This window comes from Leiobunum rupestre, chromosome 4 (genome assembly GCF_980474605.1).
Source record: "Leiobunum rupestre chromosome 4, qqLeiRupe1.1.hap1, whole genome shotgun sequence".
Taxonomy (NCBI): Eukaryota; Metazoa; Arthropoda; class Arachnida; order Opiliones; family Sclerosomatidae; genus Leiobunum; species Leiobunum rupestre.
In genome coordinates, this window is record NC_143387.1 from 23288727 (window position 1) to 23432905 (window position 144179).

Consider the following 144179-nt stretch of genomic DNA (forward strand, 5'->3'; position numbering starts at 1 on the left):
TACTGGGAGATCGTTATGTAAGTCATGCAACTCTGGAGGATATTCAAGATCCACCTGCAAAGGAAACAATTCTTTAAAAATATAATTCAATAATTATAACACTTGTTATTTACCTCTAAAATGTATCCGTTTTCAACGTTATTGGGGATACTCAGAATATTTTCACAGAGTGTTTGCAAATCATCCTCCTGAACCCACTGGAAGTCGCCTAGCGGTAGTGGTTCACACATAACAGCACCGTACAAATTATTAGGATCTTCAATTAAGTTAAATTAAGTTAATTAATATAATTAAAATTAAAATAATTAAAATAAAAAAAAAATTTAAAAAAAAAATGTAAATTACCTAAATAGCATATATAACTGCTCTTTTTAGACGACTCATATGTGTCGGGCATATATTTGTTATTCGCTTCAGAATAACGAGTTGAGATCATAGAAACACCGCCTCGAATACCTAAAAATTCAATGTAAATACAATAATATTTATAATATCAAAAAGCGTTACCCTTTTCAATAAATAAGTGTTGATCTATATCAAGTATGAGATCGAGGCGAACATCGGTCATCTTCAAAGCTGCTTGCCAGGCTAAACCTGGTGCGGTGTAAGCGTGAGCGGGGTCTAATTTATAATGAGTTATAGATAATGTTCTAAAATTTTCAAAAACGTCAGTTAAGAGCAACGCATCGCTTTTCACATAGAGGTCGGTGTATTCTCCTACGAAAACCGAGTTTAAGAGATTTGAAATATTTATACTATAGTAATTTTACCTAATGTTTGAATATTAAACGCTGTCCAAACATTTTGGGCGTGTAAATAATCAGATTCTAAAATATTTTGATTTTTCAATGAACTGAAAAACGCTTCTCTAGGTGGCAGCATCGTCTCGTCAAATTTCTTTTCATCGTCCATATACTCGTACGGGTAGACCCCCTTCCGCAAAAGCAGTTGAACTTTATCACTTTCAAAATATTTCTTAACAATCTGGAATTTACTGGCTCCTTCCAAAACGAGATTAGATACTAGAGCATCGAGGCTATCACTTAGAAATCGATAAGAGTCTAAAAACCGAAATTTCCCTAAAAAACAATAAAATTAATGTTAAGGTTAAATTCACAATAAAATATATTTACCTAGTTTCAGAGAAATATAATTTTCGCTAGTGGAAGGAATACAGTCGAGTGTCTGTTCCTTAAAATGACCAATCTCCTGACATATGAGATGTAAATCGTATCTATGCAGATTTCTTATTGATATTATTATTATTCCTGGTTAATTATTTTACTAAATTTACCTGCTAAGGTTATGAAGGAAAACAGGGATAAATTCTGGAACTTTCTTTTGAAGATAACAGAGGTTATGCGCTATTCCCCTGTATTTCCCAGTGAAATGACAATGATCGCGAACCGCGGGCATATTTCCCTGGTTAAGCTGCTTCTGACAAATGTAGCAATGTGTAGCAGCTTGAAACTGTTCCTCCTCCACCGGGGTAATAATCATTGGTACATTTGTCTCAATGAGTTCCATCAACTCCTTTTCTAATTCCAAAATAGACACTAGAAATCTTCGAGTTGCATCTTGTCCTCGATAGCAATCAGTTCGAACAGGTACACCTATTAGTATCCTATTATAATTTATCTGTTAAACAAAATTTTGCAAAATAACTTACCGTTAGGTCCTACAAGTACCCAAGAATACGCACAACTGATATGCATGTTTACTTTGCTGGTATTTGTATCGGGATCTAGATCACATCCTTGAACTCTCGGTAGGATTGCTTCAAAATCGGCGTAAAATTCATACTGTACCTAATAATTTCCTTTCATTAAGAGTTAATTTAAATAATTTTTATTTTTTACTTTTTCCGTCCACTCATATTTATCAAAATAAATCGTCTTCTTCTTGGTAGGGAAAACTGTTTTTTGGACGCCGTGAGTGGCGCATTCTTCGATATGCGCATCCCGTCGCTGTTCCGCGTTATTTCCACTGAATCGGTGAAGACACATTCTAATACAGAAAATAATAAGTAGATTGCAAACTAATATATTGGAAACTAAATTACCTGCAGTAATAACTTGTACTTCTGTGTTTTGTTAGATGCTGTAACAGTTTTCCTAGGTCTCGTATAAGACAGTAATGTCTATTCCCATCGTCAATATCTTTAGTTTCATCGGTGATGTATAGCAAATCAACCTCCCTTTCCTTACCACACTTGTTAGCGCTTACGTAAAGAGGGAATATATCTCCCGAGTAGCCAAACACAGATATTGATAAATTATTCATTAATTCAAATTTTTTAAGCTCTGTTGAGTTTAAGTTAAACTGGTATCAAGTTCATTTTCATAAGGTGTATATTTAGAAACCCTGTTAGGGTTATGAAGCTTAGGAACTGGGTGAAGTTTAGCGAGAATTGACCAGAGAAAACATTTCTCATCATTTTCGTTTCTAATATTAAGAATCGCGTGACGTTGAGATAGTTTTTCAGGTAGTTCCATATACGATGACCCCCGTAACGGTTGGTAAGATGCCACATTTAATTCTACATACAGAACACGGTCAATAACCCAACCCGATCCTATCAAAAAATATAATGTTTTAGTTCAAAATATAACTTATAAATTTTAGTACATACCTGTCGCTTCAAAGTTTTCCGCTGCTGACTGTATTGTTTCAATGCAGTCATTTAGCTGGTTTTCAATGACGTCGAGCGTTAATGTTGTTTGCATAGTGCTCCGGAAATAGGGTCGTACTTCCGCTCTTTGCTCTTCACCTCCTAAAGGTCTCATATAAACAGAACTTACGAGTAGGATCCATTTAATTCCACGTTTACTAGCCATTCTTTCTACTAAAAATTTACTGAAAGCGGCTCGGTAACGTCCGATAAACATCCCTGCATCAATATTATAGTCTTCGGCATTATAACGAATAGATGCTAACGTATCATTCAAGGCCTGGACCATACTTGGGGATGCTGGTGGTGTTTCATCAAGTATTGGTGAGGCGGGAACAGGTGATGGTGTTAGGTTGTTGGGTAAATCCGCTGTAGATGGTTGTGTATGGGTAGATTCCAGTTGAATGTCTTGAAGCAGGCTAGGTGACGGTGGACGGGAAGATGCTGGCGAACATTGCATTGGTGACGGTGTGCGAGACAGGTCCATGGGTTCGGAAGGGCCGGGTGCATTCAAGTCATGAGTTCGTTATAGGCTCTTAAAATATTCTAATCTAGCAACAGTCTTACCACATACTTCACAGACAAACGTATGTCTATCACCGTGTACTTCTCTAACATGCCGATTTAAGGAGGACTTGGTAGCGAAACTTTTCGCGCACGTAGGGCAAATATGTTGGGCTTTAGGCATCTTGAATATAGCTACCGCAGGTAACCGTGGAATGACCTTCTACAACGCTATACAACCCCTTTTATAGTATATTCAAGTATCATTTGAGAACGATACGTTTCTCATACTTAAATTTGAGATATTCGTTTGAAATACTCGTGAGATAGGTTCAAGTGTCAAGCATATTTAAGTACTACAATGATATTAAAATGGAGTTTAAAAATATTTCCATTCTACGTCATTTTAACAACGAATATTCCATGACGTCAAAACACTCAAATCCATGTTTTAAATTCAAATTAACCGCGCCCCAATCCGCGCACGTTAACCGCGTCCCATATTCCATAACGTCAAAACACTCTTAAATTCAAATTAACCGCGCCTCCCGGGTAATCCGCGCCTCAGGAAACCCGCGCACGCGCGCTATCTCCCACTCAGGTTATCACTTTTTACATCATTTCAACTTATTCCGTACGATAAAACGCGATAAGATATACGTTCAAGTATCTTTCGAGATAAGCGGAGATATATGAACAAGTTGGCCTGGACACAATATGTTGATATACGGGAAAACAAATCGTCGCGAGGAATACCATAAATACATTGACTTTTCGACGATTTTACCCCCATTTCACCCCTTAAATCCCGTATTCGATCCCGAACCCAAACCCGAACCCGGGTTTGACGCCACACCCTCACTTTCCTTCTACTATGAACAGCCAGTAGTAGCGGAAAATAATGAACGTATTGGAAATACCAATTGGTAAAAATGAATTTTGAATATTTTTCACAAATCATTATACTAATTTAAGCATAAACAATTTCTTTTAGGTGTACTTGCGGTAATTGCAGGCCAATGCCTATAGCGAGGGAGAGTATTTGTTGTCGAGAGATAGGAAGATAAGTGCGAGAAACCCCTGGTTTACGCTGCTGTCTCGATTGGAGAAAATTTCGATTAAATGGTTTAGAAATTGATGTTCTCGAGCCAGCGTACCTCCATCACATACCGGAAAATACATGAGTAAGATACTATTTGGTTTTAACAAAAGTTTATAATAAACCTTATTTCACCAACATTTTAAATTACAATAATTAAAGTAATAAATACAGGATTAAAATATATATATAAGCAAGTTCTTAAAGAACCTGAAAACGTACATTGCCCTAATGTAAAATTTTCGGAAGGAGTGCATACATTTAATATTTTTCAATTGTTTATAAAATTGTGCCCATCCACAAGCTGAAAATTATTAAAAGAACGTTTCTAGAAAATTTGCGGTTGGATACTTCTCCCCGAAAAGGGTTTATAATAGATTTCTGATTTAAGTTTTACAGTCTCTTTTCACTTGTGATCATTGCTAATAAAGCTCTTTTTTTACATATAGGACAGGTAGCTTAGCAGTACGCGGATGAAAACTATATGATGTGAAGTGAGCAGAACATACTCTCAAATTTCGAGTACATTGAATATCATCTGATTTTCCTAGAGCTGCCATAGCGCCCTTATTTGTTGATCTTTCGGAAATTAATGAAATGAGATGTTTAACCCACGACAATTTCCAAACGTATTATCGCACAGTCCTACAGCACACACTACACTGCTCGCCATTTACTGTCAAATGTCAACGCTTCTATGGAGATTCAAATCTATAAACAGGCCTAAAAGCCGGCTCCTACTAGCCTGAAAACCAAAACCACACATTAAGCCTTGGCCTTATTGCAAATCGTGGTGAAAATGATTGTTAACCTTATAAAATCGCTTGCGTTGACCGCTGGCCTAAAGAATAGATGTAAAAAATATTTCTATAGTAGAATAACCGATCAAAACGTTTATATAAATTAGTTATCCGAATTTATTTATGAAGAAAAGTGTCATAACAAACATTTGGCAAAAAAATCGCAAAATGCAGTGGCGATGAGCTTGCGCCTAAATACGCTCTCTCATTGGTTGGTGTTATAAAAGTTGAAAGAGGCTTCTCATTGGACGCTCGTACAGCCGCAAAATACACAAATTTCCGAGAACTTTTTGGTCGACGCGTTAGGCCGTAATTTCTCAAAGTTTTTATTTTTTTTTAAATGGATTTAAAGTATTTTAACGAATGAAATATTTAAATAGGCTTAATTATAGATGGGGAATCGAATAAGAGTAAGTTATTTATCGTCTTCAGCACAGTGCATCCACTTTGAGGGTATTTTACCCTTTTTCGCGTAAAATTGACCTCGAGAGGGATTTTTTTTCGAGACAGAGGGTAATGGGTAAAATGAGGGTATTTTGAATATTTCATTGGAAATTTAAGGGTATTTAAAAATTTTGAAATATAATTTCCCTTTTTGACAAAGTGTAACTAAGTTGGCCGTAAGTGGTTCTTTCTCTGTTGTCACCATAGAAATAGAAATAGATGTTTCTATAAATTAAAGTGGCCTTCTTGTTTTAACTTAGCTACTACGTCACTGCTTTAACTTCGGTAATATTAAGAGCGCGCGCTTAAGGCGCGAGAAAGCTCGGATTTTCAATTGCGCGTGCTAACCGCGCGTGTCAAAACTATTGTAATAAAGCCAGGGCATCGTGACGTAGGAGCAACATAAAAACAAGTTCGGCAAGCGTAGATGAATTTATAGAAAGGCCAATTAGACTAGAAGCACGATTGGATTGGGCGGGGACGTACCAGCTAGAAGGCTGCCATCAGAGTGGAATCGCGATAGTCGCGCCATCTCATAGAAACAATTTATACTAAATAAGTAAATATGGTCCCTAGGAATAACATAAAACCGATCGTAGGCAACGTATTAAAAACGTTTTTTTATTTATCTGACATCATATTAAGTTATTTAAACAGCTTTAGGAAAATCATAAAAATTTCAAGAATCTACTATATCTACCGTGTCCCCGTTAAAGTTATGGAACGCCGTTTCAGCCAAAATTATTCACACAGGTAGTTAAACACAGAGCCAGAAGGTGTGTTTGTAAAAGCCATTGTAAAGATTAACTGGGAAGGGATATTCTATAAAGGAGAGGAAGGTGTATACGTGGCAAGAAAGTGTATACGAGGCGTTAAAGTGTATACGAGACGGGAAGTTGTATACGAGGCGGGAAAGCGTATACGTGGCGAGAAGGCATATACGAGGTGGGAAGGACGGTGTAGTCGAGAGAGGCAGGTGCAGTCGAGGCGGGAAAACGTATACAAAGCGAGAAAGCGTATACGAGGCGAGAAAGAATATACGAGGCGGGAAGGACGGTGTAGTCGAGAGAGGCAGGTGCAGTCGAGGCGGGAAAACGTATACAAAGCGAGAAAACGTATACGAGGCGAGAAAGAATATACGAGGCGGGAAGGACGGTGTAGTCGAGAGAGGCAGGTGCAGTCGAAGCGGGAAAACGTATACAAAGCGAGAAAGCGTATACGAGGCGAGAAAGAATATACGAGGCGGGAAGGACGGTGTAGTCGAGAGAGGCAGGTGCAGTCGAGGCGGGAAAACGTATACAAAGCGAGAAAGCGTATACGAGGCGAGAAAGCGTATACGAGGCGAGAAAGAATATACGAGGCGGGAAGGATGGTGTAGTCGAGAGAGGCAGGTGCAGTCGAGGCGGGAAAACGTATACAAAGCGAGAAAGCATATACGAGGCGAGAAAGAATATACGAGGCGGGAAGGACGGTGTAGTCGAGAGAGGCAGGTGCAGTCGAGGCGGGAAAACGTATAGAAAGCGAGAAAGCGTATACGAGGCGAGAAAGAATATACGAGGTGGGAAGGACGGTGTAGTCGAGAGAGGCAGGTGCAGTCGAGGCGGGAAAACGTATACAAAGCGAGAAAACGTATACGAGGCGAGAAAGAATATACGAGGCGGGAAGGACGGTGTAGTCGAGAGAGGCAGGTGCAGTCGAGGCGGGAAAACGTATACAAAGCGAGAAAGCGTATACGAGGCGAGAAAGAATATACGAGGCGGGAAGGACGGTGTAGTCGAGAGAGGCAGGTGCAGTCGAGGCGGGAAAACGTATACAAAGCGAGAAAGCGTATACGAGGCGAGAAAGAATATACGAGGCGGGAAGGACGGTGTAGTCGAGAGAGGCAGGTGCAGTCGAGGCGGGAAAACGTATACAAAGCGAGAAAGCGTATACGAGGCGAGAAAGAATATACGAGGCGGGAAGGACGGTGTAGTCGAGAGAGGCAGGTGCAGTCGAGCCGGGAAAACGTATACAAAGCGAGAAAACGTATACGAGGCGAGAAAGAATATACGAGGCGGGAAGGACGGTGTAGTCGAGAGAGGCAGGTGCAGTCGAGGCGGGAAAACGTATACAAAGCGAGAAAGCGTATACGAGGCGAGAAAGAATATACGAGGCGGGAAGGACGGTGTAGTCGAGAGAGGCAGGTGCAGTCGAGGCGGGAAAACGTATACAAAGCGAGAAAGCGTATACGAGGCGGGAAGGACGGTGTAGTCGAGAGAGGCAGGTGCAGTCGAGGCGGGGAAACGTATACGAAGCGAGTAAGCGTATACGAGGCGAGAAAGAATATACGAGGCGGGAAGGACTGTGTAGTCGAGAGAGGCAGGTGCAGTTGAGGCGGGAAAACGTATACAAAGCGAGAAAGCGTATGCGAGGCGAGAAAGAATATACGAGGCGGGAAGGACGGTGTAGTCGAGAGAGGCAGGTGCAGTCGAGGCGGGAAAACGTATACAAAGCGAGAAAGCGTATACGAGGCGAGAAAGAATATACGAGGCGGGAAGGACGGTGTAGTCGAGAGAGGCAGGTGCAGTCGAGGCGGGAAAACGTATACAAAGCGAGAAAGCGTATACGAGGCGAGAAAGAATATACGAGGCGAGAAAGAATATACGAGGCGTGAAGGACGGTGTAGTCGAGAGAGGCAGGTGTAGTCGAGACGGGAAGGTGTAGACGAGACGGGAAGGTGTAGTCGAGACGGGAAGTTGTAGTCGAGACGGTAAGGTGGATACGTCGAGGCGGGAAGGTGTATACGGCAGACAATCTTTCGAACGTGGCTGGAACGTGTATATGTGAGACCTACGCTCGTTATTTATTTCTATTTTTACTGTATTCGGGTGAATGCCGATTTTTTTAACCCCCTCCCGGTCATCTACATTTCGGGGGGGAGTTCCAATTATCTCCAAGCCTCCCCTTACATACGCGCTTGATACTTTTCCATGTGACAGTTATACCTCACCCTTTTTTATACAGCAGTGTAATTATATTATACCTTTCGATAAAATATACAGGGTCTTTTTTTTTGCTCGGAAAAGTGTTGTTTTTCAAAAACTATTTATAGTACCGATTTCAAATTTGGAAGGTCAATTCTCTATACCGGGGGACATCAGTTTGAGAAATTTGAGCGTTTTCGGTAATGTTTATCACCAATTTTGAAAAATTATTTTTCGACCACTAGGTGCGAGATAAAAAGTTTCTATTATAAAGTTGTATAAATAAGACCTTATCTACCACCCATAGCATGGAAAAAGAACTCTGAAGGTGTTAACCAAGTCAAATAGGAATTCTCTACATAACCTCTACTCTCGGGACCTTAATCATACTTGATGAAATGTGGCAAGGTTCTTTTGCGAAAACCAAAAGAATTCGTTTACCGTCAACGTTCTGTTGACCTACACAGGCCATAACCTAATGGAAAAGTGAAAAATAAAAGAATACACATTCTACAATCTGACCACAAACAAAAGGTACAAACTTGTGAGATGTTAACATTGCATATTTTAGCTCCAGAGCCAACCATAGCTTTGAAGTTATTAAACTCTGATAAAGATTTTTGGGAACCTGCACCAGTTTTATCATGAGCATCATTCAGGATTCTGACTTGATTTTCAAAAGTCTACCTCAGAGTACTACCGGGTGAAGGCTCCAATTCATAATTGTGAGTTTTTCAATGACGTCTATCACATCTTGCTTGGCTTTGCGAATACTCATTGTATCTATACAAAACAATTTGTTGTAAGATGAGTCTTTACAAAAAAATGTACATTAAAAAAAAGAGTTGTTACGTTTGCTGATCAGCGATAGTGACTCCAATACCAATGGTATGACCTTCTAAGAGTAACCAATTGTTAACAACGGTTTGAATATGTCCGTAGAAGGCACCGGCCACTTCATGACCAAGTTCAGCAAATACGACGTGCTCCTACTACTCCTTCTGCATTGAGTTTGCAAGTTCTCTCCCCACTGGTTAAAGGGTTTTCCCTCGAGTTCTTCGGTTACCCCTTCCCATAAAAACTTGTCGAGGTTAACGGTAATAGTTAGTGTAGGGAGCTGTTGGCCCGCGTGGCATGAAGGGCTTGCCATCACCCTCCTACGCATTGTAACCCGGCCACCTGTTTAAAGGCATTATAAGTCGCTAGCTGACTTGGGCCTAAGGTGGTGAATTGGGTATTATCCTAGCTGATTATTATAGTCCTACAATGTTCTTACACACAATTCCAGTAATAAGTTCGCCGTGTTCAATCACAACCTAATAATATATTGAAATAATCAGATTCTGAAAGTATATCAAGATTAAACTTAAAGATTTACTTTCGTGCCTCAAGAAGATATCCAACAATAAGGGCCATCATCCTTGTCATCTGGATGAGTGCTGTGCTTACTGATCAAGTTTACATTACCAATAATAATTAAGGAAAATATTTGTTTTCCAGTCCATAATGGTTTGGGTTTTAAAATGGCTGCATTTAATTATAAATAATAGATAGTGATCCAACAATTCGAAGGTTTAAGACCATAACAATTGGTTGCGAGCATCCCTCGCAAGTTTAACACCCTAGATGGCCTACTTTCAACAATTTGGTGTCTGGTTTTTTGCCGTTTTTCCTTTTCTTGTTTTTTTTCACTTTCCCCCGCTATGTCCCAGTTTATGAAAATCCCCGCATAATAAATTCTCATTTTTAAATAGCAATAAATTATTTTTATTTTAAAACCTGGACAAATGTCATAACCATCAACTTCATCTGTCTCTTTGACTAATTTTGTTAAGATTTCAGGTTCATGCATTTTTTCATTAAATACTTCAATGAATATCTTTTCAATTTGTAGCATGAACGCAGTGACGATGTCAGATGCATTTCTTCTGAATCGTTGAGAGTCTGATGATGGGCAAAGTTTTTGGCAAGCATTCTTTTTTTTTAAATGAACTTCGAAGTTCTTTGGTGGAATTGTATTTCGAAGAATTTACTGCATCGAACATTCTGTCAACTTTGGCAATAAACTCTGCTGTGTGTGCTGCTTCTGCTTCCAGTTTTCCTAAAATTTAATTAACAACAAAGATTAATTATGTATACAGCTGAAATTTGTGGTAAAAATTAAATTGACATACCAAATGCTATACACGTTGACATCCATGCAGATACGGTGTGAAAGAATAATTGTCCGCATCTTTGACTCTCATCTTTGAGAATGATGTTGGATGAATGTGTCTTTTTTTTCAATTTTGGCGCTAATCGTAAAGGTCGTGTCCGGTCATATTGGTAAAATTGATCGACGTGATGGAACCTCACTGGTTTACCAGACACTTCCATCAAATAAGTCCGAAAGTTAGTTCTCAGGCTTTTTAGTAAGTGAGGTGGATCCATAAATCTTTTGGCCATTGTGCATATAAAAAGGTTGTTCTTCCGATAACTTTAGGCGGTTGAAAAGGGACCTATACAACTGCTCGTACCCTGATTTAAATTTTTTACAGCCTTATAAGGCACTCTCTGAGAAAGGTTTCCATTTTCCCAGAGTTTGTAGTCCCTCGAGTGAAGGAATAGTTGAGAACTTGTTTCCAAGGCTTAAAAATCCCTTGGTTCATGATCACAAAGGCTTCATTGGCCAAAACCTTTTCTCTATCCCCGTTGCCATTGTCTATAAAACCTTCAACCTGGTCCTTGGCAGGATCATAGGACAGACCAGACATTAAACTGACTTCATCAATAACCAGAACGCAGTTTCTGTTTCTTGATGACATATTTTAAGTTTTTTTCCTCAAAGCTTAAAAAATGTTGTCGTTGAAACCTGGTTCTATGCTGACACCTTCCATCCATTTTCTTAAAGTTCTTGGATTTGGTAGCAGAGAGAGTTTAGCCAATAGACGATAAGTCTTCGGGCTCGGATAAAAAATGGCCAAAGCAATCTGTTTGTCATATTCAGACCATCTTCTACCATTTTTCGAACGGTTGTTGTTGAGCAATTGAGACTCGATAAAACTTCTCTGCTCTTTTGTGAGAAACTTTTTTGCAGTTTAAATCAATTTTTTTATTTTTGCTGGTTGAGTTTTTGGAAGTTTAGATTTTAATTCAACTACTCTTTTGCGACTGCGGCTTGGAAGAGTTGATTTTAATTTTAGCTTCTTTTTCAGTTTAACTTTGTGTGGCGTATCATTTGTTTGCTTTTTCAAAGACTGTTTGATTTTATCTAAAATAAGGTGTTTAAATAAATTTTAGGTCAAAATCTATCGGAAAATTTTGTATGATACCCACCAGTAGGAACCATAGTTGGCGATTTAAAACAAGATCTACAAAATTCAGTTGAAATTGCCTCATCTAAAATATTAAAAAGAAACTAAGTCCTGAAATTATCTAAATAATATAAAAGAAATGTACCAGTTACACCAAAGTTACTGCTATAATTTCTGGAAAAAATCAGACGACCTCCAAAATGTTGATGTACAGGTTTTCTCAAGACTAAATGCAAAACATTTAATTAACAATTATATTAACTATATTATGTTAATCTTAATGACATTACAGTTCTCTTTGTCTTTGTGAAGCTTGTTACTTTTGACGTAATACTCCACAATGTCTACAAGTGAAGGTGGGTGGTGCTCCATGTCATTTAAATTTATACATGACTTATATTCCTAATACAATGAAATGTAAATTAATTATAATCACCGAAAGACTAATGTTTTTACTTGATCCTCATCCATCATCAGGTTTGCTGTTGAAGGCATGCCATTCGTGAATAAAAATTCATGGACTAAACTTTTCGATAGACTTGTAATGAAATCTTAGGAAAGTGAATAATGATATTAATATATCCTATATTGTAATATTATAATTAATTTGATCAGTAGCGGTGCCAGCAACAGGCCTGGGTAGGCCTGGGCTTACTTGAAATTTTGGTAGGGGCCTCCAAAAGTCGTCTTAAGGGGCCTCCAAAATTTAATATATGGGCCTCCAAATTATTTTATATCAGAAAATTCTGTAATTTTTATTGCCAAATAATTTATTTATTTATAAATTTTTCAATATTTAATGCGAGTGATTCGCTTAACGACTTTATTCCTTTCAAAGGTATGAGTAACTTTTCTTTGACAATAGTTTATTTTTAATTTTTCGCGAGCTCTACTACATCCAAATTGTATCTTTTATTTTATCTTTACAAATAAATGGTTCTTAAACTTGCTTTACTTAGTGTTGGTAAAATACTGCGTATAATAAGGTTAGTTCTTTCGACGGGGTCTGTAGAGAAGCGCTTCAGCGGGCACGTTGGGGACTTGGCAACTACCGGCCCACCTTCAGTGACGTCGCTGGTTGACAGGAAAACAGAAACAAGCCGCGGGGAGGGTAGTAGAGCGCGAAGAGAGGAGAGACTAGAGAAATCAGTCGAATTCATAATAAAAGAAACCAGAAATCAGAAAAAATGCGGTATAGAAAATAAATACTTGCGGTCGTTTTCCCTTCAATTTTACACTTGTTTTGGCACTTTATATGAATTTCTGTAAGTATTATATTCTCGAACTTATTAAAACTTCCAGTATTAGCTGACATTAAACCCAGAACTTTTATAAGCTTATAGCATAGGGCCTAGGCCTAATATTATTATAAATTAATAGTGAAATTGTAAAAATGATAGTTTTAAGGTAAAGTTGGAAAGGAAATTAAGATTTAAATTTTTATCAATAACCTAACTAATGTCCAAGAGAGATTGTTTTTTGTTATTTAAAAATGAGAACTAGAATTAAATATTTAAATTCAAAAAGTATTACTCAGGCCCAAGACAGGAAAAAAGATAAGAAAACTAAAAAATAAGTACGTAAGTTTAAAAAATAAGCTGCCTTTTTGTTCAGTTGACAGATTTAAACGGAACAATATAATCCTTTTTTAATTAATTTCAAAATTTGCCTTTTCAATATTAAAATGTTCCTATTTTTTATTTTAATAAAAGTTTTATTAAAAAATATAGTTCTTTCTTCTGACCACGTCCGACCACAATAATTGAAAACCCAAAAAATAATTCCAACGTATTTATATTCTTTCACATTCTCCCAAGATTATGCAATTTCACCACATTTTTGCACAGATTTTTTTTATCCATGACAGACAAACTACACGGTACTTATAAGACACCCTACTCTCCGTGTCTACGGGAAAACCGTCAACCAGCTACGTCACTCGCGCGGTAGAAAGAGAGCTAGCGAGTTTTCTCAAAAGGAACGCCGGGCAAAAACGCGAATGCGCTCCCCTTGGTACCTACGTACATTAATTTTCGTAAAGTTGTAAGTTCTGATGTAAGGGATGTACATGCGAAGTACCGAAGGAATTAATGTAAACTGATAGACTGGGATTCAGTCGTAGAAATAAGTAAATAACCACTCATTTGTTATGTGTTATAGGTACACAAAAAGGATCAACACATATTCGGTTTTTAGTAATGTTTAAATTAATAATTAGCTCTAAATGTTTCGTCGCGTACCCATTTTACCCATAATTGCACCTCTTGCTTAAAAATAATTAAATAATCCTCGAGGACGGATTTGAAAAAATGTGATGGGGGGGGGGCCTCCATAATTTGGGGGGGGGGCTCCAAATGGTTGGCCTACCTCCCCAAAAATCCTGGCGCCGCTACTGAGTTTGATATTCGTGTTATTACCTTTAGGTAGAAGATCGTTTCTATTCAATCCAATGGCCAGTTTTATTTTCGTGGCTGGTGAATATATGGTCAATGAATCCTTAAGACTCCTTTTCCCCTCATAGGATGAAGAACTCTTTTCATGATTAACTAGCCCTAAAATGCAATATATTTGTTATAATTTAATATAGTTGGGTTTTTCATGAATAAGAAAGTTACTTGTTAAATCAATCGAGATCAATGGATGTTTATAAACTTAAAGGAGTTGATGTCATTGGTATTTCTCTATTAGACATTACCTGAGTGTCATCTACATTGTCACAAAAAGATATTTAATTAGTTATTTATAATAAATACTCAATTTTAAACAATACCCGTCAAATTGTCACATAGTGAAAGTTCTGTGTGGTTCACTGGAACTTTTGAAATTGAATCACTAACTAAGGAAAGTAATTAATAATTATAAAAATTATATCCCCATTATTAAGATATTAATATTTTTAATTTTTTTACCCATGGGTAGAAGATCCCTTCCGTTAAAACCATTGGTCAGTTTAACCTTTTTGGCTGATGAATACACAGTTGACAAATCCACCTTCAGACTCCTTTTACCATCAAAGGATAAACTTCCTTTATGATCATCCATAAATTTATGATTAACTAGCTCTAAAATAGAATACATTTGTCCTTAATTAATATATTTTGGTGTTTCATGCATAAGAAAGTTACTTGTTAAATCAATGGATGTTTTGGGTGTATAGATGACGTTGGTGTATCTCTCTGAGATAATTCCAAAGACTTGTCTACATCATTGACAACTAAAAAAACCAGATTAAATTCGTTCTATATACTAAGTAATTAATTTAAATAATACCTGTTGAATTGTCCTTTTAACGTCGGAATAGCATCCCAAACCAGACTATTTCTAGAATCATTCATGAAACACTATTTCAAAATGTTCCGCACACACAGTAAAGGACTTATAAAGTGAAAGATAAGTTTTCTCTTTCAGGTCACTACGACCGGAGTTGAAAACCCAAGACTTAGATCTATAAATTAAAGCAGCAACTTTAGTTTTTGTTGACTATAGCAGTTTAATATCTCAACAAATGATAGCTTACCTTTGTTCATTTTTAGGAAATTTAAAAAATGATAAACAGCTATTAATTACATCTTTCATTTTTGCAATCACTGAAAGCGCAAAAATAACTACTACTATAAGTTTTTGTAGCCATTCAAAATATATTAAGTTGAAATTAATTTTGAACTTAAATAAAAAAATCTTGAAACTTTCGCAAAAGAAAACCGTTGCAGAACTAAATCACTGATCACCAGTTGATCGTCACTTTTATTATTTTACAACTAATTATTTGCTTGGCGCTGAAGCTTGAAAAAATCCTTCCACTTATGCTCTATAGAACAAGCCAGTCTATATAAGAATTTATATAGTCTTTGATCTCAAGGTATAAGGGGCCTAATATCCGGCCCAGCCAACTGGGGCTTTTAAAAAGTGTATAAACTGCATTGTAAATAGTTTAGGAATGTTCAAAGCATTGACGTCAGTGGCTCTTTGAAAATCACACAAAATACTATATATATTTTTGCAGATGTAAAGCTATAGTCTTTGTTTTGCTATTATTGGACAAAATTATCATGTGATATCATTTTTTCCGGTGGCATTTTATTGTTCAAAGACAATCGTTGAAATATTTTCGAATTAATCATAAAGAACGTTGTTAAGTATAATTTCGTATATAAATCACATTTGATTTTGTGAACTTGGGAGTTATTTTAATTAAATTGAACACGTTTGGTTTTTTTCTAGTAATCGATTAAATATATTTTCTTTAAGCCTTGGATTGTGCTACAGCTTTTGTTACCAATGATTTTATAGTTGTTGAAATTTTACTACAATTTCTGCAACTTCATGTACTAAGTAAGTATTCATTTTTAAAATATAAATAGTTGATATTAATGTAATGTTAAACATTTCAAGGGAAAAATGCCTCCCAAAGTTAAAAGCTGGAGGGAATATGGTGTTCAAAATTGTTGCGCTCCGAACTGCTCTAACAAGCTAGGAAAAACATGTAGTTATTCATTTTTCACTAATCAGGAGTGCCATTCCAACTATTTTTGACGAAGAAGTTGAATTATTTCCGAGTCCGAGTACCCCAAACTCTCGCCAAAATTCTTTTCACTTACTCCTAAAAAGGTTGCATGTAGCCCAAAGATGATAGTCACACCAATGTCAGTGCCTAAATTGAGTACTCCAAATAATTATCCAATTGCTAATGAAAACTTCAGGAAAAGAATACTGAGTGAAACCGAAGGTACATTGAGGAAATGAAGAGCCACAAACACTGAATGGATGACACCGAAAAGAAGACAAACTGAAATTGATATTACACCAAGAAAACGACAGCGCTATGACAAGGAAGTAGAGTTAAACAAAAATGGCATAGGTACGTTTTGTATTCAGATTTAAAACTAAAATCAAGAAACTAATTTTGTCTAAACATTTATTTAGAACATTTAACTGGAACACCTGAGTTCTTTATCAGGAGACGGGCGTTACAACAACCAAAGAAAAATCTAGTGTTTCCAAATATAACCGAAGAGGAGCGTTCTGCCCTAAACTCTATGCTACGCCAATATTTGTTTGACAACAATTACCTTTAGGCTTTCAATAATGTTCCAAGTTTCCAAAATGGAAAGGTTAAACAATTTTAAACAAACCTAGTATTTTTTTTAAAGAAATACATAACTTCTAATCGCATTCATTATTTAGGAAAACAATTCGTCTTTGATTGAGATGTGTAGAAGCCAGGTGGAAAGCAGAGAAACTTTTTCCTCAAATGCAGGTAAAACATACACGTTCTTTTAGTATTTTTTTAGAATTTAATGTAACCTAAACTATATATGATTTGAAGCTTTGGAAAAAAATGTTAAAAGAATGAAAGAAAAAGACCGGAACTGTATTTTAACCGTAGATGAAATGTCTTTAGCTGAGGGTCTCTCGTATGATCCAGACAAAGATGTGATTGAAGGTTTCGTTGATTATGGTGATGCTGGAAAGGAATCTGTACTCGCAAATGAAGCACTTGTAGTTATGATACATGGTCTGTTTAAACAATATAAACAACCAGTTGGTTTTGTTCTTTCCAAAGGAACAACTATCACATAATTTTTAAAAACTTTTCTAATTGACTGCGTAAATAATCTGGATAGAATTGGGTTAAGAGTTCGCACTATTGTCCGTGACCAAGGCGGAACTAATAGATGTGTCTTTAACAAACTCAACGTGACTAAAACTGAACCTTTCATTTACGTGAACACTAAAAAAATGTATTGCATGTACGATTGCCCTCATCTTCTTAAAAGTCTACGTAATAACTTCAGAAAGTATGTAAATATGTACAAAGAAAAAGACTACTGTTCCACTATGTAGAAGAATTTTTCAAAAGGGACAATAAACGACAAATAAGACTTGCTCCAAAGCTAAAGCTAAAACTTTAAATCCAAACAATTTTGAAAAAATGAGGGTTAACTTAGCTGCCCAACTGTTCAGTCACTCAGTATCAGTTAGGATGTCTACTAACATATTTTTCGGTAAGTTATAAAAGTTTAATTAACTTGGTCCAGAAATAATTTTTTTTTAATATTTAGGTGAATTGGACGCTTAAGCTAGTGCAACGGCGGAATTTATCGGAAACATTGACGAGGCTTTTGATGCAGTAAATTGCAATAAATTTACAAGCACTAAGGCCTTTTAAAGAAGGATCAGGCCATCTTGAGGCTTTGCAGAAAGCTAATAAGATGTTCGAGGAATTACAATTTCGTCTTCCTAATAATGTCAAGATTTATTGTGTCAACGGCTGGATTCAGTCTATTAATACTATTCTTGGCTTGTGGGAAGATCTAAAAAATGAAGGCTTCAATTTTTTTTCACCCGAAGGTTGAATCAAGAATTCAAGATCCACTTGAAAACCTTTCGCAACAATAAGACAGAGAAGGGGAAACAGCTCCAATCCAACTCCTACTCAATTTAAGCATGGGTTTAAACAAGTTGTAATGATGACTCTAATTACAAGTAGTGGAAACCAAAATTGCGAAGCCGATGCCAATGAAACTCTATTTTCCTTTAAAACCGTATCTCGTGATTTGAGGAAAAATGACAAGGCACCTAAAGAATCTATGAAGGCGGCGTTAAAAATTGCAGAAGTAGAAAACATTGTCAAAGATTTTGGAAACATGCGCAAAGTCAAAAGAAAACATGAATGCAATTCCAATGAGATATGCAACTTTATCACAAAATCGCAGTTGATGGAAACTGATAGTAAGATTTTCACACATCTCAAAGCATATACTTTTGATAAGGTTGACTTTGGCTCTATGAATCTACCAAACATTTTAGATAGGTGTATTGTAGAATGCAGACAGAATATTATGTGCAATGATATTTGCGAAGGATTCCTTAAAAAACTTTTAAAACTTTATTGTAGAATGAGACTGTATTATGCAGTAAAATTTATAAATGCCGGAATACGTGATGAAAACATACATAAAGCTAAAGTTGCCAAAGCGAAAAACTTTGCAAAGGAAAAGGAAAAATCAAATGCCAATGCAAATCAACCTTCTAAAATACCTGCTTGTAATCTTAATTCAAATGAAACTTTAATAGCTACTGGAGTTTCTACTGGTCCCATCCTTAAACTTAATACTAGTCAAGGGTTTATAGTTCCTATAACAAAACAAACTGATATTTTGTCTGTAGTAAAGAGTTGTAAAAAACCAAAAAAAATTTAAAAAAAAAGTTTGCAATTGTTCTACACAATTTGTCCTTCCAGAACTATCTTTGATTTGATTAATTACTTTTGAAGGATGAACTGTCGTGTATTTCATCTGATTAAATTTTAATTGCAAAAAGACCAAAATTAAATTACAGCAATGAATAAAACTAGGCTGGCTAGGGGATTAAAATAATAACTGGAGTGTAATTTCATTTTGGCTCATGGATTATGGAAGTGAATTTCTTATCTATTTTGAAATTTATCAACATTAAAAAGTTCCGCGAAAAACAAACAGCATAGAATATACTACAAAGTAGAAAAAAGTCTTTGCCGGTACGCAGTTGGGCTGACGGGTAGATGGCGCCAGGGTGCAAAGTGTTCTATAGTCTTTAGCTAAAATGTCTCTTTGGTCTCTTTGGTCTATTTCCTCTCTTAGATATACACTCTTTTTCGCGGTATTTTTTGGGCGCGTCCAGGTTTGGTTTTCCCCTTTCAGCCCCATCCTTCATTACGGGAGCCCAAAGAGTGGATGCTAGACTCCCCACTGAGGGCAGAGGCAATGGCCGACGAGCGGGAGGCAAGTAAGAGGGGTAAAATAAAGCCACGAAAAAGAGTGTATACTTTCCCGTAGACATACGTTCGAAAACGCAACACTTGGTGGCGCTTAAGTGCTGAAAATTAAAAATTTTCGCTCCCTCAGACACCCCCATGTTATATTGCCCATGCAGCTACCGGCTGGAGATTCACTAGGCAGACTTTTCCCGGAATCAACCAAGCAACATCGAAATTGCATAAAAATAATTAACTTGATTAGATAAAAATAAAGGTTTAAATTAAGACTTAGGACATGATGTAGATTATATTAAAAACTGTAAAAATATATTATTATAAAAAGTATCATATATTGATTTTACCCGAAGAGATGGTATGTGTAAACTGGTCAGCGTTGATGCGGCCGAAACCAGTTGGGTTTAAATATTTCAATTTTAAAATAAAACCATTTCTTGTGCACTTTTAAATATTGTTTTCTTTAATCCTTGTCTATCGAGTAATTTTGTGCAAGTCGCTAACTAAACAATACTAAATAAATAAAATATTGTATCTTTACAAAATTTCTCTTCTTTTGGTAAAGAGCAAAAGTTAAAGAAAGATGAGATTAGTTAAATTGTATAAAACCAAATAAATTTTAAAATAAGTTAGATAAAGTTAGTTAATTAATAAAAAATGTTTTAAAAATAAAATCGCTAAGAGAGCGTTTTCAGTCGGTCTTAATAATTTTTTAATTAATTATTTCTTCCATAGCTAAAATAAAAAAATGTTAATAATAATTACGGTTTTTTCATACGGCGAGTGGAAATAGAAAAATAAAAATGATATTAAACAAGGCAATGGCTAAAGCTTAGGTCTAACATTTTCTGATAACCCTAGCGTCTCTGAAACTTACTATATTATTTTAGGTCCAGGATGTTGAGATGATAAAACATAAACAAAATTTATTAAAAAAATCGTATTCTGGAATTCGAAAAAAAAATTAAATCATGTATGAACTTCTCATATCACAATTACAATAATAAAATGAAATGAAATGGGTTAAAAACAAAAACAATCATCTATTGCGACAATGATTGTTTACATTTAGTCTTGCATGAATTAAATATTTTTCAATATTCATTATCCGAGGCTATTATGAAAATCTTTTGTTTACTAAACTGTTTTTCTTTTGTTTATTCAAATTTCTATTTCATATTGTACATAATATTACAAGATAGAAAAATTAAATGTTAAGTTTCTATTCTTCTAACTTTTATATTTAAAATCTATTATTACAATAAGTGACTCTCATTATTCCGTAAATATGATTGGCAAATAGCAGTGGCATTGTCCATGTTTAGAAATTATTTCAAACTTCCATCCTTCGTTTTCGACTTATGATTTTCGGAAATAGCCATTTGTAATAATACCTACCCAATATATATCCTTCGTAATCATAGTTTCGCCACTTCCCGATCGGGAATTCTGTCATTCAAATTTTCACTAAAAAGCGCAAACCCTAGATAACCTTTCTCCGAATCGCTCGTGACTCCTTGTATTTCCTCAACAAAATATAGTCAATTAAGTTTTCTCAAAGAATCTATATACTTACATTGTTTTCGGTCTTATTCATTATCTGTACCTGAGCGGTTTGGATCCTATGCTTGCACTAGCCTAAAAATGGATGAAATCGCTTGTGATCTAAAAAGAGTCGCCTTTGATTTGAAATTTTAAGCTCACGCGTTTACAAATTCACTACCACCATATTTCATTAAACGAATATAAGATATTCCGAAAGAATATTTGAAGGGAATGATGACCAAAATTTATTTTTTAAATTAATCATTGTCCATTTCAATCCGATTCTATACGCCCTAGTTCTTTAAAACCAACTCCTTATTTCCAGCACCATGCTAAGGTATCAATTTCTCATTATTTACAGCAAGAGACGCAAAGGATATGAACGAATGACCGTTGGTTCAGTTAACCTTTCCCTGCTAGTCTAAAAACACCGGCGATACTCATTTGATGTGCTTAACTGTGATACTTGAACTGATTTTCTCACTTCTCACGCAACCATAAGTAACGTAATTAAATATGACTATGCCTATTGTTCCAATGCTAATTTTCATACGAAACCCTTTATTCGACCATAACATTCGCCGAGAATGAAGCTTGTCTAGAAATTAACCCATTACGCAGATTGTTTAATCTAAGCCGTTCTCATCGAGCTAACATTATTTCGCAGTTCCTGAATCTAGACAGAAACCGGATATTCCGGCTTGGGCGGAAGTCTCGCGTATTTGGCACACTAGAGAACTCGGCTTGGAAATTAACCCCGATAACGTAATTACTCCAAAAATCAGTATCGCGGTAGCTTCTCTAATTGTCATAATTATGACTATTAAGTTGCTTATAATTCGCATTATTTGTGAAAAGAGTTCCACGTGCCCTTTCCGCATTGGTTTTATATCTGACATGATTAGAAATGTGAGGTAGCATTTGAATTAATAGACGCAAGCATAAACTCTATTTGTTTTTTTTTCCAACTTTTTAAAAGTTTCACACGCGTCTTAATATTTTAGCATAAACGAGCTCGAGTGATTTCGCACAAGCTCCGTAAAATAAAAAAATGTCCGTGCCTTTTAACGACAAAATATCAACACTAGAGTGGAACTTTTAAACAAGTTGAACAACACATAAAATATCAATGTTAGTGCCTATTCGCCAATCACTGAATTAATTTCTTAGAAGTGACTTTAGGGTATTGCACAACTCTTTCAGTAAAGGCCTGTTTTTGACAAAACGACTATCGGACTATCTCACTCCTCCGAATAGATCTACCTGCTCTTATTGGTCTTCTTTTCGTTTATCTTCAATCTACTTGCTTTTACTGGTCCTCTTTCCGTTTATCTTCGACAGAAGTATTAACTTCCATATTTAGTATGAGTTAACGAAATTCACAATTTTCGTTAAAAACACTTTTAACACGTTGTAAGAAGATTTCTCCGTGTGGTTTCGACGCCCTTTTAAGTAGTTAATAATGTAACACCTTCATAAATATTTCTTAATGTTCTCGAAAAAATTTTTAGAACGACTACTTCGGGAAACTAACCAGATATTCCATCGAGGTGAGGGTTCCCTGTTCAAAATCGTCCGCTAACTACTGTTAAAGGTGTTTTTAACGTAAACTAGAAATGTGAATTTCGTTGATTCATACTAGATATGGAAGTAAGTATTCTTTTCTTCCGTTTCCAGGGAATATATAAAATTTTCGCGAAAATTAACCATCGACTATGAAAGATAATCAAAATATAATAACAACGCAATACACGAATGAGAAAATGGGGCTCGAAATTTATGACCGCCATCTTAAAGTTTTGAACGACTTCCGTCTTTCAAAATTTGCCTGGCAAACTTCACATCCAGTGTTTCAAAGAATGATGGCGGCGAACGAAAACGCGAGCTTAACGTCGAGGGCTACCCAAGGCTTAACTAGTATTTTAAATGAACAAGTTCCTGGCTCTATAGAAAACAGGTTAATTTTCCCTATTTTGGGCTACACTAAATCTGTAGAAAATGTACCAAAATTTAGTTTAGATAACATTTTAGCTTTTTACAAAAAAAAAATCGAAAGCCAAACGCCAGTTTGAAAGAAGCTACAAGTTCGCTACCGAAAGCTATATAAGCAGTGGATCAGTTGAAACCTCATTCAACAGGTATGTATATTCTTTTCTAAAATTTATTATAGTTTCTGAACTTTAATTAAATTTCTTTAATTTTAGTGTGACAAAGGTAGTCTACGTAAAAGCGAAGTGCTTCCGTAGCCAAAGGAAACGACTCGAGCCATACACTCCAATGGTTGCAATAAAAACTCAGCCTTTCAACATAACTGATGGAGCTTGTGAGTGTAAAGCTGGAAAGCTGGGCACGTGTAATCATGTTTTAGCTTTGCTAAGGGTGTTGTCTCATTTGAAAGAAAATGGGTATAACATTGCACCACCTGCGCTATCGTGTACTGAGTTACCGCAGCAGTGGAATCGTCCGAGAGGAAAGAGCGCAAAACCACTCAAATTACACGATATCAACTGGGGAGCTCCTAAAGAGCATGGTTCGGCACCCAACGTAACTAGCAGACTCTATGAAGCTCGCAGGTATGGGGAGAGATCTGAATCTGAATTAAACGATGCGGTGAAAAAACTCCAAGCTGATTTATGCGCTAGTGGAAATAATTCTTTTGCTAGCAGTTTAGAGCAAAATTACACTACGATACAATGGGACTCAACACAGTTTGGTAGGGCTCCAAGCTCGTCAACGTTAAATTTACCAGTGCCATTGGTTGAATATGGCTTTGCGTTTCAATACTCAATGGAAATTAATCTGAATAACTTTCACAAGGCAAATATCCATTTCACTATACCTAGTCAGAACAACAACTCGGATTGGGATTTGACAAGTAATTTTTTTCCACTCCCAGAAGAGCAGTACAAAATAATTATGGTAAATTGAAATAATTTTTTATTTTGAGCACGTTCACGTAACTAGGAAACAGAGCCAATTGTCAGCGTTGGAGGGTTCAAAGTTGCTGATGCTCAGCGTTGACTTTACCTAGTAACCTATAGTTAATGAACGTAACCTTTCTGACATAAAGCTTTGATTTAATTTCAGGCAAATGAAGTTAATGGGTTAAAAGCTGTTACTATTGAAAAAGACACCAGGAGTCAAAGTGCGTGTCCACAATGGTCCCAATACAGAAGTAACAGGCTTAGCGCTTCAAGATTCGGAGTAGTTTTTAAGAGAATCCAAGCGTGGTCTGACAAAAGTGTGGTGAATATTGTTGTCTCTAAAGATATAAGTAGGGTAGCTAGCGTGCGATATGGAGTGACAAATGACCCCATAGCTGCGGAGAAATACGTGGCATGCATGCGAAACATTGGTCATGAAGTGGTAGTAGAAACATGTGGGTTTATTATAAATCCAAAATTTTCACACTTGGGAGCTTCACCCGATCGAATCGTTTACGACCCAGCTGAAACACCAAATGTAGGATTAATGGAGATCAAGAGTTCATATTCCTTTCGAGGGCAAACTTTTGAAGAAGCTTTATCAGATAAAGATTTTTATATGGAAGAAATAAGCGGAAAACCTCAGCTAAAAAAGAAACATATATATTATTGTCAAGTGCTTGGACAGATGGCAGCAGCAAATTTGCAGTGGTGTGACTTCGTTGTATATATTCCAAATGGTTTAATAGTAGAGAGGATCCGTTTCAATGAATTACATTGGAAACAAATGAAAATTAAATTAGATAGATTTTATTTCGAAGAAATGCTACCTTTCATTGTAAAAAAATAAATTGATGACATATAGAAGATACATTAGTCTTTTTAAATTAAAGAAAATCGCACTCTTCTAAGCTGCTATCACTCATGGTTTCATCCATAGACTGCGACATTTCATCGGAATTCACAGGCATATCAATAGGCACACTTATTTCCTCTAAACATTGTCGCTGCTACCATTATCACTGCTTTTCACTAAAGGGGCTTGAAAATTAGTTAATATCGCGCACACAGTCCAAATTTCGTTAATAACTGGGGATAATGTATGCGGTATGGCCCTGTCAAAAATATGGAAACCTTTTACTCGTTTAATCCTTCTCTCAACATGGATCCGCAAGGAGGCAATATTCTGTGTTTCTTTAACTTCGTTTTCTTCTAGCTGATCTTTATTGCGGAAGAACGCTGGGATGTTAAGAGATATTCCCTTTTCTTTCAACATGTCGTTTATAGTGAATCCTGAAAAAATAATTAAAGAATTAATTAACTTAATAATATCTAAGTTGAAACTACATTACCTTTATCAGCCATTATGGCATCTGTGGGGTCGAACGGTAACTTGAGCAGCCCACTTCTCACTGTTAATTCCCTATCTGATATGCAACCTGTATATAGTGCGGATACAAAAGTTACCAAACCATCGGGACTGATTCCGATTAACCCTTTGAAAGTAGTGGTTGACTTGTAATTTGAATAGGTCCCTGATTGTAGGTACAAAGATTTTGATGCTTCACACTTGATTTCAGATGCGTCTAGAATTACCCTTGTATTTGGATAATGGATTTTGAAATCACAGGGCATATTACGTTGAATAACTTCTCTAGGAGTCCAAATAGATAACTGGCCCAACTGTAGGTACACACAGAAAAATATTATTGTAAATTTTACAGTAATCTGCGGTCAGCATAGATGCCAGCAGAATGCTGTTAATTTCACAACCAACTCTGACTGTTTTCTTTATTGTCATGCTTCCTGTTAAATTTACTGGACACTCTGCAAGATAATGTTATATTTACAGAGTATTGCTTTTCATTTAACCTTCATTCCAGACGTATTTAATACGGTAAAATTCCAGTGTTTGCCGTAGTTCTAGTTATCAAACGTATTTAGTACAGAACCTATTCACAACCTTAAAATTCCATCAAACATTTTACGGATCAAACCATTATCACATTGGTTTAGGCCTAATTAAAAATTGACAATTATTTTATTAACCAATTCATGATAGAAATCTATATAATTTTTAAAAATTATTATAACACAAAAATTGACAAAATATTCTCATAAATCAATAGAAAAACTTAATCGAAAATATCAGAACTGACTACAATTCTAGATAATCATGGTTAGCTCGAGCCTTTGTCGTTTAGAGTTATAGGGACAACCATAGGAAAGTAAACTATTAACTTGGTTTCAAACTATTAAGCACACGATGAACAAGGGTTGTAATTAATATAGCATTTTGCGTGGGGTGCTACTTATACAAAAGAGTTTATAAAAATATTTTTATCGGATATTATTATATTTAAAACTAAAAGGAATCTTGTGCGATTTTAAAAAATGTTTTGACAACTAATTATAATTAGTTGTTTTATATACTAGCGCTTGCCGTTTATAACAGAAAAAAACAACAACGTGTGGTAAATTTACGCATTTTTTAAGAAAAACGTCAACCACGGTTTCATATTGTTAATTTTAATATAACTGTCATTTTAAAAACAGTACGAATATGAATTTTTACAGTCGCTACTGTTTTCTTCAAAATACAGCAGAAAGCTGTACATTTTACGACAAACAGCTGTTAACCCACTTCAACTGCACCTTGCTGTAAATTATAAACCGTATTTGCTGTTTTTTCAACAGTAAGTTTTGAGTGTGTACATGTAACTAACCCATGTAATAGTTATTCTGGACACAGTGTTGGCAGAAATTCCAAATCGATGAGCAAGATCTCTTGTGAATAGTCCGAGCCTTAACCGCATCAGGACTAAAAATAATTGATTTTCAGCGGATAATTTTCGCGGTCTTCCGCAGCCACTTTCAGTTTGTTTATTCCTCTTATTCGCATACCACAACTTTATGTTTTCTCCATCGTCTCCAGGATTTAGGAATGTTAACAAGCTTTGAAATCGACCATAGTTTGGTAAACCAGTATAGAAATAGATATCCTTGTCACTGTCTTTTATAGAAGTTACATTCAAAACTTTATTGTTCAACTCCACAGAGAGATGTAGATTTTTGGCTTTTTCACTTTCAATTGTTTTAATAAAAGCGTTGATCTCCTCTTGTTTTAAATTAACTTATTTTTTAAGTAGAGTGTTTTCTAGTGAAAGAGCCTTTACTTTATCTTCGAGTGATTGGCATTTACCACATTTTACAGTATCTGGGTTGGCTTTTTCAGTTGTAGAGATATCAACGGAGGGGTTACGTTCACCAGAGGGATTACGCTCACTGGAATTTAACTTATTTCCGTTAACCCTAGATTTGCACTTTAACAACGTAATAGGTGTTGAGGTTAATTTGAAGCTAGTATCACTTTCACAACAAGTTGTATTTAAACTTGCATTAATTTTATCTTCATCAAAAATTATATCACTTGTTTCGTTATCATTATTATTTCCGCTATCATTTGAGGTTTTAGAATTTACGTGGGTAACAGATTCAAAATCTGATACCAAGTTACTACCTGAGGCTTGGGAATCTAAACTAGCCACTAAACTGAAATGCGAAACATTAATCGAACTATCCCAATCAAAAACTGTCGGTATAGCACTTGCTTTCAATCGTGATCTGTCAGACTCTAACGATAGGAAATTGGAAGGCTTAAAATGTCGTGAACAAACTTTCGAAGATTTTGTTATTTTACAATATTTAGTATCACGATGAATATTTCTCAACCACTTTGCCCTTAGGTGCTCCTCTTTGGGCAAACAGTGAAATGAAACCTACAAAACCAAGGCTTAAGATAAACATATCGTTTTCACACCAAAACTTAACATATTTCAATTGCAAACACTTACTTTTTTGCCGTTTTCATCAAACATACTCTCGACATCTTTTTATTTTTCAAAATTTAAAGAAATATGAAATACGCGTTTTGGGCGGCTGGAACTCTACTCCGATATCAACTAAAAATTTCAAAGACTAACGAATACACTCCGGAATGGACTGTTTACTTTACCGGAAATATGTGCCGGAAACGACCCAAAACTTTAAAATGGCTGTGCATTTCATGCCCCCCCTATTTCTCATTCGTGTATTGGTTTCATAATTCTAGCTCAAATAGGTTTCGTTAAATTAAAAAAAAGTCCGCCAAAATTCCCACGGCCGAAGATTTATTTAACAGCATGTGCTTGTTTAAAGTCAATTAGTGAACTCAAGCTTAAGGGCTGAAACAAGGTTTAATATCAAACCTTTGGGGGTTTAATTGAAGAAAATTGTTGAAAATAAAAACGTATGGTAGAAAAAGGGTATATATAAGAGAAGTTTTTAGTTGGACGGTTTCCAATACTGTCTGGTTGGTCAAAAACAAATATAACCTAAAGGTATACTCGTAAGCCGTAATATAAACAATCAATGGAAGATACACAATGACCTGCTTTCCAGTTTCTCATCGTTGGCCTTGGCTCATTGTATTCCACTTGTTCTCCGTCTCGTTCCGTACAAATCGTCAATTAAAACACTGACAAACGTTTCAGTTATCAGCGCGTAATATGTATTAAGTTTTCGGCGGCATAAATGTAAAGGTTTGAATAGTGAAGAGATTCACGTTTCTTTAACTTGTGAGTTTAAAGCAAACAGGTTCGTTACAGCGGGACAGTATCATCGTGTAGAATTCGGTAAGTCGCAGTTAGTCACCTGTTCTTTTGTCGTCGGAGAATGTATTATCTTTTGTAAAGCGAGCATTTGCATTCGCCAATGTAGGCTTTGTCCCTAACAGTCTTCCCTTTACTTCAGAGAGTTCTCTCGTTGTTTTGGGCCATCGCTGCTGGGGAAGGTAGGGATGACTCATCCTCGCTCGCGTCGTCCACCTTGGGAATTCTCCGAAAGTGGAGACCTCTGACCCGAAGGGTTAACAGTGGGGTAAAAATACCGGTGACGCTTACTATTGCACCACAGTGAGTCCGCAAAGATTTTTTGGCGGGCTTTCTTCTCCAGCCAATTAGGTTGGAGACCGGTAGCATCATCCGAGGGGCTCACTATATAAGGGACGTCGGGACACTGGACTCATCCTCTTGGGTTCCGGAGTGCGACCTAACCAGTCGAATCTTTTCTATACTCTCTTCAAGAGAAACTTACTTAACTGCCATGCCTTGTACACTTTGTTAATTATTTATATTATTATTAATAAAGAGTATTTTACAGTTCGACTCTCGTACATAGTATAAACATAAGCCGACAATTTCGAGGCTTCACAATTTGCATGTCGACTTATATCCGAACAAAATAAAATTAGAATAACTTCTAATTTCCATTATATAATTTCAAAAACATACAAACAATCATGCAATTTGAGTCTTTAATGGTTAGGAATTTAATTACAGGCAATCTAATTTTAATTATAGAGTGTGGAAAATTACTTTAAGGATTTAGGTATTAACCGTTTAGCTTTGAATGTTAACCCCAATTTGGGTTGGTTTTTGAACCCACAAAAATTGTGTAGAATTAAGAACCATAAATTGTTCAACCTTAGTTTCATCCATCGAAATCCTTAAAGGTTTCATTCTTATATCTTTTGTCTTGAGTGATTTACAGTCATTGCTGAAAACGTCACGCTCAAAAATTTATCATCAGCCAACGCCTTGGGCCTAAAGTGGTGCCTTGGCTATTAGCCTAGCTGATTATTATATAGTATTCGTTACACTCTATTCATAATTAATTATTCATCATTCAAAATTATTTTAATAATTTAGTTACTCACGAAGTTGCTTGTTATAAAATTTGTATGTTATTTAATAGCAGTAGGTTTAACGGACGATTAAAATAAAAAGTGGCCTATTTTGGAGTAAAACTTGATTTGTAAGCCATGCCATTTTCATTTCGGGTTACTGGCTATGAAATTGACAGTGAGCGTACCGAGAAAATGTCAAAACCAAAAAACCATCTAATCTTCGATCGTATAGACAAGACGTACTATAAATATGAAATTCCGTTGTATATGAGAAAATATATTTTTCCGTTATTTTGAACCGTGACCCGTTTTAAGTCGTCTTTTTTCCCAAATGATATTTCACGGTTGGGCAATTGTTCGCCCCTCACGCCTCTTTTTGCGAAAGTCTGGCGTGATGCCAGTAGAGCCTAACGGTACAATAGAGAGGTTAAGCACGAAGCTCTAGACGTTTGAACGAGAACGTAGGGAGTATCTACACGTTTGTTAATTTTTTTACAGTTACAATAGAATTTAAACACAATTTTAGAAATATTTGCTGAGCCCGGGTACATGACAAAAATAAAAAATTGTTTAACCAATAATAAAATACGCTGTAAGAAATGTCTAAAGACCAACATTTGTTTTCGTGTACCCTGCTTTACTTTAAATTAGTATCCGTAGTCCAATTTCGCACCTTTAATAAACGAGGCTAAGGAATATTTAAATTAAAATCAGTATTTACGATTGCTAAAACGCATGTTGCTAGAAAAGAACAACCTGTCAGAACTATCTCTCGATTTGTTGAGCAGGGAAATTGTAATTTTCAGTATATTATTTCAACCCTATAGATATTATTCTACGTGTCACATTTATTTTAGCTCAACAGAAATATGGCGTTGCGTCGTCTTCAAGTAATAAAAGTTTCCGACTCCGAAGTATAAACGTGAAAAGAAAACGCGGAGAAGGATCACGTGACTCTTGACGTTGTCGTTCAAACTTCTAGAGCGCTCTGCTTAACCTCTCTAATCGGTCTAACGGACAGCGTAATAGCGGCTAATAATGATGTCACGAAAGCTTGCCAATTTCGGTGAACTTGTTTTTGTTCGTGAGCGGTTCACTGAATACTGTATGAAAAAGAAAGTAGCTTTCCAATTAACTTAACCTTATACCAATTATTCCACGAGTTTTTTCTTTGTATTGAAAGAGGAAAATTGTGTTATTTCCAATCGTGCCGTTGATTCATTAAATCATGTTTGCAAGACGATATCAAAGACCATAGCGAAAGTGTTAATATCATGTATACACATTAAAACAAATTCTTAGGTTATTAGGAAGCATTCGCCTTGACACAATTACTTCCAGGTGTGGTGCTTATTCAATAACATCGGAATATCGGTATTGTTGCGGTTCGTAGTAATCCCAAAAAGCCACCCTATCCCGCTTGGAATTAGTGATAAAAGAAGATGCTGATAAATATTTTCGGAGGCTTTGCATTGTTTTCGTGTCTGCTATCTAGCACAACAACGTATAATTCGCGGAAAGGTTTCGCGCCGCTTTTCACGGATACAAATGAAGAATACGCGTACGGCCACTTATTAGAATTAGAGTCGCGAATAAAAGAAAACTTGAATTCCATGATCGCATCCGCCTTTCCGTACTTGCAAAATTTGTTTTCCAAAAATACCGTCAGCGAAAGATGTTCTCGGTCAATGGTTTTATTTCTCGAAGACTTAAAAGAGCTTAAACTATGGACTATCCAAAGTAAGTTTTCAATTTTGTAGTAAATATTATTTTGAAGCTTTTAATTTTGAATTTTCATTTAACTATTTCTCCAAAAATACATACGGAGGTTGGTTTTATATTGCGTTAAATTTTAACATCGGAAGAAGAAAATACGCAGTGTATTTTAGAATACCTTACATAAAAAGTATAGTAAATTGACTTGCACATCTCTTTTAACGGTGCTCTAATATTAAAAACCTCAACATTTTCTAAAGAAGAATTTGATACATTTTTATAGTTATTTTCTGAAAAATGACCGATATACAAAGCCCGGGAGCTCGCGAAAAACAATCGACACAGCTTAAACCATAGGGTGAGAGGATTCCACATGGGAACCTCAAAAAGTGATTGTCTACCAGTCCTAAGAGACAGCGTTAGCTAATGGCCACCATATTTAATTAGCAAAAAACTGTCATTTGTATACATTTTTCATCCATTGGCACCAGAAAGACCAATAAAACCACCCAAAACGGGTACCCTCTTGTGGCAATGATAGCCGAGATGGAGTAAAAAACACTTTCTTCAATCAAATCGTCACATAGCTTAACTGATAGCTGCTGACTCGTAGATTACGAATACATTTTTAACTGTTTAAACGTGTAGCGCACGTGTCGCAGATACCGTCAAAGTTAGTGTTAGCTAGGAGCAACAAACACAGCACCCTGGTGTGTTTGTTGCTCTTAGGTGTTAGTGGCATTTCAGAAAGGGTATTTGTTCGGTCATGGACCAAAGGAAAACTAAATTTTAATATGGGGAAAAAGTGGTATTTCGGCCAATAGAACTAGGCGCATTTATAGCTTATGATTACCAAATGAAACAATTTGAAAATATTTAGAAATTAAAAATGGGGAAACATGAAAGAATCCACTAAAACAGGACTTTCATCCCACGTTTAAATGATTTGATCCAATTTGCAAATTTTCATCCTGAATTTGATCAAAAAAATTATGCAATATATCGTTTGGATCCCAATGTCAAAAAATTAATTTCTTCCCACAACATTTGGTTTTATTGGTGTGAAACACTTTGCCATCCAAGCCTAACAAAATATGATTCAAACCGGGTTAGAGATATCAGCCATTTAAAAACTTTAATGTAAAGTGTTTTGAAATGTAAGAATTAAATGAATCCGAAAAATGGTCGCTTTAAGTTTGGCCCGTTTATGCGTTTCGAAATCTTTTCCAATATTTTGGTTCGTTAAACTTGAGTTATAAACTGGCCTAGAAAGTATATTGGGCAATATCACGTGTTTTTCTAACTAAACCAAGTTAACCTTAATATATTTCTTCTTTTTCGGATCCTGGACCGAACAAGTTCCTTTTCTGAAATGACACTAGTTTTAACTACACTTTTATTTTCGTAATAAAAGAGTCAATAAAGTTGTATTGAAGATATTTAAGGTGTTGGTTGAAGAAAGTGTCTTTATTTACCCAATTTCGGCCATCATTGGTTGAAATTGTTTCAGGTTTTCCCACGGGAGCACCTGTGCTAAAAGGCTTTGGGCGTAAAATTCGAGGTAGAACTACTGGTCAAGTCTTAAGTTGAATATGGGGAAGTCGTTTTGATTTAGAATTTCGTTTTTATCACAGCTGTATGCATGTTTAACTAATATGAAATTATAAAGTCCAAGTCTATTTCCCTCAGTATTTATTTGAAAAGTACTAAATCAGATGGCTATTTCTCTACGCATGAAGCCTATATACATTTTTGAAATATTTGCAAACACGTTTTTCAAAATCACTGTTACCTGTGAAATATTGTGATTTCTTCAGCGATCGAACTGATATAGATTTAGATTGAAGTACAATCTCGATCGCGTGGCATGCAGAGCTTGCCACCACCCTCCTACGCAGTGTAACCCGGCCACCTGAATTAAAGACTTCAAAAGTCGCTTGATGACTTAGGCCTAAGGTGGTGTCTTGGGTATTAGCCTAGCTGATTATGATTATTATTATTATTATTAAACGGAAAAACAATTACAATTTAATAAAAATACTATAGCATTTCATATAATTTACATAAGTATTTTAGAACTTAATATTATTTTAAAAATATTTTAGAACATATTATTTAATTCAAAATGTTTTAAAACTTACTATTATAAACATATTTATATGTTTTGAAAGTAAAACAGTGAAATAACTTTATCAACCATCGTCATTCATAATAGTATGCGCTTCTGCGTTAAAAAAGAAACGATAACCGTCTTTTTTTAAGAATATATAACCAAAAATTAACGATTGAAAAGAAAACTTTGGGATATTCTATATTTATCTATATAAATTGGAACGTTGATTTTAATCTATGAGCTTAAATTCAAATTTCTTAAGTTGCGAGATCGTGGTTGCTGTGTGAGTGATCTTAATTTAAAAATTGGTGCTGAAATAACGACTAGCTCATTTATGTTGAACAACATAACTTAATAACAACATAACGACAACTTTAGTTGTCTCAGCTAATATTAACTTCGAGTGAAATTAATTAACGCTAATTAATGCTAAAAAGGCTTTGCATAATAGGTTTTTATTTAAGAAATTATAATTACTAATTTCACTAAAATATATTCCAATTAACTAAATTAATAAAACTAACAATTTCCGATTTCCTATTATCTCGAAGTATTTCTTTTTACCTATTTCGAGAATGTAAAGATTGGTTTTAGGTTTTTGGCTTCCATCATCGCTCAGAAAAACATACTTGTTAATTAATCTGACAAATCTATCTACTTTTAACTTTTACTCTCTAGGCGTTTAAATTTAAGAAATCTGCCTAATCATTTCACATAAATTTATTTCCTTTCTTTTTCAAAAACACGACTTAAACGTACCAATTTTAAATAGGTCCTTGGCTTTAGTACCCAGTATTGGGAACTCCACCCGAAAGCCACAACTCAATGGAAACACCCTTTCGGGATATTTAGATGCGCTGATAATGTATTTGCTTTTTAATTTAGCCCTAACAACGACGAATTGGAATTTGTGTTTGCAAATTAAAAGTGCTTGAGTGAGATTGAAACTAACGTTCTAGATGATCGATTATTACACAGATTTTCTTATGGAAGAACAGGGCTGTGAATGTATTTATTTTAAAATCATTAATTAATCATCTTTTATTTATTGATTTGGAAAAAAATCCTCTTTTTCTTGACAAATTGAATAACAATATTCGCGCAGCGATAATGTAAAATAAAACTGAAATTAATCTTTAATGTAATTGTTCATTGTAATTTAGTTTTCTTTGAGTGGGCATTGTTAGAGAACCCATTTTTGCACATTTCCATAAATACATTAAAGTATATTAGGTGATTTAAATCAATGATTCTTCTTAAAGTTACTTAATTTAAATCAGCAGACTACACCAAGGGTCATCCTCAAAAGGCGAGACACTCTAATTATTATTAATTTGGTTTTATTTTAATTTCCTTGGTATGAGTTCCGCACCGGGTGACTTCGTCCTTACTGGCACCATTGATATCTATCAATATATACTAGGAGCTTATTGAACAGAAATCACAAAGTGTATACGCTTATTGGACCCTGGGTCTTGTGCAATAATAAATAAAATTAGAAACAAATAAGACCAAGAATCAAATTTAAAAGTAATGCATATAAATTTTAGATAAACATTAAAATTAAGCAATGACATATAAATTTTACTAGTTCTTATATTTGTCCAAACGTGCTTTAAGGCTACCGATGGCCAACTTAGCTTTAACATTAGAGGGTAACAAATTCCACTCATTAACAATCCTATTTGTGAAAATCTATTGTCGATTTGTATGATTGTTTCGGCGCTTTACGGCCCAAAAATTGTTTTAAATCGAACAACGCAATATAATCCCGGAAATGATAATTCGGTATTTCGTTTCATAATGAAATATGCTTTTAAGTATGAAGAAATCGTTTTTCTTTCCGATAAATTGAAAATATAAAGGTCGATTAGAATCATTTTAAAGGTGGTAGCTTACAATTTAATATTAACAACAATAATGTTTACAATTTAAGGTTTTATAGTATGATTTTATCTATATCTATTATCGATAATGGCCTTTGTAATTTAATGCAAACACGTAATTGTTTAGGGCTAAAGGAAGTTATTTTTTTGGCTTTTAGCCAATGAGATTTGAAAAACGACCAAATTGGTGAGAATGTTTGCGTAAAATATTTATTACTTAAATCATTTAAGAAATCTCAGCTTAAATTGTAATTATAATTTTACCAATTCTAAAAAATGGGGTTCAGTAGAGTATGACGATTGGTGGGTTTAGTCCCATTTACCCCATACTATTTATAATAAAATATTTCATATATTTGAGAAGAGTATAAATTTCCGTTAACAATTAATCTCTATGTATTTGAAAGTGGTACAGAATTGATTCCTAAATTTCTGATGATGAAATGCTTTTAAGCAGAAACTGCAAAAGCCAGATCTCTAACACTCAACTTAATCGTATAAATTTAATAGGCCTTTCTATAAAATAAGCTACGCTTGCTTAACTTGTTTTTGAGTAGCTCATTCGTCACGAAATACGTAGAAGTTCAATTCAGTTTATGCTTAAAAACTGGGTTCCTCGTCGAATTTACTCTTATGTCCTTAGCTTTAATAATAATAATAATCAGCTAGGCTAATACCCAAGGCACCACCTTAGGCCTAAGTCATCAAGCGACTTTTGAAGCCTTTAATTCAGCAAAACGTCATCGATACGTCACCCGTAACGCAATAGCAACATTAAAACAAGAAAGCCAATGTTACTTTATAGAAAGGTATATTGCAGTTTGTAAAAATTTAAATTCCTGCCTCCAACTAGATCGACGTGAGGATTACATATCGAAATCTTTGACTCTATTATTAGTAGTGTTGTAAGTCGTAAAATTTCCCGCTCGGAAAATTTTCCGAAAAAAATAAAAAAAAGTTTTCATTCCATGATTAGTCTAATATATTGTTTGCAAATTGAAATAAAGCGGTATTTTCGCCTCATTTTTTCGAATCTGAAAGCAAAACTAAACCTCTAGACTAGTTTAAACTGCTAACAATGTAACACTATTAATGTTTTGTAGTATGTTTACTGATATTAGACATTTTATATCGATAAAAAGTTAAAAACATTAAAAACCCTTAAAAGGTAATTTATGTTTCCAATTTTTATTTTTCCGATTTGCGGAATTCCGCAATTCGGAAAATTTTCCGGAAACTTTTCTGGAAAATTTTCCGCATTTTATTTTTCCGGAAAATTAACATCCCTAATTATTAGACTAGTATGATTACATTTTATCTTGCATTAGAGTTTTCTGCATTATGTTTTTGCTAAGTGAAGCGCTTCTCCTTAAAATCAGCTCACCTGCGAAACGAAAGTGACTTTTTCATTCCATATATCATCCTAGTATTTAGGATACCATCCTACTCATTTACAACTAAATACGGAAGCTGCTCCGTTATCTGCATTTAAATTATAATTTTAAATTGACTTCCACCGATTTAAAATACGCTCGTGAATGAGCGGAATGTGCCCAGCAACGGCTATTAACAATTATTATAATTTCTAAATAACCGTTATTATAACAAAACCTAGAAACTTTAAGGTACAGAATTAAGTACTGGGTACATGTTTATCAAAATATTAATCTCCGCCAAGAAAGGAAATGTTTGTCAAATCGACATTAATTATAGCCTCGAAATTGTACACTTATTTATTTAACACTTTTCTTTACTATTAAGGTATTACCGTTTAAGCTGAAATTTCTAGTATGAAACAATTTAACCTGGAAAAGCCAGATTAACGAAACAACAAATTAAAGCATAATTAAGAATTTAGAAATTGAACCAATTTGATGAATCCTCCCTTTGATAAACTTGAAAACATGAAAACTTCGGAAAGTAAAGATAAGTAATAGATGAAAGGGTTTAGACGGTAGCTTTTAGTAGTTCCAGGATTTTGAACGTCAGATTACGCGGGGAAAAACTCTAGATAACATGTAATATCTTTGTTGGGATAAAAACATGTTGCTGTATTCTTTTAACAATAAAGGAAATTACAAAGGAGAGATAAATTTAATCCTTTATTACTAATTAAGCAAACCAATAATTAATTCCAATTCGAAACAAACCGTCAAACAACGTAAATGAAATTACGATTTGTCTTTAGTTTAATTTTATTATTAAAGACTTCTACAAAATATCCGGTATCCAATTGTGGTCCCACTACCTTTCATTTAACCTCGATATGATGATATTCTTCAGTCGTGGTGCAATATTTACTACGGTTGCAACTTCGTGAATGTAAATCGCTTCTTCTTATCTTTTTACCATTCTTGACCAAGTTCTCATGAAATTTTAAACGTTTTTGAAATTAAAATTAAATTTTACTTTGATAAAATAATTAGGAAGTTTTGTTTCGTATGGAGTTTATTTGGCTACAGTTATTGCGAATTATCGGATTGATTGAATTGTCATTTGACTAAAAAATAGAAAAACGAAGAAACCAATCAAGGAAACCTAATTTGACTTTGATAATCCGTTTATTAATTTGAGGACTACGCTTTGACAATCCTTCTATTAATTTGAGGACAACGCTTTGACAATCCTTCTATTAATTTGAGGACAACGCTTTGACAATCCTTCTATTAATTTGAGGACTACGCCTTGATAATCCTTCAATTAATTCGAGGAATACGCTTTGTTAATCCTTCAATTAATTCGAGGAATACGCTTTGTTAATCCTTCAATTAATTTGAGAACTACACTTTGATAAGCCTTCAATTAATTAATTTGAGGACTACGCTTTGATAAGCCTTCTATTAATTTGAGGACTATGCTTTGATAATCCTTCTGTTAATTTGAGGACCACGGCTTTGATAATACTTCTATTAATTTGAGGACCACGGCTAAGATAATCCCTCTATTAATTTGAGGACTACGGCGTTGATAATCCTTCTATTAATTTGAGGACTATGACTTTGATAATCCTTCTATTAATTTGAGGACTATGACTTTGATAATCCTTCTATTAATTTGAGGACTATGACTTTGATAATCCTTCTATTAATTTATCAGTTAAGTAGAAAGGTGATATTAATAGTAATCGTGATTTCGGTGTGTATTGGAAATAAAAAAATATCATTTTATTGCGTAAATATATAAAAACAAATCTATAAAAAATAAATTTATAAAATAACTAGCTACTAGCTTTAATACCCGGCTTCGCCCGGGGTCTTAGTTTTAATGAATTAGATTTTATTGGTACGTAAGAAAGGTAAACGCTGTAGCAAAAACGTAACTCACGTAACACGCGTGGCAAAAAGTTCTGAACTACTTAAAAATACCAACTAAACCTCCCCTTCTACGAACTCCTTTTCTTTCACACTAACCCTTTAAAAAAGTTTAAAGGTCGGGACGGGCGCAAAATAAAATTAAATAAGATTAATAACCATGTCAGGTATTTGGTATTAGGCGCGTTTAGTTGGAAATCAGTCCCTGAACATTGAGTTAAAATTTCAAAGCTCTAGAGCTAACCGTTCTCGAGTATTTAGTTTAACATCGAATATATATTCGAAGTGATACTATTTCTATGGACGGAATGTCGTTAAGTGTTGTATGTTTGTTTGTCGTCGGCGTCGTGCAAAGCGACGACATGGTAGATGGAGCTACACATCGAGCAGTTAGTTTGAATTAGACAATTTTCGATATGCTAGAATAGGATTATAATTAGCGGGATGTTTGAATTAGATAATTTCTTTCGATATGTTATAATAGGAATATTTTTCGACGTTCTTAATTAATTATATTGGATTATTATTGCACGTCGTAAGACATCGTAGATAGCTTAACTATTTAACCTTTGTTACTTTGCGTCGATCTGAAACTAATATTCCGGCTGGGCCGAATTGTTAGGAACATGACATACAAATAAATGCAACTAAACCTCCCCTTCTACGAAGTTCCTTTCTTTCACACTAACTCCCCTTCTACGAATTTCACACTAATTCCCCTTCTACGAATTTCATACTAACCCGTTAAAAAAGTTTAAAGGTTGGGACGGGCGCAAGGAATTCAAAAGAGGAGATAAGGGAAGCAAAGGGGTGGAAGTCGATAAAATAAATTGAAAGCCGAGACCAGCCGGAAAAATAGATAAGGGAAGCAAAGAGGCGAAAGTCCAAAGTCGAGTAAAATAAAATTGAATTATGAGTAAAATTTAATTCGATTAACAACCATGTCAGGTATTTGGAATTAGACACGTTTAGTTGGAAATATCAGGCCCTGAAATTTCAAAGCTCTATAGCTAACCGTTCTCGAGTTTTTAGGAATATGACGTACAAATAAATAAATAAATAAATAAAAGGACAAACTTCAAGACTTATAGTTATAGATAAAGCATTTAAATTTCAAAGAAAAAAACGCTGGATTTGTATCTTATTTGGAAATCAAAATATTAAAACAATTAGAAAACGTATCAACCGTGAATAGTGTAAGGTCAGTGACAGAGTAGCAGCCTCGCGTAATTGTATATAGGAACTTTAAATAAGACTTTGCGAAACACGTGTTTTTTTTAAACAAGGTACAACCTTTCAACAACTCTTAGCAACATTTTAATTACGATTTATATCTGAACGTCTCCAGCCGACTATGAAATTGGCCTGAAACCCACAGTTCTGTACACACGTTCTTATTTACATTTACACGTCAAAGATTTTAAATACAATTAGTTATAACATTGCGTAAGCATCTTTCAATGCCAAAACTATTCGGAAATTTGAAAACACACCATCTTTATTTTTTTTACAGTTATTTAAATATATTTCGTCAAAAGAAAAATTGTAGTAGGACTTGAGGATAATAGGGCTAAGGAATGAAAACTTTAAGAGAAGCAAAGAAGGAAAAATTACCATCAATTTGCAGGGAAAACTAAGCTTTGTTTGGGGGGAATTACCGAACTACTTCGATTGATAGGCAGAAATGATATATACTTAAATATGACTGTTATTAGAGTTTTCTTATTTTTGACGGCATTTAAATTAAAAATGCTATCGTAGTTGCTGTTTCCATGAACGTATTTATTTAGTCTTAGGGACAATTACTATGCACCGAGACTATCCACGATCATCATAGTCGATTTTTTACGGTACAAGTGGGGGGGGGGGGGGTAGGAAAAACATTACCGGCGTGTGCTTCCATCGCGTCGGAAGACGTCAGTTTTAGTAAACCAATGAGATACCGGGATAAAGGTAAGCGCCAAAATAGATTTAAACTTTCAAATATATAGTGGGGATTGTTTCTTTTATACTTTATGGTTCTGATAAACCAAATATGATCCCGAAAAGTAGTTTATGATCAATCTTGAAATAACAAAAGATATCGAAATAGGTTGTTATGTTAAATAGTTATTTTACCTTTAAGTATTTTAACGTATAATACTCAAAGGTGAAGTATTTGGCTTACGGCCAAATTCCCTATTCCCATAATTAACCGTCATAGAACTTGTTTTTATTGACTCATTGAACGATATTAAATTTTAAATAAAATTTATTTTAGTATCGACAATATTATGTTCGATTAAAAAAGGAGACGTGATTGTTAAACGTTGATTAGAGCAATTTTGTGTAAATTTTTTAGTTCTCAAATAAGGAAATTTGTTGTTTACCTTGGCATCTTTTCCTCTCAATTTCATACGCTAAACGGGACTATACGTCCGGAGATGTGTCATTTCTGGAAGAATAGAAGATAGAGAAAGTGTTCGCCAATAACGCTCCGGCGAAAGGAGGTTCTTCCCAAAATGCACCGATTCCCATTCTTCTATTATGGTCGTTTGCTGTTCGTAGTTGTCCTCTGCGTTAATTACATAACCTGTAAAAACCTGAATAATTTATCTGCCGTTAATTCGAGTGACGCATTTCCCGAAGTGTCGGAAGAAGAGTCATTGAATATGTTACTGGATTTCGAAAGAAAAAATTGGCAGGTTCTTTTCAATACTTTGAAAACGATTTGGCCATTTTTAAACGCCTTATCATCGGAAACGAATATTAGCCACGAATGTGCGCGATCGATCCTCGCTTTCACTTCTGATCTTAAAGATTTAAAGTTGTGGTCTGTAAAAAGTAAGCCGTTCTTTTAAATTTTGTAATATTAAAATATTCTACGGAATTCCCAATAATTTTAACGTTAATCTTTCTAACCAACCTCATTCTGGCGGTCGTTGTCATTGTCGTCTATATTTGGTCGACCTAACATACACTTCTTGAAACCTTTGCGCAGAAACATTTGGCTCCGCCAGAACTAAAATATTTAGCTATCATTACGTTGACAATTTATTATAAATTTATTTTAAGTACAATTTTAATTATAACTTAGATAGGTTTCTTTTTAAATTAAAATGCTACTACTAACTTGTTATTTTTCATGACCTAATATATCATTGACAAATTGACCTATTCTGACCAAACCAATCTCATTTTTAAACACTTCTAGGTAATATAGTTTTTGAAAAAAATATATATGTTTCTATATATATATATATATATTGTATAGTTCGACAATTTCAAAGTAGGAGCATTTTGCGTTAAAACATTTTAATATATTCTGACTGGATGCTGAGTTATACCTTATCACACGCAGTTCGTTATAAACATAATTGAAAATTAAAATAATGAAATTTAGTGTGAAGAAATCGGGTGACCTTCAATTACTCCTTTTAATGGTGATGTCAAAGCTAAATCTTCATTTAGGTAAATGGAGCATTGTACTTTCAATGGAAGGTTCAGGGTTGTAGAATACAATAGATCACAATATTGGCTTTTGTTTTGATGACAATGAAGTATGGTTTTATATTAAAATTACTTTAGTATGTAGTTCGATTTTTTCAATTTTTTTTAATTTTAGTTTAACGACATTGATCGCTTTATATGTTAGAAATGTAAGAGAGATAAAACCTTCTTCCTTAAATCGAGTCATTGTTCCGGGTTAGCCAACATTTCTCAATCGAATGAGCAATTTTCCAGACGGATGTATTCACGCATACATTATTTAAGGAAATATTATCCTCGGCTAGATTAAACGAAAAATTTAAACGGTTAATAACTGGAGGTTTTTGTCACCAGTGTCTTATGAACTAAGGAAATAACTTCAAATAATCCATGGTTTTCTTTGCAAAATGGTGTTTCATATTTTATGCAATTTTTAAAAGAAATATTTTAAAGAAATGAAATTGGACAAATGTTCAAAATTTGTTCGACTTTATTTTGACAATATGCTTTTGGGTGAAGATCTGTGTGAACACTCACGTATAACAAGGAATTTCACAGAAGTAAGGTCTAATGACCGAATATTAATATATTATTATTAATAAATTTTACTAGCTGGCGCTGCCAAACGTTTACAAATATTAATTTTTATTTGTAGTTTCAAATTAAATCATATATTTAATTAGTGTCAAAAGTTGATTTTGCAAATAAATCTTTATTCGCTTGCCACCAAAACATTGCTTTGATAGCATTAAATATGTACAATAGCTTTAAAATCAAACCTAGAACGGTTTACCCCTTAATTTTTCTTTCCCCTCAAAGCAATAATCTTTCTTTATAGCGATCTAAATAGGGATCTTTTGAGCTTTGATTAAGCTTATACACCATTTTATAAAATTTATATCAAATGATAAAAGGCGACTCTCTGGAAGAGAGATACTACGACCATTTAAGAAGAAGGAATAAAATTCAGGGGCGTTAAATTTACCAAACGCCTTATTTTCAGTTATCATTGACTTGATTTGTGAATTTACTCGTTAACAAGGCAGTCGAAAGAAATTCTGTAGTGTCGCACTGGCCCTAAATGGGTTAGAGTGTGCAATAACTGGTGGCTTTACCGGGGAGTCGGGGTCCGGCTCTTGTAACCCATAAGGGCGGTGGCGCAGTGGGAGATGTTAGCTCTGATCAAATGGTCCTATCTCCACCTCCGACTTCGGTCAGGTTTGGGCTGGATACTGAACTTCGGTTCAGGCTAACGGAGAGGGTCCAGGCAAACTGGCCGCCTCGGCGGATTGGGTAGCCTGCTGTGGGGCGGCGAGCCTCCATATGCGGGCACGGCGGTCCTGTTTCCCGGCCTTTTGGAGCCCACCGGGATCTCCGGTGCCAGCTGTGCCGGGTTACTTGGGCTGCTGTGTGCTCGTCGTTCCCCTTTAGGAGCTCTTTCCAAAGGGTTTGGCTCCTTACCTTCATAGGTAGGGTGTCGGCTGGAGTTGCTATAGCATCCATTCTAAATCCCACTGCTGTGTGCGAAGGGGGGATTGGTCCACCCATTGCTGCACCTTCTGCTGGGTTGAGTGGCTTGCGTCAAAGGTGAGACCATCAGTAGTAGGGTTCTGCTACCCATGCTGGATTTGTCACCTAGGGGGACGCTGGCGTAGGGCACTATGATGATAGTCCTCCGGTGGTATGGTCTCTGTTACTAGGTACACCGGGCTATAAATTCTGACACACTGTAGTGTCGCACTGGCATTCTTTGATTCAATTACCACATTCGAAAGAAACAATAATAATTGTTTTCGCGTTGAAGTGGCGTTCTTTTTGCTTATGTACTTGAATATAAACATAGCCAGACCTTTTCAAACAGTGTTCCGACTATTTTTAAACTTTTGAAAACTTTGAATGTAGTATTGCTAAAAAGTAATCAAAAGGGAGGTTAAAAGCACGGATTCCCCTTTCCTGTAACCCCCCCCCCCTTTAGAAGTTTAAAATGAATTGTGCTTAAAACGTTCCCAGAAGTAGTTTAGTGAAAAAATGGTTTAAAATGAAGATCTTTCTGAAACTGCAGAACGGTAGAAGGAAGGGTGCTAGCTTTTCACCCTGCGCAACATTGCATTTTATAATATAGACTTTTATCATCGAAGCAATGGTTTTCTTACGCTTTCGGAGATTCTCCTATTGATAAAATTTTCAAAACATTAGTAGTTGTGGACCGGGGCGTATTTAGACCTTTACGACCCATAGACAATGAAAGCTCATAGCTTCCTCTTTACACCAATAAAATTAAAAAATGTACGTATCACTTTAAGATCCTTAACCTAACCTAACCTAAACTACACCAAGCTAAGCTAACCTAACCTAACCAAAAGTAAAACGGGATACATATCTGAACTTAGCCAAGTACACGGTATTTTGTAGGGAAAATAATTTAAAACCAACCAGCATGAAAACTTGCCCAACGCTCTTTTTAATTTTTTTTTTTATTTCGCATAAGCGCGTTTTCTGTTTTGGTCTTCAGTGCCGGCCCAAGGCAAGTTTTAGGATAGAGTGAGATCCGATTGTGGCGCCCCCCTTGCTTGCCCCTAATATAAAAATATTTTATTTTTATTCGAGTTAGGGTAGGGCCAGCCCTGTTGGTCTTTGCTAAACTTTTTCTTCAGACCAACATTCATCACGAATGAACTACAATAGCAACAGCCACAAAAACGATGACCATGTAAACATAATAGCTTAGCTGTGGCCCACATTTACCCTGGATAAGCGACGTACGCGTACATAGCAAAGAGAGAGAGAGAGAGAGAACACACCATAAACCAAACTAATACCTCATATATTGGTGTCTATGTATAACATTAATTTTAAGTCCCGAAGAGAAACACGAAACACAACGTTGGTTGTGGCGTAAAATAGCACTTTTTAGCCCTCTCACTATCAGGGCCTCTCGGCCCTCTAAAATGTGGTGTCCATAGGCCCACGCCTTCTTCGCCTTGTTTGTGGGGCAAAAATAGATGACCGAAAATTGTGGAACAAAACCAGGATTGAATGTAATTTTACTGTACAACATTCTGGTTTATTTACACATCCTTTCAAAACAAATGTCTAGCGACACGTAAATTAAGAGCATTTGCCAAAATGTGTGAGAAAACGTTTTATTTCCCGTAATTAGTGCTCGATGCGACTGCCAAGCCAGAAGGAGGAATATTGAGAGGTACCATGGGTCACTTCGGAGACTACCAGCAGTGTCTCGATGTGGAGGGTCCACTTGTCGGAAATAGAGAACGGTTAAAGGGAAAGTATTGCGTTTTGGATCTGAAGCTTCCACTGCCTCCGAAACCAAACCATGTTCGTCTCTTCGAGCCAGTGTTTTCCACTGTCAACGCCACTTTTAAATCCGAAGTATGTTGTTTAATTTTAATTATCTGACTTTCATTTTGGGACGTCCATTTTCAAATTCGATTTTATTATTAAGCATTTTATAATGTTTTATTTCACACGTTTTACATCCCACCTCATTTGTTTTGACATTTCACAAACTAAACAATTTGTTATGTAAAGCTGCTAGTAGCTTGGTTTTCAGTTATCACATGGTTATAGTTTAACAGAGTCTAAGCGAATGAAAGATTAAATTAAACAACGTGCTTTTTAAGTTGGACTAAACGCCATAATTGCGTGTAAAAAAACAAATGCTTTACTAATCTGAACTTGCACGACGTTAAACTAAAGTTAGAAATACATACTTTTAAGGGCTTTATGGTGAAAAAAAAAACTGATATTTTTCATGTAGTGCTTATTTTGAGTGGGATGAGTGGATAGACCTTTCATGTAATTTGTTAAGGATAATCAATTTTTTTTCAAATCAATAAGCATGGTTCTTGCATTTTAACAAATATTACCCGTGGAAAGTATCCCCAACAAACCTTATATATTTTGAAAGCTCATTCTATAGAAATTATTTTAAATAAAGTTTTACGTTTATGAAACAGGATAGATTACAATTTTTTAGTAAGAGTTATAATTAATTCGACGACTCTCCACTAAATAACCAATATCACAAAAAGAAATTAAAAATTAAAAGCAGTAGACTGAGTGTATACAACAGATTCGTCGTATGTACCCCTCCCGATTGCGTTAAGACAAATAAAATCATAGGCCTTATTTAAAAATATTAAATAGTCTAGTCAATGGGTAGGAAATCGGCAAATTCAAAAAGTCAAAACAGTAGTATAACATTTTTGTCTCTATTGAAAAATAATTCCTTTACATAAATTTTTCCTACCACCGTAAATAAAGCACATATTCGTGCCATATCATTTTCTCGAAATAGATTTTTCATGGTGTCATGATATTCCGATTTCTCATGACACTTTTGCAAATCTGGCGAGAGCCGTTCAATGAATACCACGATTTAGTGGAAACTACGAGGCAACTATTGGGTCGATCGAGTATGAATTTAATAAATCGACCCACTTTTAATAGTGGATGCGCCGAGATATTTTGCAGGCTAAATTTCTTATTATTAAATGTTTAATTTTTTTTATTGACGCGAAAAGATACTACACTTAGCTAATCGACGATGAAGCCTAATAATTTTTAATAAATGCTTTATACGATATCATCTATTTTTACAAAAACTAAATATTTTGGAGGTGCCATAATTGTTTAGTTAACGTTTTTGAAAACGACACCAAAAAACTATAGAAAAAAAGATGTATTGCTTCAATTTCAATCCTTTTGCGGAAATCTAGTGGGTTTTGGCGTTAGATCAAAACACCAACAAACGCTCTATTAGTTACGAGCACTCGCTAGCTAGGTCAATGACCCCAATTACCTGTGAAAATCTGAGATAGTGTAGTTCTTTTAACGGCTTGTTCGAGTTGTCTGAATTTACGTATGACAAGATCGGTGTCGTTGGAAAATTTCAAATTTTTTCACTCAAATAATATTTTGTAAAATTTCATTACAAACGTCTTTTTTCTCATCTCAACCGGCCAAATAGTCTTGAGAAAAAACTGTGGGTTGAAGTCACCTTGTACAAAAAAGTTCCTAAAGGTTTTAAAATAACCGTGCACTTGTTTAATTCTTAATGGTACGGGCGCTCTAACTAGAAGAAGAAAAAACGAGCCCCGTTGGCTATGATGTAATTATGAGTGATGATTTGTAAAAAATTCACCAAGTCATTCTTTTAAGTAGCGAAATTTTTCATTTCAAAGAATTTGATAAGACGAATTTAAAATTGGAATTTCAACCAATTATATGAAATGTAAAATAGCATAGATTCACTATGAAAGGAATGTCTTCTTTCTCGGTTGAAGGTTATCTCCGCCTGTCGCAAATTATAGCTACCTATTTGGGAAAACGAAATTAAGGAAACACTTAATACGCAAAATTACTTTCTGTAAATGCAAAAGGTTACATATCGTAGCGAAGCGTAGCGGAACGAATGATAGAAACATTGTAAGATCCCAGTTTTCTGTATAAGCTAATATAAGATTCTACCTTTTTCATTAATTTCGCTTTGCGTATGTATTTTAACAATTATTTTTCTTCTCAACACAAAATATGCTTTAAATGTTAACAAAATTATTATATCAAATCTTTAATACCTTTTTGTTTCAGACCTTTAATTTCGCCTCGTCGAGTCTTCTGTTCTTAAATTATTTCACGCCATTCAAATGGGCGATTTGCGTACCTTCAGTTTGCTCAAATGAAGATGTCACTCATATTCTTAAAAAAAGTAAGTTTGGCATATACAGGGTGTTTTTTTTTGCTCGAAAAAGTGATTTTTTTTCAAAAACTATGTTTTCTAGAAAGTTGAAATTTATACTGTACATTATACGTGCCGGGGGACACTTTCTACCAAAATTGCATCTAAATCGAAAAATATTTTCACGTTTTTTGAAAATTAAAATTTTAACCGCTAGGTGCTATAAGAAAATTGTCAATGATAAAATTGTAGAGCGTCACTGAAAACGTACAAATAGCATTGGCGCGAAAAAATAGACGTCTTTTTCACTGAAAAAATACGACTTGGAAAAGTGACAAGTTGGGCAAGCTAAATTAACTTTTTTTGAATTCCATTGGGAGAGTAGTGTAACTTTATAAAAGTCAGAAATTTGTTAATCTGGTGTTTAATGAAATAAACACCGCTGAAAAATCGATGAGACAATGGTGAAGAAGGTATTACAGGATTTAATTTCGTAGGATGAAAAATGCGAATTTTTTTTAAAAAACAAAGAGACATTTTATTTATCTACTTACAAACAAAATTTATAAGTACGTTTCGAAAATACCACCTTCGGCTGCGATGCAGGCTTGCGCCCGAACAATCATATTGTAGATTTGGCTTGAATCATTTCCGGGGTTACTTCCCGGCAAGCGCTTACAATTCGTTGACGCAGCTCTTCAAGGGTCTCAACCGGAGTGGCATACACCTTGTCCTTGACGAAGCCCCAAAGAAAGAAATTCAACGGAGTCAGATCGGGTGGCCTTACTGGCCAGTGTACGGGACCGTTTCTCCCTATCCATCGTTGTGCAAATTCGTTGTTTAGGTAATCTCTCACGGCTCTGTGGTAATGAGGCGGGGCACCGTCTTGCTGAAACCAAAGTCTTGCTCGTTGCGCCAACGGCAGTTCGTCAAGTTGTTGTTCTAGCTCATTTCTCAAGAAATCTAAATAACTCTGGCCATTTAGATTTTGCGGTAGGAATACTGGTCCAATTAACTGGTTTCCAACAAGACCAATCCAAACATTCAAGCGCCCAAATTGAAATTTCATTAAACACCAAATTAACAAATTTCTGACTTTCATAAAGTTACACTACTCTCCCAATGTAATTCAAAAAAGTTATTTTAGCTTTCCCAACTTGTCACTCTTTCAAGTCGTATTTTGTCAGTGAAAAAGACGTCTATTTTTTTCGCGCCAACGCTATTTGTACGTTTTCGGTGACGCTCTACAATTTTCTCATTGACAATTTTCTTATAGCACCTAGCGGTTAAAATTTAAATTTTCAAAAAACGTGAAACAATTTTTCGATTTAGATGCAGTTTTGGTAGAACGTGTCCACCGGCACGTATAGTTTACAATACAAATTTCAACTTTCTAGAAAACGTAGTTTTTGTAAAAAAAAATTACTTTTTCGAGCAAAAAAAAACACCCTGTAGAGTTCTGTAATTAACTGTTTTTTTAGCGAAAATTCTTAAGTTCACTGAGAGCCGAGGCCAATATAAACGTTGTATCCGTACCTGGGAGGTAAATTATTTGGTTATTTCCAACGTACCCGGAAAATGTCAACCATATCGGCTATACATAACGGGATTGACAAATTTTGAATACCGCCATTTTACAAGATGGGGTGAACTAATTTGCTGAGAATAACGGCAGCGATCACGTCTGAAAAGTTAAGATTCAAAATTCAAATATTTTATTATAAATTTGGTTTTTGTTAAAAAAGCATTAGCGGGCCAAGTCATCATACAACTTATAGCAATCTTTTTACGAGTTTACAAATTAAGATATTATAGATATTGGGTTACTTAAAAATTATAATCACAAATTTATTTTCAATGTAGTTTTTGTAGTTCGTTTACTTAATTATCGTAAACCATTACGCTTAAAGATATTTAGTATCAATAACTAATAGAATGTCATACAGAAAATAACTTATTACAGCTCGCTGCCAGACTTACACAGCGGTTGACATGATATTTTGCGAATAATGAGGTAATTATTTCCTCGTATTTAAAAACAACAAAGAAATTTAAAAGCTCTCCACGAAATGAATTTTCTAAATTGATTGGTGTCCTAATTAAATTTTTTGCGCTTAACAGTACACTCTGTTTGAAAAGTCTTCGACAGCTGAAATTTTTGCCCTCTTTTAAATTCTGCTAGAAAACTATAATAGATAGATCGATGAAACCAATTGCAACTATAATTTATTTTCCAATATCTTTCGTTATTTATCGGTTTCGTCCACCAAAAATTAATAGTTTGGCGGGAACCGTCAAAACTCATTTTTTACAACTTTTTAAATATTGGTTCTACGGCACTGACTCGCGCGTTTTTGAATTCACAGTGGTCGGTTCATATTTAGAAAGTGGAAAAATTATCCCTCTACAACCAACGGTTGAGAAGTTATAGCGTTTCAAAACTTACCTCGAAACTAGAAAACACCTAAAATGCATCAAGCGATTATAAATAACGCAACTTCGACGACAATTTGGAAACGCGATAACTTCTCAACCGTTGGTTGTAGAGAGATAATTTTTCCACTTTCTAAATATGAATCGACCATTGTGAATTCAAAAACGCGCGAGTCAGTGCCGTAGAACCAATATTTAAACAGTTGTCAAAAATGAGTTTTGACGGTTCCCGCCAAACTATTAATTTTTGGCGGACGAAACCGATAAATAACGAAAGATAATAGAAAATAAATAAAAGTTGCAATTGGTTTCATCGATCTATCTATTACAGTTTTCTAGCAGAATTAAAAAGAGGGCAAAAATTTCAGCTGTCGAAGACTTTTCAAACAGAGTGTACCTCTAGAAGGTTTATTTACCCGCATTTTAGATCATTCGATTTAGTGTAAGTTTTACGCAAAATTTAGAAATAGGTCAGTTAGGAATATATATATATTTCGGAAATTTTTCTTCTCACAAAATTAATTACCAATAAAAAATTAGTTTAAAAAACGTTCATTTTTAGGAGTCATACAAACATTTCAATTTAGATAGGTTTCTTTTTAAATTATGATAAAATTACCGTATAAGAAGATTAGTCCATTATGAAAACGGATAATAAAGCTAAACCCTAAACAAATTTGAAGAAATTTAAAAACTTACTAATAGCTCGTACCAATAGGTCTTCGAGCAAACAAAAAGACGCGAAACTCGGACGAAATAGATCTTCGAGTGAAAAACTAAATTAAATGAAATAAAATAGCCAGAAATTCCAACGGTAGACCGGTTTCGTCCAATTTGGAACTCGTCAGTACCGTGCGGGAAATCTGGCTTGCGACTATAACACCGAAAAGAGAAACTAAGCCTAAACATTAAAAATTTCAACTCTTTTTCAGGCTTAGGACGAAACCGGTCTACCGTTGGAATTTCTGGCTATTTTATTTCATTTAATTAAGTTTTTCACTCGAAGATCTATTTGGTCCGAGTTTCGCGTCTTTTTGTTTGCTCGAAGACCTATTGGTATACGAGTTATTAGTAAGTTTTTAAATTTCTTCAAATTTGTTTAGGGTTTAGCTTTATTATACCTTTTCATAATGAACTAAACTACTTATTCGTTAATTTAATCATCCTTTACAATGCAGTCCATAGGTGATTCCTTTTAACTACTTTTTAAATTAGTTGTGAAAAGGCTTCAATGGTCATCTTCTACCCAATTGTTATTTTTCATGACCTAATATCTCAGTGACAAATTGACCTATTCCGACCAAACCAATTTCAATTTAGGTTTTCGAGTATGCTCTACAACTCGTTCATTGACAGTTTTCGTCTACCACCTAGCGTTAAAAATAAAAATTACAAAACCGTGCAAAATGTCACCATTTTGCTGAAATTTGCAAAATGCCTGAGGCGATAAAATTAAACCACCCTGTATACAAGTCAATATTAAAGTGATATCAAAAGTCAATGGCTTATGTTGGATACCAAAAAAAACAAAAACCGAAAATTATTAGTTCTAAAACGACTAATTAAGACGATATTGTTAGTGGCAATACATTTTTTAAAAATATCATTAGTTGAGCCAATGGAGTAAAATTTGTTCATTGTACGGTTTGTCAAATTTATTTATGGTGAACCTGCATGAAACATGTTTCTCTTTCGGTTATATAACTACAACTAAGCGATAAACGGTGCAATCGTTCCGGACACTGTATTCGAAACATAGTTATATTATTTAAAAATTTTATATCTTTTTTCTTTCGATTAATTCTGTATAATTTTAACTGCAACAAAAATCTTAATAATTTTAACTTTTTCTTATGGTGTACGAGGAAATTTAATACCATAGGTTATATACATTTATTTGGATATTTTAAAATTCGTCCACTTTGTTTCGCATGCACTACTATACACTATTGAACAATAAATAAATGCGAGTTTTATAATTGATTTAAACAAGACCATAAGACACGGAAACGATTCTAATTGCTTCGAAATTTTGGATGAGGCACCTAATAGTTTATTGGATTTGGTTATAACTTGATCTATGTGAGAAGTAAATAAAAATTTATGATAGAAGTTTACTCCTAGATCTTTTACGGTGTCTTACCTGTTTAAGGTTACACCATGTAAACTATAATTATAAATAATTTCATTTGTTTTTCCTATGAAAGATACTACATCGTAGTTTATTGGGATGTGTTTCTCATGGACCATTAAATATTTGTTTAGTTGACTTATATATTTTTGAAGTTGTTTATAATCGTTGAAAGAGGTTATAACCCCGCTTAGTTTTTGGGCATCGGCCAGTTGGAAAATCTTTGGATAAGTTATAAGGGTAGGGATGTCAAAAATATACACATTAAATAAAAGAGCGATGAGCCTTGGGGAACCCCGCACATGGCCTGATACGAAACATTTGTTATTTCCCCATTGATTTTTACAAGGTTAGCTAGGTAATTCTTTACCCACTGAAAAACATGTGATAGTTTAGTTTCTGCAGTAACCTTGGATGTGAGACTCGGTCGAAGTCCTTGGACAAGTTCATGTAAATAACGTCAACTTGTCCTCAAGTATTTAGGACTGACTGTAGATAATTTGTGAAACACGCGAGGTTTGTTTCAACGGATCTGTTGCGTTTCTGGTATAAAGATCTTAAACCATTCGTAAAATGAATTAACTGCCGTGATCGGACGATTATTAGATGGATCACCAAGAAACCGTTTTAAAAAAAATTTAAACAACCCCATTTTTCCATTCATCTAGAAAAACGCCGATTTGTATTGATAAATTGGACATGAAAGCTAAAGGCTTAGTTAGGGTGTCACGGCATTCTTTGATGACAAAGTTAGGAATTCCGTCTTTGCCAGAGACGATGGTCAGTTTAAGTTTCTTTATAGCGTCTATTATGTCGTCGTCGATAATTCTTAAATAGAAATGTTGCCTCTGATCTTTGGGGGATTGTTCATTAGGCTTCGATGATCACATAATCTTTAGTCATTAGTCAGAGGTGCCAGTTGGGAGATGTTTCCACCCAATTGGTCTCCTTTTCAAAGTATTATGCAGCTAATATAACATAAATAAAAAATTATAATTATTTCCATTTCAATGGTTAAGATTTCGCGATTAAAAAATATTTTATTTCGATTTCTTGCCCATCTAGCTCGCTTGAATCACCTTTGAGATTTGGCGGAATAATTTTTAGAAATTTTCATTTTCATTGGTACGATGGGACGTCAAAAATACCTGGAAACTGACGTTAGTTCCTTCTCTTATCTATTTATTTTTATAAGTTTCATTATTTAGAAAGCTCGATCCTTAATGTGCGAGGCCTCACCGATTTGTTACAATTCGAAATCGTGTTGCTTTAGCTAAGGTCCTGTGTGTTCGAATTAAAGATTTTTAAGTGCTTTTGATTTAAATGTATTTGGTAGTGGTAGTAATTTTCAGGTTTCGTCATATCTAACGTAAATCTTTAAAAAAACAAACAAACAACACAATGTTTTTTAAATCTCTATTAGGTAGTAACGTACTTAGGTGACTGACAACCTAGGAGTCTACCTTCCAACTATCCCTTGGTCGCTCTTGAACGGGAAATATCGTTCACATTTAAGGATATAGTCCTGTTTAAATGGTCCAAGGGCAGCGAAATAATATTCACGCCTTCTTGGAGATGTAGTAGTTTTAGGAAGCTAGCATGTATTTAGCCCCACACTATTTTTCTTCCGAAACATGTTTTGAAATATCAACGGGAGCCTCTCAAGGTAAATGTTTCAAGCAAATGATTTTAGCCCTGTAAGGAAATTGTTACTTATTTTGTAAGAGGTATATTTTAAACTTCTGTTAATATAATCGGTGTTTCTTTATAGCTACCAGCTCTTTGGGAATATATGGCAAGTTAGCGTCGTGCGAAATCAAAGAGACGAAAAAGTTTGATCAACTTGAAATTTCAGTCATGCAAGTGAACCAAATTTTACATTTAAATATAGATATGTTCACACGTAAGCGGCATAAAAAGGTTTGAATCGGTTTAAAATAATTTAGCCTGGTTCACACAAATCCTACGAAACGTTTTGAATCGATATCAAGGCAAAGTGTAAACGCAGCTTATATAATACTTAAGAGAGATTTAAAAAAGAGAATATGCCATTTTGTAACTTATTTATTTATTATCCATTAATGGACAACTGGTGTGGTACCAATCTAGTCCAAACTTCGGAAAAAATGGCCCTGGGCTGAATTTTTGCATACACCTTTATATAGTCTCTATAAACGTTTTGTCAAAAGTTCTCATCATTGGGGTATATGGAACTTTTTTAGGCGGGAAAATTACCAGGACTTTAGGACATTGGTGAGGTTCTATAAGACCATAACCTCTTTCAATTGTGAAAATTTTAGGTATGGCACATATTTTTCTACAAAAAAAAACATTGAAGCCGTACTAAAAACATTGGCACTGCGATTGCGCAGAAACGACTGCTCAGAGGCTATATTCATATGAGACTATTGTTGACAAGAATGTGCTCCGAATTATTTTTGTAATTGACAGAGTAGGGCTTAGTTAGTTTGTAAGTACAATCAATATGCGTTACTAATTATGAGATTAAAAACTTCGTTTTATTTGCATATTTAATAAAAGATGATGAATATTTACGTCCTACTAGTTTCGTTACGCTCGTTTCGTGATAGTAAATTCAGAGGTTCTGAAACTAAAATTGATAAAATAAGAACGTGTATACAATGTCAAACAAATTCGCATAATTAGTAGCAATTACCAATGACTGGCTCATTGTCAGGCGTATTCACTCCGGAATAAGAATGTTCCAAATAAATACGGTTCTATTTGTAAAATAGTACAGTATTACAAAGTATTAAATGAATGGAAAATAAGGTAAAATTTTACCTGTGCTGTTTCTTTTATTGCATCGGGATATTTTTCTGTTGGCCAATTACCCCCAACATATTGATGCCCTTTAACATCATTGTGATTTAATATATCCCTCCGATTAATAGCTGTAGCCCATGCAATACACCTTTTTAGCTTTTTCTTGGGTTTTGGCACTGGATAAAATTTTACTCCACCTGTACCTGGTTTACTTGATATATTATAATTTTAAATGTTCGGAAAACGCAATATTTTTCCATTTTTAAGAATCAATAAATAATGGGCGAACTTAAAATATAAATTTAACTACAAACGTTTTCTTATCCCTCGTCATTTTCAAATTCGAACACAACCGTTTTTTATTTTTCTAAAAGCCTCTTTTCTCCATGGCCAGAGGGAGCCAGGGAGCTAGTTAACTTTATCACGTGACAAAATTTTCCTAGGATAAATCTCTCTCTATCCACCCGTTTGGGGGAGTGTGGCATAAAAAAAACGAATAGAGCTGCGACGATTTTTTCATCTCCTTTATTTATTTATCTATGATTGTGCGGGACTTCCGTATAGCAGCATAATGCCGCAGCTATAGCTGCAGTCCCAGGTTTTCCTTGCCTAAATCGGTCCTTGATGAAGATTGCCCTCCTTTGAAAAATGGCTGAAGGATTCCAAAATTGACAGTTTCTTAATCACACTTTTTTAAGTTTTTGGTCTTTCGGTTTCCCTTTCCATTAAAAGTCCTAAAGTTTAATTTTATCTTATGGAAAATCTGCGGTTAGTAGTGGCACAGTGGTACGTTGCGGAGTAAACCGTTATCTAAACCAACCAAGAAGAGCTAAAAGAAAACTTATCTTCTAAGAATAAATCTTAGACTAAGTTCATCTAGTCTTTATTATTAATTTAAAATTTTCTTTCATTTTTTGTAGGAGTGTTTTGGGAGTTATTGTCTTAGCAAATGTAATTGGCACATTTTATGAAATGTTCACCGCAACTCAGTCCTCGACGGACATATCAGCTGAAGCGAACGTAAAACAAAGTATGTTTATTACAGTATTTCTTAAAAAATTGGAATTAATTGAATATATTACATAAAATTATTGGATACTTTATTATAGCGATACACTAGGTAATTATAGACAGTAATAGAAAACCTTGGTTGTATTTGCTACAATTTATAAAAAAAACATGAAAAACTAGGCTTAGCTAGTTCTCCGACTAGTTTAATTCTTCTTGTGCAAAAATAACGACGTTTTTGTTTAAAAGCGACGCATGCATCAAACCGCAAATAGTGTTTTTTTAATTATTGTACTGCTTTTCAAAGTGAAATTGGACCCGTTTCCATTTTGGGAGACAGATCTGGGAGATAATTTTATTACTAATTGAATTTTTTTAAGAAATAATTTTAAAATGCATTTTTAATGTTAAGAAAAACTTTTTCTTTTAATTTTCTCGGTTTATTTTAGGCATTTTAGGAAAAATACTCTTGTCATTTTCTGTTCGCCGGAACTTCGTCCAAGGGTTCGAGATTCAACACAAGAGTATCGCTCAAAATTTAGACTTCATTTACGGGTTACGATACCTTTCCATGTGGTGGGTCTTTCTGATCCACGCGTATGTCCTGGTCCAAAAACAACTACTAAGTAAAACAATGCTCCTACTCTATAAATAAGTATCACTAACGGAAATCTGAGCTCTTTATATTTTTAGAAAACATTCACAACATTGATGATCATAGAAAAAGTGTGTTGTTTTTAATGGTTGAAAATGGATACATAGCAGTGGAAACATTTCTTTTCATCGCGTAAGTTGGTCTCACATTTATGCATTCAATTAAGAGAAAAACAACGATACAATTTGTAATTTCCCAAGCTGAAGTCGGAACATATCGAACATTGTGTTCGCGTAGTTGGAAAACTCCGTGGAAACAAATTTAAAGTTCCTTTTTTGAAAGTTTCTATGCGTATAATGTTGAAATATAATAAAATGTTGATCGGCTAAATTTGAAGGTTTAACGTTTAAATTTTGTCGAAATTAAAACGCCTTAAGACAGTTAAGTTGGGAATTTTAGCTTCGCCTCATTATATTATTTAGTTTATTCTACATTACACATATATTTTCAACTTATTTTGTACATGTATTACTATGTGAAATTGTTACGCCCGAAATTGGATCTTTGGGGTCTTTCGACTCGTGCTTGAGTTCAATTCGTTGATTATTTTTTCAAATGGAACTACGGCTATCGTGATAATGGATATGATAATTCCAATCCTAGAAACCCCTCAATTTAAAAAAAAATCCAAATTACAACAAATCCTATACAGTAAACTAATTGATCGGACAAAAATATTTTAAGTTTAGTAGTAGACCTCACTCTGCTCATTAAATTATAAATCGTACTAAAACATAAGGTTAAGTCGAGGTCAATTATGGTTGGGGAAATACTATTATTTAGATATCTTAGGAAAAAGCCCTGGATAGCTGTTCAGTAATAGTTACTGCTCTCCGATTCGATTATGACCTTTCGAAGACGAAACGCAAACGTTTCTTAATAAAAAAAACTCTCCACGGGTTCTACCTAAAATAACAAATTTATAAATAACGTCTCTGGTTCAGGTACATTGTTCTTAATATCATCTTTTAGCAGATGAACTGGGAAATTAGCTATTTCATTTTACATAGTCTTGTATTTTGGAATTTGTACTAATAAATTTAATTTTAGTTGCGTGTCACCCTAGAAATAAAATTTATTTGTACGATTCTAGGGCCGTACTTTTGTCATACAAAGCTCTGAAGGATAACAAAAACTCCAAACCTTACAAGCCTATTCAAGCTTTCATTTGCAGAGTATGGAGGTATAATCTGTTAACATTTAAGAAGTGTGAAAGTAGTTTCCATATTCTCAATAAATAATTTTTATCAACGTTTTTCTTTCAAGGCTATTGCCTTCTATCCTCTTAACTATTGGAATAGCTTTAATTTTCCCATTGCTGTCTTCGGGGCCAATGTGGAATTTCGTTTCTGGAGACATATACCGTAAGTGTCGGAAGAACTGGTGGGCCAATGTTTTATTTGTCAACAATTTTCTTCAATTCAACGAAATGGTGAGTTTATCTGCTGAATTCCGAAAGGATAACCACATTTTAAACTCGTTCCTTTTCGATCTACTCTCAAATTTCACATTGGATAATTTCTGCCTGTACCCCACGTGCTGATTAAAACTAATATTGATAATGTCAAATTAAATAAATAATGTTGATCAGATAGGAGATAGGGGCCCCTTCGTTACCAGAGGGAGGAGGGATGTTGAGGGAACCGTTTAAGCTCGAAAACTAGGAGCTCAGCAAGAGCAGGGGCCCATTCATTACAAGGGAGAGAAAGGATGTTAAGGGAGCCATTAAAGCCTGAAAACTAGGGGCTCAGGAAGAGCAGATGCCCATTAGTTACAAGGGAGAGAAGAGATATCAAGTAAACCAACGAAACTCGAAAACTAGGGACTCAGCAAGAGCAGGGGCCCATTCGTTACAAGGGAGAGAAGGGATGTTGAGGGAACCAACGAAACTCGAAAACTAGGGGCTCAGCAAGAGCAGGGGCCCTTTCGTTACAAAGGGGAGGAGGGATATCAAGGGAGCCATTAAAGCTATATAACTAGGGCTCAGGAAGAGCAGGAGCCCATTCGTTACAAGGGAGATAAGGGATGTCGAGGGAACCAAAGAAACTCGAAAACTAGGTGCTCAGTTAGAGCAGGTGCCCCTTAGTTACAAGGGAGAGAAGTAATGTCAAGGGAACCAAAGAAACTCGAAAACTAGGGGCTCAGCAAGAGGCACATATATCATAAGGTGGAGAAAGATGTCGTGGCCCCAAAGAAGCTTGAAGCCTAGGGGTTCTGCATTGATAGCTAAAATGTTACATTCCCGTATAAAAACTACATGAGATTAAAAACAGAAGATAAAATGCAATTTTCTTCAATCATATGAAATCAGTAGAAAATGCGCAACCAATTTTTGCGGTATTAGTGCTTATAAAAATGCATATGGTAATCCATATGTATATTCAGGTATATCAGCAGTTGAAAGTCTATGTTGCGCTATGCGCCTAACTAGTTAAATAAACATTCTGAATGAAACGATTAGTGTTAGCGGCAAAATATCTAATATAAAATGATAGTGAAAGTCCAAAATGCTCCTGCTATCGATCAAAACTGTAATAATGTCAATTTCATTATTATAGTGTGTATTTACAACGTGGTACCTGCCAGCAGATGTGCAATGTTACCTTTTGGGCATTATCTACGTTGTCTGTTACATCGCGTAAGTTAGATATGAAAACCGTAATATTCTTAGAGTAAAACGTGTGTCGCCCCTTTCATTTAGTAAGCCGCTCGCTGGAATTATCTTCCTAGCCTTTCTTGTGGCATGCTCTATCCTCTCTTCAGGGATAATGACTTTTTTATATCAGTACCCGCCAACGAATTTACACGGGAACCTCATTTGGACAGATCCAGTGTAAGTTTTGTTTTACGAATTAAATATTTTTATAGTAAAAACTATATACGTAAATACGAATCTTTATGAAATTCAATTTTTTTTCTTGACAGTGTTGGAATCAACTATATGACTCGTATGTACGCGTCTACTCACGTTCACATATCAGTGTATGCAATTGGTCTTTTCACGGGAACAGTTCTTGCCACAAAGAAGATTCAGCTAAGTCAGGTTAGCTTTAATGTAATAATAAAAATACCTTAACGTTACTCATTCATGTGAAACAAACGTAATTTCACCGTCATCTAAATAAATTGACCTTTGACTTAAACCAACTGTACTTAAATAGAACTAAGGCGAAGATGGGGAAACGAGCATTAAGGTGTTCGTTATTTCAAAGACATGTTTTATTAACGTTCCTTTAAAACGATACATTTTAAACTGGACGAACAACGTCAATGTAGGAGTTATGAGAAAATGGATTGAAACTGCAACTCATAAGAATTGAAATATAATAGAATTATGCGTTTTGTGATACGGCATATTAATCTTAATTAAATCACAGCCGCACATTTATCTTAAGTAAATGGTAAATTTTCTGTATTTAATAAGAACCGAATATAGTCATTACAAAACTAAACACATCGAACATCAAGAATGTATTTAGGTTAGCATATAATATGTAGCTGCAACCATAGCCTTGTTTTCAAGATTCTCGGAAAATATTTTAAGTCTACGATATACCTGAGTGGTTTTCCACTTAGTGGGTGATATGCACGCGAGGAATGGTGGAAGGAGGTGGTTTTCCTTCCGGGAATCTAGAGGCCTGCATATTCTCCGTTCCCCTGAACACATTCTGGATAACACATATATTGCGAACTTTCTATGAAAAAACTCGTGGCATATTAGAAATTTTATAATATCGAAATTTAATTTCAGGCGATGGTTCGAATTGGTTGGATTTTATCCACACTCATCGCGTTAGCGGTTCTAGTCGTGCCTTACCCGTGGCAAGCAGGTGGGAAATACTCTCTGGCTGAATCCGCAAGTTACGTCTCATGGTACAGAACAGGATGGGCGTTGTCTCTCGCCTGGATCTCAATCGCCTGCTTTACTGGAAAAGGAGGTTAAGTGTTAACAAGAACCGATTTACGTGGTGTTATTCTGTCAGCCCCAATTTTGAATTCAGGTCTAGATTGCCATTTCTTGAAAGGAATACGAAACTTTATTTAGAAGTATTAGTATATTAATTAATTAATAAATTATTATAATAATTCATTTTTTTATAGTTACGATATATAGCATATTAATCACATTTCATTAATATTTATTTTCCTGAATATGAATACGTTGTTTTTACATTAAATATCATTTTTCCCATTAATAATTTATATTATGAATAGTACATACTTGTTGCAAAACTTTCCAATAGTATAATTAGAAGTAGTAAGAAATTTAAATTAATAAATACATGGAAATGAAAAATATGCTGGTTCCCGGTTTTCTCTCGCATAAATATGTTCTTCGTGTTAATATCTGGTGATACGGTGCTAAGCGTTTAATCTTTTCATTTGGCAGGGATTGCGAACTACCTTTTGTCTTTTTCTGTCTACAAGCCTCTGGGACAAATCACATTCATGGCGTATTTACTGCACTATTTTGTAATTTACCTTTATATTGGTTCGACTGTTGTTCCCATGGCGTATAATCACCTTGTAATGGTAAGATGCTCTTCGTTAACGATCACTTAAAACTCTCAATTTAAGACTGATAAAATTGTCGTATGGCTTGAAGGATAGATTAAGTCTCCAAATATCGTTTTACCACTAAAAAGATCTTGAAAATTAAACATAAAATGCAATTTGAATTTGGTTTTTATCTATAACCGCTAAAGAGTTACATTTCATATTATTTTCTGTACAACCTTACTAGCTGGACTCGCTTACAAAGCAAACGGCAAACGGCAAACTTCCGTCTCTTCTTGGCTCGCTACGTCGCGAGACACGACGTGGAGTTGGTGGTGGAACCTTGAGGTGGTTTAAATTATTAATGAAATATAAATAATTATAACTCTTTTACTGTTAAAGATTGAAACAAAATGTATATTGTATTTATTATTTATTTTTCAAGTTATGTCTAATGGCTAATGGTTAAAAGGTTTTTCAGCCTGAGCCTTTCTGTAAGCATAGTGCTAAATTACATTTATATTTGCGTCCCAAAGCCGGCCAGACGTTCAAAATTCTTTTTTTGGGGCCACTTGATTTCCTAAAGCTAGCCAAATATGGTGAGCACTCTTCGAAGGTTTAAATTATTCTTACAATAAAGAAGAGTAGTTTTCCCAAAAAAAATATACTGTATTTTTTGGTCGCTTAGTAGGAATTTTCGTCCTTATGCAATTATTAAGGTAGGCCAACCCGCCGGCGCCGCCACTGAACACACGTATGGAACATAAACGGTGGGGTAGCTTAGTGGTTCGCACTTCTCATCGTAGCAAATGTAGCCGAGCTCGATCGTATCTTTCGGCACTGGGTGAAAACTGAGAACAACTCCTTCAGCGTAGAGTTTTAAAGTTCTTTTTGCACTGGCTAAAGAGGTTTGCCCACGAGTTCTTCGGTTTGCCTTTTCTATAAAAAAAAAACTTTGTGGTTAGTGTAGGTAGTGGTTGGGTCTCGCGGAATGAAGGGCTTGCCACCAACCCTTCTACGCATTGTAACCCGGTCACCTGATTTAGAGGCATTAAAAGTCGCTAGCTGACTTGGGCCTAAGGTGGTGCCTTGGTTAATATTATTATTATAACATATTTATAGGCTTATGCTTCGCTCGGGTATCGTGTTCCGTATCTTTATCGCAATAACTGAACTTTTGTCTTAAGTATTAAAACGATATGTTATAGGTGTACTACTTCTTTGGACTCTCGTGTATCTCGCACATTGCTGGTTTCATTGGCCACATTTTAGTGGAAACACCGTTTTCCAATGTCGGTAGAATTGCGCTGGATTTTTGGCCTTTGAATAGAAAGGCCTTTTCGGCGAGTGCAGCGAATGAAACTAGCCACAAGCATCAAAATGGAACCACGAATGGAGTACACAAATCAATTGATACGAATGGAAGTACAAATATGTAGTATTTATGTATTTAAATTAAATCATTTAAATCAGTATTTGTAAAAAGAATTACCTAACATCTCGACTTCAATGAAATGTGAAATGAATCAGTTAGAGTTAGTTACTTCTTGACTTATTGATTGCGTAATCTGATTCCGTTTTCATTGAATTATGCAAAATCTTTCCTTAATATTTTAATAATTAAATTAAACAATTTTGCCCATTTTCTAAGAATCTTTCACTTTTAGGTTTAAGACCATTAATATTTATGTAAAAAGTAGTCGCTTATAAAACTAGAATTAGGTTTTATGTTATTATTTAAAAAACAGACGTTATTTTTAAAATGGCTTAGTGTTTTAAAAAATGTTCTCAAATAGCTGATCGCGCTCGATTGAAGATATGAATATCGCAAACCGCGAGACGTTTCGTATTCACACAAATACGTCTGATAGGCGCATAATTTTCGTGTGAAATGACCCGTTAACAAAGGAACGAAATATTTACAGTATTTATTGCAATTATTTATTGTACCATTTGGTGTGGAAACTTTAAAAATACTTTGTTCAGTTTGATGCTCAAATAAAACTATTAAATGTATCAGATTTATTTTTATTATTAAGTTTAGTTTTAGATATTAAAAATATTTTGCTAGAAATAAATTTAAATGACAGAGAGACCGGTCTCTACATGGTAAACATTTTCAGCAAAGAGCTCAAGATCAATCTCCGTACTTAAGCCAACTGGTACATGTATGAAACCGTCGAACTTTGGCTTTAAATATAAAAATAAATCAGTCGTCTAGCGACTTATTATGACTTTAAACAGACACATACATCTTTTTAACTCAAAGAAATTTACTTTCATAACGCTAAAAGATATAAAAAGTAAAATATTGTACAGCCATGATTTTCGATACTGATTAGTGTATACTTGTTGAGATTTCGGCCGCCCTTGAATCCTTGTTTTTATATTTTGGTCAATATCCATAAAAATCAGGAATTATGGAATTCATATACAGGGTGTTTAAATTTAATCACCCCAAGCATTTTGCTCAAAAACTATATTACCTAGAAATGTGAAATTACCAGGATGTACACTATCGAGGAAGGTCGTTGTTATTTGTAAATTTCATCAAATTCGTGACATTTTTCACGGTTTTGGTTTTTTTGTTCACCAGGTGGTAGACGAAAACTGTCATGGAACAAGTTGTAGAGCTTACTCGAAAATCGTAAATTAATTTTTTTGGTCAGAATAGGCCAATGAAAAATAACAAGTTGGTAGTATGTGGCCAAAGCCTTTTCACAACTAAAAGAAACCTATCTAAATTGTAATGTTTGTATGACTGCTAATAATAAAATAAAAATTGTTAAAAACATTTTTTTATTCGTAATTAATTTTGAGATAAAAATAATTTCCGAAAGTGTTACAAAATTTAAAATTGTTCCAGTCTTATACTAAATAAGGTTCAATAATTCCACCTTCCGCCGCTGTACACGTTCGTGGGCGATACAGCATATTTTGAAATTAACCACGGACCATAGCTGTAGTTACTGCAATAATTCTCCAGCGCAAGTCTTCTCTAGTGACTGGCGTCTTATAAACTTCCTCCTTCACGAATCCCCACAAGAAATAGTCTGGCGGTGTCAAAGCAAGGGAACTAGGAGGCCATCGCACTTGACCTATAATTCCAATCCAACGCCCAGAGAACTCGGTGTTAAGGAATTGTACCACACCTCTTTGCTGGTGAGAAGGCGCACCGTCATGCTTGAACACAAGGTGTGGGATGTCGATCAAAGGTACATATCCCAACGTTTTTGCAACTTCATTGTGTAGGAAGGCCAAGTAGAAAAAAAGGTCCAATATCGCGATTTCGTAGTAAACCAGCGCAGATGTTGAAAGAAATTGGACCTGATTGTGGTGATAAAATCCCCTCATGTGGTTCTTCTGTCTGGTAAACGGGCCGTCTCTCGAGAATAAGCACTCATCGGACACGAAGAGCTAACGGGGGAAATTTTCATTTGCATGGCCAGGGTACTGAACCAGTTGCAAAAGTCCAATCTAAGTCACCTATCATCATCGTTAAGTTCTTGGTGAATCGTGGCACGGTATGGATGAAAGTTATAGTGGTCAAGGACACTAGACATAATACGTTGACAAGTCCCAATCAGAGTATGCCATTCTTATACTTGCTCGAGGGTACACGACCAAGTAGGGCGATGATTGTGTTTTCCATATTAATGTTATAATGTAACCTTCCGCGGAATCTGGGATTAACGTGCCAAATATCTCAGTGAACAATTGACCATTCCGACCAAGCCAATTTCAGCTATTGTTTTCGAGTATACTCTACAACTTGTTCATCGACAGTTTTCATCTACCACTTAGCGTTAAAAAAATAAAAATTACAAAACCGTTCAAAATGTCACGATTTTTCTGAAATTTACACCTTCCCCGATAATGTACTTCCTGATTATTTAACATTTCTATGTAACATAGTTTTTGCTAGGAGGATGTAAATACTGGAGGGGAAATATGGGATTCATAGGCCTGGCAATGTGAGGAATTCGGACATAAGGTACTAGAGACACCTAGCGGACACCGTAGTCAAAATTTCGTCCGCGTGTTCGTTGGGACTTGGTTAGAAATGCGTGCCGGTTTTAAAATCGTGTTAAAGATTTATTTATTTTGTCTTCAAATTAAATAAACATCTCCGAAAATAGTTTCGTAGAATCCAGGTAGAATATTCGTGTTTCAACGTGTACAAAAAATCCTTGTGAATAGAATGAAAAGTGGGCAAAATTTATAGAGACAAAATATTCCGCCTATTTTTACGATGGCGCTACGCTCGTATGTCCGAAATTGTATAGCTCTGACGTTGACGAAGCTAAAACAGCGAGTCCGTGATGGGGGAATACAAATTTCTGTTCCAGGTACGCAGTATTATATTCCTAGGTTTTTGAGCCAATTGACTGGGGCGATCAAATCAAAACACCCTGTACAGAAATTAATATGTTAGGGGAGGGTTTACCCTTGGATTAATTAACACTAAGGATATACGGCAGACGTAGTTCTCTTCAGTAAGAAAAATAGTTCTAGCCGTTCTGAAATTGGAAACTTCATCCCCCCATTTTAACCCCTTTTAACGCGGCAAGCGGAAATTGAATTCGAGACACAGCGCCATCTTTAGAATAATCAAGGCACTATAAGATAAACGGTTTGAAAATTTTCGTTTCATTACTGTCGAATCGTTATTTCTCGAATAAATTTGATGAAATAACCCAATTTTACGTGAATAATTAGTTATTTCGAATTAAAATATTTAAATGTGAAAAAAGGAAGATAACGCAATTGTGTACTCTTGTGATTTAAAAGATTATATAATAAGTATCCTATTACGTAATAGAACACATCATCGTCTTCTGAAATGTCGCTTTCTTCACCCAGAGTTGCAACTGTTTTAGTTGAGAAGTATAACCCAGCGTTATAAAGTTCCCGTAAAATCATATTTAGCCCAGTGACTTTATCTGCATTCATAAAATATTTATTTTAATTTTCTTTTTAAAATGGTAAATAAAAATACCCTTACCGCTATATGAATGTCTTGGCAATAACTTATGGCCAAATACAATTTATCAGATGCAGTTTCGGTAAATAGGATGCGAAGAATTTCCTTGAAAATTTCATACAATAACTCATTTGGTTCCAAATTTGTGATCCAAGCTAAAACTTCAGTACTAAAAGCAAGGACTGGAAAACCAACGTACTCATTTTTTATTGAAAATTTGGCTTTGTTCCAAGTATCGTAAAACATAGTATTATAGCATTTCACTAGAAGACATTGTAGAATAAATTTGCTAATTTAAATAACTAATATATGAAAAACTTACTATCCTAATTTCATTTTCTTCCGTCGGAGGTTTTTCTTAGTCACTGGTAATTTCTAATGAAGAAAAAAAATGAAACAAAAAATTTATTTCAGCGTATAGTTACAGAGTAGAATGAACTTACGGATCATTAATTATTTTCTTTATTTTTGGCTCTGGTTTTGATGCAATTTTCTTTGATTGACCTTTGGCTTTCTTCTTGACAAGAGTGGCTTTACTTAAATATAAACTTAGTAGATCTGGAAGAAGCACCCGAAAGTTTCGGGTGCTTCTTCCAGATCTTCTAAGTTTATATTTAAGTAATCTGGTTTCTTATTTTTGGTGAGGTTTCTTTGTTTTCTTCTTTATAGGAGATGCTTTCTTTTTGATGATAGATCTGAAAGTTCATTGAGACCCACAGAGCGTTTTTCTGACTCGGACTCTGGCTTTGAACCTCTGTCGTCAATTTGCGTTGTGACATTCCTCCAATTAAAATCATCAGTATCATCATCTAAAATATTTTAACATAAAAGATTAACTATCATGTGCTAAAGAAAATTTAAAATTCCATATGAATTTTGGTTAATATCAAATAAGCCAAGGCTTACCATTTTTGCTATTTTATATATTTACATTTCAGTATAATTGAATGGCTTACCTGAAGATAAATCGTCATAGCAAATTTCTTTAACCTCGTTTGGTGGATTAATGCCTAACACTTCATAAGTAAAATTCGAATACATGGTTGAAATTAATAGCAAAAATTATGGAATCAACCTCCAAGCTCCATCACTTATCCTAGTTTGCAGACGGTCTAAAAAAGGTCACGTGTGCCGCGGCAAAAGCATCCATGGTAAATTGGAACAATAGCCCCGCCACTACCTTTGCTCCCCTTTCTCGACCCCCCTTAAAGTACTTTTTAAGGAGATTCCAATGGAGCAAAAATTATTCCCCGCAAAGCATTATTTAAAAAGTTAATTAAAAATTTCCCAAAAACTATGCATTGGCGCCTTACGGTGCCGCTTTCTCGCTTCGCTCGAGCGCTGGGGACCCGGACCGGTGCCCCCCCCCCCAGCCCCGTTCTTATAATCATCATGGGTGCATATATAAACACCATTAAATATATCTCCTTAAGTATTAATTCCCGAAAAATTATGTTTCGCATTAAAAAGCAAAAGGATAACAATAATGCAAAAAGTTTTAACCGCAATTTATTATTTAGAAAGATATGATAAATGTAACATTGTTACTTGCCAATGGTTGCCATCCATTTTTACCACGGAAAATATGACATATTTCTAGATTTTTGTACGTGTAAACTAAAAGTAAAACTCTTGTAATCACTCACTTCGCTCGAGCGCTGTGGGCGCCGGCGCCACCCCAGCCCCATTCCTGCCAATCAAGCTGTGCCATCTATAACGCGACCTAGAGGACAGTACCTAGTATAGTCTCTTGTGGTGCGAATTAAACAAGGGAGAGCGACTGAGAGATGAATCGATCCCACACGAAGGAGAGTTCCCTCCTCCTGGATGCATATATTAACCCCACCTACGGACATCAGTTCCAGTGAAATCGTACCTAGTATCTAATGAATTGAATTCGCCGTAAAAAAAACATTTTCGGTTTGGACACTTTAAAAATTTAGTAATATCTTGCCGTTAAATGTCATTCGTCATCAGTCCTACGTTATCCAACACGGACAAACATCTCGTATTTCCCGAGAAAATCTCAAAATATGTCGTATTTTACGCGAGTTTTACGAGGTAAAAATTTCTGGCAAGTAACAATTTTATATTTATCATATCTTTCTAAAGTCCGATTTCCGAAAGGGCAAAAACGGCGCGACGGCGAGCTCTCTTCGCCGCGGAGTGAATTCTACGCCCCGAACCGTTCGGTTCGTACATTTTTAAAATTAGTATAACTTAAAAATGAATTATTTGCGGCTTATAATTTTTGCACCATTAGGTTCCCCTTAATAATTACGTTTGTAAGGTGCAACTAAAAATTGGAAAACATATGGCGGGGCTATTGTTCCAAATTGAAGCGTCCATTTCCGTTTTGACTTTTTCTGCCCATAAATCGCGTTCGGAACAGCCATTTTGAATTTTTTGCTCTCTAGCGTATATGCTTAGTGTTAATTAATCCAAGGTTAACGCTAAGATAAAACCTCATCCTCATACATCTTTAAAGCGGCTTTCTACGTCGTTTTAATGTCCTCCGTTGGATTGTTGTAGGCAAAGATCAATAAATAATGCAAAAATCAGATGGACCAAAATTTATTGACTTGGAATTCCGATCCGCTGAGGTAGAGATCAAAGTTTTCACACCCAAAAAGAATGGCGAGAGCCTCCCGCTCAATTTGAGGGTAGCGTTTTTCCGTTTCGGTGAGGGAACGACTCGCGAAAGCTATGATATGTTCTTTTCCGTTACAGTCATGTTGTGATAGGATTGCTCCTAGGCGAACGGGACTGCCGTCCACAATTACGGAGGTTGTCCTCTGTGGATCGAAAAAGTTTAGGGTTGCGCAACTCTTTAAACTTTCCTTGATGTTGTCCATTGTTTCTTGATGTGTAGTTGTCCATATCCAGACAGTAGCGGCGCTAAGGGTGGGCTGAAGTGGGCTTTAGCCCCCCTGCATTTCTGAGAGGGGCCACATATTCATAATTAAGAGGCCACATATTTTAATTTATGAATTGTCATTATCTCTAGAAATTTGTTTTATTGCCAAAAAACTTTTTCTGTAAAAAATCTTTCAATATAAATTTGTTTACTCAAAAAGGTAGTAGACCATAAACATATAGATTCGGGAGGAAGGGAGCGGAAATTGAGAGAAAGTTGAATAGAAAGGGGCTTATGGAAATTTAGGGAAATATCCCAGGCATGCACGTGTCCCCTCCAGGTCGGATACAAGGTCAGTAGGGGGTCCAGAAAACGCGACGAGAGCCGCAACAATAAAACGACCTTGCTCTTCTCGCTTCCTGGAAAAATTTGGGTTTTTTCGATTTCACCACTTTTGCGAAATATGGTCAATACAAGGTTCCCGCTAAGGGTCACAAAATTCTTAGGGGCCAGAAAATAATTAGCCCACCTGTGAAAAAACCTTAGCGCCGCTACTGTATCCAGACCGTATCCTATTTTAGTAAGTTGCGCAAAGGTTCGGTGAGTGTTGCGTAGTTAGGTAAAAATCTGGCACAGTAATTGGCCAGACCCAAAAAAGGTAGTGATATCACGAGATTCATCGTCAAGCTCGATTTGATGGTAGCCCTTGTTAAGATCTAACCGCGTGAAAATAGTCATTCCATTCATTGCAAGGATAATGTCTTCAAATTTGGGGGGTAGGGCGTTCCCGAACTATAGCGCTATGAGGTAGGCGCATATCAACACAAATTCTAAGTTCACTGCTATTTTTCTTGGGTACTAAAACGAGCGGAGAAAGCCACGAGGTAGGGCCTGTAGCGGGTTCAATAATATCGGAACGAAGAAGCACTTCTATTTCCTTTTTTACAACTTCCCGTAATTGGAAAGGAACGCGTTGGTGGCGAACCGCTGTTGGTGGTATAGTAGGGTCAATGTGAAAATGAGCTCTGTAATTCTTCATTTTTCCCAAACCATTGAATAAATGGTTATATTAATTTTTTTTAAGTACGAGTGGAGCTTTGTTGTTCACCTGGCGATTCGAGGATAGCTGATAATGATGGCAATAGGTCTAATTTGCGGAGAGCTGATGCTTCAGTAATATTGAACGCCGTATTGGACGGATGTAAGACGTGAAAAGTAGCTTTAGTATGCAGGTAGTTAATGGATATTGTAGAATTGAATGTGCCAAGGAGCGGCAAAGGTTCCTGGGATGCAAAGGGATAAACCTTTAGTTTCGGCGTATCAAGGTTTGGTTGTGGAGTTAGCCTCAAATATGTGGTGTATTTTATTATGTTCACTGAAGCACCGCACTGAGAGAAAAAACTGTTGAATTTACAGAAATATTTTACAGCACCCGTTCTGTATTTTTTTAATACAGAACTGTACTGTTTAAATTACTTTATTCAAGAAATATTTACAGTATAAATTACAGGATGTTTTTAGGTATTTAAAATGCAGGGGCTTCATGTAGTATTTATCGTTGAATTGTAATATATACATACATTTTCAGTATATATTACTATTTGTTTATAGTAAAAATTAGAGGTTTGTTTCAGATATTTGTAATAAACGACAGACATGTAGTTTCTATGGTAGAAATGTTATATATGTACATATTTGTTCAGTACATATTACTATGTATTTACAGTAAAAATGAAGACGTTTTAAGGTACTTAAAATACGGTTAGTTCCTGTAGTTATTGTGCTCGAAGTTGAATTGCTACCAAACAGTAATAATCCATAAAAATGCATTATTCAAATCAACTAATATGAAGAAAAGATTTTTAGTGACATCTCGTAAAAGCACCAATGGAGTCATATTTTTAATTACCCATCAAATGAAAACAAATTCATGTTTATATATTTAAATGCAAATTCATCGCGTTAGTGTTTGTGGTTTGAACTAAGTTTAATACGTGTCTGGATTCCGAGCCGATGAGTTGCATTACTATATTGTGCACGTGTTTATGGCTCTTACTTTGGACTCTAGTTCTGCCGGAGCCTATTGGTATATATAGCAAATTTGTTGAATATTTTTTAGAATTAAAGTACCTTATTGGTTAAAATTTAATAACGGAAATGTTTAGTGTACATAAACTTATTTTTAAAAAGGGTAGTAAGAACAAATAAAATATATAATATTTCCTGGCTATATTCACGCAATTTTTAATTGTAAATTCCGTAAAATTTACAGGCGTGTTGAAAATTTTAATTATTATTTCAGTTGTATACATTACCATGATTGTGGTTGAAAATTTTACTATGAGCTATTTGTATAAATTACAGGAATCTCAAGTAAAAGTTATTTACCAAAATTTCTGTAAAAAATACAGAACATTCCTGGCTACTGTGCGTCCAGGAGTTCCATGTAATTTCTACGCAATATTTTTCTCTCAGTGCGGTATCGATAAGTGCTTCCATATCTATGCCACGGATATTGAATATTTCGATAAGTTCGAACTTCGTGGTCACAGGAGTAGCCACGAGTTGATTGGTGGTCAGAGTATGGATCAACGCTTCCCATAGTGGTTCATCATCAGCGACATATGGGCCAGTCTGGTCTCCTTCGTCGTCATAGTGTTCTGTTAAAATAGCAGCTGCTGCATACTGAGGAGGCTGTTGGTTCAGTTCGGCTTGTTTTTTGTTGCACAGTACTTAAAAATGGCCAAGTCTTCCGCACCAAATACAGTTTGTAGATCTGGCCGGGCAACTTAAGCGTCCTTGTGAATGTGGAAACGGTCCACCACAGTTGAAACATTTGAGAGTTGTAGATGGAATATTTTCAACACCTAGTTGTGAACGTGCAGTTGGAGGGCAGTATTTCCCAGACGATGATGTTTGTTGAGTTCGAGCCGTAGGTGTACTGTTGCGAAATCGTTGGTTTGGTTGCCACTGCCAGTTTATTGGTTGACGCTGGGAGAGTGGTGATTGTCTAGGATGAGTTAGAACGTAGGAGTTTTTAAGAGCATTAAGGTTTGCAACTTCTTGCCTATCCCGGTTTTCCATCGTCATAGCCTGAAGATCCGCTTGTTCGTAAGATCTTGCTAGAGTTAAAAATTCGTCAAGCGTGATATTTACGTTTCGAAGAGCTTGTCGTCGTACTTGGGACGAATTTGAGGTTTGGATAATGTGACGCATTATTTCCATGTCGACGTCGGCAAAGTCGCACGTTTTTGAGAGAGTGCGTAGATGGGTTTGAAATTCATCGATAGTTTCAGACGCACCTTGTTTAGCCTGGCGGAAGTTGAAAACCTCATAGGTGGTGTGTCGACGTGGCAGGAAGTGAGCGTTGAGAGTTTGGACAGCGAGGTCGTACGCGTCCGGAGCAGGAACTCCCGGTTGAGCCACAGCGGGTATGACGTTTAGACTGCCAAAGATGTCTTGAACTTCGTCTCCTGCATAATGTATAAGAGCATGGATTTTTTCCGTGTTGGGTTGGCAACTCCAAAAGCATCCAGGAAGGTATTGAAGCGACGAAGCAATTTTTCCCATCGAGTTGCGATGTTATCTCGATTCTCTTGGATTGAAAACTGGACGAAGTGAGGAGTCGGAAAGGCCATTGTTTGTTAGGTTAAATCGACGGATAATAAGAGAAATGAAACAATTTGAAAGTGATCACGCGCTGGGGCTCGGAATTGGAATGATGTTCTGGAAGATTCTTTGAAAGTTAGGGTTCGTTAAAATACTTTTAGTAGTCTTGAGATGTTGGTTTGTGATGCTGCTAAGGCGCAAATATTCCGAAGAATTGATGCACGTAGGTGTCAAATGAATCTCCATCGCCAATTTAATGTCCTCCGTTGGGTTGTTGTAGGCAAAGTTCAATAAAAAATGCAAAAATCAGATGGACCGAAATTTATTGACAACGACTCTTCTACCGTCTTATTTCTTTTCTTTTTGTTAAAATAACTCTCGTTTCTAATTTCATGCGAGCACGCGATTTCCGCGCGTGGCGACTCTTTCACATTCTCTTTTACGATAATGTAAAGAATAAATTAGGATAAAATAGTGGATATTACAGTCGTCTCTACCCACGAAGATAATTGTACTATAAATAGACAATAGGAAAACTAATGCGCAGGAGAATATAAAAATGTGTTCATGACCTAGCGCAATCGCAACTGAAGAGGTTTTAATGTTATCCCTCATTAATGTACATTGATTTTCCGGCTTTAGCATTTTTAATAAATGAAGACATATTTTGTATATAAGACTAAATTAGAAATTGAATGGGTGGTTCTGAATTCTATGTAGACTTCCAAATTTTCATCACCACGATTTCAGCAGAAAGTGTCGGCCAAAAAACAACTGCTGAATAAATTGAATATTCTGCATCTTCAATTTTAATACGTACCTGCGCAGGCTACCGCTGATTTTTCATAAGACGGTTCGGAAGAAAATTTAGTGCGGCGCAGAATACATCATAATGTGATTTCTAAAACTGTTACATCAGAAAATTTGGTTTTTACCTCTCCGAGGAGGGGTTATACAACGACCGTGTCTGTCTGTGGGTGGGTCTGTGGGTGGGTCTGTGGGTGTGTCTGTCTGTCAGGACTGCGAACGCGTTCGCATTTTCGGTGCAAAGTGTAATCACTGCGTACGCAGTTTCTCAAAGGGTTGGCAAAACCACCGTGTGACGGTGAGCGTTAGCGGATGCATTTGCGGTTTGGTTTGGATGGTGTTTTTTCGCTCACCGTCGTGACGGTTTGGTGTATTACGGTTTTTGTAATGTTTATGCGTAGGTTGTGAGTGTTGAATTTGTTGTGTTTGTGTTCTGACGGATGTGCAGGTTGAGTCTGTTGTGTTTATATGGGCGTTTTCTCTCCAACTTCTTCTTAATGACTTTGGGACGGACCGAGTGCTGAGTGTAATGCTACCTCTCAACGTCCAATGGCAGGGTTTCCACCAGTTGTACACGGTATTCGTCTTAGTATCAATTTGCGATCGCATCGGGCGGGATTTGAACCCGAGACCTCCGGATTGACAGGCGGACGTTCTACCACAGAACCACCGACACTTGTTACGCCTTATTGAAAATTAGACCTTCAGCTTTATCGGAAGCGTATTTAATAGAGTACGAAATTTTGGTTTAATTGAAATAGAATTGAAATTGAAATTATTGCATCGAAGAAATTCTAATTTAGCGTTTCTCTATTGATTAAAAACAAATGCGCCACCCAGGTTTCGAACCCAGACCATTCGGCTTGGCAGTCGAGCGCTCTACCACAGAACCACCGATAGCTGCTTAGATTCACTGAAATTAAGACAGGCATCGTAAGCATAATAGGTAATAGTCTTTTTTTATTAATGAATTTATGAAGGCCTAATCTGGTATTTTTTAAAGGTTAAATCTTGTTTTAGCGCAGTCAGCCGAGATTAGAGGGTTAAAGGGTAGACCCTGTGGGTGGTCCACTTTCTTAACGACCTATATATAGTTCTGTTAATTCAAAGGAGATAATTTAACGTTAATTGCTTTAAAAGCTGGCGGTTAGTCAAGTGGCTCTCTGTGCTTTGTTGATGGTAAGGTTTTTGCTTCTTGTAAATACATTTGGTGTGGATATTTGGATATCTACGATTTCTAACGCAGTCAATGATTTCTTGGGTGTGCGAGTCATTATATGATATTGGAAATTGGACGGCATTGGTCTTTTTCATGTGGTATGCGTCACAACGTCAACAGGAAGTGAACGAGTCGTCCACTACCAGATATCTACGGTATCTTCATCAAGGGCGAGTGTTGAAATAAAATGAGCGTTAAAGATGCGGCAAGTATTTCGTAAGCGAGTAATTCCAAAAAGCCTCTGTAGATATTTCTTTCATTAAAATTTGCTTCGTATTATATTTAACTGATAAACTTGTTCTGTAAAAGGGTTTAATTCAATTGTGCATTGTTATAGTACGTCTAACTTACTGTTGTAACTACTTAACTTATGATATTCTGAATAAATTAAAATTGGTCGTTTCGTCTCAATTATTTTAATTAAAATTAAAATTTTATACCGGGCGGGATAGAAATGGGTTAATATTTTTAACAAATAACTCTAAATTGCGGAGATATATCTTTAAGGGTTATCTCGAGAAATTAATACCACTAGGGACAATTCTTCCGAGGAGAGGTATATTTTGGCTTGCCAACTTGTTCAATAAGTAAATATCTATGCACGGTATAATTTACATCAGTAGGCTGTGAATTTTGAGTAAATATGCGGTGTTCACATCCTCAACTTGGTGAGAAATTCGCTTCGTTTGAAAACTGCCTCGAGCCTACGAATGTACAAGTATAATTTTTACATCCTAGATAGAAATATCTCTCGCAAGAGAGATATTATGTACTTCTGGTAATATTAAACTCTCGTGATTAATTAAATTCATAAAACAATTGTTTTTAATAGCCATTTTAAAATGTAAAAAGTAAATAATACTACATACATAAATATATAAATGATAGTGAAATAAGAATAAATTATGTTAATGTTGAGGGTAAAATGTGGTCACCTCCCGTACACAGTTTCTACCATGTTCGTCAGCTTCTCTGTTTCTTTTTTCAGATTAAGTGCCTCGACACACTTCCAAAACGACTCGCTTCGGAAACAGTTCTCCCTAGAAAAACAAATAATCGCATTAAGCAAAAGACATCATTACGCTAATTGGTATCAAAAAGAGCGTATTTTAATAACGTCATTCAAAATTAAATTTTTAGTAGAGTTAGACCACATAAGACCGGTTAAGCGAACCCTGAAAACGTGCCGGGTAATCTTGTAGAAGCGTAGATTGTTAATTTACAATCCTACGCGTTTTGAGGGTTAGCTAAACTTTACTGTACTCATTTCAGCTAGAGTGTACACCGATGAGAGAAAATGGTCAGCCCTTGATGATCACAATAATGAGCGTACATACCTGCAGAGTGCGTGCACTTCGTGATCTCTATAGAGCTCGAAACACTCTTCGCAAAGATGGTTGAGTTTGGAGAAGGCAATTTTGTCGTACTTTCCCATGCAGCCGAGAGCGGCGAAACTCCTCTTCTTGCGGCCCTCTACCGGAGAAGGGCCGACACCGAGAAGCGCCAACACCAGAACTGCCGCCAAAAGACTGCTCAACCTTCTTGTCCACCAGCAGGACCTTATGCTCATCTGAAAAATAAACAGTGATGAGAGCGACGTCTAGTGAGCGTCTGTTGGTTTCGTTATCTGTAAAGAATTTCTTATTGTTTTGTAGTGTTTCAAATTGTTCCTTGAATCTAGTTTGATCACTCGTTATGAAGCATTATTTACGTTAACTCTATTTAAAGGAAAGATCAACCTTGTAACAAATTCTTTATTAGAAAGATAAAAAAATAATAATATTATTCTAATATAATATAATATTATTACGATTTGGAACTTTTTACATACTAAAAAATTAACTCTTACTACCAGAAACGTTTGATAAGTATAAAATACGATACGTTACGTACTATATCCCTATCCTACCAATACCATTGCAAGCTCCCTCTCATATTTCGGAATACGATAGAAAATATTAATCGTGGGTATAACGCCATTGTAGTTAGTTTCTAAAAATATAACCGAGGGAGAGTAATTTTTATATTTTGCATCGTCACGCGGAGTAATACACGAGTTATAAATTGAGCTGTGAGGCAGTGTGTAATTCGGCGAACTGGCGGGAGATGAGCGCCCATTGAAAAGGGCCTCAGGCCTGCGAAGGCGAGGCGCGGTTCCTGAAAAGGGTTCTTAGGAAATAATAGGAGGTGGGGGAGGAAATGGAATGGAAGTTTATATCAATCTTGAATTATTGGGTGGGCACGGACCTGTTAGGCGACCCCCTAGATCTCTGCCTGGTGAAGGTACAAGATTCACCGGCAAGATGGGTATACTTCTAACGCGGCACTCTATTTGTTCCACTTGCCTATAGCAACCCCATAGAGACGTTTCTTAGAAAATTTTTCCAATAGCCTATATTATGCCGTTTTGCTGGTGTCACTGGTCACCGTTTTAGGATTTTCCGAACAATACAGGAAATTCCCACTTGTAGAGTGCAACTAGGTGCATTAAGTTACTGCAAATTTAAAGCGCAGTCGTAATTTCACTTATTCTTTTTCAGTAATTATTCCTATTTTTATTTGCTTCTTGATATAATCACTAGCAGTTACCGTTATTTATATACCGCATAAAGTATAAAGAAACTAGTCCTACCTTTCGCCACTCACTTCAAATAGTGAACGAAGTATTATTATTTATCAAATTAGTAGCAGTGAAGATATGAAACGAAATATGTATGAAGACGGACGAATAGAGCGAAATCGCGGCCTTGGATTCACTCAATTCCGCAATGATAAGGTTTAAAAAGATCCTAATTGTCTGATCTTCTGTAAACGAGGTAAGGCACGTCATAAAGGTGATACGAAATATTTTTCATTATCAGTGATTAATCGTAAATCTTAAGTAACGCTTTATTTTCTCATATATAGCTCATTCTTTAAGTACAATAGCCCAGAAAAAAAAGCAGTCCTAATCTCTTTATTTCCCAGACTATATTAAAACTTCTCGCTGTAAATAATTTTCATTACATTGCCAAATTGTAGTTGAAATAAATACTAATTAATTTCACCAAATAAAATCTTTTGACTCAAATAAGTATCCTTGACCTGGACCACAATGCAGTGGTGTAGTCGGGCCAGGGTGCCGCCCCGCCTTGGTTTTTCCATTTTGCCAGGGTGCGCCCTGCCTCTTTTTTTCCACTTGCCAGGGCGCGCCTTGCTTATAACCATTTCGTAAGTACGTTTTCTCGAATAAAGGGTGTGTGAATTTATTATACATTTTGCCGGCAGGAAAATACCATAACAATTTCAAATAGTTACCTAGGTACGGCCAGCTTCGATCACGCTAAAAATCGAAGTTGGATGAACATTTATAGCGGCTGGTACAGCCAACTTCGATTACGTGCGAAATCGAAGTTGGCCGTACCCAGGTAGCGCCCCAGTTCTTTTCTTTAGGACTACACCACTGCCACAATGACTTCTCACCTTATCCTTATGTCATAAGTACGTAATATTTTACTTGGAGGGTAAATGTGAAAGCTTTCCCATCATGGCTGAATATTAATTACATACTTTGGGAATATGTACTTATTTATAGAACATTTTTATTTGATGAAATAGTTTTCGAAAATCACTAATTTTCCCCACACTATTTTTTCTTCGAAAAACATCAGCAAGCCTATATCAATAGGACAATAGAAAGATGAATATTCAGAGGCGAATCACCACTTAATTGGTCCGGCGGCGAAATCCCAAAGAGGCACGACTTAATTTTACTTTCATATGGAGCAGATGCTTTGCAACCGATTGGCCAATCCGTGTGAAGGGGGTGGGGTCCCATAATCTTAACCCTTGAGTTTCAAACTCTGAAAATTTCCGACAGCGACCCTAGCACCCTCCTCGCGTATTTGAGGCCATAATAACTTAAACCTCGCTAGCTCAGTCTACTAGTTACAGTGCTAAAAATCTCGAATGATAAACTTTATAGCCCAAGGGTCATTTGCCTGATAAAAAAAAAGTCATTTTTTATAATTAATCGGGCCATAGTAATTTAGGATACAGTGTTATCTCTCATCTTGGCAGCGCTATTCCTCCCACGTAAAGAAAAGGTTTCTGATATTTTTTTACTCTCGCGAAAAAACAACTTAATTATGGTTAAACTGTTTCATTTTAAATAAATACTCGGTTATGTTTTGAATAACGGAATTCTCATACAGGAAATCGTTTTTAAATTAGGTTACGTTAAGGCCCATTTTCATGCTCGCTGGTAGCGGATAAAAATCGTCAAAATTCGCATCCGCAAGCGTGAAAATTAATCTAAAATATTTGTTTGAAACAGATCGACGCGGAAAGTGAAAAAGCGTGTAGCGGAAACGGATTTTGTCGATTTTTACCCGCTACCAGCGAGCATGAAAATGGGGCTTTAAAGCACAAAAATGAATGAAAGGAATGATGAATATATAAACAATCAAATCATTTCGATATCTCATAGGTTCTCTGAAACTGACGTCTTCCGAAGCATACGCCAGTGACGTTTTTCCTTCCCCCTCTCACCATTTATTATATTAATTATCTCTAAATATAAATAAATACATTTTTGATACAACATCTGCTTTAAAAAATAACATTAAATTATTAAATACTTTAGAATGGAATGCACTACAATAAAGCTTCCGTAACTTCAATATAACACAGAAAGTTAGAAAATTTTCAAAAATGTATTTGTAATTTTGATTTATAACTAACTCATTTTCTGCCTTCTTGTTATGATAATTCAAGAGGTCCTGTGTTCGCACTGTTCAGAAGCAATTAGTGTGATTACTTTCGATGAAATACAAACGCCTGATTTTATGCCAAAAATTCATGTGATAAAAAAGCTGTTATTTTATTGCATATTGCATATACATGAAACATTTAGAGTGATCACAACTAAAATATATATTTAATACTTTCAGCTTTCATATCCATTTTATGTTTCGGTTTCAAACAATAAGGAATTGTTTAAATTTATTAAAATAGCCTTTGAAATTTAAATTGAAACACCGTTGCGCATTTAGCAATAAAAGGCCGAAGCTGGAATCATTGAAGAAGAATTGTATAATCGCTGCGATAGCGCTATTGACCTCATCTTTAGTTAATTTGCCCAAACAATTACTGGTTTTCGGGTAAAACTAGTAGTAGTTGCTACATCGAGACCTTGTGACGTCATACATATACGTCATCGAAGACGTTATCTTAATCTTCCTCTTTGTGTCAACGGTAACATCCTTATAGCAATTAATAATAATAATCAGCTAGGCTAATACCCAAGGCCTAAGACATCAAGCGACTTTTAAAGCCATTATTTCAGATGACCGGGTTACAATGCGTAGGAGGGTACAGCCAGCCCTTCATGCCACGCGAGTCAACAGCTCCCTACACTAACTATTAAAAGCTAATTTTAAAAGCTTATAGAGTATTATTGAAATTCGCTTAAATAACTGACTTTTCGGGAGAAAGATGAGATTGCAATGGGTCTATTCTAAAAGCTATTGGGTGAAATGTTTTGTCTGTTACGTCAACTTGGTCACTCTCCCAAACTTAATTCCTAGCTTTTCTTCTGGCAGTCACCCATTAAATTTACTTTCCTTCCAAACAAATAAATTGGTGCTAGGCCAATAGCAGAACACATTGACCTACCACCAGGGTATTTGTTTGGAAGGAAAGTAAATTTAATGGGTGACCGGCAGAAGAAAACCTAGGCCTGTACATTGGGGAAGTGAGTCATAACAAGATAAGGAAATTTTCACCCGCCTTATGCGCTAACCATGGCTGGCGTTTATAAAGAAGGCTTTCATATCGTCTTAATAATGAGTTTAATTAATTTTCTATATAGAAGTAAATAGAAGGATTTATTTACCCGTCATTATTTGCAGAACTTGGCGGCGCCAGTGGTAGGCTATAGCCTAATTTTCAGTAATGAATTTGAATGGGCCCCAAGCAAAAGTTTGTAACAGCCTAAGAGAGGGTTCACTTTGGAGGGGAATATTAAAGTACACAAACTACACATCGTATACTGTTCACTTTTAATGTGTTAAGAATATATATTTCCTGAGTTGTTGAATTTGAATTACCTGAAACATGAAATTTCACAAAACAATGAGGGTTTATTTAAACAACTTTATTTTGTTCATGAGGTATTATATTTTCCATATAAATAAAATAATATTTTAGATCCCAGTGGTACTTAAAAAAAAGCCTAATTAGGTAATTATAAATTTTACAAATATAGTTCAGTTCCTAAAATGAAATATCACTAAATTTTGAAAAAAGTGGTTAACCGACTCGAACTATAACCAAATATCGCGAGTATTTAGATGAAAATAATAAGATAGTGTGAAAGAACTTCAGTAAATAATAGTTGTTTATATTGTGAAGGTGTGTAATATGATATGTCTTTAAAAATACGAGCGTATAAAAACATTGACCTCAAACTTTGCTTCAAGTAAATGTAATTAATAATCTTAATACTTTAATGTCATAATCGTTACCATTATCTGTAAATTAGTGGGTATAGTTTAACGAAACGTTACTTGCGTCGGTATATCTCGTTTACTGAGGAAAGAAGAATAGGTCGTTCTATTAGCATTCCTAGCAACGCCATAGCAATGAAATACGCTTTTCCAGGCTACACCCTTATTTCGCCTTCTTCCGACTTTAAAAGACTGCGAAACCGGATCTGTACGATTAACCGTTGATAAGATGGCCAGTTAATTTCATTGCGGTTTAATTTATTTTTGTCACTTTCGTTAAATGCCGTTGCGAAGCGGATTAGGACGCGTCTTTGGCTTTGAGCGAAGGAAATGAAGTAATGAACAAGCCTTCGGCCATCGTACGATAAAATACGTCACGAAATTCTTGGCGAGGGGCCAATGTTTGTTATTGCCTTCGTAGCACGCGCGTTTCTCCGTATCGCAACGAGCCCCCGAATTCTGTCGTATGAGGCCAAACATATTGACTGGCTGCGGCCTCGCGAAGTTACTCCGCAGCGCTGCTAGCGGATCTTAATCTATTTACACGGGTAATTAGATCCCTTTGAGCTTATTTCCTTCGTCTTATTTTTCTTTTTAAATCGGGCGTCGTTTGTAAACAAATATTTTATCGCTTTAATTAGGCGTGTGAAACAAAATTCTAGGAATCTCATTATTAATTAATTACCTCGGAAAAAAGACTAAAGATCAGTTATTAACAATTTGAAAACAAAACATTTCGTGACAAATTATTAAATGTTTGAATATAATTTTTCGGGTAAATAGTTTTTCAGTATTACTGGAAATTTATGTTACAATAGTTGCTCGAAGCAATTTTCAAAGTTAACGAATTTTCCACCGGTATTACGCTGCCTAAATTGCATTGAGTTAGGGTATTTGCTTATTTCCCGAATTGGTTTATTAGCTATTTAAAAATTTACTGGTCTATATACCATAATCTCAAGGTGTAGTTACTGTATAAAACTTTTTTTTCACATGTTTCACGCGCACTATTTTTCTTCAGACATGTCCGGGAGCCTTGGAAGCTTCCTGTTTAGAGCAATAACATTAACAGCGTAAAGAGCCATCATTCCAGAAAAGATAAAATGTTATTTTAAAACTTCTACGCCTCCCGATATGAAACGAATCGTGTAAAAAATTGAAAATCGTGTATTTAGAACGACATTTTAGAGAAGGCAAGTTATTACTAAAGATATATGATTTTGGCAATCACGGTTTTAAAACGACATTTTAACGAGGGTAAACTCTCAAATACGTTGTTCGTAACCTTAGAGGCGCCAGCAACAGGCTGGGGTAGGCCTGGGCCTACTTCAAATTTTGGTAGGGCCTACAAAATTTAATATATGGGCCTCCCAATTATTTAATATCAGAAAATTCTGTAATTTGTTTGCGATATAATTTATTTCTTTATTAATTTTTCAATATTCAACGCGAGTGTTTCGCTTAACGACACTGCTGTTTTTATTCCTTTCAAAGGTACGAGTAACTTTTCTTTGACAGTAGTTTATATTTTAGTTTTAATTTTTACTATATCCAAATTGTATCTTTAATTTTATCTTTACAAATAAATGGTTCTTAAACTTACTTTACTTAGTGTGTACCTACGTACATTCATTTTCGTTAAGTTGTAAGTTCGGATGTAAGGGATGTACATACGAAGTACCGAAGGAATGCATGTAAATTGATAGACTGGAATTCAGTCGTAGAAATAAATAAATAACCACTCATTTGTGTTATCGGTACACAAAAAAGGATCAACACACACTCTGTTTTTAGTAATGTCTAAATTCATAATTAGTTCTAATTATTTCGTCGCGTACCCATTCTACCCAAAAATTGCACCGCTTTCTTAAAAAAATTAAATTATCCACGTGGACGGGTTTGAAAAAATTGTGGTGGGGGGGGCCTCCATAATTATGGGGGGGGGGCTCTAAATGGTTGAACTACCTCCCCAAAAATCCTGGCGCCGCTATTGGTTACTATAAAGATATATGATTTTGACAATCATGGTTTTAGAACGACATTTTAGAGAGGGTAATCTCTCAAATTAGTTGTTGCTAAAGATATATGATGTACAGTATAGAAAAGTACTTTTCTACTTTCTGAAAACTATGTATTTATCATTTTTAATTCATATCTAAATACTATACTACTAACGACCTTACCAAAACAATAGTAGATAAATAATTTTTAAACGACTTTTGTACAATAATTTTTTTTTATTTCCATTCGCTACGGCCGTTTCGACGCGGTGATCAGCGTACGATATTGTATACGCCTGACGACTACGCTGGTCGCCGCGATGAAACCGACGTAACGAATGGAAATAAAAAAATGTATAGTACAAAAGTGGTTTAAAATTATTTTTACCTAGTTTTATGTACAAGACTGTCCTTTCATCACTTCTTATTCTGCAGTTATTGTACTGTGATATTCTATAATCATACTTAAAATGCCATAAGCTGTGTAAAAACCAGTTGGTTTTCTGTTATACTGTTTTTTTAAGCAAACAAAATTTAATATATTTATAAATATATAATATTTTCTATACGACAATAAAAAAATTTAAAGGGAATTGTAATTAAATCGGAATTATATCAATATATATACATTGAATTGAATTTCAATGTGCTATAAAACAGTATGATGTACCAACAAGTCATAACACAGTATATATATAATTAAATATACTGTGTTATGACTTGTTGGTACATTTATAAGATATATATGTAAGATAAATATAGATATTTAAAGAGATATATATATAGATATAGATATAAATATATATATATATATAGATATATATAAAGATAGATAAAAATATATAGATAGATAGATATAAATATATAGATAGATAGATAGATAGATATAAATATATAGATAGATATGAATATATACATATATATATATATGTATATATATATAGATATAATACCGATTTAATTACAGTTGCATCTAAAAAATTATTTAATAACAATTACTACACATTTTTTGCACCAAATTTTACTAAAGGTGTAGAGATTCGAACGACATAGGATATTTTTAATAACATTTACTAAAATGTGTAGTAAATACATTTTTAGATGGAATTGTATTTCATTTTGCTACGCCACCATTATAACCGTATTATTAATTTTAAATTGTATGCCCAACCTTTTAGAATTTGTATTATTTCTACAATCGTTGACTCGCTGAAGCTTGTCAGATCTGTGTCTAGTGTCAGTGAGCAATAATCAAAGTGCGCCTTTCGGGAAAGAAAAGCGACCGAGCGCTGCCAGCCTGAACAAGTGAAGGCCTGAAGCCTTGCAGTGCCACTCAGGAATTTATTTCGCGTGCGATAAAAGAACGCAAACTGTAATCCCTTAGCTCTACTGTTACAATTTCTTGAGTTCTATTATAAATACGATTTTCGCAGTTGTAACCGGATTAAATAATTTAATTTTAAAGACAATATTTATTGTAAAGAGTAGTTTAATATTAGCTTCCTAGTTTTTAGCCAATTTTGTTTAATAAAATGAAATTGCAATCTGAAATTAGACTCAGTTAAATTTCTTATTGGAAACGCAATATTTTATAAAAGCAGAGAAAGTTCAATTATTGACACATTTTTAAATTTCATTAAAATCTAATTTTATTTAAATTATCAAGCTCGAAAATCAACGAGTTTCGAAATCAAAGTTAAGTAAATTCCAGCTATATACGTAGTTTTTCAGAAAAGAATAACAACAATTATAAAATAAGAAAAAGTAAAAATAGATACTAAAAATTGCTTTTTAAAATACCGTTTTTTAAGAATACAAAATAAATGGAACTCACCTTATTCTAAGCCTTTCCTTTTTAACTCTGGGTGAAATGAAATAACTGTAAATTCTTGAATGGGAGGATGCGAGCGTCTCGAAAGAATGAAGGTAAATAATAAATAGCGGCCGTCTCTCAACAGAATGGCTGGGGTGGCGAGGCTCCTTCTTTAAAGAGCACCATCAACGTGTCCCGAATCACGTCCTCGGGGCCGTTTCGCGCCGCTCGTGTATATATACGGCAGATCCATTGAAACAGTTTCCCGTTCGTGACGCCCATTTCGAAGAGGACGTCCAGATCAGAGCACGAACGGGGCTTGCCACACTCGCTCGTAGTAAAACGGCTGGCCTTCCCCTCAATGGAGCCAGCGGAACGCCGCCGCTTCTAGGAAATTCCAACGGACCGAATGAAATATTTCCTCCGCCCCAATTCGGGGGTTATTTTCTTTTTACATAGGAAACCTCTTTGTCGCTTAACCGGAGCCTATTTCTAAGGATTCCGCGAAGCAAAAGAATCCAATTATTTTACGACTTCTACGCGTATTTTACGACGAGAGCAATTAAATAATACAGTGCCGAAAATTCTCCGTATTGTGATAGATCTATATTATTTCGCGTCTCTCATAGCGTTAACTTGAAATAAATTATGTTACGTACATCCACCGGTGGTTTTACATGTTGGAAGTGGAAAGTTTTCAAAAAGATAAATGAAAGGAAATAATTATATTCTTTCGAAGAAGGCGGTAATGCGTCACTTTAAAATATAACTTAATGAAGTTATTGTTTTCCAAAAGGATAATATTTTCCACATCCTTCAAAATTGACTGAGTCGAAGTTACTCTTAAAAACCTTTTATTACTTTTGGAATAAAAATGTCTCGATCAATAGTTGTTTCACTATAACATAAAATGAATAAAAAGAAAAATATATAATTCGTTGCTCTTATGTCACAAGACATAGCTTTATTGATATATTCTTCGCTCGCGCACTAGAAAACTTATATTCTTCGCAACTGTAGCGTGCGTTCGTAGAATTGGAAAAGCAAGAAACTGTGACGTAAGAGCCACATTTAAACCAGAACGCCACGTTAATTTATAAACAGAACTTTTGTTTCGCGACATTTTTCGAATATATAACTTCTAGTATTTCTTTCGCCCTCAACGGTTTCAATATTGTCGGCTCCCTCCTACGGCTCATGAGGTGTTCGGCGCTGTTTCGTGTCTTTTTACGGAGTGAATCCCTAAACCAGTGGGGCTCATCCATAATACAATACAGTCAATCAACATCGTCCCTAGCAGACGCTAATTGTTTATAACCTTATAAATGTGTATGTGGCTAAGAACGGAGAACACACCGAAAGGCGGTGCTAGTCTTCAGAAGTGTATTTTTAGGCCACAAGCCCGGCCGCTTCTCTTCTATGTAAAGGTTCAACATGCCAGACCAGCCGAAGTATTAGTTCTACTTCGTGTTAGCAGCAGTGGCGTAGCCAGAAATTCGTCAAGGGGGGGGTCGAAGTATGTGAATGTTAAGCGGGGGTCGAGTAGGGGGTATAAATTTAGTACAGTCAAAGGTAGGCCCAAGGGGGGGTCTGGACCCGGAAACCACCCCTTGTCTACGCCACTGGTTACCAGGGAGAATTCCGTCTAATTCGCACTTTTTTTGCCCCTAGTTCCAATAATTTTTTTATCATTGGAATACCAAATGCCAAATTTCCTAACGCTTTAACATGTAAAGTTTATTATACACCTTATTAAGATATATAAATTAAGTTACAGATATATCGAATTTCCAATTTTGTGGGGCCTCTAGTGTCCAAATATATATTTCCAATCGCGTTATGTTATGCAGAAACCAAATCTGTTTTCACATTGAAAATCGGTTCAGAATTGCAAAAGTTATTAAAAAAATAGTAACGTTTAAAACTTGATAATTAGGACTAAACGAAATATTAAGTGAATCATCTTAAGACTAAAGGAGGCTCTGAAGTTGGAAAAACAATATTGTTGAAGACCACATAATTTTCCGCATCACCTTAAGTTGTTAGCTTTGAAGGTATATGAAATTGTGATGAAATATTCCAACTATTATAATAATCAGGAAAAGGTTTGGTATAAGTAACATATTATAATTAAGTGCGACGGGTCATTCTATCATTAAGTTAATATTGAAGGCGCACAGCTAGGAATGGCTTTTTGTCAATCTGTGGCAGGATTCATTCCTTTAAAGATATCACGAGTTGGCTCAATCGTTCCGCGACAAAATAATATAAAACTTTTTTTCACACGAAAGAAAATTCTATTTGTGTGGCGATTGACAATTCTTAAGGAGTTAAGATTTGACGTTTCAGTTGTGATATGAGTTTGGTCGTGCAGCGATGCCCAAATAAAGAGACGAAATTAATGTTGTTTTCGACGCAGAATCGGACTCACTATCTTATTGCGTGATGGGTGACTTAAGTTCACTGATTGACCGGTGCAGGGAAAACACCAGCGATACTTTTATTCGTTATATTTTAACGCCCAATTCGAGGTAATGTAACTGTTTCAAGTTGCATACCATTAGCAAGGCTATAGAAGAGATGGTTGAGTCATAACAGGGTAAAAAACTAATGACCTAGTCATTTCAATCCCCCCCCCCCCATTTATCGTCGTAGCTTTTTTAAGATACGTTTTTAGTGCCACAATAATTAAATTATATTTTTCAACTGAAAATTTAAGAAATCGTTATAAAATATTATTCAAATAATTTTAAATTTAAAGGTTTCAAAAAATTTAGTAAAAATATTTTTAATATAAAATAATTTCTCATCTAAAATCTAGAGTAATTGATTTATTATATAGAAATAATTAATATGAAATTTAGCATATTTTAATGTGTTAAGGTTTACATTTGAAATTTTTTCAAGTTTACTAATTCTAACTCATTTAATACCAAGAATTTAGACCCCAGGAATGGAAACTGCAGCTCCATCTAGTATAATTTGCTTGTCTCTAGCCTCCAAAGGCCAACCTAGGTTGACGGGCTTATTTCCGGTTCTATTGATTCGCCTAGCCGGAAGCTCTCCCGTCAACTCAAAGCCGAGACATTAACGGTTTTTCTTTCGATTCCTGGGGTCTATATTCTTTGTTTAATAGCATTCATAAAACACTATTTGTAATAAAAGAAATCAACATAACTCTTAAAATTCTGTGTTTTAATTAGTTTAGGTTTGTCCCCCCGGAGGGGTATTACAATCACAGTGTCTGTCGGTGTGTGTGTCTGTCTGTCCGGGCTGCGAACGCGTTCGCAGTTTCTTGGAATTAGGGAAAAGGTTTTTCCAAAAGCGCCCTCTTTTGTCATTGGGGCTTAGGAGGTTTGCAAGTTCAATATGCGTAGTTGATGATTAATGAAATTAAAAACGACTTCGTTATATTTGCATATTTAATAAAATATTTATGATATTTTCAATGAAAGTCCGACTAGTTTCGTCGTGCCTAGCATGACATCTTCAGGGACTCTTTAATTGATTATTCAAGATACCACTATTTTTACCTCTCCGAGGGGACTATGTCCTCTAGGAGTGGTTTTACAATCACCGTGTCTGTCTGTCTGTGTGTCTGTGTGTCTATGTGCTGCGAACGCGTTACCGGGGCAAAGTGAAAAACCGTGTTTGCAGTTTAAAGGGAGGCAAACCACCGTGTGACGGTGAGCGTTAACGGATGATTTTGCGGTTGGGTTGGATGCGGTTGTTTTTTTTTTCGTTAACGCTCACCGTCGCGACGGTTTCAACTCAGTTTTATTGGAAAGTTTGTTTTTTGTAATTTTTATGTGTAGTGTAGGAATGTTGAGTTTGTGTTATGGCGGTCTGTTTTGGTTGATGAGTTCGTTGTGTATGCGTTTAGTATGTATGGGTGTTTTCTCTCCAACTTCTTCTTATTGACTTTTAGGACGGACCGACTGCTGAGGGTTACGATAAACGTCTCAACGTCCAAATGGCAAAGTTTCAACCAATTGTTTACGGTATTCGTCTTTGTATCAATTTGCGATCGCATCGGGCGGGATTCGAACTCAAGCCCTCCTGCACGGCAGGCGAGTGTCCTACCACAGAACCACCGATACTTGTAAAGGTTCAAAGAAAATTATAAGCTCAGCTTAAGCGGAAGAGTATATTAATAGTTTTTAAAGTCTAAATTCTTTACGTATGAAAATGTAAAAGTCAAATCTTGTTTTAGCGCAGTCAGCAGATAAGATGGTTAAAGGGTAGAACCCGTTAGTTTTTTGTTATTTATTTCGTTTTTCAGTCGTATATTTTTTATCTATTGTGTGTTTATCGTATTAGTTTTCAAGCATAATAGTTCATTTATGAAGAAAATATCGAGTTGTATACATCATCTGGTTTTTAACTGGGTCATCATTACTTCGTAATTTATCTTAAACGTTTTCTCGACTGATTAAGATGTTTAATGCAGTTCATCAATTGCGTTCGTTTGTTTTCATTTATAAAGAGCCCTAAATATTCCGTCTACGGTCATTTATTGATATACGAGCTGTCGTTTGGTCAAGTGGCTTTCTGTGCTTTGTGAATGGTAAATTTTTCGCTTCTTGTTAATTCATTTTTAATGGTGTGGATATTTGGACATCTACGATTCCTAATGCAGTCATTGATTTCCTGGGTGTGCGAGTCATTATATGATATTGGAAATTGGACGGTATTGATATTTTTCATGCAGTATGTGTCACAACGTCCACAGGAAGTCTACGAGTCGTCCACTACCAGATGTCGATTATAGATATTCTACGGTATCTTCATCAATTGCGAGTGTTGAAATAAAATGACCGTTAAATATACGGCAAGTATTTCGTAAGCGAGAAAAATACAAATACCCTCTGTAGATATTTCTTTCATTAAAATTTGATTCGAATTATATTTAACTGATAAACTTGTTCTGTAAATAGGCATTTTTGTTCGTAAATGAAATAAATCACGTTAAAGATTAAATTCCTTAAAAAAAGTACATGTAATTTACCAAAACGCCAATTTCGGCCTACATTAGGCCTACAAACGTATCAGTAGGCCAACTACGCACAAAGGTCAATTTTTCAATTAGTATTTAGTGTGAAATCGTTTTGTTTTCAACCATTCTCTAATGTTTATTGAGTCTTGTCGCAGAATTCTTCAGGATAGTAGCGTCAGTGAATTATAAGAGCAAAATGGTTAAAATAAAAAGACTTTATTTACATTTAAAAGCTTAGTCAATTGAATCAACATATCTCGAACTGGTCAGACACGCAACTGCTATAGTTTCTGGATTTTCATTAACAAGGTAAACTTCAGTCACAGCAGGATAAAAGGCTAATCTCTTATCAATGTATGAAAGATTTAATTGAACATTTTAATCGAATAAAGTAGGGGTGTGCAAAATATTTGGTTAGACCAAATAATTCGATCGAATACCAAATCGAATATTCGATTCGTCGAATCGAATAGCACTTGGGAAAGTTCGCGAATATTTGTTTTTCTTGATCAAATAGTCGAATATTCTAAAAGATAGGAAAAAAGTATTTGGTATTTTCAAATAGTTTGCAAACTGGTCGAATAACCGCGGGTCTTTTTCTAATTTGTTGAGTTTCAAGGCCATCAGAGGAGAACGCCTTGAAATTTCCGAACTAGTGATTATTTCTGGCACCTCTCTTTAGGCCACAGCGGCAAGAACCATATAAAGACTATTTTGCACGTCCATTATTCATACCGTGTGTATTAAAACTTCTTAGTGAAAGGCAGAAGCTGGAATTTTCTAGAATAGCAAAGTAAAACTAAAACAATATGGAATTTTAAAAACAACGGTTTTTATTCTCTTCTCAGATATTCTTATTTTAATTTGGATTAATCGAAATCTCTATATTTCCGATCGCATTGTTTTTGTTGGGAATTATCTACATTACAACTATAATTAATTTGTACCATCTTGCTGAACTATTATTTGAACACAGTATATCATTGTATCACGTCTTACAAGAATTTCAACAAAGTGGTGATTCAAAGTACCTATTTTTTTGTCTCTTCGCCATAAACATTCATATAAAAAGTGTGCAGCTTTTTCTCAGCCTGGCGTGCGAAGTTACGTTTGTCTCCATTTTTTCGCTCAATCTCATTGGTTCTTAAAAATTACGTTTTTCGACGCGATTAACGCTGCAGCGAGGACGCAAAAATAAGACCGCCTCCTTTCCCCCCCCCCCCCCCCCCCCCCTTAGCGTGACGGGGTTAGGGGCTCAACGTGTCCGTCGATAGTCTCGGCATATTCATTCTCCCTGAGTATAAATAAATACATTCTTGTTTCAGGTAACTATTTATCTTTGTATATTCTTTACTAAATCGTGCTGGTGCTCACTATTGAAATCCTATTGAAACTCTGAATTTTGACTATTGCTCTGTAACTTGTTTCCTAAAATGGGAAGTGAGGCTACTCTATCCTCAATTTATCAAGAGCTTATAAAACTGAGGGGTGATAATAAGTCTGAATTTGATAAACTAAATGCTTCCAATCAAAACTTTTGTTCTAAACTTGATAAAATATGCAAAAAAATTAATGAGTGGGATTTTATCTAAAGGCTTTAATTAAATTATCTGTTCTACCTGATATATGTTTCTTTAACGAACATATTGAAAGCTATAGCATCAAAATAGACTCCTCTGGTGATATAATAACAATAGTTTATAAGCCACATTCTGCACATTTTGATAGGTTTCTGGAATACTGTGAAGAAACCTTAAACTATAGTAGGAGTACTAAATAATAATCAGCAAAATAATAGGAGGTGAATTTAACTCCGATTTCAATACCAATACCACATGCCCATCATCAATAGTTGATCTGTTTGTTAGTCACAGCCTCCAAAAAACCATAAGTGACATCACTAGGCCAAAATCGGGAACTTGCATTGATAACATTTTTACAAATATTAATGGTGAAGCTAAACTTATGCAAAATTTTGATATCTCTGATCACCTACCTATAAAATTTACGTACGACATAGAAGCAAAAACTCCAACAATTTTACAAATAAGAGACTTTTCTCTAAAAAATATGAATAAATTTGCTAACACCATAAATAAATTAAATTGGGAAAACCTTTACTGTCTGGAAGACGTTAACCAAGCTTAGGACCTTTTCAATGGAGCCTTGTAACGTTTTCCTGGGGGAGATAGTAGTTTACCTATCTCGGTCAGCGTAGTCAATAACGCTACAACTAAGAACTAGTTAAACGATAGGAATTTGGGCAATCAGAACGCAAAGGATTAATTAATTAATTATGAACATGTTTAATATTATAAAATGACTGTTTACAACACTAAATTAATAAAACACCCTAAAAGCTAAATTGCCAAATTCCCTAAAACTACTAAAAACACTAATTAATATAATAAACACTGGAAACACTAGAATTAATTCGCGGAATAGACAATTAAACAATAATAGACAAAATAATAAAATAATTGATTCGGTAGTGACGGTTCTAATATTTCAGCATTAGTTTTATTCGAATGGTTAAACGGGGTACCCCTTTACACTATGGCGCGGACATTTATTGATAACGGAGACGAACTCCTCAATGTAGAGAACACGAAGTTCTGGGTGATGCCAACGAATGGCCTAATGAAGCCGCTTGTAAGTTAGGGATCCCGGTACAAATTGTACTTATCTACTTTGTTGGCTGGACGAGGCGTTCCATCGGCGAGGTAGATTACATCGTCCGGTATTTTACTGCTTTTGCCGGCGCACTAATAACACATTCGCGACTGTGTTGCGTAGACTTCCACCCTCTGGTCGTTGGAGTAATTCTTGGGATCGAAGTCGAAGACGAGTTTCTTATAGGATGTCCAAACTCTAACTGACTTTTTGCGTCCTTTGATTCTTTCGCTTTTCACCTTCACTATTGCACCACCACACGACACACTCTTTTCCGTTGCTTTCGAGAACTTTCCATATCTACGTCACTACCGTCCCAGGGAAATCCGCGAAATATAATATAAGGGACCGAACCAACTTTCCCGATATATTTCAAAATAGTCATACACAAAAATGTGAAACCCTTGGTGTTCTTTCTTTTTTTAAGAAATGAGATGATATTATCGGGTAAAAACCCGCTGACCAAGAGCGGAAACAAGTGACCTTCACCAATTATATTCTTTCCCAGATGTATATTTTACTATTTACATTATTATACATATTAATTATTTATCCCAATAATATCGTTACATTGCCCCCTAACATTTCAATGGATATCTTTCAGAAGCCTACCAAATAAGTTTTAACTTTAGAAATATTAAATTAACAAAAGAATCTTGGATCACTGAAGATGTTAAATTAATTATTAAACAGAAACGAAAACTTTATAAACTTTATAAACGCAACCCTTCAGATGATAACCGGGTCAACTATACGAAATTCCGCAACTACTGTAACAATCAGATTAGGAATGCTAGATGTAATTATATTCATCAAAAATTACAACTTGCTAATTCAAGTAAAGAAAAATGGAAATTTATTAATACAGTCACTAGTAGGCATAAATCTTCTACGCCAATTTCCATACCACCAGACACCATGAATAAACATTTTACTTCTGTTATTAAATCAAACTCTGAACTTGACTATCCTTTAGGTTTTGATCAAAATTCTTCAACTTGTGCACTTTTACCTATAGCTGAAACAGAAATTCGAGAAATAATTATCAATTTAAAACAATCAAGTTCTCCTGGACTTGACGACTTTCATCCAAAACCCATTAAATTCGCAATTAACTATTTAATCACTCTATTACTTTTTATCATAAATTTATCTTTTAACAAAGGAATTTACCCTGATCTATTAAAAAAAGCCTCTATATTTCCTGTTTTAAAAAAGCTGATCCACACAGTCCCAACAACTTTAGACCAATTTCCGTCCTTTCAGTTTTTGCAAAGATTTTTGATAAATGCTTTTTATTAAGATTAGATTCCTTTTGTCGTAAACATAACTTATTGTCTGAACATCAGTATGGTTTCAGAACTGGTAGAGGTACAGAATTAGCAATTGCCACAGTATATAGAACTATATTAAATGCTCTAGATGCCTCCAATTATTGTATTGGTATTTTCCTTGATTTGGAAGAAGCTTTTGACTGTGTCCCTCACATATGGCTTCTACAAAAATTAGAACGTTTAGGTATCAGAGGGGTGGTGCTTGAATGGATAAGAAGTTATTTATCGAATAGAAATTGTGTAACCAAAATTAACCAAAACTTGTCCCACAAGGCTCAATACTTTCTCCAATACTATTTAATCTGTACATAAATGATATTGTAAGTCTAATTCCCTCTGGCCTATTAACCCTGTATGCTGACGATATTATAATTTTAATTAAAGGAGCAATCTTAGAATTTCTTATAAAAACCGCTAATAAATATCTTGGAATAATAAATACATGGCTAGAACAAAATGGCTTAAAACTAAACAAAACGAAAACAGAGTTCATTATCTTTTCTAATGTCAATAAAATAATATGTGATCAAATATGTAAAATTAAAATAAAATATGAAGAAATTAAAAGGGTGTATAGTTATAAGTATCTAGGAATTTGGTTAGACCACAGATTAAATTGGAATGAACACATCAATTATCTCTGTAAAAAATTAGCTAAATCAACATATCTAATCAGTAAATGTAAGGAGTTCTTCCCAAGATATATCCTTTTTACCTCTCCGAGGGGACAAAGTCCCCTAGGAGGGGTTATACAACGACCGTGTCTGTCTGTGGGTCTGTGAGGCCTGCGAACGCGTTCGCATTTTCGGTGCAAAGTGTAATCACTGCGTACGCAGTTTCTCGAGATCTCTGCGTTCGCAGTTGCTAGTAATTAGGGAACAAAGTCGAAAAACCGTGTTTGCAAAACCACCGTGGGACGGTGAGCGTTAACGGATTAATTTGCAGTCGGGGTGGGTTTGGTGTTTTTTTTTTCGTCAACGCTCGCCGTCACGACAGGTTTAATTCAGTAGTTTGGATATTTCGCTATTGTAATGTTTATGTGTAGGGTGGTAATGTTGTGTTATTGTTATGACGTTTGTGGGTGTTGAGTTTGTGGTGTGTATGTACGGGTGGTAACTCTCCAACTCTTTCTTATTGACTTTTGGGACGGACCGAGTGCTGAGTGTAATGCTACCTCTCAACATCCAATGGCAGGGTTTCCACCAAATGTTCACGGTATTCGTCTTAGTATCAATTTGCGATCGCATCGGGCGGGTTTCGAACCCGAGACCGCCTGTTTGACAGGCGGACGTTCTACCACAGAACCACCGACACTTATTACGTTTCATTGAAAATTAGACCTTCAGCTTTATCGAAAGCGTATTTAATAGAGCATGAAATTTTGGTTTAATTGAAATAGAGCAAGATTTCGTGAAAGATTTAAATTATTGCATCGAAGAAATTCTAATTTAGCGATTTCTCATTTGATTAAAAACAAATGCGTCACTCAGGTTTCGACCCCGGGCCGTTCAGTTAGGCAGTTGAGCGCTCTACCACAGAACCAACGATAACTTCAAGCTATATTGCAAATAAGACACTCATTGTAAGCATAATAGTTAACAAAGTCTTGAATTTTATTACGAATGAAATTGTGAAGGCCTAATGTGGTTTTTTTACGAAAAAATTATAAAGACTTAATCTTGTTTAATATAATAAGTTGCTTTATTTCAATTTGGTTGTTGTTTTTTTAATGAATGGAGTTAAAGATTTTTTTCTTCTATTATTTGACGTTTTATTTTAATGAATGGAGTTTAAGATTGTTTCTTCTATTATTTGACGTTTTATTTTTGCGGTTGTATATTTGTTTTATCTTTTATTCTTTTAAAATTATTTACTTCTTCCGCAAAATGGTTCATTTTTTGGAGGAACCTTTTCACTTATTTTTTGTGTATTAATGTTTTGAGAACCTTTACGTTTGGGAAAGGATAATTTTTGACGGAACCTTCAAAGTGTATACGTCGAATTTCAAAAAGTTTAATGGTCAAATCTTGTTTTAGCGCAGTCAGCAGATAAGATAAAGGGTAGAACCCGTTAGTTTTTTCAGTCGTATATTCTTATCTATTAGGTTTAGCGTATTGGTTTTCAAGCTTAATAATTCATTTATTAACAACATATCGAGTTGGTCTGGTTTTCAACTTAGTCGTAATTTATTTTAAACGTTTTCTCGGCTGATTAAGATGTTTAATGCAGTTCATCAATTGGGTTCGTTTGTGTTTATTTATAAAGAACCCTAACTATTCCCTCTACGGTCATTTATTGATATACGTTTAGTCAAGTGGCTTTCTGTGCTTTGTGAATGGTAAGTTTTTCGCTTCTTGTTAATAAGTTTTTTGTTGGTGTGGATATTTGGATATCTACGATTCCTAATGCAGTCATTGATATCCTGGGTGTGCGAGTCATTATATGATATTGGAAATTGGACGTTTTTGGTCTTTTTCATGCTGTATGTGTCACAACGTCAACAGGTTCCGACAGTCTACGAGTCGTCCACTACCAGATATCTACGGTATCTTGATCGGGCGAACGTTGAAATAAAATGAGCGTTAACTATGCGGCAAGTATTTCGTAAGCGACAAAAATACAAATACCCTCTGTAGATATTTCTTTCATTAAAAATGGCTTCGTATTATATTTAACTGCTAAACTTGTACCGTAAATAGGGTTAAAGTCAATTGTGCATTGTTTTAGTACGTCTAACTCACTGTTGTAACTACTTAATTTATAATATTCTGAATAAATTAATCTCGGTTGTTTCGTCTCAATTATTTTAATTCAAATTAAAATTTTATACCGGGCGGGATTGAACCGGGATTACGTTATTAGTAAATAACTCTGAATTGGGGAGATATAACTTTGAGGGTCATCTCGAGAAATTAATACCGCTAGTTGTATTTTAATTTTGACTGTGTTGAGCTTTTGGGCGGTATTGTTGGCTTTAATTATCATTTTTTCGTGTGAAGTGGTTTAAAGAAGGTTTTCTGTGTTGTTATATCGTAAGCGATAAAAATACAAATACCCTCTGTAGATATTTCTTTTATTAAAGTTTGCTTCGTATTACATTTAACTGATAAAATTATTCTGTAAATACGGTTAAATTCAATTGTGCGTTGTTCTAGTTCGTCTAACTCACTGTTGTAACTACTTAATTTATAATATTCTGAACAAATTAATCTCGGTTGTTTCGTTTCAATTATTTTAATTCAAATTAAAATTTTATACCGGGCGGGATTGAACCGGGATTACGTTATTAGTAAATAACTCTGAATTGGGGAGATATAACTTAGAGGGTCATCTCGAGAAATTAATACCACTAGGGACAATGCTTCCGAGGAGAGGTATATTTTGGCTTGCCAACTTGTTGAATTGTATTATTGTTCTTTTTTCTCACATGTAGCTTATGGTACACTGGCTTAGGGTAACACGTCCAACTATAACCTAAATTGAATAAAAATACTACAAAAACGTACTTTCTTTTGTAAATTTCATTTTTAAAAATTTGAATACCAACCCAAAGCCATTGTTTGAATTAAACACTGTAAAAACTGTAACAAGGTCCAATAATATTTAAGTCAACCGATCTGTCAAACGACAAAAAAATAAAACTCGATATTTTATATGGGAGTTAAACTGTATAATAGGATTATAATAACATAAGACTTCTAGAAAATATTCATTCTGTGAAAAAATTCTGAAAGATGCAACATTCAAAGATTTGTGACCGTCAGATATCATCCCTAATTGCAAATTGTATTTCCGTCAATTAACTTTGGTCGGCTGTTTTATTAATATGTTATATTAATATTTTTTATAATCATTATTACTATGTTTTTTTAAGTCATTCTGTAATTAAGTAAACTTTATGAAAATTTTGTGTAAGAGGGCTATAAGTCGCACTAACTAACCTCTATCCATTACGCTTAAAAAATAAAATAAAAAATTTGAATTTGAAAAAATTATATTAACCAAAAAATATTAGACCTAAATTTAACTCAATTTTTATAAAAAAATGTATCCTTATTCTTTTTAAATCGGTCAAACGAAAAGTAACGACATTCCCCACCATGAACTAAATTTTTCATCCCTAATTTATATATTCCAATCGATACAATAATTGAATCGGTCTTTCAAGGATCAGTACATTCGGTAAACGAACCGCACATCTCTAATTTTCTTGTCACTGCCTTCAAAGGTTTCCATGATAATTCCAATTTTCCAAAACATTCGTGGGCATCGGTTTTCATAAATCATGACTACGTCATTGACTTTGAATTCAATAGTTTTCTTAGCTGGTTTTCGTTTATTTGCTATTCGAAATTCTCGGAGATATTCCTTGTGCCAGCGCTGCCAGACGCGATCTAGAAATTGTTAACGATATTGAAGACGACGAGTCAATTCTTGACGGTTCGAGGGAACGTCATCTTGGTTTGAATACGTCCTCGACGGTAACGAGGTAAGTCGTCCTCCAGTAAGAAGTGTCTTGGTGTTAGCGCGAATGGTTCCTGATGGTCATTGTAAACGAATGTCAGCGGCCGTGAATTCAATTCGATCTCTATGAGTAATACGTCAGAGTCGATCGTCCCCAGGCTTTCTTCGTCGTGGTTTTTGTCAGTCCTATAACGATAAACTTCCAATTAATTCTTAAATTTGAAATCTGAGCCAATACCTCTGGGCTTCTGATTGCGCTCCAGATTTCTTGCAAATCCTTATTGGTCCTTTTAAATGTAAGAGCATTGTTAGTCAGGACAGTCTAGGGTATTCCTCTTCTAGCGATGAACCTCCGAAAAGGCATTAGAATGTTTCCGGCTGAAAGATCAGACACCATTTCTAAATGGACAGCTCTCTTAACGCAGCAGGTGAATAGAGTTACGTAGGACTTTTCTGTAGTTCTCTGGGATTTGGTATATATTGGGCCGGCAAAGTCGGTGCCTCTACGCTCAAAGGGTGCGGCTTGGGTAATTCGGTCCGTCGGTAACGGTGCTTTGATCATCGTTCCTGGTTGGGCAGGAAGTCTTTGACAAATTAGTCATATTTTTATTAGTGACTTTACCCTATTGTCTCTCTCTTGGTATCCAAAACTTCTCCCGCAAACCGGTCACAGTTACAAATACCCCTCCATGGTATGATCTCTCGTGATACCATTTTACAATAAGCAACTTAAGCAAGGCCAATGGATTCGTAGTTGAGATGATAAAAGGGTGCTTTTCCAAGTAAGTGAATTCCGATTTTTCGAGTTGACCGCCAACGCTAAGTAGTCCAGCTTCATTCATAAAAGGATCCAGAAGATATAGATTAGAATTTTTCTTCAAGGGCTTACCGTTCTTCAACAAGACCAGCTTGCTTTATAAGGACACCTTCAGCATTATCAATGTCTTTTGCAGCTTAAGGTCCTTCAATTTTTCCTGCTCGATTCTTATAGTTTTCTAGGAAACTGAGAACAAAAGCTATTGTTCGGAGAACCTTCAAATAGCCACTCAAACATTCGACATCTAAAAACGGCTTCACTGGTTCGGCTGCACATTATCCTACGAAGTTCTGTTGGTCTTTACACAGTTCTTCGTCTCTGAAATCTTCCGGGCTAGAGTCTGGATTATACTTATTAGGCCAATTTTTCACTTCTTAACAAAGCCAAGGCGGTCCGTACCACCAGATATCACGGGTTGGCAGCGCTTGAGCCTTACATCATCTCGTTGGTAAGTCAGCCGGGTTTTCCACACCTGGGAAGTGATTCCCACTGAGGGCGTCGGTTAAGGAATGTATTTCACTGAGACGATTACCAACAAGTGTTTTATACTTCTTCACCGGTCTTCGAATCCAACCCGTGCTGTCCGTCCACATAGATAAACCAATATTTCCATGGGTAAAAATGTTATCCCGCAAGTATTTCACCAATCTGGCTCCCAGGACAGCTCCAAGTAACTCCAATTTTGGGAGACTAACTTTATTTAATGGTGCCACTCGACTCTTGGCAGCAATTAGACTGGTTCCTAATTTTCCATCGGAGAATACCGATCGAAGATAAACGGCCGTAGCGTATCCTTTTCCGCTTGCATCGCAGAATCCCACCACGGTTCGTTCCAAAATCGTCGCTTGGGGAGCCCTTTGATTGTGATAATACCTTGGAATTCTGATTTTGACCAGATTTGGTAAGTCATTACACCAATCAGTGAACTCCCTCGCTAGATCTTGTTGCTCACATCCAATTAAGTTTTCATCTTCACTTCGTGTCGTCCACAGCTTTTGGAACAGGAACTTTCCACGAATTGTTAACGGAGCGAATTATCCAAGCAGGTAAAAAAAATCGAGATATCGCTTGTAAAACGAATCTTTTCGTATTGTTCTCATCGGTGAGAAAGTTCATTAATCCACCAGTGTCAAATATGAAACAGTCATCTTCTGGGTTCCAGGTTAAACCCAATACTTCAGATTCAGGATTTCTATGTTCATCAAGATGGAACGAATTATTGTCTGATTCAGTTTCACCCCAGCGTTCTCTTAGCTCTCCGGAATTAGATTTCCACTTGCGCAAATTGATTTTAACTTGACCAAGTACTTCTTTGGCTTCGGTAGATAGGGTTTTAAGCTTCTTCTACATTATCACCACCCGAAAGTAAATCATCAACGTATAACCCCTTCTTTAGAATTTCACAGGCTCGAGGATACAATTCTTCATTCATCTTTAGGTGATATCTGATTGTTGCAGCCAAGAAAAAGGGACTCGCAGTTACCCCAAACGGAATCCGAGTTAATTCGTAAACTTGAAAATTTTACGGCTCTTGTATATTAAAACTCCATAGAAAATGGACGGCACTCCGATCTTCCGGAGACAACGATATCTGGAGGAACGCACGTTTGATGTCCGCAGTAAAGGCAATTCGATTTTTTCTGAAAGCGACAAGCAAATCGAACAATTCGGGATTCAAGTTGGGTTCCGAGTGAAGATAATCGTTCAGTGATAAGGCTCCTTGTTTACACGACGAGGCATCGAATACCACTCTGACTCTTGTTGTCTCACTAGTTGACTGGTTGACGGCTCGATGCGGTAAATAATAGATTGGTCGATCTTTCTTCGCCAACGGATCATCGACAATCTTGATGATGCCTGAGGCAAGTTGTTCCCTCAGTATACCACTGTAATCTTGATATAAGACTGGATTGTTACGAAATCTCTTGAATAAATTAATTGTTCTTCTTTTCGCTATTATGAAATTGTCCTGGAGATCTTCGTTACCAGTTTTCAAGTGATGGTTTCTTTGAATCTCTGGACGATCTCTGACGTGGTGTTATTCTCTGAGTTTGAATGATATTTGATGCCAATGGAATCCAACTCCCAAAATGACTGGATTTCTGTTGAAAGATTATTTTCTGTAGATACCATTAACGCCGTGGCTTGATCTATCTTTGGTGTAAGCTCAGTAATGGTTGATTTTCCGTAAATAGTCCATCTTAGGATGGTTTCAACTGCAACCAATCCTTCGGACAGTCTCCGTATTTTTACCTCTCCGAGGGGACAAAGTCCCCTAGGAGGGGTTATACAATCACCGTGTCTGTCCGTCCTGCGAACGCGTTCGCATTACTCGAGCAAAGGTTAATCATTGCGTACGCAATTTCTCGAAATTTCTGCGTTCGCAGTTTCTCGAAGGGTTGGCAAAACCACCGTGTGACGGTGAGCGTTAACGGAATCATTTGCGGTTTGGTTTGGATGGTGTTTTTTCGCTCACCGTCGTGACGTTTCGGTGTATTACGTTCTTGTAGTGTTTATGCGTAGGTTGTGAGTGTTGAGTTTGTTGTGTTTGTGTTCTGATGGTTGTGCATGTTGAGTCTGTTGTGTTTGTATGGGCGTTTTCTCTCCAACTTCTTCCTAATGACTTTGGGACGGACCGAGTGCTGAGTGTAATGCTACACGGTATTCGTCTTAGTATCAATTTGCGATCGCATCGGGCGGGATTTGAACCCGGGACCTCCTGCTTGACAGGCGGACGTTCTACCACAGAACCACCGACACTTATTACGCTTTATTGAAAATTAGACCTTCAGCTTTATCGGAAGCGTATTTAATAGAGTAAGAAATTTTGGTTTAATTGAAATAGAATTGAAATTGAAATCATTGCATCGAAGAAATTCTGGTTTTTTTACGAATGAAATTTTAAAAGTTAAATCTTGTTTTAACGCAGTCAGCCGAGATTAGAGGGTTAAAGGGTAGACCCTAAGGGTGGTCCACTTTGTTAGGTTTTTTTTGTTATTTATTTACGGGTATTATTAACGACCTATATACAGTTGTGTTAATTCAAAGGAGATAATTTAACGTTAATTGCTTTAAGAGCTGGCGGTTAGTCAAGTGGCTCTCTGTGCTTTGTTGATGGTAAGGTTTTTGCTTCTTGTAAATATATTTGGTGTGGATATTTGGATATCTACGATTTCTAACGCAGTCAATGATTTCCTGGGTGTGCGAGTCATTATATGATATTGGAAATTGGACGGCATTGGTCTTTTTCAGGGTTTGAATACGTTTTTCGTAAATAACTCTGAATTGCGGAGATATCTTTGGGGGTCGTGTCGAGAAATTAATACCACTAGGGACCATTCTTCCGAGGAGAGGTATATTTTGGCTTGCCAACTTGTTTCGCTCACCGTCGTGACGGTTTGGTGTATTACGTTTTTGTAATGTTTATGCGTAGGTTGTGAATGTTGAGTTCGTGTTATGACGGTTGTGAGTGTTGAGTTTGTCGTGTTTGTGTTTTGATGGTTGTGCATGTTGAGTTCGTGTTATGATGGTTGTGGATGTTGAGTCTGTTGTGTTTGTATGGGCGTTTTCTCTCCAACTTCTTCTAACTGACTTTGGGACGGACCGAGTGCTGAGTGTAATGCTACCTCTCAACGTCCAATGGCAGGGTTTCCACCAATTGTTCACGGTATTCGTCTTAGTATCAATTTGCGAATTATTGGTGCCAGCCGGGAATTGAACCCGGATCTGCCTCGTGCAAGAGATTTACTCTAACCACTCAGCCACCAACGCTTGTTAACAAAATTTCGATAAACTATCGTTTAATTAAAATCGGCCCGATTCCGTTAAAATTATTAACTAAAAAGCGAACGGTCGTTATAATACCCTCTGTAGATATTTTTTCATTAAAATTTGCTTTGTATTATATTCAACTGATAAACTTGTACTGTAAAAAGGGTTTAATACAATTGTGCATTGTTATAGTACGTCTAACTCACTGCTGTAACTACTTAACTTATGATATTCTGAATAAATTAAAATTGGTCGTTTCGTCTCAATAGGTGATTATGAAAAATATCGGTGGTCACGTGATTTGGTTAAGTACTACCAAGTTAAAAGTATCAAAATTGGCCCTTTTTGTAAATTCGTCTGGCTAGTTGGGCAAGGGTTAGAGAGATTTCTATTATTTCATTGTTCAATCGAAAGGATTTTTCGTTTTTCATTTTGAGAGAAGTTTGCAAAGTCGTTAAATTAAGGTAATTGATTTATTAAATGAAATATTTTTAAATTCTATCCAAATTGATTTTAATTCATTTTCAGGAATAATGGAAACATGTATGTAACTAACTTTTCAAACAATCAATCCATGGTTGGTGCTTTTTACTAAACGCGGACGACCGCGGGCCTCGGTAGGTGCAGACGAATTTAAGCAGCCGACGCATTGTCAAAAAATAGCCAACTCCCGTGAGCCTCTGCGCGCAATTCTTTTTCATAATCACCTATTATTTTAATTATAATTAAAATTCTATACCGGGCGGGATAGAACTGGGATAACATTTTTAACAAATAACTCTAAATTGCGGAGATATATCTTTAAGGGTTATCTCGAGAAATTAATACCACTAGGGACCATTCTTCCGAGGAGAGGTATATTTTGGCTTGCCAACTTGTTGTAGTTGCTATGGTGTAACACCATTCTGCGCCAATCAGGATCTCAATACTCACTTATTCACCATTCTCTAATTTTCCTCCAACATCGCCCAATTTCAATTTCTTTTCTTGCAATTCCAGTAGAGGACCCGTTGGCACAGAGATCGACGCGGTACAAATAAACGGTACTACTAAGGCTTGAAGAGTAGCACGACGCTTGGGATCTCTTAAATTCTCAAGTACAAATTGAATTTTCTTAACTGTATGTACTTGACTTTCTGTCCCAAATTTATGGACTGATAAGGTTTCTGTTCCAACTACTTCCGGCTTGAGGCTCTCTGCGATATCTTCCCGTATGTACGTTCTGGTGCTCCCACTGTCCAAAATGCATTGCACTTGATAAACAGGTCCTTGAGTAACAGCTTTCTCTGCTGCAATCTTCGCCGTGGCGGTTTTGTAAATAGACTCTTCCTAGTTGGTTGGTAACGAAAGAGAGTTGGACCGATGTATTAGCCAGCGATTTCGTTTCTGTTCCAGAATTGACATCAAATTTTCTTCTACTTCGCATACGGAGAGGTGATGATACCGCTGACATCGTATACATTCCTTCTTCTTCCCACAATTGCGTGCGACATGCCTTTTCTCCAAACAGATAAAACATCTGCCTTGTTTTCTCAGTAGTTGACGCCTTTCTGGTATCATAGAACGAGCACATTCTTCCGGTTTGTGATTTGATGACTCACAAAAACAACAATCATCATTTTCTTTTCCTTTACCATATACCGTCAAAGCCGTGGCTGATGCTATATGTCTTGGCGCTCTGTCGAATCTTGATCGGGCGTCTCGGTATTGACGATGTGGTCTATCATTTCCGTAATCTTTCAGGGGGCAGATTGACTGAGCCCTTTACGGCATTCCACCTATTTTCCAGTGGTGTAGTCGGGCCAGGGTGGGGCAGGGCGTCGCCCCGGTGCTTTTTTCAAAGGCAGGGCCCCGCTCCGCCTTGGTTTTTCCATTTTGCCAGGGCGCGCCCTGCCACTTTTTTTCCACTTGCCAGGGCGCGCCTTGCTTCTATTTCGTAAATCATTTTTCTCGAATAAAGGGTGTGTGAATTTATGATAAATTTTGCCCGCAGAAAAATACCATAACAATTTCAAATCGTTACCTAGGTACGGCCAACTTCGATCACGCTAAAAATTGAAGTTGGACCTACATTTATAGCAGCCGGTACAGCCAACTTCGGTTACGCGTGAAATCAAAGTTGGCCGTACCCAGGTAGCGCCCCGGTTCTTTTTATTTTAGGACTACACCACTAGTCTTTTCCCACGTATTTCAACAGGTCTTCAACATCAGGAATTTTGCTGCCCGTTCTCCTACTGACGTCGAGTCGTAACTCCGGTGGAAGAGTTCTCATCAGTACTCGGTAAAATAGCGTGGCATACGAAAGAGCATCCTGGCCCAAAGCCTCCAAACTTCTTACATGAATTTCAACGGAGTCGTAAAGTTTACGCAGTCCCACCAGGTAATCATATCGTCCGTCTTCAGCCATCTTCTATACTTGACCAATATTCTGGACAGTCTTTAATCTAAGTTTCTGGTCTTCAATCCCGGGTTTCAGCACCATAAAGTTGTCGCAGAATTCTTAAGAATAGTAGCGTCAGTGAATTATAAGAGCAAAATGGTTAAAATAGAACAACTTTATTTACATTTAAAAGCTTAGTCAACTGAATCAACATATCTCGAACTGATCATAAAAAATAATATTTACCAAAAAATATTAGACCTAGGTTTAACTCAATTTATATACATTTTTTTTTATCCTTATTCTTTTTAAATCGATCAAACGAAAAGTTGTAACAGTCTAATCAACACGCCACTAAATTAATCTCGTGATCAGCGTGCTTTTATGGTTGAGTCATTTTATGGTGAAGCCAATAGTAACGGGCATAGGGTTGGTGAATTGTTCACCGTTCGATATCCAGATAGAAGACAAAGCCACAACACCCTTTTTGGAGATGTTCGTGACTTTCAGACTTACGGAAACGTCAATCCAAGATTTCGTGGACCAGGTCGTCACAGCATCAACACGGAAGACACCGTTCTAGCCTATTTTGTTGCGTAACCTCGAGCAAAATATGCTTCATCGTGCTCAAACATGTATCGCGGCAAACGGTGGTATCATAGAACCTCACTTGTAAAATTCTTATGTTTATTCTAGAGGTGTGAAAATACCATTTTTTGGGGATCGAATGAATATCAAATATTTTTTTCCAAGGCACGTCAAATACCAAATCGAATATTTATAACGTCAAATAATTTGGTCGAATATTTTTAGAGCAACATTTGAAACCAGTTAACAATATTAAAAATCAGTTTATTAAAAGACCGACTATAGTTTCGGCTTATATAAAATATACTAGTTTAAAAATTCTTTACACCTTGATGTACGCGAGTCTCTAAAAATCCAACATGCTATTTAAAAAAATTGTTCTTTAAATCGTGATATTGGACCAGCGAGTGATATTGCTCACTCTTGGATCGAAAAAAGAAACAAAAAAAAATTAAAAAAAGTAAAATATAAAAAACAAAAATAATAATAATAATAATAAACAGTATAAAATGTATTTCCACCACTTGTATCGTTTGCATTGCTCCCCTGATGATGGCCCAGATAAGCCGAAACTATAGTCGGTCTTTTAACTAATTGATTTTTAATATTGTGCACAATAAAAACCGTTGTTTTTAAAATTCCATATTGTTTTAGTTTTACTTTGCTATTCTAGAAAATTCCAGCTTCTGCCTTTCACTAAGAAGTTTTAATACACACGGTATGAATAATGGACGTGCAAATTAGTCTTTATATCGTTCTTGCCGCTGTGGCCTAAAGAGAGGTGCCAGAAATAAGCACTAGTTCGGAAATTTCAAGGCGTTCTCCTCTGATGGCCTTGAAACTCAACAAATTAGAAAAAGACCCGCGGTTATTCGACCAGTTTGCAAACTATTTGAAAATACCAAATACTTTTTTCCTATCTTTTAGAATATTCGACTATTTGATCAAGAAAAACGAATATTCGCGAACTTTCCCAAGTGCTATTCGATTCAACGAATCGAATATTCAATTTGGTATTCGATCGAATTATTTGGTCTAACCAAATATTTTGCACACCCCTACTTTATTCGATTAAAATGTTCAATTAAATCTTTCATACATTGATAAGAGATTAGCCTTTTATCCTGCTGTGACTGAAGTTTACCTTGTTAATGAAAATCCAGAAACTAGCAGTTGCGTGTCTGACCAGTTCGAGATATGTTGATTCAATTGACTAAGCTTTTAAATGTAAATAAAGTCTTTTTATTTTAACCATTTTGCTCTTATAATTCACTGACGCTACTATCCTGAAGAATTCTGGGACAAGACTCAATAAACATTAGAGAATGGTTGAAAACAAAAAGATTTCACACTAAATACTAATTGAAAACTTGACCTTTGTGCGTAGTTGGCCTACTGATACGTTTGTAGGCCTAATGTAGGCCGAAATTGGCGTTTTGGTAAATTAAATGTACTTTTTTTAGGGAATTTAATCTTTAACGTGATTTCTTTCACTTACGTACAAAAATGCGAAGGCTATTGGCCCCTATGGACAGCTTGTTTTATTTCATCAGCTCATCATATCTTCGTGAAAAGTGTTCTTTTCCAATGAAACCAATTTCTTTGAACATTTTCGACAGCACTCTACAACTTTCTCATTGAAACGTTTTTCCTAGCACCTACCAGTGAAAATATTTTTTTAAAAACCCGAAATTATTTCCGATTTTGCTTAAATTTAGAATTTAAAGCGATCCTACACTATCTCTTGCAGTTTCTGAAAAAAAATCCCAGTCAGAGCAACTCAAAACACTCTGTATAATTAGACTTTCATATCTATATGGCACTATTTTATTCTGAAAATGTATCATCCGTCGAGATATTGAACGACGAAACCCCTTCTAGATTGATTGTTACCACTGAAGGTAACAGGTTCATCAAAATTTCGGGGACTCGATTGCTGCAAACTATTTTGTATCGCTATTAATTAGTTCTGGTTTTTAGTATCGTTTTATGCTGGAAAAATATTTTGGATTTTAGTCATTTCGCCTGAAACGTCACATGACCCTTTAAGAAAAAAAATTATTGTTAGAATAGTGTTTTATTTGCCTATGGATGTAATCAGTGTCGTAGAGAAGGGGTCGGATTGGGTGGAGAGTAGCTGTTTTATCAAGTCTACCTGGAATTTTTCCAAGTCACAAACTAGACCTTAGTTTACCAACTATCCAAAACTTTGGGGGTGAGCCTCCCCCGTCCCCTAAGGAAATGATTAATAATAATATAATAACTTATTTAGAACTATTTAAAGCCTTCAATATGTTTTTCCAATTCAAATACGTTAATTCTAGTAGGCTGCCCACAAAGTTGAAATGTCTGGTTTCAGCGTTTTTTTATACTAGCCTATATGGATAAAAGACCCTAAAAAGACTTAATAATGAAGATGGATTCAACGGTCATGGTCGAGCTCAAGATGTGGCGGACGACCACCCGCTAATTAGTCGGAGAACAAACGCCTGTTTTTTCCTTGGGGAAAAAGAGGATATTAAAAATTGTAGGTTAAAAGGATTTTGATAATGACAGAGATGGCATATTAACAATTTAAAACAAAAATAAATATAATCCAATTTTTAAACGTGCAATAGCTTGATTAACTGTTACGGGATACGAGCTTTTAGATATTTGGAAACTTTATTTTCTGTACTTATTCCAGTTGAAAGGGAGTACGTACTTCAGATTTTATGGTGGACCATCGAAATTCGCCTTTTAGACACTTGTCGATACCAAGTAAGATTTTAAAATTGTTTATTGACATTTCATATTAACATTCAGTCGTTTTTAGTGGTAAATACTTAAGTGGTTAACAACCAAAGGCAGGGGTGGTGCAGGTGGTGAACGTACAAAGGCAGGGTGGTGCTGGGGGGTGAACTAGCAACGCTAGACCACCACTGGTGGTGAATTTCTAATTCTTCGAGAAGGATGACGTCCCAGGATCATCATGCTTATTCTTTAAAATGGATTTCAGGTTGCAACATCCTTTTAACGGTCTGATCGCAGGTGCGACTCAGTCAGGAAAATCCTTTTTCGTCGCTAGTCTTATCAAATATAAAGATACGTGTATTTCGCCCCCACCAGAGAGAATTATATGGTGCTATACGGAATATCAGCCCAAACTGTTTAATTCGGTATTAGATGATACACCCACAGTTGAATTTCACGAAGAATTATGCGATAAGTTATTTTTTTATCAATTCAATCAAATACATTTACGATAGAACCATCAATATTAATAATTAATATTATATTATCGTACTTTAGTTTGATTTTAATTATAAAATCTCGATTCGATCTGGTTAAATGATTAAATCCGGATTAAAAATTATATCCTGATTAGAATGATTAAATCTTGTTTAAATTATGATTAGATTGATTAAATCGTGATTAGAGTTTCTAATCTTGATTACCCTGATTTAATCACGCTTACCCCGATTTAATCATTTTAAGACGCACCCAAAATGGAAGTGACCTGCCCCTCGTCTAAGCGTGGAAAAAGATGCGCTACATGTGATTATCAAGAATTGTCAAGACTGGATTTGTTTCACTTGTTGTAACCATGTGAAGGAAACTGTGAATAATTACCTAATGAAGTGCCGAAGTATTTCTGCAAAAAACTGTTTACCAGAAGAATAAAAATTTCTATTTTATAAAATAACACTATAAACACTTATTAAATTTTTTCATATCTCAATATTTAGATTCTGTTTTTAATTGATTCTATGATCTGTATAAATTAAATTTATTATGTATCGCTCGAAATTTATATGATGGTTAAAGGTTAATTTTAATTTTTATTACTCTTAAACCACAAAGGCTAGTTTCCATCAATTAGGGGTTGAAATTTCAAGTCTGACGTATTGAACATTAGAATTACATGTAATTAATTATTACTAATGTGCTAAACATTACTCTTTATACGCGACAACCAGATAGTCAAGAGCAGTATTTTCTATAAGTCAGGGGAATTTTTATATTATAATCGTTGGTGTAGGTCAAGAGTATATGATATTAACACTAATGGCAAAAGTATACAAGAAAACAAAATTAGTACGTTCCTGTCTTGACAGCGCCAGCCGTTCCGTCCAACCACAGCCGTAGCCAGCCGTTCCGTCCAGTCGCAACCGCCGCAAACCGTTCCCGTTCAGCCACGACACTATAACTTCCGACCTCGAACTTTTCTCAAATTCCTGATCAGATTTATAAAATAAATATTATTTGGGAGAGAGAATGAGTCCGACTTCGAGTCTAATAAGCCGCTTCTACAACGAGTTCTGACGCCGCCAACCGTTCCCGTCCAGCCACGATGCTATAACTTCCGACCTCGAACTATTCTCAAATTCCTGATCAGATTTATAAAATAAAATATTATTTGGGAGGGAGAATGAGTCCGACTTCGAGTCTAATAAGCCGCTTCTACAACGAGTTCTGACGCCGCCAACCGCTCCCGTCCGGCCACGACGCTATAACTTCCGACCTCGAACTATTCTCAAATTCCTGATCAGATTTATAAAATAAAATATTATTTGGGAGGGAGAATGAGTCCGACTTCGAGTCTAATAAGCCGCTTCTACAACGAGTTCTGACGCCGCCAACCGTTCCCGTCCAGCCACGACGCTATAACTTCCGACCTCGAACTATTCTCAAATTCCTGATCAGATTTATAAAATAAAATATTATTTGGGAGGGAGAATGAGTCCGACTTCGAGTCTAATAAGCCGCTTCTATAACGAGTTCTGACGCCGCCAACCGTTCCCGTCCAGCCACGACGCTATAACTTCCGACCTCGAACTTTTCTCAAATTCCTGATCAGATTTATAAAATAAATATTATTTGGGAGAGAGAATGAGTCCGACTTCGAGTCTAATAAGCCGCTTCTACAACGAGTTCTGACGCCGCCAACCGTTCCCGTCCAGCCACGACGTTATAACTTCCGACCTCGAACTATTCTCAATTCCTGATCAGATTTATAAAATAAAATATTATTTGGGAGGGAGAATGAGTCCGACTTCGAGTCTAATAAGCCGCTTCTACAACGAGTTCTGACGCCGCCAACCGCTCCCGTCCAGCCACGACGCTATAACTTCCGACCTCGAACTATTCTCAAATTCCTGATCAGATTTATAAAATAAAATATTATTTGGGAGGGAGAATGAGTCCGACTTCGAGCCTAATAAGCCGCTTCTACAACGAGTTCTGACGCCGCCAACCGTTCCCGTCCAGCCACGACGCTATAACTTCCGACCTCGAACTATTCTCAAATTCCTGATCAGATTTATAAAATAAAATATTATTTGGGAGGGAGAATGAGTCCGACTTCGAGTCTAATAAGCCGCTTCTACAACGAGTTCTGACGCCGCCAACCGTTCCCGTCCAGCCACGACGCTATAACTTCCGACCTCGAACTTTTCTCAAATTCCTAATCAGATTTATAAAAGAAATATTATTTGGGCGAGAGAATGAGTACGACTTCGAGTCTAATAAGCCGATTCTACAACGAGTTCTGACGCCGCCAGCCGCTCCCGTACAGCCACGACGCTATAACTTCCGACCTCGAACTATTCTCAAATTCCTAATCAGATTTATAAAATAAAATATTATTTGGGAGGGAGAATGAGTCCGACTTCAAGCCTAATAAGCCGCTTCTACAACGAGTTCTGACGCCGCCAACCGTTCCCGTCCAGCCACGACGCTATAACTTCCGACCTCGAACTATTCTCAAATTCCTGATCAGATTTATAAAATAAAATATTATTTGGGAGGGAGAATGAGTCCGACTTCGAGCCTAATAAGCCGCTTCTACAACGAGTTCTGACGCCGCCAACCGTTCCCGTCCAGCCACGATGCTATAACTTCCGACCTCGAACTATTCTCAAATTCCTGATCAGATTTATAAAATAAAATATTATTTGGGAGGGAGAATGAGTCCGACTTCGAGTCTAATAAGCCGCTTCTACAACGAGTTCTGACGCCGCCAACCGCTCCCGTCCGGCCACGACGCTATAACTTCCGACCTCGAACTATTCTCAAATTCCTGATCAGATTTATAAAATAAAATATTATTTGGGAGGGAGAATGAGTCCGACTTCGAGTCTAATAAGCCGCTTCTACAACGAGTTCTGACGCCGCCAACCGTTCCCGTCCAGCCACGACGCTATAACTTCCGACCTCGAACTATTCTCAAATTCCTGATCAGATTTATAAAATAAAATATTATTTGGGAGGGAGAATGAGTCCGACTTCGAGTCTAATAAGCCGCTTCTATAACGAGTTCTGACGCCGCCAACCGTTCCCGTCCAGCCACGACGCTATAACTTCCGACCTCGAACTTTTCTCAAATTCCTGATCAGATTTATAAAATAAATATTATTTGGGAGAGAGAATGAGTCCGACTTCGAGTCTAATAAGCCGCTTCTACAACGAGTTCTGACGCCGCCAACCGTTCCCGTCCAGCCACGACGTTATAACTTCCGACCTCGAACTATTCTCAATTCCTGATCAGATTTATAAAATAAAATATTATTTGGGAGGGAGAATGAGTCCGACTTCGAGTCTAATAAGCCGCTTCTACAACGAGTTCTGACGCCGCCAACCGCTCCCGTCCAGCCACGACGCTATAACTTCCGACCTCGAACTATTCTCAAATTCCTGATCAGATTTATAAAATAAAATATTATTTGGGAGGGAGAATGAGTCCGACTTCGAGCCTAATAAGCCGCTTCTACAACGAGTTCTGACGCCGCCAACCGTTCCCGTCCAGCCACGACGCTATAACTTCCGACCTCGAACTATTCTCAAATTCCTGATCAGATTTATAAAATAAAATATTATTTGGGAGGGAGAATGAGTCCGACTTCGAGTCTAATAAGCCGCTTCTACAACGAGTTCTGACGCCGCCAACCGTTCCCGTCCAGCCACGACGCTATAACTTCCGACCTCGAACTTTTCTCAAATTCCTAATCAGATTTATAAAAGAAATATTATTTGGGCGAGAGAATGAGTACGACTTCGAGTCTAATAAGCCGATTCTACAACGAGTTCTGACGCCGCCAGCCGCTCCCGTACAGCCACGACGCTATAACTTCCGACCTCGAACTATTCTCAAATTCCTAATCAGATTTATAAAATAAAATATTATTTGGGAGGGAGAATGAGTCCGACTTCGAGTCTAATAAGTCGATTCTACAACGAGTTCTGACGCCGCCAGCCATTCACGTCCAGCCGCAGCCGCCGCCAGTCGCCCCGTCCAGCCGCAGTCACTGCCAGCCGTTGCCGTCCAGCTGCAGCCATGTGGTTAGAATATATAAATCGGTGCTCCAAGCTGCCGCCAGCCGTTCCGTCCAGCAGCAGCCATGCGATCAGAATTTATCTACCGGTGCTCCAAACCGCTGCAGTCGCAGCCAGCCGTTTCATACAGCCGCTCCCGTCCAGCTGCAGCCGCCGCCAGCCGTTCCATCCAGCCGCAGCCGTAGCAAGCCGTTCCATCCAGCCGCAGCCGCAGCCAGCCGTTTCATACAGCCGCTCCCGTCCAGCTGCAGCCGCAGCCGTAGCAAGCCGTTCCATCCAGCCGCAGCCGCAGCCAGCCGTTTCATACAGCCGCTCCCGTCCAGCTGCAGCCGCCGCCAGCCGTTCCATCCAGCCGCAGCCACAGCAAGCCGTTCTATCCAGCCGCAGCCGCAGAAAGCCGTTCCATCCAGCCGCAGCCGCAGCAAGCCGTTCTATCCAGCCGCAGCCGCAGCAAGCTGTTCTATCCAGCCGCAGCCGCAGAAAGCCGTTCCATCCAGCCGCAGCCGTAGCAAGCCGTTCCATCCAGCCGCAGCCGCAGCCAGCCGTTTCATACAGCCGCTCCCGTCCAGCTGCAGCCGCCGCCAGCCGTTCCATCCAGCCGCAGCCGCAGCAAGCCGTTCTATCCAGCCGCAGCCGCAGAAAGCCGTTCCATCCAGCCGCAGCCGCAGCAAGCCGTTCTATCCAGCCGCAGCCGCAGAAAGTCGTTCCGTAAAACCGCACCCGCCGGAGGTCTATCATAATAATATCTTACGCCAGCGTCCACAGCCTGGACAGGTGACAGAACAGCCAAGGCAGGTAGAGAACCCTACCGCTGACGGTCTCACCTTCGGCGCAAGCCGCTCAACCCAGCAGAAGGTGCAACTCCAGGGGAATGACAGGTACAGAGAGGCCCATGTTACCCGGCACAGTTGGCACTGGACACCCGTTGTTGCCCCAAAAGGCCGGGAAACAGGACCTCTGCGCCTTATACGGAGACCCACCGCCCCACAGCAGGCTACCCAATCCTTCGAGGCGGCCAGTTTGCCTGTACCCTCTCCGTTAGCCTGAGCCGAAACCCAGTTACCAGCCCCTTCCTGACCAAAGTCGGAGGATGAGATAGGACCATTTGAACGGAGCTAACATCTCCTAGTGTGCCACCGCCCTTATGGGTTACAAAAGCCGGACCCTGAATTCCCGGTAAAGCCACCAGTTATCGCTAAATCTGACCCATTAAGGGATTGCTGCCGCCGGCATCAGACTATTGTATTTAAACACCCCGTGCACTGCCTAAGCACTACAGGGGCTAATCATCATTTGTCCTGGCCGAGCCGCCAATCTGAATACGAAGTTATAAGGAGTTACTTCCTAAAAGACATACATAATTAAGTATATGCAAGAAAGTAAGCCTTCTCATTCCCTACATAAGGGTCCTTACTGGTATATAAACGTTAGACCTGGAGGTGAGTCAGGAAGCTGCTGTATTCAGGTCCTTCTGTTTCAGAGAAGACAGCAAGCATTGTGAGATGGAGTTAAAAGGTGGTAACTACCTCCACCCAGGTGACCCACGGGAGGACCACCCAGCGGTCAAGGGAATTATAAACATCAAAGAGCAACTTATAATAGAGTAGAGGTGTTTAATGACGGTTCGATGTCCAGTAGGGGTGCCAGCGTGGCTTTTGTTATGTATAGGAACGGTGTAGAGATCTATAACGTGGTCAGCTGCATTAATGAAAAGGTGGATGCGTTTTCTCTGGAGTTCTTAGCAATACATGAAAGTATTTGCTGGTTAAGAACGCAAGGTCAACGTCCAAGTGATGTTGCTACGGTTTTTACGGATTGTGTTTTTGCTATTAACGCAATAAGCAATCATAAAAACAATCATGGCTTATGCCATAAAATGCGTAAGATGTTGAAACGGATGGTGACGCCGGTCACGTTTACTTGGATAAAGTCACACACTGGGTATAGCGCATCGCTCGAGACAGTCCGGTAAGCACAAGTTATACGTAGGGCAGCAATTCTCTGCCGGCAGCCGTTCCCGTCCAGCCACGACCAAAGTTTTTGTCTGCTAGTGACCGGAAGTGGCTTACGACTATTTGAAAGTAAACCGCAAAGGTGGGGTAGTTTCTGACAAACAGAGTTGCAGACATAAGATACGCTCCAAAAATTCCAAATTTGGCTACGTTAGGACACTAAATTTCACGATGGTAGAGTGAACAAGTCAATCTCTCGTGGAATTACCCATAATATAGAGGTGATCAATACCTATCTAACGAAGTATCAATTGAAATTTCTTTATACACCGTTGATGAGATATTTCCGTTTCGCGGCACGTTTTAAAACCGTCAGTGTGGCGTGAAGTGATCATCACCACCGCGAACATCATCTTAGAAAATAACAGCCTCTAAAAAAGCCGAGAAAAGAGAGGAAGAAATATTTAATGTTACACTGAAGAAATCAGCGAGTGAAATTATGGGTACGATTCGACCAACTTGTTTATATGGAGAACGACCCCTTCAAAATTCAGTTAGTGGTGACTTCTAGCAACGCCAAAAGGAATCTTTTCCACGCTATTCAGTTTCCACGATATTCAGTTTCCACACTATTCAGTTTCCACGTTATTAAGTTTCCACGCTATTCAGTTTCCACGCTATTCAGTTTCCACGCAATTCAGTTTCCACGCTATTCAGTTTCCACGCTATTCAGTTTCCACACTATTCAGATTCCACGTTATTAAGTTTCCACGCTATTCAGTTTCCACGTTATTCAGTCTCCACGCTATTCAGTTTCCACGTTATTAAGTTTCCACGTTATTAAGTTTCCACGCTATTCAGTTTCCACGTTATTCAGGTTTTACTAACTTTTCCACGTAAATCAGGATGCACGTTATTCAGTTTCCACGTTATTCAGGTTTTACTAACTTTTCCACGTAAATCAGGATGCACGTTATTCATTTTCCACGTTATTCAGTCGGTCTGTTTTTGCATTGAAGCCAATATAAAAACGAGTGTGGCGCTGAACTCCTACATGTTATAGTAAAGTCTATAGGGGGAAATTGTTTGCTCACGGAATTTAGACGAATGGGTTTGCCGCTGTAGCGCGAGAGATCAAAGTGCTCGACGCGATGGAATCAAATGCTGGTGACGTTTGCTTGCCCCCCCCCCGCGACGGGAGGTATAAGGTGTTCAAAGTGCCCGCCGATTATAAATAATTACATTCTTGGTAATACCAGAAGTAAATAATGTTATTGTATAACAAGATGCCACAGCCAAAATAGTAGCCTCCTCCTCTTAAGACCTAATTTTACCACTAGTGTTATTTAAAATAACATTTAATCGAATATCGAAATAGCAATGATAGCAACCTATACGCCGAAATTCCCAATCGGGGAGAGAAATACCCCTTTGATTAAAATCCGCGGCTCAGCATTTGCATAGATAGGTAGTGATAACTAATACCTATCAAATGACGTCTGAAAAGGACCCCGAGAGCGACCCCGAGGAAATAACATTAATTAAAACTTACTGAGTTTACAGCACACATTGCTGCGATCGGACGATACGACGATACCTGCGCTCGACTTACGCTCTCAGTTTCTTTGAAGAAAAACAACGAGAAAAAGCCTCGGAAAAAGCGCTAACCGAGGAATTAACGCGAGCGAACCGTCGGGAACTAACCCATTCCCATTTCTAATTTTTCCATAAAATGGGGGTAGATGGGTTGTTGTTTCAGTTGTTGTCGGAACTTGTTGTACGCGTAAACCGAGGCATAAACAACGTCATACCATCGGTGATTTTCCAGCCATACCACCGGTGATTTTCCCGCTCGGGCTAAGCGAGTAAACGTCGTCGTCCCCCCGCACCGTTCTCTTCACTTTTGCCTGAAGTTGCACCTTCGCCCTTGCATCAGAGTTCCACTCGTTCCCTCCTATGTTCCCTCTGTCTTTCCTAAATCGAATTTGAAAAGTATTTTCCCCTATATTTCCAATATTACTTATGTATTACCAAATGATTTTGTGTAATACCTGAGTTTAAAATATTATGCAATAATGCACTGTACTATATAATACTACATCTTAATAGACTACGCGCAATATTACTTGATATTACGCGATATTACACAGTATTACACGGTATTACAAGGTAATTCACCGTATTACACAATAATTCACCATATTTCAATACTACGCTGTATTACAAAGTAATTTGTAGTATTCATTCGTAATACAAATAGAAGTATACCCCTACTACACGAAGTGGTTACCCCCTCGGATGATATATTATATCAGATCGAAGAGCTAATAATAATAATCAGCTAGGCTAATACCCAAGGCACCACCTTAGGCCTAAGTCATCATGCGACTTTTGAAGCCCTTAATTCAGGTGGCTAAGCCTATAGGTCTTATCTCGAAATTTCAAAATGGCGAAAAAGGTAAACACACGCGCTCCCTCGGTTTCCTAAATCACGTGACTAAAAGACTGGCTATGATTGGTCTACGTCTACGGGGAAAAAAATCGCACCAAAATATATATCGCACAAATAGAAATAGGACCCGCGACGCAAAAACACGAATTTCGCAAAAATAACAGGAAATGTTTTTCCATTTCCGCAAAAAAATACGAAAATCGCACAAAAATCGCCCAGTGAAAACCGGGTGTTAAACAAAAAATCTTAATTTTAAAAAGCATGGAATTTTTTCGGTTTAACCTACGAAAGTTTAAAAAAAAAATGTAAATCACGAAATGGGTAATTTCGACCACGTTTAGGTAAATTTCAACAATTTTGGGTAAATTTGAACATTTTTGGGTTAAAGTTGTAAATATTTTTGGGTTAAATAAGGAAAAAATCTCATTTTTGTTTTAAGTGGTCAAAAACATTTTCAGTTGCCATGGGAAAACCAATGGATAGTGCAACGTTTTATTTTGGGAAATTTCAAATTTCATATTGGTCTACAATACGCCCGATTATTATTACTGTGTTAAAGTATTTCAAGCAGAAATACAGATGGGAAATAGAGTAGTATCAGTGTGACGTCTCCCATACTTTCACACGTTCCTAAAATTCTATAACACTCTGAGATTATGTACGTTAGGTTAGGTAGAATCCGACTCCTTTAAAATAAGAGCTGGCCCGTAGTCGTTAATTCACTTCATTGCATCGAGTCCTAATTTTTTTGAACATTTCTGCTCATTTTGTTCTTTGAAATTGAATTTGGAATTTTTTGGATACAATTTAGTTTTACCGAAGCACGTCAACAAAAAATAAAAGCAGACGAGGAATCGGAACTTTTTGCAGGTAAGCTAGACGGCGAAATGAAATGCGCCCAACGGGGCCAAACCCGATGCCAAACCGAGGGGCAGTTCACTCCTTCGTAGAGTGCAGAAGTAACAAGATAAAAAATTTAATTTGATTAAATTTAATACAGCCAAAGCTACAGACATCAGATTTAATCATGGGAGTGAACTGCCCCTCGGGCCAAATCTAAAAACTACGAATTTTCAACGGAGCCTTTTTTCGAAATTAGGATAATTTTTGGGGCTTTCCTAATCGAAGAGCGATGCTGTTCATTTTACAAAAAGAGAACAATTGTAAAATACGCTGAAATCCCCTGAGACTACATAAACACTCTTTGCTTTAAGGTCGTACCAAAATATTTTTTTTATTAAAAATGAAATATACCATTTAATATAATATCATAACTAACATAATAACCATTAGTATAACACTGAAAGATGTCGGTTAATGATATTAATGATGGTCTGTCGTGGGGTGATTGCGTAATCGGAGGATTCAAAACCGGAAATTCGTCTAAAGATTATCTTTACGGCTGTTTATACGAGCCAAAGCACGTTTGGGCAAGGTTTGGGTCTCAAATTCGAACAAAACTACCTTCAGAAACAAAAATAAAGTTTAAAATGTGTTCCGATTCAACTCGCGGAGAGTTGAGACCTTCTTGGTTTCTTACACGAGACTCTTCCACCGCACGGTGTTTTCTTCTTAATTGGAGATTTTAACCTACAGTACATGTTGATTGGTCCAATCCGTCTCCTCGTACAGCCCAGCAGCAAATTTTTTGCGTTATGTGTTTGGCCTTGGACTTCAACAGACGGTATAACAAATCCCACACGCGGAAATAACTTCCTTGACTTGATTTCATAAATGGCCAACGTTTCATCACTGAGATTCACACTAGTGACAGCCTACCAGATTGTGATCACTTTGCGGTTGCTGGATGCCTCAACTTACCTCGGCCTTTTGTTCAGAGAATTCATCAAACTATTCTCAATTACAAAGATCTGTCTAAAAATGATCTTGCAGACACTTTGTACTACGCTCCTTAGTACATTTTTTTTCTTCAAGTGATATTGATGTGACTTGGGAACTTTGGCTTGATCTCTTTTGGGCATGCGTTAGGGACAATGTTCCGAGTGTAACCATTCATGGGAAGAAGCTCCGCCCTGGATTACGGCTGATTTTGTTCACTCGAGCCCTAAAGAATTCTCTTTTTAAGAAGGCCAAAAAGTTGGGAAGAGATTTTGATTGGAAGAAGTATCGGGATTTTAACAACACTTTGAGAACTAAGAGGTGCATATGAGATATTTGTGTCAAATTTGCAGGATACCATTGCTACTTATCCTAAGCGATTTTGGAGTTTCGTCCGCTCAAAGTCCCAGCTCCCTCCACCGTCTTCGTTTAAAGTAAAGAATGTGCAAATATCATCTCCTTTGGCCATAGCTAAGATGTAGGGGGAAACCCACTGCGAAAATGTCGATGACCTTGAACCATGTCTTCAAGGTGAAACTGAATCAGCTTAAACCACGTCTTCAAGGTCATCCAATTTTACAAACTTGAAAAAGTCCCACCATAATGAGTTTGTCTAGCAAATTTCGATGTAACACGAATTGGTTTCGAGTTATGTGTGTTTTCTTTCAATTTTCATTTTAAGGACCTTTGTGATTTTGAAAAACAGTTCCTCGACTTCCTGTTGGTCAAATTCGATCGAAGCAGAGCTAATTAGACCTACAATGTGACGTGGAACACTTTTCTTATTGGAACCAACTTTCTAACACTTACGGTTCTCGAGTTAGTTTTTGGATGACCTTGAAGACATGGTTCAAGGTCATCGACATTTTCGCAGTAGATTTCCCCCTACATCTTGTATACGACTTGAAAATTTCAAAATCGTAACTAAAACAGATTTTGAAATATTCGCCCTGGTTCATTTTTTAGTGGACACCCTGTATAATAAAAACGTTGATTTGTGGGCTATTGCGCGTTGGATGACGAAAGGAGTAAATTACAAAACCTTGCCATTTTCCAAATAAGGTACGGCACTCTAAAAGCTCCCAAAATAATTACGGTGATATTACCAGTTACTCTACCACTGAGAAATAATTTTAACTAAAATTTTTACTAAAAACGTTGTGCACTAATAAAGCTATTGTGATGACGTAAATCAATTAGGAAAACTTCATGATACTTAGGGGACTATATATTTTTGACAAACGTTGTATTATAGAATTCTTGACTTATTTTATGGAAATATATTTTGTATTTAAATGAAACATGCAAATAGTAATAACACTGCCATAACAGAAGATAACTTTTAAATATGGGTAAAGTTTGCCTACTTAGTTTGTTAAGGCCGTGATATATAGGCTGAAAAGCAATTTCCCCTCTCAAAACACACCAGACTTCAGTACCAGATAACGTACAATTCCGCTTAGGGCGATGCCACTAGGTACAATTCCACTTCGGGCAAGGCCACCAGGTACTATATGCCATTTAGGGCGATACCACTAGGTAGATTCTACTAAGGGCAATGTCCCTTCGTACAATGTCACTAAATAAGATGTAATTAGGTACGATGTCAGTTAGGGCGTTTTCAATTCATATCATCCTCACTAATACCTGTCCCTTCTTAGCCGCAGTCAAATACCCAGGTGTACCTAGAGCATAGTGCCGAACCAATTTTCAACGGCGGCGGCGGGAACGATAATTAGTTCGGCGGCGGCGTGGCGCGCCGATTTTCAGAAAATAATCGGCGGCGTTGAAAAAAATCGGCGGCGGTGGCGCCTAAGGGGAAAAACTGCCCCCCCTCAGAAATAGCGCCAGCCTGTTAATAGACCGCTAGAACTTAAATTGTTAAACACATTTAAAAAATACATGTTTAATAGAATGTATTTTATTAAAATAGGTACCACTTGTTTCCAAAACAAAGAAGAGGTAACTTTGTTTATATACTATCAGATGTAACTTATTTAATCATAAGTGTGCCTGAAAGAATTTTTTCATAATGATACCTTGTTGCAAGGATATGACGTTATTGACGTCACTTCCCAGTCGATTACGGTTTTATCGTCATCAAAACTAGTTCTCGCGTAGGGGGAAGGAAGTTAAAACCAGTTTTACGCGACGTTAGTGCTGTATTTTCTTTGGTGTCTGTCACAGACTATATAAAGTTACTCGTAGCTTTATATAGTCTTTGGTGGCTGTGAAACAAGGTCTCATTTAAATTTTTAATACAGATATGTTAAACAGAGGCACACTTATGAGTAACTATGTCACATTTGATACTATTAAACTAAAACATTTACGCTAGTAATAACAATACTGTACTAATTTACTACCATTTTACTAGTATTATTATCTATACACTCTTTTTAGAAACTTTTGCTGGGCGCCACCATTATCGTACAGACAACCAACCAGCCAGCCCTCTACCGCAGAAATTTCATCCCCCCAAATCCGGTTTTATTTTAAGTCTATTATCACAAATCATTTTATCTTTGTATCAAAGGAATTTTTAAAATGTAATAGAATAGTTGTTGCTGAATGCAGCCAATGCAGCTGATACGTTTCTGTACTTATTACAAAATACGAGGCGACGCAACTCCAAAGCCGTTTTCGTTTCTCTCTCTCCTATCCCAGCTATCTGCTGCAGAAAATCTTGGTGCGCGCGGTGCAGTGGTGCCAGATCTTTTGGAAATTATTAATTATTTTTCATTTTATAACGCTAGTACGGTGCACCCAACAGCCTAGGAATCGTAGCACTACCAAAAGAAAAATCTATGTAGTTTAGATCTCAAAACGTAATTATTATACTTTAATAATGGAAATTAATTCGGCGGCGAAATGAAAATGTTGTTATCAGCGGCGGCGTTTCGGCGTTATCTAAATAATCGGCGGCGGCGGCGTTTGATCGGCGGCGCTATCCTCTAGGTGTACCTATATATCCCCTTTTTCTCAGCGTAGCTGAGCTTTTCCGATAATATCTGACCCTTCTTCTGAACTGAGGAATAAAATAAAATTTCAGGACCATTGTACTAGATTTTAATGTAAACAATAATAAAGATGGTTTCAATTTTACAATAAAAAAAGCTCCTTTTAAAAAGTTGTAATTCGTTATAAGTTATTTATTTTGTCTCCAAATAACACCAAACAGCTGATGTACTGTTAGATTAAATGTAGTAAATTGAAATTAAAATTGAACATTGAGATACAAATTTCATTGTTTATAAAATTATAACATACACAGATGATAACTTTTTTTCATGTTTATACTTATAAATCAAAACAGGAGCTGATTCAATATTGAAATATATTATTTTTTGTAATAAATTTGCAATGTTACTTTTCAAATCAAACCATAAATACATTTTGAGTGAAATTCCTAAATTATTTTGCAAATCGCATACAGCAACGTTTCTCTCCATTTAATTTAATCATATTCTATAAATGAAATTAATTTTAAACTTAATAATAACATTATACCATATTTAATAAATGTTCTGGTGCCACATCATCATTAGAACCATTTTTAGAAATGAAACGAGTGGCACCTTGGAAATATCTATTATAACTAAAGGAAGGGGTGTAACATTTCAAACTAACACTAAAATACTAATTCACGAGTTCAACAATTAAAATATGTCCCAATAAAAGCCTCTGTAAAACTCCAGTGCGAGAGTCTGTAAAATAAAATACAACACTTTTCATGTTGTGGTGTGATTGATAAATTTCATTAGTTTGCTGTCTTGATGGAGTGAATTAAAAATTTAGATAGTCAAAAGCCAAAAAAGCAGTCATTAAAACTTGCAAATAAGTCGCAAGATGACTTCGGCCCCCAACCTGAGCTGTAATTAATTAATAAAATTTAATTGAATTGAATTGTTTAGGAAGATTTGTGAAAATACCTTATTCAGGTTTTTCTCACAAGAAATGGTACATCAACTTTGTAAGCTCACTAGAATTCTAATTTTGGCAATCGCTCAATTCTACCCACCTTTTTTCTTTTGGATATCCAACTGATATATAAAAGAGAAATATATGGCAGCATCTGCACAATGAGTTATAAAGGACTAACTGAGTTCAAATAAACCACTTTCTCAGCCATTTGATATCATCTCACAATCAAAGAAAAAAACGAATATACGGCGCTAGTCCAATGACATCTGCTAATCATTGTGTATCCATTCCATTGATGTCGTATGGACTAACTGACTTGAAATAAACTGGTCTCCAGCCACTGGATATCAAAGAAGTACACCACTTCTCCGACCAAGAGAATATTTTTACAAGTTCTCTTTTATTCTCCGGTCCCCACAGTCCCATGGGTTAAAATTTGTTGTGAATGCCATATGGGTTAGACAAATATACAGCACTAGTCCTATGACAGCTGCTTTACATTGTATAGCAATTCCAGTAATGTAGCAGCACGAAACCTTTACTGACTTAGTAGATGAATATTTGGCAGTAATTGAACAGTGAATTATCGAGGAATGAATGATTTGAAATAAACTGCTATCTAGCCATTTGATAAGAAGAATTATGCCACTACTCCCATCAAGAAAATATTTTTACAAGATCTTTCATATTCTTCAGTCCCCACAGTCCCACGGGTTAGCAAAATATACGGCACTGGCCCAATGATATCTGCTTTGCATTGTTAAACCACTAATTTTACAGTACAAAAACGTTTTCTTTCTTGATTGTTACAACACCATATCGTAAATGAATAATTAGTCGTGTTTGTGAAGTAAAATATTGTTGTCTAGTCAAAGCAAGCTAAACAATTAATCAGTAACTCCTAGTCCTATAGATGATTAGTTGTAAACTTTCAACATAACTTAACCCTAAATGCATAATAAGAAACTACAATATATGGGGAAGGGGGCTCTTTCTACATTAAAAAACAAGTTGGCAAGCCAAAATATACCTCTCCTCGGAAGAATTGTCCCTAGTTGTATTAATTTATCGAGATGACCCTTAAAGATATATCTCCGCAATTCAGAGTTATTTACTGAAAACTTAATCCTGGTTCGATCCCACCCGGTATAAAATTTTAATTATAATAAAAATAATTGAGACGAAACAACCGAAATTAATTTATTCAGAATATTATAAACCAAGTAGTTACAACAGTGAGTTAGACGTACTAAAACAATGCACAATTGAATTGAACCCTCTTAACATTACAAGTTTATCAATTAATACGAAGCCAATTTCAATGAAAGAAATATCTACAGAGGGTATTTGTTATTAGTTTTCTCACTTACGCAATACTTGCCGCATCTTTAACGCTCATTTTATTTCAACACTCGCCCATGATGAAGATAACCTGGGTAAAACCGATACTCTTTCTTAGTTCTTCTTTAGATAAACCCTCGTCTCCTGCCATCTAATATTCAAAATTTGCTAACTCTTATTTAAACAGCACTACACCAAATTCAATAAAACAAACCTCGTGGCATAAAACAATTCCTTAATAACAACAAAAAACCTACTTTAAACCATTTCACACAAAGAACAATAATTTATTGCTAACAATACCGCCCAAAAGCTCAGCACAATTAACGAATTAAAATACAAAAGCCCAATCGACCAAATTTCGGAGCCAAAATTACCAATAGAAAAATGTATAATAACAACCCAATCAATCAGGCTTCAGAGCAAAAATAATTAATAGAAAAATAAATAACAAAAACCCGATCAGACTTCAGAGCAAAAATAATTCATAGAAAAATTTATAATAATAACCCAATCAATCAGACTTCAGAGCAAATATAACCTATAAAAATATTTAATATTAACCCAATCGATCAGCCTTCAAAACAAAAATACTTAATAGAAAATATATAATATTAACTCCATCGATCAGGCTTCAAAGAATAAATAACCGGAAGAAAAATATAACGCAATCAAGCAACAAATTCGTTAAAAAATTTAGACACCTTACCATTAACAAACAGGAATTTTCGACATTATTATTATGAAACCGGATAAGCTAAATAGCACGACGTACACACTGTTAAGGTTCCTCCAAAACTGGACGTTTTCGTGGGAAAAAAATAACCTCAAAAACAAAAGATAAAAATATAAGATCAAATAATAAACAAACAAGATTTGACCTTTAAATTTTCATACGTAAAATATTTAGACTTTAACAAGTTCACAAAACACAACAGACTCAAAAAACACAAACACAACAGACTCAACACCCACAACCATCATAACACGAACACAACAAACTCAACACCCACAACCGTCATAACACAAACTCAACATTCACACCCTACACATAAACATTACAACAATCAAACTGAGTTAAAACTAAAGATGTGACTCTCGAAAGAGCAACGTATGCCATGCCACTTTGAAAGACGCTCGGTCCTATATTTATCAAAGCACATTCCACACTCATACCTTGACACTTATGTATAGTAACCCAATAAGCCAAAACCACTGGAAATTGACTTAACTGTAACTCTTTAAATTTTTTCTTCAATGGTATGATTATCAAATAAACCAATAATTGTGAAATAATTCCATTCGCACTCTTTTTAAACCCATTTACAGTACCCATGGCTCCATTAACAAGTCCTTTTTCCATATCAAGATTTCTCCTTAACATAATACGTGCATTTAGGCAAAGCAGAAGTCTGGATTCCAATCCTGCTGTCACTGATAAATTGCTCTCAAGCTTCCCAAGCTGCTCTTTAACTGTTTTATGCATTTCTTGCTGCCCATAAGCCTTATCCACACTCAATATTTCTAAAATAGGATTACCACATTTTTTAAGCATAGCACTGTTTATGGCATTGCACAATGCACATGTTGATGGTTTATAACAGACAAACAGGTTTGTTACCTTCTTTGCACAATGTATCATAATAGCTGGCAACCTCCTCAATATTGTCTGCTTTTGGAATGAGGCGTCTTCAAAATCAACATCTTCAGAAGTGACCTTCCCAACCCTCAGTCTACTCAACATTTCTCCGTAGGCAAAGTCTCCCTTCTGTCTTTTATTAATTGTTAACTCATCAAATTTGACACACTGACGAAAGAAATTGAATCCACCAACTGAGCCAATAAGTTTACGAGCTTCTATATGAGTAAGCATAGAAAATATACGATCCCCTTTTGTAATTGCAACAAATCCCCGAAAGCCAAAATTGAAATGCCACCGAACGGTTTTTCTTTACCAGTTATCTCACATAATCTTAAATGGATATAAGCTAGCAAAGCCGAAGATACCATAGAAAACTCATCAATTATTAGTAGCTTCAAAAGGCCCAGTGTGTTCTGCATTATCTACAAAGTGTCTGGACCTAATTTGTAATATTTCGCAGTTCTGGTACGTTGGACAGGTAGCATTAGCAAACGGTGCAGAGTAACTCCTCCTATGTTATGAGCAGTCAATCCAGTAGGAGCTACCAACGCCACACAAAGTTTAACTTGAAAGTGAGAGCATACAAATATTCAAAGAATTACATTTATAATAATTTAATTACATTTATAATAATTTAATTACATTTATAATAATTTAATTACATTTATAATAATTTAATTACATTTAAAATAATTTAATTACATTTATAATAATTTAATTACATTTATAATAATTTAATTACAGTTATAATAATTTAATTACATTTATAATAATTTAATTACATTTATAATAATTTAATTACATTTATAATAATTTAATTACATTTATAATAATTTAATTACAGTTATAATAATTTAATTACAGTTATAATAATTTAATTACATTTATAATAATTTAATTACATTTATAATAATTTAATTACATTTATAATAATTTAATTACATTTATAATAATTTAATTACATTTATAATAATTTAATTACATTTATAATAATTTAATTACATTTATAATAATTTAATTACATTTATAATAATTTAATTACATTTATAATAATTTAATTACATTTATAATAATTTAATTACATTTATAATAATTTAATTACATTTATAATAATTTAATTACATTTATAATAATTTAATTACATTTATAATAATTTAATTACATTTATAATAATTTAATTACATTTATAATAATTTAATTACATTTATAATAATTTAATTACATTTATAATAATTTAATTACATTTATAATAATTTAATTACATTTATAATAATTTAATTACATTTATAATAATTTAATTACATTTATAATAATTTAATTACATTTATAATAATTTAATTACATTTATAATAATTTAATTACATTTATAATAATTTGATTACATTTATATTAATTTAATTACATTTATAATAATTTGATTACATTTATATTAATTTAATTACAATTATATTAATTTAATTACAATTATATTAATTTCATTACATTTAATATTTATTTAAAACATTCGTTCTGACACGGATTGGATTCGAACATCCAAATGACACTCATTTAACAATTTTCGCCCTTACTAGATTCGAACCCACCACATTATGACGAAATTTAACGCCTATAACCACTACATCACAATTTACCACGATGAGGGCTTATTTTTATATCACATATTTTTTACTAAAAGACCTAGGCTTAAGATTCTCGAGCTTATGCATCGCATATGGACGCCATTTTATTTTATTTTTCATGGACCAAAGTCAGTAAAAGAGGCTAACACAACAAGGTTAAAATTTCTGAACAAAACGCTACCGCCATCTGGTGAGACCTATTTATATTTATCTGGAAATTTAAATTTAATAGAAATTATATAGCAAAGGCACTCAATTAAACTATAATCGAAGCTCTTTTGAAAGTTTTACCGCTATACAACAACCCCTTTTACCTGTACCCGCGTGGAAAAAATTACTATAGTAAAAAAAACAAAACGGCATCTCACCACCGAAATCGCCTACTTTTTCCCTTAACTTTCCCATAGCGTGAAGGCAACGAGTTTAATGTTAAACGTCGAGGTACCTATATATAACCAGGCGACGACTCGCCCGCTTATAATTTCTACGATCACCCGAAAAATATTTTCTACACTTTATTCAAAAATTGTTTATAAAAGTAAGGCAATTTTAAAATTATTAGTGACTGGCGCCAGTTATTGCGCAAGATTGTTAAGATTGATAATGACAATAATGTTACACAATTTGTATTACAGTTATTTAAATACTAAATAAATTTAAGGTTTTTACTGACCTTTAAACCTGTAGTCTATTTATCTTCTCGCCTATCAGTGTTACAATAGGTTTCGAATACGACTAGATGCAAACACAGGCCTATTAGATTAAAAAACTAATAGGAAAAGTCAATAGCTAAATGAGCCCGATTGTGGTTTCAACAAGTTGGCAAGCCAAAATATACCTCTCCTCGGTAGAATTGTCCCTAGTGGTATTAATTTCTCGAGATAACCCTTAAAGATATATCTCCGCAATTTAGAGTTATTTGTTAAAAATATTTACCCATTTCTATCCCGCCCGGTATAAAATTTTAATTATAATTAAAATAATTGAGACGAAACGACCAATTTTAATTTATTCAGAATATCATAAGTTAAGTAGTTACAACAGTAAGTTAGACGTACTATAACAATGCACAATTGAATTAAACCCTTTTACAGAACAAGTTTATCAGTTAAATATAATACGAAGCAAATTTTAATGAAAGAAATATCTACAGAGGCTTTTTGGAATTACTCGCTTACGAAATACTTGCCGCATCTTTAACGCTCATTTTATTTCAACACTCGCCCTTGATGAAGATACCGTAGATATCTGGTAGTGGACGACTCGTTCACTTCCTGTTGACGTTGTGACGCATACCACATGAAAAAGACCAATGCCGTCCAATTTCCAATATCATATAATGACTCGCACACCCAAGAAATCATTGACTGCGTTAGAAATCGTAGATATCCAAATATCCACACCAAATATATTTACAAGAAGCAAAAACCTTACCATCAACAAAGCACAGAGAGCCACTTGACTAACCGCCACCTCTTAAAGCAATTAACGTTAAATTATCTCCTTTGAATTAACAGAACTATATATAGGTCGTTAAGAAAGTGGACCACCCACAGGGTCTACCCTTTAACCCTCTAATCTCGGCTGACTGCGCTAAAACAAGATTTAAGCTTTAAAAAATACCAGATTAGGCCTTCATAAATTCATAAATAAACAAAGACTTTATTACCTATTATGCTTACGATGCCTGTCTTAATTTCAGTGAATCTAAGCAGCTATCGGTGGTTCTGTGGTAGAGCGCTCGACTGCCAAGCCGAATGGTCTGGATTCGAAACTTGGGTGGCGCATTTGTTTTTAATCAATAGAGAAACGCTAAATTAGAATTTCTTCGATGCAATAATTTCAATTTCAATTCTATTTCAATTAAACCAAAATTTCGTACTCTATTAAATACGCTTCCGATAAAGCTGAAGGTCTAATTTTCAATAAGGCGTAACAAGTGTCGGTGGTTCTGTGGTAGAACGTCCGCCTGTCAATCAGGAGGTCTCGGGTTCAAATCCCGCCCGATGCGATCGCAAATTGATACTAAGACGAATACCGTGTACAACTGGTGGAAACCCTGCCATTGGACGTTGAGAGGTAGCATTACACTCAGCACTCGGTCCGTCCCAAAGTCATTAAGAAGAAGTTGGAGAGAAAACGCCCATACAAACACAACAGACTCAACATGCACATCCATCAGAACACAAACACAACAAATTCAACACTCACAACCTACGCATAAACATTACAAAAACCGTAATACACCAAACCGTCACGACGGTGAGCGAAAAAACACCATCCAAACCAAACCGCAAATGCATCCGTTAACGCTCACCGTCACACGGTGGTTTTGCCAACCCTTTGAGAAACTGCGTACGCAGTGATTACACTTTGCACCGAAAATGCGAACGCGTTCGCAGTCCTGACAGACAGACACACCCACAGACCCACCCCCAGACCCACAGACAGACACGGTCGTTGTATAACCCCTCCTAGGGGACTTTGTCCCCTCGGAGAGGTAAAAAGAGTGCCACGCCTCATGTCCCCCGAAATGTGAAATACTGTATTTCAAAATGATAAATAGGGTGAAATGGTTCGGCACATTGGCCAGCAACGTCGCCAGATCTGACTTAATTTAAATCGCCATTAATAATTTAATTATCTAATTTAATTTATTCGCCATTGTCTCCTCGGTTTTTCAGCGGTGTTTATTGCATTAAACACCAGATTAACAAATTTCTGACTTTCATAAAGTTACACTACTCTCCCAATGTAATTCAAAAGAAGTTATTTTAGCTTGCCCAACTTGTCACTTTTTCAAGTCGCATTTTGTCAGTGAAAAAGACGTCTATTTTTTTCGCACCAACGATATTTGGATGTTTTCGGTAACGCTCTACAATTTTCTCATTGACAATTTTCTTATAGCACCTAGCGGTTAAAATTTAAATTTTCAAAAAACGTTAAGATATTTTTCGATTTAGATGCAATTTTGGTAGAAAGTGTCCCCTGACCCGTATAATGTAAAGTACAAATTTCAACTTTCTAGAAAAAACACCCTGTATGCTAATTAACGGATAAATTCCCGAACATTGCCTTGAGGGGGCCTCGGAGTTCTTAGCTATGCCACTAGTGAGTGTCATAGTAACTTCTAGAAGTAAGTATATAGTTTCCTTGTTCTCAGCTCCTGTAAACAACCTAAAAATTGTCAACTGGCTGATAACAACTAGATTAGCGTTCGTTTAAATGTCAAAATAGTTTTTTGGGTAGAGTGTCATAGCAACTCAGAGAAGTTAATAAATTGTCTATTTGCTGTTCTCAACCTATAAATTGTCAACTAGCTGATAACAATAATATATCAACTAAATTAGAGTTTATATGTAAAAATGGTGTTTGCGGTAGAGTGTCATAGCAACTCAATAAAGTTAAAAAATTGTATATTTGTTGTTCTCAATCTACAAGGAACTTTTAAATTATCAACTTGCTGATAACAATATTGAATCAACTAGGTTACGGTTATAGTTATTGTTATAGTTTATAACAATAATATATCAACTAAATTAGAGTTTATAGGTCAAAATGGTTTTTGGGGTAGAGTGTCATAGACAATTTTTCAACTTCATTGAGTTGCTATGACACTTTTAAAGGGGCTCTAAAGTTCGGTGGCAAAATAAGTGTAAAGTCAGTAAAGTGCGAAATTTACGGTTGACTCTGCCCGCCTCTGCCAAGGCCAAGTGAGGGGTTGGGGGGAATGAAAAGCATGCTAATTTTCTTTTTTGCCACCGAACTTTGGAGCCCCTTTAAATTGAGAAAAAAATAGACAATTTTTCAACTCCATTGAGTTGCTATTTGTTCTCAATTTAAAAGCAACCTAAAAATTGTCAACTGGCTGATAATAATAATATATCAACTATACTAGAGTTTAAATGTCAAAATGGTTTTTTTGGGTAGAGTGTCATAGCAACTCAAAGAAGCTAGTAAATTGTCTATTTGTTGTTCTCAACCTGCAAACAACCAGTAAGTCGGGTAAATGTTGTTCGCGTCGAACGATTTTCTTTAGACAATTTTCTTGGTTGTCTCTAGTTGAGAATAAGTTGTAGATTTTAAGAAAAGTCAATTAACGGAAGCTCAACGGTAGTCTTTTAGTTGTTTAAATTTTTGTAAGGGGTGACCTATCGTGGTGAATTCAGCACGTTCCTTCCAGTGCGTTCTGGAGTGCGTCAAGGCTCGATTTTGGGACCATTACTTTTCAACATCTTTGTGTCTGATCTGCCATCTGTGTTGACTTCAAAATGTTCTCTATATCAGTATTTGGATGAGAGCTACATATCTCTCGCAATTAGATCTTCCGCGGATATTTTGAACTTGCAAGATAACATCACTAGTATTTTCAATTGGGGTGTGGCCAACAACATTTCCCTCAATATTAAAAAATGCAACTTCATGGTAATTACCAGGAGGAAGTCCCATGATGATGTCACCTATAATATTAATGGCGTTCCACTTAACCGTGTGTACTCTATGAAGATTCTCGGTGTCGTCTTTTCAAGAGATCTAAAGTGGACATTCCACATTAATTACGCTAGCAATCGAGCTCGCCGCTTATGTGGTCTTGTTCGTAGAACCACTGGTTTTACGGCTGCATCTACCACTCTCTTTCGTTCGATGTGCTTGCCAGTGCTGGACTATGCGTCTCCAATTTGGAATCCCTATCTCAAGAAGGGTATTGCAGCACTGGAACGCGTGCAGCGTAATTTCACGAGTTACTTAGGGTTCGGCAAACCGTTAAAATTAACGTAAAAATGACCGGTTAACTATGATTAGCCCCAAAAAAAATAGTTAATTTTCTTCGGTTATTTTTTCTTTTGATATAGAAAAGATAACGTTTTGGAGATTATTCTTTGAAATATATTTTTAAAAAACAATTATAAATGGTACCGCGCCGATTTTTTTAACTTTATCAATATGTGTTAGTACGTTTACGTTTGTTAACAAGGAATTTACTTAAGCATTTATAACAAAACATTTCTTATCGATTTGTTTTTCAATATTCGTACAATTATTTTACCCTGCCGTTAAAAAATATTATGTTGTTGTTGTTAAATGAGTTTTTGATTAATTGTAAGAAATAGGCGATCGGTTAACGGTTTGATAAGAATAGACCGTCGTATAATTTGCACAAAATTGTTATTTTATAACTAAACGTGAACCGTTAACCGATAGAACGGTAATTAATATTTAGGTCGCACGATAATAAATAATTTCAATTCAATTTTATTTTCGTTTTTAATATATTAAGCGTCATCATAGCCGAGGTAGGTAGGTTTTCTCTGGTTGGTGTAATTAAATTTTTCTGATGGAACCGATGTCGCAGGTATAGCGAGGTAATCTCGAGCCATTTTGGCAACTGAAGGATAACTCTTTTCATTTTCCCATAGTCAAGATTTCAATTATACAATGTAACATCGCTTGTTTGGAATTGGATACCATTATCTAATCTTAGGAAGTTAAGACACTAGGAAACTAAGAAACGGAAAATCGCACGGCTTCGACGGAAAATCGCCACCAATTTATCCCATTATTCAGAGCAGGGGCGTAGGAACCAGGGGGGGCAGGGGGAGCAATGCCCCTCCCTAGAATTTTGCTGGGAGGGGGCAACTAATGTTATTGCCCCCTCCAACCTTTGGTCAGTTGAAATCTTCAAAAGGCTCAAATTATCATTTTAAAAGCATATACAGTTTATAGAACCTCAACTGTGTTTAAATTTCAGTCTTTTCCCGCCAATTTACATAGTAGTAACAAGTACACATGCATTCGGAGAAGCTACACTCCATTAAAAATTAAAAACCATTATCCAGACCCCTTTTCGTTTATCTTTGCCCCCTCCAACTTCTAGAACGTTCCTACGCCCCTGATTCAGAGGGGGAGGTATAGGACTATAGGGAGATAGGAGTGTGACGTGACCCGACGTCACCCATGCTATTCAGATATAAATAAAACATTTCCACCCACAATGGCGCAAGCAACGAAGTAATTTTTTATTATATTTGTCCGCCGTTGGCATGTTACTTAGTTTTCGATGTCTTGCTCAATACAGATTAGATTTTGTTTGTCATTTTTATACTAACCTACCACCATTGTAGGAGTACGTTAGTTTTGGGCGGTTGTAGGTCATCTTTTAAATATTTCAAAATCATCGACTATCCGAGCCCGCCGCTTAGGGTAAAAGGCATATATTCCCTCAGTGTCGTGACTGTCGTCAACGACTAAAGGCTGGGCATTGGAATTTTTAGAGGTCGAAGCTTGAGCGGTAGAAGCTTGAGCGGTCGAAGCTTGAGCGGTCGAAGCTTGAGCGGTCGAAGCTTGAGCGGTCGAAGCTTGAGCGGTCGAAGCTTGAGCGGTCGAAGCTTGAGCGGTCGAAGCTTGAGCGGTCGAAGCTTGAGCGGTCGAAGCTTGAGCGGTCGAAGCTTGAGCGGTCGAAGCTTGAGCGGTCGAAGCTTGAGCGGTCGAAGCTTGAGCGGTCGAAGCTTGAGCGGTCGAAGCTTGAGCGGTCGAAGCTTGAGCGGTCGAAGCTTGAGCGGTCGAAGCTTGAGCGGTCTTAATAATTAAAATCGTATAAATAAATTAAAATGGCTTCTATTTGTCTTCAAACTCATTTTACTTCTAAAAGGGCATTAATGAACATTTGCCACTTGTTATTTAAGTTTCTCGCCTCACGGATAAAAACAATTGATAGTTTAATAAAACAATTTGGTTCAAGGAAGAATATTATTTGCCAGATTAAAGGCTGTGTCCGGTTTTTTGGGGTAGTTTTTTGGGAGCTCATATCTCTGAAACGAAGCACTTTAGGACCCATGTTCGGCAAACGGGTAAAAGTTATTTACCATTTAAAGTGTATTTAATTTTTCCAAATTAATTTACTCAACACCAGAATGTAGTATCGTTAATTTATGAACTATTAACTTTTTTGGCTAAGTTATCAGTTAACGGCTACTTTTGACAACAGGGTAGATAAACTGTGTTCAAATACATTTTCATTAACCATGCATTAATGTTAATAATTTGAACTTTATCCTTGAAGATTAAATAAAAATGATAAATTGTTTTTTTCATAATAATTTAATATTTTATGCTAAGCAAAATGTTATCAGATATAAACTACCACTTAACTTTTAAAGTAAAAAACCAACCAAGTATTTTTACAATCGTTAAAATGCAGAGATGTATAAGTAAGCAAATAATTTGTTATCGGTTTTTTTAGTTGGTTTGTAATATACAAATTTAGACTTTAAGAAATTGTTTTTTTACAACGTTAATGGTTTGTACATCGAATAATTACAAAAAATTTAAACTAATGAACGTTAACCGACTTTATCGATTCCATAAGACAGTTAGTAGAGATTGGTCAATTGTTCCGCTACGCGCTAGCGTTAACATTTCTTGATCTAAAAACTAATATCATGGCAGAACGTCCAGGTCCAGGACGAGTTAACAGAAAAATCCGTAGTTTTGTGTGGGGCATTTTAAAATTGAAGAAAGAATGGCTATTTGCAATTATTGTGAATTCCATTATTTAATTAAATAATTGAAGCAAAGATATAAGACCGATATTCCATATACACTTTTTCTTCAAATTCGTTGTCACGGCGAGCCTATCTTTCTACTATCGGCCCTTTACCGCCTCAAAACTCGAGGTCTGACGAGGCAAAGGGGAACCCCATTCAAATTCCCGGGGCCCATGCGGCCTGAGGGGCACGGATTTGTATATTTTCCCAAGTTTTACCTCTCTTATATACAGGGTGTTACGGATAAGAGTACCGAAACTTTCTATATGCATTCTATGGGTCTCTATGAGTAAAAATGTCCAATAAACATGGGTCCTAAAGTGCTTCGTTTCAGAGATATGGGCTCCCAAAAAACTACCCCAAAAAACCGGACACAGCCTTTAATCTGGCAAATAATATTCTTCCTTGAACCAAATTGTTTTATTAAACTATCAATTTTTTTTATCCGTGAGGCGAGAAACTTAAATAACAAGTGGCAAATGTTCATTAATGCCCTTTTAGAAGTAAAATGAGTTTGAAGACAAATAGAAGCCATTTTAATTTATTTATACGATTTTAATTATTAAATATAAAGATACAAATTTCTTGTATTTCTTTTATTTGATCTGACACCAGTCTTTTGGGAATCTACTGCTGGTTCAATCTTTGAGCTTCTAACCCATTTTTCTTGAGCCCGTCCGTGCAATAAGCGTTCCTGGACCAATGTGCCATATTAGCTATAATATTAGACAATTTTAAAACCATTCCTTTAGAATTTTTATGACATTTGTATCTTTAGATAAAATAATTAAAATAGTATCAATAATTTAAAATGGCTTGTATTTGTCTTCAAACTCATTTTACTTCTCAAAGGACATTAATGAACTTTTGCCACTTGTTATTGAAGTTTCTCGCCTCACGGATAAAAAAACAATTGATAATTTAATGAAAACAATTTGGTTCAAGGAAGAATATTATTTGCCAGATTAAAGGCTGTGTCCGGTTTTTTGGGGTAGTTTTTTGGGAGCCCATATCTCTGAAACGAAGCACTTTAGGACCCCTGTTTATTGGACATCTTTTACTCATAGAGACCCATAGAATGCATATAGAAAGTTTCGGTACTCTTATCCGTAACACCCTGTATTGAAGGTGATTTGGGTTTTAATTGGTGTTCATATTAAATAAACTTAAAGCCTGAAAGTGTTAATTATTTGCAAATCGTTTAGACTCAACCGTTTTCGGAAGTGATACACAAAAACCAGTAATATACAGGGTGTTAACTCAAAAACGATACAGAGCCAATTACTTAAAATATGTTTTAGTTCAGAATTTGAAATTTTCAGGTTACGTAGAGCATGCAGGGGGACAAATGTCAATGAAAATTTCAATGACCTTAAACCAGGTTTCCAAGGTCATTCAAAATGTATCTCGAGAACCCTTAGGATTAGACGAATGGTTCCAATAATAAATGTGTTCTACGTCTTATTTTAAGTCTAAAAAGCTTTGATCCGATCTGATTTGACCAATGAGAAGCCTTGGGTACAGATTCGGTGCTGTAACTCAGGTTACAGACATTTAAGGAGGTATGGGTGGAGACCATTGGGTCCCACTGCTTGATTGAAGTTGAGGGCTCGAAGCTACCTAAAACATCCTGAGTTGTACAGCTGAAACCAGTAAGGCTGTTTCTGCCAGCAAAGATTAACGAAGGGGGATAAGCAGATTGGGTGCAATGCAATGAGATGGCACTGAAATGAGCATTGAGGGCATCAGCCATTTGGTCGGGATCAGATGAGACACTGCCATTGGGAAGTTTCATTTCCTTGATAGTAAATTTGGTCCTACGGAGACTGTTAGTGTGGCTAAAGAATACTTTAGGGCTGGACGCTATTTGGTTTGGGAGGTGGTGCTCCAATTTTCGTTTGCGTTTTCTAGAGGCGTTGATGCGGCGTTATGGGCCTGCTTATACTTTTCGTGCGCATCTTCGACTTAGGCGGATGGCCTTCGTGAAGCTCCGTCACGCTGAGGTCTTAAACTGTCGGTATTTGGTAAATCGGACGTCGAGGTGAGAATGGCGAGAGACTCGATGCCGTCGAATGGGAATGAAGTGATCGATGCCAAAGTGCAGAACGCCAGTGAAAGCGGCCCATCAGGATTCTACTGAGATCCAGTTCATCAGCCCAAATTATGCACGAAAGGTAACAAGTGAAGCTGTCGTAATCGCTCTTAAAAAAGTCTCGACAGAGACGGGTGGGGTGTGAAGAGGAAGGGCATGCCATGCGGAATGTTATAACATTGTGATCGCTTTTACCGAGAGGCGTATGTTGGCCATGTGGGCATCAGCGGTGAAGACCAAATCAAGGACGCTATGGCTTTGGAAGACACGACCAACCCTAGTGAAGTCGTGTACTGATTGCACAAGGTGGTGGTTAAGGACAGCGTCCAGGAAGTTCCGGGTGGGTTCATCTGCAGAAGGGAGCAGGAGATCAGATGCCCAAGATATATTCCGGCAATTAAAATCACCCAGGAGGACGGGTTCAAGGTTCTAGGAGGCGCAGTGGCCAACAATTGAGGCAATAACTGTAAGAATGGCGCTATGGTTGTTGTAAGAGGGAGAGTGATATATAACGCGAGAAGCGCATTCAGAGCGGGGAAGGCACAACGCACAGTAAGGACATCGAGGCCAGTGAGATAACGTCAACAGGTTGCGCGGTGATTGTGGAGGATAGGAAGAGGACTACGCCACCGCTCCTCGCTGTACTATGATGATTACGACGGAAAATGTTAAAATGAGGAAAGTTTATTTCACTGTCTAGGACCTTGGGTTTGAGTCCAGTTTCCGTAATAGCCACAATGCTAGAGTTAGTAGTGGCTATAATGAGAGCCATTTCGAAGCGTTTGTAGAGGGTGAGCGTGTCGGCGGTGGTGAGTAGAACGGTTAGATCATCCATATTGGGTATAGAGATTGTAATCGGTTGGGAGGTGAAGTGATTAGGGAAGGCGCCAAGTCGGGTGGGGCCAAAAGGCTTAGTCAGAGGGTCAAGTGAGCGATAAGCGGGAGGAACGTTGCGGTGGGCGATACTCGTGGAGGTCGCAGTATTTACAATATTTACAGCAGTTGACGGAGAGGCTAGAATTGAGAGATAACAAATAGGTAGTCGTGGAACGAAAACTGGAGAATACGAGTTTAAAGTCATGGCTGGCGGTGACGGTAAAGTTGGCGCAGGGATATTTGAAAAAGTTAACGAAAAAGAAGTCTTCGACGAAGAAAACTTTGCGTGTTATATTCCCTTTAAGACGATAATACTGTATTTAGCGAGGCCGTCTTTTTCGGATACATACCGATTTGTAGCAATTATAGGTCGTATTTCATTTTTTTGGGAACTATTTTTGAACACGGGCCGTTTTTAAGAAGGGACAATAACATATTTATTGAACAATTACATCCTTGGACCCTACCTTGAAGATTGACTTTCTACAAAATAATTATGATAAAACTACTGTCAAATCCTTCAAGGCAATGATTTTGAACGTGTTCAATACATGCTATGAAGGAAATTCCAATCAAGCTTCGACCGCTCAAGCTTCGACCGCTCAAGCTTCGACCGCTCAAGCTTCGACCGCTCAAGCTTCGACCGCTCAAGCTTCGACCGCTCAAGCTTCGACCGCTCAAGCTTCGACCGCTCAAGCTTCGACCGCTCAAGCTTCGACCGCTCAAGCTTCGACCGCTCAAGCTTCGACCGCTCAAGCTTCGACCGCTCAAGCTTCGACCGCTCAAGCTTCGACCGCTCAAGCTTCGACCTCTAAAAATTCCAATGCCCAACCTTTAGTCGTTGACGACAGTTACGACACTGAGGAATATATGCCTTTTACCCTAAGCGGCGGGCTCGGATAGTCGATGATTTTGAAATATTTAAAAGATGACCTACAACCGCCCAAAACTAACGTACTCCTACAATGGTGGTAGGTTAGTATAAAAATGACAAACAAAATCTAATCTGTATTGAGCAAGACATCGAAAACTAAGTAACATGCCAACGGCGGACAAATATAATAAAAAATTACTTCGTTGCTTGCGCCATTGTGGGTGGAAATGTTTTATTTATATCTGAAATAGCATGGGTGACGTCGGGTCACGTCACACTCCTATCTCCCTATAGTCCTATACCTCCCCCTCTGAAATCTGAATAATGGGATAAATTGGTGGCGATTTTCCGTCGAAGCCGTGCGATTTTCCGTTTCTTAGTTTCCTAGTGTCTTAACTTCCTAAGATTAGATAATGGTATCCAATTCCAAACAAGCGATGTTACATTGTATAATTGAAATCTTGACTATGGGAAAATGAAAAGAGTTATCCTTCAGTTGCCAAAATGGCTCGAGATTACCTCGCTATACCTGCGACATCGGTTCCATCAGAAAAATTTAATTACACCAACCAGAGAAAACCTACATGCAGAAACAATCTCGGCTATGATGACGCTTAATATATTAAAAACGAAAATAAAATTGAATTGAAATTATTTATTATCGTGCGACCTAAATATTAATTACCGTTCTATCGGTTAACGGTTCACGTTTAGTTATAAAATAACAATTTTGTGCAAATTATACGACGGTCTATTCTTATCAAACCGTTAACCGATCGCCTATTTCTTACAATTAATCAAAAACTCATTTAACAACAACAACAACATAATATTTTTTAACGGCAGGGTAAAATAATTGTACCAATATTGAAAAACAAATCGATAAGAAATGTTTTGTTATAAATGCTTAAGTAAATTCCTTGTTAACAAACGTAAACGTACTAACACATATTGATAAAGTTAAAAAAATCGGCGCGGTACCATTTATAATTGTTTTTTTAAAATATATTTCAAAGAATAATCTCCAAAACATTATCTTTTCTATATCAAAAGAAAAAATAACCGAAGAAAATTAACTATTTTTTTTGGGCTAATCATAGTTAACCGGTCATTTTTACGTTAATTTTAACGGTTTGCCGAACCCTATTCTTTTCGGATTGGCTTCTTCAAAATTCTTAATTTATTTATTTATAACATAATTTATATCTAGTAGAATTTATATTCTGTATTAGTTTTTTTAAATTATGTATTTTCATTGTTTGTACTGTTTTGGTCAGTAGCGGCTCCAGCAATAGGCCGGGTTAGGCCTGGGCCTACTTGAAATTTTGGTAGGGGCCTCCAATAGTCGTCATAAGGGGCCTCCAAAATTTAATATATGAGCGTCCAAATTATTTAATATAAAAAAATTCTGTAATTTGTTTGCGAAATAATTTATTTATTTATTAATTTTCCAATATTCAATGCGAGTGATTCGCTTAACGACACTGCTGTTTTTATTCCTTTCAAAGGTACGAGTATCTTTTCTTTGATAGTAGTTTATTTTTAGTTTTAATTTTTCGCGAGCGCTACTATATCGAAATTGTATCTTTAATTTTATCTTTACAAGTTTATGGTTCTTAAACTTACTTTACTTAGTGTACCTACGTACATTCATTTTCTTAAATTTGTGAGTTTTGATGTAAGGGATATACGTGTGAAGTACCAAAGGAATGAATGTAAATTGATAGACTGGAATTCAGTGGTCGAAATAAGTAAATAACCACTCATTTGGTAAGTGTTATCGGTACACAAAAAAAGGATCAACACGCACTCAGTTTTTAGTAATGTTTAAATTCATAATTTACTCTACTTTTGTCGTCGCGTACCTATTTTACCCAAATATTTCACCACTTGCTTCAAAAAAAAAAAATAATCCACGTGGACCGTTGAAAAAATTGTGGTGGGGGGGGCCTCGATATTTTTGGTGGGGCCAATAGAAATTAGACTAGAAGCACGATTGGATTGGGCGGGGACGTACCAGCTAGAAGGCTGCCATCAGAGTGGAATCGCGATAGTCGCGCCATCTCATAGAAACAATTTAAACTAAATAAGTAAATATGGTCACGTGGAATAACATAAAACAGATCGTAGGCAACGTATTAAAAACTTTTTTTATTTATCTGACATTATATTAAGTTATTTAAACAGCTTTAGGAAAATCATGAAAATCTCAAGAATCTACTATATCTACTTTGTTACTATATCTGAAATACCACAAATCATCACAGTGTAACTAAATTTTAATTATTTCAGTGTGGTTTAAAATATGCCTACATGAGATTCCAAAATCTTGGTTTCGGTGTCTTTTAAACTATCATCAGTATTAGTCAAGTCAAATTGAGTGGTTTCCGGTAGTTCACTTTTTCCGTAAGTTTTCTGAAATAACCTCTGATAAATAGGGAAACTAACTAACAATTACTAAAATCAATAAATTGGCATACTCTAGAAGATGTAAATATGCTTTGTTCTGGAATAGATATTTTTGGGAGCTCTTTCAAATTCTGGTTTTAATAAAGAAATTATTCATATTTCAGTTAGTTTTTATTTCAGAATATATAGGGTAATTTTTACTTGTGTAGGTACAGAATTTGCTTTCAAATGGTGCCTTCCATTTTGAAAGTAAATTTCATCCGGCAGAAAATGTTTAATACACACAAAGTCATATGAAGTAATTGAAGATGCATGGAGTCCAATTTTCGCGATTTACCGCTAAAACCCATTTTCCTAGTAATAGAGACTTGGCACTCCGTAGCTTTGGCCATAGCCGCCATTGTGGTCATATTTTTCTCCCCACGATAAAAACTATTGAAAAAAAACTGTGACGTAGCACTGCCAAGTCCCTATTCAGAATTTCTCAGAGGAAATCTTAGTGTAAAAAAAAATCTCTTATTCCGAGATTATTATAAAATATTTACTATAATATTACATACTTATGAAATGATAATTTTATTTCTTTCCCAGATCACTCTTTACAATGTGAAAAAGCGCAGTTTTTAACCATTTTTGCGGATATGCTTTTAGACGCAAAAATTTAAACACGAAAAGACCGCCGCTGCGCACGACGTGATGCGCAGTGGATCGCCTTTTTTCCCTCTTCGAAATTCGCGTCGTAGCCATGGAGACAATGTTTAATGCGTTTGTCAGATGGCGCATACATCGCGATTCCACCCTAATGTCAGCCTTCTAGCTCACCTGTTTCCCTTGGGATTGGCGGAAAGGGCAGTGCTTCTAGTCTAATTTCTATTTCTATGGTGGGGCCTCCAAATGGTTGGCCTACCTCTTCAAAAATCCTGGCGCCGCTACTGGTTTTGGTAACCACCCTGTATAGGCTTTGCCTCTGTGGTTGCCTGCAAACTTTGTGTTGCGAAATAAATATTATTATTATTATTATTTTTAATGATTTATATGGTCATTGCCGAGAGAGACTATCATTAAGAAATTTATCATTGGGAGAATAGGAAGTGTCATACTTACAGTATTATGTTACTTATGGTATTACTCAGTATGTGAATATATAGCTTTTTTATAACTTTGGTCGTCATTTTCCAAAATGTCGAATTTTTAACTCTTCTTTAAACGTGTGATAGAAGAACGCTTCATACTATTTAAACATCGCAATTTTACAAAATCATTAATTGAAATATGTGGAAACAATATCGATTTACCCGGTTTCAATGCATGTTTGACCTCTTCCGGTTTGCTGTATTACGCAAAGACGCAAAGGGGCGGACGTTCCCGGGTCAGGGGGCCCCGAAAGATCCCAAGTCAATACGCTAGTTCAAAAAAACAATTATTTGAAAAAAAAACATTAAGCTTATTTAAATTTAATAACAGTTTTAACCCATGCTTTTTCAAAATGAAAACAATCAATAACTTTGAAACTATATTGATTCTATTTTTAATATTTATAGTATAAATGAAATATGAAATACTCTTCCGAAAAACACTAAAAAACGAATTCGAGTAAGTCGAAATAAGGTACCGCGTAGCCTCTATTTCGTTTTATGGTGATCTATAGAGGTAAAACCGTACCAAAACGACTACCTTGTAACCTTGCATAACCAATCTCTTGTCCACTCTGTGACTCCGTGTCAGACCGCTCAGCAGAGAGGTAGTAGCCCCACCCCTGTTAATTTTGTTTGGTCCCAACATAGTATTTCATATAAACATCGTTAGGATTTGAATTGACAACATTTTCCCAGCGTTAAACAAATTTGAATAGTCAAACTATAATTTGGATAATCATGGTTCAGTTGTTTCTTCCTTTAAGTGGGTGCTATGGCATTTTTTTTTTTTATTTAGTTACGTTGTGACTTGTCACGTATAGAAATCAGGAACGTATGTGATTAAGTGCTTCGCCTTAGACGAGGGGTAAGACACTCTGCGAACTCGGTGTACACTGCAGTACCTTTGACAGTGCTAAATGGAACTCGCGAACTCTGGAAAA

At 36.1% G+C, this 144179-nt stretch overlaps 3 protein-coding genes across 4 annotated transcripts; 2 read left to right on the top strand and 1 right to left on the bottom strand.

Annotated features, from left to right (window-relative positions):
• The first annotated feature begins 41434 nt into the window (after positions 1-41434).
• On the top strand, positions 41435-54880 carry LOC149947196 (uncharacterized). The gene is made up of 6 exons (XM_090170852.1): positions 41435-41570; positions 45376-45605; positions 47826-47943; positions 54249-54380; positions 54700-54730; positions 54778-54880. Coding segments are annotated over exons 1-6 (615 nt in total). The 5' UTR covers positions 41435-41569.
• A 1312-nt stretch (positions 54881-56192) lies between these two features.
• Positions 56193-63048, top strand: LOC149947197 (nose resistant to fluoxetine protein 6-like). Its single transcript, XM_090172661.1, has 11 exons — positions 56193-56294; positions 56722-56898; positions 56966-57059; positions 58021-58110; positions 58194-58359; positions 59486-59565; positions 59629-59760; positions 59853-59970; positions 60679-60865; positions 61318-61460; positions 62633-63048. The coding sequence occupies exons 1-11, from the start codon at positions 56237-56239 to the stop codon at positions 62861-62863; spliced, it is 1476 nt and encodes a 491-aa protein (XP_090028787.1). The 5' UTR covers positions 56193-56236; the 3' UTR covers positions 62864-63048.
• Positions 63049-75731: 12683 nt separating this feature from the next.
• Positions 75732-85572, bottom strand: LOC149947198 (crustacean hyperglycemic hormone-like). 2 transcript variants are annotated; one of them, XM_090172674.1, is made up of 3 exons: positions 85223-85572; positions 76238-76470; positions 75732-75940 (listed from the first exon to the last, which is right to left on the bottom strand). In XM_090172674.1, exons 2-3 carry the CDS (start codon positions 76468-76470, stop codon positions 75832-75834), a joined length of 342 nt encoding a protein of 113 aa, XP_090028800.1. In that variant the 5' UTR covers positions 85223-85572; the 3' UTR covers positions 75732-75831. The 2 variants fall into 2 exon arrangements, with proteins under 2 accessions (XP_090028800.1, XP_090028802.1); XM_090172676.1 differs by lacking the exon at positions 85223-85572 and adding an exon at positions 77533-77639.
• Between the last annotated feature and the right edge of the window lie 58607 nt (positions 85573-144179).

What these genes read in the sequence shown, in the direction of transcription:
- LOC149947196 (XM_090170852.1), top strand. An exon ending in ACGCCACTTTTAAATCCGAA is followed by an intron (nt 45,606 to 47,825) that starts GTATGTTGTTTA and finishes TTTTTGTTTCAG; the next exon opens with ACCTTTAATTTCGCCTCGTC. An exon ending in ACCAGGACTTTAGGACATTG is followed by an intron (nt 54,731 to 54,777) that starts GTGAGGTTCTAT and finishes TGAAAATTTTAG; the next exon opens with GTATGGCACATATTTTTCTA.
- LOC149947197 (XM_090172661.1), top strand. Translation starts at nt 56,237, where the DNA reads ATGTTCACCGCAACTCAGTCCTCGACGGACATATCAGCTGAAGCGAAC. An exon ending in GAAACATTTCTTTTCATCGC is followed by an intron (nt 57,060 to 58,020) that starts GTAAGTTGGTCT and finishes GTACGATTCTAG; the next exon opens with GGCCGTACTTTTGTCATACA. An exon ending in CTCATTTGGACAGATCCAGT is followed by an intron (nt 59,761 to 59,852) that starts GTAAGTTTTGTT and finishes TTTTCTTGACAG; the next exon opens with TGTTGGAATCAACTATATGA.
- LOC149947198 (XM_090172674.1), bottom strand. Translation starts at nt 76,470, where the DNA reads ATGAGCATAAGGTCCTGCTGGTGGACAAGAAGGTTGAGCAGTCTTTTG. An exon ending in GAAGTGCACGCACTCTGCAG is followed by an intron (nt 75,941 to 76,237) that starts GTATGTACGCTC and finishes TTGTTTTTCTAG; the next exon opens with GGAGAACTGTTTCCGAAGCG.